General features: G+C 41.3%; 4 protein-coding genes across 9 annotated transcripts; 3 read left to right on the top strand and 1 right to left on the bottom strand.

Moving 5' to 3' along the window:
* Positions 1-39999: 39999 nt before the first annotated feature.
* Positions 40000-43713, top strand: ASDURF (ASNSD1 upstream open reading frame). The gene is made up of 4 exons (XM_080798201.1): positions 40000-40174; positions 41566-41619; positions 42828-42903; positions 43499-43713. Exons 1-4 carry the CDS (start codon positions 40085-40087, stop codon positions 43567-43569), a joined length of 291 nt encoding a protein of 96 aa, XP_080654327.1. The 5' UTR covers positions 40000-40084; the 3' UTR covers positions 43570-43713.
* ASNSD1 (asparagine synthetase domain containing 1) lies at positions 43591-50982 on the top strand (the record flags this gene model as incomplete). Its single annotated transcript, XM_080798200.1, has 3 exons — positions 43591-45057; positions 45346-45527; positions 48121-50982. 3 exons carry the CDS (start codon positions 43591-43593, stop codon positions 48404-48406), a joined length of 1935 nt encoding a protein of 644 aa, XP_080654326.1. The 3' UTR covers positions 48407-50982.
* Positions 50983-53458: 2476 nt separating this feature from the next.
* On the top strand, positions 53459-118942 carry ANKAR (ankyrin and armadillo repeat containing; the record flags this gene model as incomplete). Of its 2 annotated transcripts, XM_080798584.1 has the most annotated exons (23): positions 53459-54059; positions 57648-58085; positions 59895-60058; positions 60692-60795; positions 65591-65771; positions 67700-67919; positions 69311-69346; positions 75699-75900; positions 78169-78377; positions 81712-81816; positions 84905-85146; positions 88928-89096; positions 95049-95290; positions 95894-96047; positions 96132-96293; positions 101884-101990; positions 106089-106211; positions 110083-110241; positions 110918-111035; positions 113418-113527; positions 115055-115251; positions 117131-117177; positions 118695-118942. In XM_080798584.1, 23 exons carry the CDS (start codon positions 53459-53461, stop codon positions 118940-118942), a joined length of 4338 nt encoding a protein of 1445 aa, XP_080654710.1. The 2 variants fall into 2 exon arrangements, with proteins under 2 accessions (XP_080654710.1, XP_080654711.1); XM_080798585.1 differs by lacking the exon at positions 69311-69346.
* OSGEPL1 (O-sialoglycoprotein endopeptidase like 1) lies at positions 114814-138886 on the bottom strand. Of its 5 annotated transcripts, XM_080798588.1 has the most exons (9): positions 136996-138886; positions 135945-136185; positions 131115-131502; positions 130086-130290; positions 129862-130010; positions 128725-128855; positions 128544-128615; positions 127605-127711; positions 114814-115767 (listed from the first exon to the last, which is right to left on the bottom strand). In XM_080798588.1, exons 2-8 carry the CDS (start codon positions 136163-136165, stop codon positions 127633-127635), a joined length of 1245 nt encoding a protein of 414 aa, XP_080654714.1. In that variant the 5' UTR covers positions 136166-136185; positions 136996-138886; the 3' UTR covers positions 114814-115767; positions 127605-127632. The 5 variants fall into 5 exon arrangements, with proteins under 5 accessions (XP_080654714.1, XP_080654715.1, XP_080654713.1 ...); XM_080798587.1 differs by lacking the exon at positions 114814-115767 and having other exon boundaries at positions 124825-127711; positions 136949-138886; XM_080798586.1 differs by lacking the exon at positions 114814-115767 and having other exon boundaries at positions 124825-127711.
* Positions 138887-144179: the final 5293 nt, after the last annotated feature.

Here is a 144179-nt window from a genome sequence, read left to right as displayed (position 1 = left end):
CCATCCACATTGTTGTAAATGGCAGGATTTCACATTCCACTTTCTGTCTCTTCTACGTTTCACGTATTTTTCCCTGTGTCAGTTGTAGTTCACTTTTGTGTCTGCAGTATTTTTGCCTTGTGAGTACTTTACGTTTTTTGGGATCAATGCTGCCAAACATTACCTTTTTGACCATGTTAAAAATTCAGATGGTTTTAAACACGAGACATAACACAAGTAAATGAACTAAAAAGCAACGTTTTTGTAGGAGGCAGAAAGTATTTATTTAATCAGAGGGAGAAAACTCTTAGATTATGAACGTGCCTGAGGAGGCTTTCATGCGCTCCAAGAGTTTTAGCAAAGGTGCCACAGGCCTTGACAGAGGATTCATGATGGGCTCGAGGATTCTTCAAAAGCAAACTGAAGCTGTGAAAGGAACTTCTAATGACTCAAAGGTTGAAGATGTTACTTGCCCCAAGAGGGACTGGCCAATTCGCACAGGTCCGCTTGGGTGAAGAAGTCCTTGTGGTTCACCCAACTTTACTGCTCAGGTCCCCTTGGGTGAAGAAGTCCTTGTGGTTCACCCAACTTTACCGCTCAGGTCCGCTCGGGTGAAGAAGTCCTTGTGGTTCACCCAACTTTACCGCTCAGGTAGCAGGGAGGGCAGCACGAAGCTGGGTCGCCAGTCAACACCTCCGAAACGGAGAAACTGCCTTGTCTGTCCGCGGTGATGACGAGCAATTACTTCTCTTCTCCCTTCCTGTGAAACCCATTCTCTCATCCTTTGCCTGGCTGATTTGCACTCCTTCTCGTCTCATCTTAAGACTCCCTTAAGGGTCCCTGACTTCTCCGTGTCTACCCCACGGGCCATCTGTTCTGTTGCTCCTCAAATGTTCCCACAGCAAACTGCGCTTCCCACGTCACAGCGTTTATCACTTCAGAAGAGAATTATCTGTTCACCTATCTGCCTCCCTAACTGCATCACATGCTACTCGAAGCAAAACAGCGGCCTATCTTGTTCACAATTATAATCCCAGCACCCAGCCCAACACAAGGTAGAAGCCAACATGTATCTGTAGCACAAAGAACGTGTGTACGGCTCTGCAGGAAGTGCCGCGTCGGTCTCATGGTTTCACGCTGCACAGGAACTTAGCAGGCGTGCTGGGTTAAAAGTTGTCTTCCACGTGGGCCAAGAAATGCCTCTGGTCGGGCAACGGTTCAGCATATGTCTCCAAAAGAAATACGGAGAACTATGAAAACAAACTTGTGGTCATGTGACTCTGTCTCCTTGTTAGCTGGGGAAAGCTCCATTTTCATTCCGGAGAATCATTCCTCTTGTTTATTTATTTTGTTTTAACTTGAAAAGGAATCAAAATGCTAACATGGAATGCAAATTGTTCAACAACATCAAGGGGTAGGGGCAGGGAGGAAGACATGGAAATAGAAGAAAAAACCAGTAAAAATAAACTGAGTAAAACAGCATTTCAAAACACAGTCTTATTCTGAGACAACAGAGAGCTACCTGACGGTTCTTATGATGTAAAATTTTGACAAGTTTTTGAACTTCAAGAGAAAAAAATAATAGCAAATACTTGGTTTGAATTGGGAATTTTTCTTAGATATCAAACAAAACAAAGTACTACCTTTCTTTTTCCTCGGTAGGGATCTCAGCCAGGAAGGCAGGAAGGAAGGATAGAAGGAGGAGGGGAAGGGAGAGATGGAGGGAGGGAGGGAGGGGGCGAGGGAGGAAGGGGAGGAGGGAGGGAGAGACGGAGGGAGAGAGAGACGGAGGGAGGGAGGGAGGGGGGAGGGAGGGAGGGGAGGAGGGAGGGAGGGAGGGAGGGGGGAGGGAGGAAGGGAAGGAAGGAGTGGGGAGGGGAGGGGGAAGAGAAAGAAAAAAAATCTTGAAATTTAGTCTTCTTGAATAAGATTGTGCCATATAGGCTGACTATAAATACTAGGAAGAGTGAAAAGATTGGACGAACAGACCACCAACTCCGGAACGAAAAGAAAAACTGTGCCTGTTAATCTTAATGATTTTTTTAATGTTCTCAATTCTTTTAGGAAAAAAAATGGTCCTCCTCTACTCAGGCTGAGCAGTTAATATTATAGGTATTTCAGGGGTGTCCGTATAGCTGATCCCTGCACATTCTCTCCCTACTCACCCCTCCCAAACACACACACACCTGCTACCAGCATAGCCCCACTGAAAAGACGAATCTTGGGCGGCACATCACGTCCCTTTCCTGACCACAGTCGACTGAACCAAGGTCAACTGCTTCGCCCACTACACCAATCAAACAGAATCTCTCAATTTGGAACAACAAACACTGAAGTTACTTTGGCTTTAATTCACCCTCCTTTATGGACGGAACACATTTTCGCTGTTCAAATCACTAATTTCAGTCTATTCCACTGCAACGCAGCAAAGAAAGAAAGACGCGGGGCTGAGGGAGTAAAGGAGGGAAAAGAAACACACTCAGGACTTCCACAGAGTTAGAATAAGTGTACATTAACCCTAGATGTGTTTTCAAAGTGATTCAAGACATTTTGACTTATTGAAAGCCAAACCTTGTTATTGGGATTGAATATTTATAGATACTGAAAATATATACTTCAAAGCAATTTACTGGTCTTAAAGTTTCTAAAATGGGTTTCAACAGCCTCAATTTAAAAATTGCACTACATCGGGGCGGCTGGGTGGCTCAGTGGGTTAAAGCCTCTGCCTTCGGCTCGGGTCATGATCCCAAGGTCCTGGGATCGAGCCCCGCATGGGGCTCTCTGCTCAGCAGGGAGCCTGCTTCCTCCTCTCTCTCTCTGCCTGCCTCTCCACCTACTTGTGATCTCTCTGTCAAATAAATAAATAAAATCTTAAAAAAAAATTGCACTACAACATTCAGCCATTATGAAAGTAGCTATGATTTTTGAATTTAGTATAAATCAAGACAGGAAAAAAAGAAATAACTCACTTTCTTTGGAAAATATGGAATAAAACTGAAGGAAATAAAGCCATTTTCAAGAGTATTAAACAACTTTTTAATAGAGAAATCCATTCTATACAATTATAATTATATCTATGTACAATTATAGTACATTAGTAGGTAACGATAAGAATTAACTGAATTCTAGATAGTCTAACATAAGTAATTACAAAAATCATGCTCCTTTATTCAACACTTACTGAAATCTCCTATACCAGGCCTCTGTTAGGCACTGAAGACACAGCAGAGAACAAGATAGATGTAAATTTCTGTCACATGGAGTTCACATTATTCAGGGAGAAAATAAACAACAAAATTAATAAAACATGCAATATATTCTGTTAGATGGTGATAAAAGAAATATAAAAAATGAAATTAAGGGGATTGCCAGGGAAACCCTTAGAGAAAAACCCACATTTGAGGAAAGGTCTGAATGGGCCTTTCAATGTATCCATTTAAATTTTTAAATTAAAGCAATAGTAGTTTTATGAGAACCAAAACACGAAGGGTACATTTTCTGTCCCTAGAGTGAGCAGACTTTCAAGGTGAGGTCACCGAGCCTTGGTCCACAGGGCAGATAGCATCAAAGTCCTCAAAGTCCTGCCATGTCTTCTCACATTCCCGGACGCTCCCCGACAGAATTAATAACCCCTCCTTGCTGTGTACAAATGTCTGTGAATACCAGGCTTTCTTCCCTGGTAAAGTGCATTCTTCCTGGGTTTTTGTTTTTTGTATTTTTTGGCTCTATTTCCCCCATGTGTAACACAAGAACTTATTCATTATAGGCACTCAACTTTTTTTTTTTTTTTTTTTTTTTAGATTTTATTTATTTACTGGAAAGAGAGAGGGAGCATGAGAGAGAGGAAGGACAGAGGGAGAAACAGACTCCCCGCTGAGCAGGGAGCCCGACGGGGCTCCATCCCAGGACCCCAAGATCATGACCTGAGCTGAAGGCAGAGGCCCAACCCACTGAGCCCGCCTCAATTCTTTTTTTTTAACTCAACACCATGTCTTAAAAAAAATAGCTGAAAGTAAGCACAATGGAAAACACATCTCTCAGCATTGGCTAGACTCTTCCTGAGCCCGAGAATAAAACTTTTTCTGCCTATAAATCCTTCAAAGGCTTCTCTCGGCCAGCAGGAAACAGGTGTCCGGAGACCTCAAGCAGCCATTGGAGGCCTGTAGCCTCTCGGCCTGGCGCCCCAGCCGCGTCTCCCACCAGCACCCGCCCCCCCACGCGGGACCCGCCGACCTGCTTGTTTCCTGAAAGCCCAGGCTCGGAGCTTCTGCAGGGGCTGTTCCCTTTGCCAGAAGTTCTTGTTCTCCGCCCGCGTCTGGCAAATTCCTACTCATCTTAAGAATCTGTTCTAGTTTTACTGACACTGAAAGGCCTTCCTTTATTTCCTCAAGAAGAATACCCTTTCTGTCTTCTAATCCTCAGCTACCATATTTATCGTGTGATGGTGTCACTGTTTCTTCCCATTGCTTCTCTGCTTGACTGAGAGCTCTCTGAGGTCAGAGACCGTCTCATTCACCCCTGTGCGGCCAGTGGACAGCGGTAGTACCAGGACTGCACGAGTTACTTAATAAGTCTCAGATGAGTGAATGCTGAATAGGTTTTAAGTATTTGCTTAAGAACCTTCAGCAAGACACTGTCAGAGGGAACACAAGAGAACCAGTCTCTGCTGTCCTCCTTTCCATGTAGCGTTCTGCACACTGAAGTAATGAGGCTTCCGTTCTAAAGGCAAACAACTCCAAAGCGGCACATTATCTATTGAGAAGCAAGAACCCTTGGTGATAAAACACATATGCAGCAGGTGTTATTTCATATGGTATTAAAGACTTAAAACACAGGCAAAATTAGCATTGTGAATTACTAAATGGAAGAATTTAAGTACCTGGTATTTAGTGGGGACATTTGGCATCATCTGGAGTTTTTATTGTCACATTTTGGGGGATGGAGCTGCTACCATCACTTAGTGGGCAGAGGTCAGGGATGCTGTTAAACATCCCACAAAGCACACGACAGCCCCCACAGCAAAGACTTATCTAGCCCTAAATATCAATAATGCTGAAGTTGAGAAACCCTGAACTATGCCACGTACCTCAAGAAAATATAACTTCTTTTTTTACGAGTTACTATAATGACACTGAAAGTTATTCTGGGCTCTTACATAGATATGGCTGCTTCCCAGGCAACTGCTGGGTGTACGGCTTCCAAGGCTAATTATAAAGCACTGTACTCTGACCTGAGCGAAACGTCAGTGTCAGGGAAAAGGGAAGGGCCTGGTGCTCGAGCTCCACGTTCCGTCAGCAGCGGCTGAACCCCGCTGAAACAATTATGTGCTAATAACCATCGCACTCAATCTCAGAAACATTTTGATGAACTATTAACACACAGCAATTAAGGCATTAATGCTGATCAAACGGGTGGCGACTACGGAGAGAATGACCGGGCCACTGCACCCCGAGATCACCAACCTTTGTAATATTTTAGTAAAGCAGACAAGGCCGAAGTAGTTTTAAAATAAGGAAATACATGGAAACAGAACCAGAAAATATAAAAACATTCTAAACGAAGACACCTAAGGGTGACGAGTTGCCCAGACCCCAGAAATAGGTCAGTAATAAGATGAGGGGGGCAATATTCCAACCCTGCCTGCTTCGTTCAGTGACACGATAGCAATGCGGCGCAAAAACAAATGTCTACTTCTGTCTTTAGCTTCTCACCGACTATATTTTGATTGTCTAGAGGTGATCTGCACTGAGATTTCCCTTTGACATACAACATCTAACATTTCAAAAACTGAGCTGATCATTTTCCCGTCATAAAAGGAAACGTGTGTTACGTTCAATGGCATCACCGAAGTTCTGAGCACCGGGGGTCGCAGTCCTGTTCTCTCACGTGTCAGTCTGTACCCGCACTTCACACACACTCCCTTCCGGATTTGCATGACGCGGCATCTTTTAGATGTGGTCTGTTCCCTTCTACGCCTGCCTCTAAAGCCACTACCTTAATTCAGATCCGTATCATTTATGCCTAGATTTCTGTAACGGCCTCAGACTGTCTCTCACGTTTAGAGGTTCCCTAATCCCTCTGTCTCACACGACATTGTGAGAACGACAGTCACAACGACACTAATGACAACCCTAGCTGTAGTTTGGGTGTTTGCAACTGAAGGTCAGAGTCAGACTGCCCAGATTTTAAGCACTTAGGTATAAAAGTCATTTCATCTTTCTAACAACCCAATGAAGGAGCTACTATGATTTCCCCCATTTTAAAAATGAGAAAACAGAAAGTGGAGGGTGGAAATCGCTTGCCCGAAATCGCACATCTACTAAGCACTAAGCCCGGGTTTGGTCCGAGTCTATCTGACACTACAGGCTGAGCCCTAACCGCTGCGCATCCTCCAGCCTGATGCTACCAAAGAGTTCGTAAATTCCCCATCCCACTGTGAGGCCGCACTTCCTGTACCTGGGTCTTACGAAAACTTATTTTGTCTTTCTGTATCACTTCCACGTGTAAGAGGCCAGCCTCCTTTATTCTATTTCGTGTCCGGCAGTGATTGTGCTACTGCCCGCAAGTACCTGCACGTGCTTATATCCCGTCTCTCCACGAGGCGCAGGTCTTTTCAGGCTCGTTATTGTGCTGTTCTTCCACAGTAGCTGGTGTAACACTCCTGAGTCTCGCGTGCTCTAAGATTAATCTTTCAATCACTCACGTGAAAACCTTTTACACATAAAACATACAGTGAATATAGGTGAATACCTTATTCTAGATATTATGAATGTAAAGAATCAAATTGAAGATTTCCTAACAGATAATGAAAGCAAGCCAGATTTAGAGATCCTGAAAATAGCAAAATCTTAAAGCTTCATTTATTAATTCCACATATAGGGACTGACCAACCAAAGACTTTATTTTCCCAGTCGTCTAAGACTGGCCTAGTCATTTCAGAGGACGGCCCAGCATAGAGCATGAAGTCCCCCAATCCTTTTAGCTCCATACGCCACGGAAACTGCAACCTGGAGAGGAAGTCAGTAGGGGTAGGTGTTCCCTATTCTTCGCAAAATAGCAGAACTGGGGCAAGAGTGCAGGAGAGGATAGAGACGAACAACTTGCTCCGTTCGATACCATTACCACCACTGTGGCTTCCATTTAGAAATCTTTAATTGTTATAAACTGCAACGAGTCATTATCATAAGTCTTTGGTTTGGTTTGTCCGTCTTCAAAAAGGGAAAGACACGAGAGGCTTAGCTCACTAGTTAATGTAAGCTCAGCCTTGCCCATCGCTCTAATAATTTAATATTTGCCTGTCTGTGAACTTAGAACAGACCTGGCGCAGAGGCACTCAATTTGTTGAATTCACGGATGGGCTCAGAAATTTATATTTGCCTTTACACAACAGTAATAACAACAGCAATATCTATCATATATTGGGTTGATGATACAGGTGGTTCAAACCAGATCTCCAAACCCAGGCCGCCCGAGTCCACACACGGGCTGTTTGCCTTCAGGACAGTCACCCAACTTGTCCGACTCCTGATCTCTTCACCTGGAAAGTGGGCTCAAGGAATGTAGCTGCCTCCCACAGGACTTTTGGAAGGAATGACGTAGAAAATAAACATTACACACTTAGCATTATCTTCTACATATCAAGCACTTTAAGAATTGTAGCTATTTTTGAGTGCCTACTCTAAGCCAGGCGTTACACCAGGGAATCTCGATCTTAGCACGACTGACATTTCGGGCCAGGTAATTCTTCGTTGTGAGGAGTTGTTCTGTGCATTGCAGGATGTTTAGCACACGCCTGTCCTCTATTCGTCGGAAGCCAGTAGCACCTCCCCAGTCATGATGGGCGAGCAAAATCAGTCCTGGTTGAAGCTAGTACACAAAACTGAGCTCTCTCTAAATATCTTATTAATTTCTCAAAATACTCTGACAAGGTAGAACATCGATGCTATTACCTCTACTTTATAGGTAAAGAAATGCTGGGGGAGCTGGGCAGGGGATAGGCTAGGTGGGTGATGGGGAATAAGGAGGGCACTTGGTGTGATGAGCACTAGGTGTTTTATGTAAGTGAAGAATCACTAAATTCTACACCTGAAACAATTATTGCACTGTACGTTAAATAATGGAATTTAAATGCAAATTTGGAGGGGAAAAAAAAGAAATGTCAGCTCAGAGATGTTACCAACTTGCCCAAGATGACCCAACATGTTGAGGGTCAGCTGACCCCATAGTACTGACTGCATTACATCCCCATATGTGACTCTTGTCTTCATGCCTCTCCCTTGGCTTCTCACCCACAAAGGCACTAACTGTACGTAGAGGTCACAGGAGGACCTTTGGGGAATAACAGTGAAGCAAAACCTCACCTTCTACAGAGTCCTGAGATAATCTTAGGAATCCACATCTCACATCCATAACCCTTGAGCCACAGGGTTTCTATGCAGAGCAGAAAGTTTTGGTAAATCCCAAAAGTGGGTAAATAAGCAAAAATGGCATTATTCTAAAAACACTCAAGAATGTGAACAAAATATATATATTAGGACCCATCTTTAATTCCCCCTCTCCCTCCGTTTCCCTGTCAGGTTCCTCTCCAAGCGATACAGATACCCTTCCACTCAGCCCTCCCTTCCGCGTCCTGAACCCCATCGAATCCCTGTCCTCACTCTGACCCCCGCTCAAGGCGCTTCAGGGGCCCTCCCTGTCCTAACCCGTTCATCCAGCATCCTGCAGGGGTCCTCCCCGTCCTAACGCGTTCATCCGGCGTCCTGCTACCGGACCAATCTTCTGAAGTAACGACCTGCACCAAGTCACGGCCCCCACTAGAAAAGCACTAATAAATCCTTGTTTTCTGAAGCTTCATGTTTAAATTTCACGATCTAACATTCAGGACTTGTGAAATGCTGTCTCTCTCTCCCCTTGTCAAACTGTCTCTCACGAGCCTCAATTACCTCCGAAACTCCTCACTACCTTAGCAGCTGGCTGAGGGGAACCTGGCTTCTCTGGGCCCCTCAGCCTGGGCCTTTCACATTCAGCGATGCTCTCCCCTCTCTATGCCTCTCTGTCAAAATCCTGGCCTCAAAGAAAGGCTTGAAGCAGTCTCTGCCTACTGGGGGTCTCATCAAGAGCTTTCTATTTAGAGATATTCACAGCCCTGGCAGTCTGTCCTAAAAACCCAGCACTTAATTTAACTCTCTGGTATCTGCTGGAGTTTCGTGTTTGCCCCAGTGGATTATAATTCCATCAGATGCTGTTACTACATCTTAACTATATGGGCTGTGCTCCAATAAGGCCCACCGTGAGTCCCTGCAAACTGACTCCCCGGAAGGCTCCTGCTGGTGTAGGAACACCGGCCGTCCTTCACAGAAACACACACTCCTGATCTTATCCGGACACGGCCTCCACCCTACCTGAGGTCACCGCACAGGGTTCAGTGCTACTTGGAGGCACAATCACTGGCACACCTGCCTTTTGCCAACTCATTTCCAGTCTAAGCCCTCTGTTGGCCCTTTGCTTTCAAGACTCCTGATCTCCTTTTCTTATCAGCACACCTTAGCTTCATGCATCATGGTCTTTGACTCCGACCTTCCTTGGGAGTAAACCCAAACCACCATGCCGAAGTTAGCTCTTATGACCTCATTACTGCATCTCTGGAAATGGAAATTATGACTTCATTTAAGCCAATGATTCCCAGCCATAACTGAGGATAAGATCACTTATGGGATTATAAAGCATTCCGATTCCTGGGCCCTGCTCCAGACCTACCACTTCAGAATGTCCTGGATATGGGTCTGGGAATTGGAATGTTTAACATGCATCCCAGGCAGGTCTCACATCAGAAGAATTGAGGAAACACTGATCCAAGCTATTAGGTTTGTTTTACCAAGTGACCTAATGAGATCTTCAGGCTCAACTGCCAATCAGAAATTAGACATCTTGAAGGAAGAAATCATTGATTCCAGGAGCTTAGCAACATTCTTCTGTATCAATTGCCATTTTTACTTTTTAAAGATTTTTAATTTATTCATTTGAGAGAGAGACAGAGAGCATGAGCAGATCTGAGCCACCCAGGTGCCCCTCAATTTCCATTTTTCTAGCTTTTAATGTAAAGAAATACATTCTACTAAATGGACCACTAATATAGACACTAACTGTGTGGCCTTGAGCAAGTCACTTAAGAACTCTGAGCTTTAATTTCCTTTTTATAAAAAAAGGGAAGGTTGGGCCATATCAGAGGTTCTCTTTCACGGATACACATTAGAATCATTTCAGGAGTTTTTAGAACATACTCTACCCAGGGATTCTAATTTAATTGATCCAAGTGATTATGTTGCTTAATTAAGGTTAAACTAAAGAGAATGGGTGATTCTTAAAATGCCGTTTGGCTCTGAAATAACTCTGATTTAATAACTCATTACTTTTTAATTCTTGTGTCAACTCTCAAAATTTACTTCATGTTGCATGTAAAAACATATATATTCTTTCTTTATTCCATTTTTTTCAAGAATGTCTTAGGTATTGATATTCATGTAGGAAAGAGACTGAATAATTCTAACATATTCTTATGGGTTATTATTACCACATAAAAATATTCAAGAATATAATCAAGTCTTCTAAAATCTGTAGGCCCAGACATGTGAAGAACAACAACCCAGCTGCTAATTAAATCAGATATCAGAGTACACCTATCCATTCTTTCAGCATTTCAAGTAATATTTATCACTGAGTGCCTGCTATCCACCAACCCCTGTGCGGGTTACTGGGGATACAGAAGGGTATAAGAAACACGGCCCAAACCCAAGTGGAAAGATAACCATCGTACAGATATTACAACTGTGATTAGAACCACATGGCGTACCGAGAGCTACAAGAATGCACAAAGGGGACTTAACCTATTCTGCACAGAAAATGCTTGATAGAGGAATAGGAGTTAAGGTGAAAACTGAGAAATGAACTAGAATTCCTTGCAGTTGTTGGAGCAGGGTGAAGACTGTTGGAAGGAATGGAGGGGAAGGAGCTTGGATTGTATTAGGAACAGAAAAAAGACCAAAGAGGCTGGAACTAGTAAGCCAGGGGGAAAGTGACCCAAGTGAAGGGGCATGTGAGAGAAATTAAACTTTATTCTAAAATACCATAGTCTAAAATACTAAAGTGAGAGCGTTTAGAATCTATTCTGAGAGCACTGGCTGTTTCAAGCACGGGGCCGAAGTGATCTGATTTAGTGCTTGGAACGCAGAGACGGCGGAGACGCCTGAGCGGATACGGAGGACACAGGCTAGGGCAGTAGCCAGGGGAAATACTATGGACTAAAGTGGTGTTTGCGGAGAGGGAGAAAGGTGAAGAGACTGGAGGTATCCATCTGAGGCTGAGGGGACTCTGAAGGAATTGGTGACTGATAAGCCGGGGGAGGTCAGGGAACTTCATGAGTCAAGGTTTCAGGCTTGAGTAACTGGGTGAATGGCCATACCGCTTCCTGAGATAAGGAACCCTCGAGGAGGAGCGGCTGCAGTGGGAACACGAGTTCAGTCTGAGACACAGTGAGTGTGAAACACCTGTGAGTCCACCAAGCGGAGGTCTTGAAGTAAATGGGTCTACAACTCAACAGAGAGACCCAGACTCAAGTTACAAATTGAGAGCTGTTAGCATACAGATGATAACAGAAGTCACCAGAGGTGGATGAAATCATCAACTGTGTCAGCGACCATGGTAGGTGTGAGGGCAATAGATCCACCGCATTCAAGTGACTCATAGTCCAGTCAATGCAAACGTGAATGACCAAAGCCTGAATTTTAGTTTAACTGCCATGAAAACGACCCTGAATATCCTAGTAGGTGTACTTTTCTCTGCTCTACTCCCTGGAAGTTTATCTCCCAATTCAACCTCAAACTAGAAATTCATCTAAAAGTAGACTAGTCTATACTTTATCCTAATTAAGTGGGGCTTCAACCAAGAGTACTTCTAAAGCCACTAAGAGATTTCACTTAAATCTTAAAATTAAAATTTACAAGTTGAAATACACTTTCATCAACATCACACCCTTTTAAATATCATTGAATACGGGGCGCCCGGGTGGCTCAGTGGGTTAAAGCCTCTGCCTTCGGCTCAGGTCATGATCCCAGGGTCCTGGGATCGAGCCCCGCATTGGGCTCTCTGCTCAGCAGGGAGCCTGCTTCCCCCCCTCCCCCCACCTCCGCCTGACTCTCGGCCTACTTGTGATCTCTGTCAAATAAATAAATAAAATCTTAAAAAAAAAAAAAAAAGATACCATTGAACATGAAAATCCAGGAAGCAAACTGCAGATTTTGTGCTTGGTCATTCTCATGGTGCTGTGAACTTTACAGTTTACCAGGCTGTGGTCACAAAGCCCAAGGTCTGTTAGGCCTGTGCCACATGTAAATAAGTCCACAGTCTAAGGGGTTCTTGGAAAAGAGCACTGCACCCATCAGCTAAGCTTTCTGTTTGAAAGTTCACTTGATACCGGGAATAATTACCAATAAACATAATGGAGATTGACATTTCTCAGATTTGACCTTTCTCCATTTTTTTTCTTTCCTCCTTTCTTTTCTCTTCCTTCCCCCACTTCTTCCCTCCTCCCTTCCCTGTTTCTCCCTTGATTGCTTGAATCCTCCCTCCCTTCTTTCCTTTTCTCTCTCTCCCTTTTTTCAGTTGTCTTTCTTTCCACAAATAGTTTCTCCCTCAGAGCTTTTATGGAATGAGACAAGGCATACATATATAATCTGCACACCCCACACAACAATGTACGGGGCTCCTCTCCACAAGGCACTTCGACAGAACCACAGCGTTGGTCTCAGACACGGAAGAGAACTTCTCCAATTCACTCATTCTACAAATCAACAAGGTGAAACTTCTGTTCCTCTGATGTGTTTGAAAATCATCTTAAGTTTTATTTGGCCATCACGTTAGACTTCACAAAATAATAACAGACACTCTTTTGTATTATTTTATTAAGTCAGCAGACCTAGAACTATACTGACTGATACAGTTAGCCCCTAGGCACATATGGCAATCAAACCCTTGAAATGTGCCAAGTCTTAATTGAGATGTGTTGTAAAATACACAGTGGATTTTAAAGATATCATAATTTAAAAGGATGTAAAATACCTCATTAATATTTATATTGATTATGGGTTTTGAATATCCTAGGTTAAATGAAATATACTACTAAAATTAATTAATTAATTTTACCTTGTCTCTATTTTTTTAATGTGATTACTAGAAAATTTTCTATTAAATACGTAGTGCACATTTGTGACTCATTCAAGTTCTACTGAACAGAGCTATTCCAGAATAATAGTGCCTATCTCATAGAAGGTTATTTATTGGTAAATAAATAATACTTATTATGCTAATATTTCAGGCCTAATACTGTAAGTTCTTAAGCTCATCCAACATTGATAGATAAAAACTCATTCATGAACAAATATAAACAAATATAAACAAGTGGATTACATGTCCTAGAAGGGCCCATGTTGAGAATCCACTGGTCATAGCTCAACAAAGCCAAAGAATTTAATGATTTGTCCAAGGTCACATAGCTTATTAGTACAGAGATGATACCAGGACTCAGGACTATTTGCTCATTGACCTTTTATCATAGAACAGTTAAATGAACAAAATTGTGAAATGGTTTTCAATGGCTGCAAAACTGATTTCAGTTGACTTGAACAAATATTTGAATGTCTCATAAGTGCCAGACGGTGTGCTACGCAGATTGGAGGGCTTAAGTTGGTTTTTTTTAATTAAGTTTTTAATTTTAATTCCAGTGTAGTTAACATACAGTGTTATATGGGTTTCAGGTACACAGTGCAGTGATTCAACAGTTCTCTACAGCACTCAGAGCTCATCGTGACACATGTCCTCTCTAATCCCCATCACCTATTCCACGCATCCCCACACCCGCCTCCCCTCTGGTAACCACCATTTTGTTCTCTATAGTTAAGAGTCTTTTTCTTTAGTGTGGAGGTTCCTCAAAAAGTTAAAAGTAGAGCTACCCTACAACCCAGAAATTGCACTGCTAGTTATTTATCCAAAGGATACAAGCACAGTGATTTGAAGGGTAACCTGCACCACAGTGTTTATAGCAGCAACGTCCACAATAGCCAAAATATGAAGGAAGTCCAGATGTCCATCAACATATGAATGGATAGAGATGATGTGACATATATATATATACAACAGAATGTTGTATATATCAGCCATCAAAGGGAATGAAATTTTGCTGGGGTGCTTGGGTGGCTCAGTTGATTGGTATTAAATGTCTGCCTTCAGCTCAGGTCATGATCTCAGGGTCCTGCAATTAAGCCCCACGTCAGGCTCCTTGCTCAGCAGGGAGCCTACTTCTGCCTCTCCCTCTGCCAGCTGCTCCCCCTGCTTGTGCTCTCTCTCTCTGTGTCAAATAAATAAATAAACTCTTTTTAAGAACTAATAATAAATTTTTAAAAAGAATGAAATCTTGACATTTGCAACAACGTGGATGGAACTAGATGGTATTATGCTAAGCTAAATAAGTCACAGAAAGACAAATACCATATATGGAATTTAAGAAACAACACAGGCGAACATAGGGAAGGGAAGGAAAAATAAAATAAGATGAAAATTGAGAGAGAGAGGGAGGCAAACCATAAAAGAGGCTGAACTCTAGGAAACAAACTAAGGGTTGCTGGAGGGGAGATGGGGGAAGGGATAATTGAGAGATGGGCATTAAGGAGGACACTTGATGTAATAATGAGCACTGGGTGTTATATGCAACTGATGAAACACAAAATTTTACCTCCAAAACTAATAAAATATTATAAGCAAAAAATTTTAAGAGTCACAAAATCATCTAAATCATATTTTAGCACTAACTATACCATTTTCCAAAATGTTTAGCAAGCCCATTCAGTATAAACCTTTATACTAAAACAGTGAAATTTTAAAATAACGTGAGTTTTCTAAGCCAGCATTGTCAAATAGAAATAAATGAGTCATGTGAGGTACTTTTAAGCTTTCAAGTTAACAATAAAAATGTAAAAAGAGGTAAAATTACCTCGACTTTAATAATATATTTTACTTAACCAACAACAAAAGAGAATCTGTTTCTTGGTTTGCCTCTCTTTCTTTCTCTCTTTTTGTTCCCTTTGATCATTTGTTTTCTTATATTTCACATATGAGTGAAACCTTATGGTATTTGCCTTTCTCTGACAGATTTATTTCACTTAGCATTATACTCTCTAGCTCCATCTATGTTGTTGCAAATGGAAAGATTTCATTTTTATGGCTAATAATATTCCATTGTGTATATGTGCCAAGTCTTCTTTATCCACTCATCTATCAACAGATGCTTGGGCGGCTTCCATATCTTGGCTATTGTAAACAATGCTACTGTAATGCTACTATAAATACTCTTTGAATATACCCCTTTGAATTAGTGTTCTTGTGTTTTGGGGGTAAATAACCAGGAATGAGATTACTGGATCATAGGGTAGTTCTATTTTTAACTTTTTGAAAAACCACTATACTGTTTTCCATAGTGGCTGCACCAGTTTGCATTCCCACCAACAGTATGACAGGGTTGCCTTTTCTCCATTTCCTCACTAACACTTGTTTCTTGTGTTTTTATTTTGCCCATTCTCACAGGTGTGAGGTGATATCTCACTGTAGTTTTGGTTTGCATTTTCCTGATGATGAGTGATGTGGAGCATCTTTTCATGTGTCTGTTGGCCATCTGGATGTCTTCTTTGAAGAAATGTCTGTTCATGTCTTCTGTCCATTTTTTTAATTGGATTACTTGGTTTTGGGGTGTTGAGTTCTTTATATATTTTGGATACTAACCCATTATCGGACATATTATTTACAAATGTCTTCTCTCATCTAGAAAGTTGCTTTTTTAGTTTTGTTGTTTCCTTCACTGTGCAGAACTTTTTATTTTGATGTAGTCTCAATAGTTTATTTTTGCTTTTATTTCCTTGCCTCAGGAGACATATCTAGAAAAAAATGTTGCTATGGCTAATGTCAGAGAAATTACTGCTTGGGCTCTCTTCTAGGATTTTTATGGTTTCAGGTCTCACATTTAGGTCTTTAATCCATTTTGAGTTTATTTTTTTAATTTAAATTCAATTAGCCAACATACAGGACATCATTCGTTTCAGATTTAGAGTTCAATAATTCATCAGTCGCATGTAACACCCAGTGCTGATCACACCTCGTGCCCTCCTTAATACCCATCAGCCAGTCACCCATTCCTCCCCACGTCCCCTCCAGCAACCCTCAGTTTGTTTCCTATAGTTCAGCATCTCTTATGGTTTCTCTCCCTGATTTCTTTCCATTCAATTTTCCCTCCCTTCCCCTAGGATCCTCTGCACTATTTCTTATATTCCTCATATGAGTGAAGCCACATGATAATTGTTTCTCCGGCTGACCTATTCGGCTCAGCATAACACCCTCCAGTCCATCCACATTGAGGTAAGTACGATTTCATCCTTTTTGGTGGCTGAGTAATGTTCCACATGTATGTAGAGCACATCTTCTTTATCCATTCATCGGTCAATGGACATCTGGGCTCCCTCCACAGTTTGGCTATTGCAGACACTACTGCTATAAACACTGAGGTGAGGGTACCCCTTCAGAGCACTACATTTATATCTTTGGGGAAAATACTCAGTAATGCAATTGCTGGGTGGGCCTATTTTTGTGCATGGTGTAAGAAAGTGTTCCAGTTTCATTCTTTTGCATATACCTGTGCAGTTTTCCCAATGTCATTTGTTGAAGAGAATGTCTTTTTTCAACTGAATGTTCTTCCCTCCTTTGTCAAAGATTAACTGACCATAAAATTGTGGGGTTATTTCTGGGATCTCCATTCTATTTTTGGGCGAGTACAATACTATTTTGATTACTACAGCTTTGTAATATAACTTGAAGTCTGGAACTGTGATTCTGGAAGGCTTATGTTCTATCACTTTATTTTTATTTTTTAAAAAGATTTTATTTATCTATTTGAGAGAGAGACACACACACAGAGAGAATGAGCAGGGCAAGAGGCAGAGGGAGGAGAAGAAGGAGGCTCTCCACTGAGCCAGGAGCCTCACCTGGGCTCAGTGCCAGGACCGGGAGATCATGACCTAAGCCAAAAGCAGATGTTTGATCATCTGAGTCACCCATGTGCCCCAAGTTTGATTACTTTAAAGTCTAAGGAACTTCCTTTGAGTTCTAAATGAAAAAGAAAACTACTTTCATTTTGCTTTTCTCATGTTCATGACTTAAATATGACTACATTTGTATGGGCATGTTTTCTTAATTTCAAAATTCTAAACTGTATATTTGATCAATGTAAAAAAAACAGTCATTAAAAATTCCCTAAAATGCAATTATATTGAATAAAAATTAATTCTGACTTTAAGAAATATACATTAAAGCCATTACCAAATGTTTTCCAAAAAAAGTCTTCTTTCTTTTCATTATAATTTAAAGTTTAAAATTGCATTGTACTGGGGCACCTGGGTGGCTCGGGGGGTTAAGCCTCTGCCTTCTGCTCAGGTCATGATCTCAGGGTCCTGGGATTGAGTCCCGCATCAGGCTCCTTGCTCAGCGGGAGCCTGCTTCCTCCTCTCTCTCTGCCTACTTGTGATCTCTGTTTGTCAAATAGATAGATAATATCTTTAAAAAATAAGAATAAAATAAAATTGTACTGTACTACTTATATTCTTTCCTTAAAAGGCCAGGTATTTTTTAAAAGATTTTATTTATTATTTTAGAGAAAGAGAGAGAGCATGCAAGTAGGGTAAGGGGCAGAGGGAGAAGGAGAAAAATCTCAAGCAGACTCCGGCTCAGGATGGAGCCCAATGCAGGGCTTGATTCCAACCCCAAGATCATGACCCGAGCCAAAATCAAGAGTCACACGCTCAACCGATTGAGTCACCCAGGCACCCTTTAAAGGACCAGATAGATGTTGATACCGTTATATGGCCATGTGGCTTATAAATGTTCATCTGTTATTAAACAGTAAATTTTAGACTTTTACAGGCAATTTTTCCAAATATCCTTGGTGACTTTATATTAATTGCATTTTACTAAGGTCAGTTCTTGGTTGTAAGTGTATTGAAGGAATTACTTTAATGACTTGCTTTAAACCCTGGAGACCGTTGCTTAATTCTCTAACATCTGGGCTTTATCCACTTGACATTTAGGTTATCAACAAGGAAACCCATTCTGGTAAGCTTGGAACAAGTTCTATTTTGCTATGGTCTTCTTCCAATTTAGTGATGGATTGAATTTGTTTATACTTACATATTTATCTCTATATTTTTAAAAATCAGGTTTTATTATTTAAGCCATACTAAATAAATGTTCAAATTTATTGCTATTGAATTACAAATAATACCCTCTTAAAAATACTAATTGCTGGGGTGCGTGGGTCACGCAGTCAGTTAAGCGCCTGACGCTGTTTCAGCTCAGGCCATGATCTCAGGGTCCTGAGCTCCACCGCCATGCTGTCCCGCTCCATGTTCAGCATGGAATTAAGACTCTCTCTGCCCCTCCCCTCCCTCCACCACTCCCCTGCTCGCTCGCTCTCTCAAATAAATAAATCTTTTAAAAAATACTAATTGCCTTGTCCCTGATAGCATTGTTGTAAGGATTAAGTAAGTTAAAATATGTAAAGTTCTTATATTAGTGCCTGATCTGTAATTTTAAGTCCTAATAAATTTGGCTATTGTTATTTCTATGTGCACATTCAAATATCAAGTATAAAAGCACATTAATTGTATAGTTGGATTGATCATTCCTGATTGCTTTTGAGTGACTTCATTGGCGTAGACAAATGAGAGTACATTATAATTACTGCTTAAGTGCCTCATCACATTTTGGTTACTAAGAAAAACAATTAATACTACATATTGCATTTCTAATTACTTCATTTGGTAAAAACAATAGATTATAATAGACAATTGATCTTGAAAATAAATATTGTAAATGAATATTTTTCTATTCTAACACTTTCCTTATTACCTTCAATTTGTTATACAATTTAATTTATATTAGAAAAACCAATAATTCCAAAAATAGAAATGTCTGGCAAAATTATATTATCTTACTCTCTCTGCTCTAAGAAAAGACCCTGAAATCTAATTATATGCACATGATCCTTTGCCATTAAGTACAGAAACACCAGCATTCAACTGCTTTCCAGTTGCACGATAAGAATAGCAAATATGTTTGCAACTGTGTGGACTATTCCATTCCTTCTGTCTTCTCTTGTCCTTTCTACATATTGTTTTTCTCAAATACGTTAATTATAGCAACACAGAATTGTTAAGAAAGCTGTTAAGTTGCTTGTAAAATCTAGGTTATATTTTCCTAGCAGTCGTATTGGTATATCAAATCTATTCAGCTGTACCTGAAATACTTTGGTTGATTATTTAAAAACATATCCTAATAATTTGTTTTAGAGACTCTAGGTTCTCTCTGGAGAACTTTTTTTCTTTCTTTTTAAAACATGCTTTTCCCCACCAACCTGTCTTCCAAATCCCTACTGCTACAAGTATAAAATTCTGGTTGGTTAGGAAATAAAAGTATTTACTCAAACTTCTGGCAAAGAGTTAACAATGACCTATGTGCCAGACAGAGGGCGGTACAATCTCCGCCCTCACGGAAGTAGGCTAAACAAGTGAGCATACATACAAACGTTTCGTTACCAACTTCTGTAAGTGGGCAGGAAGGAAAGGGAGTCTAATTTAAATCAGAAGGTCAGGAAAAACCTCTCTGGGTCTCACATTTAAACCCAAACCTAAAGAACAGGAATTAACACTGAAAAGAATGACAGAACACCCTGGTCCAGAATGAGTAAAGGCCTTGGGATGCTGTGAAGTTCAATTTGTTGTAAGAAAGAAAGAAAGGGGAAAGAAAAAAAAAAACAGTTCAACCAGAGTATAGAAATGGAAACGTGTGGTGGAAGTCAGTCTACAGCCATAGGTGGGACCTTGTAGATCATGTAGGATTTCTTATTTTATCAAAAGCTATTAAACGGTTTTGAGCAAAACAAGAAAGATGCTGGTAGTGAGCAACGGCAACCATTTTCCAGTTGCCCTGCTAAGTGCTTTAAATGAATTCTCTCCTTCAGTTCTCATCCAAATCTCTGAGGTAGGGCTATTTTCACCTCCATTTTACAGCTGGAAAAAAAACTGAAGTTTCAAAGGGTTTGGTGATTTGCCCTGTAAATAACTGGCTGGAATTCAAGCCCAACTTGAAAATAACTCATTGGGTATATTGCTACATTATGTACCATACGTGGGCGTATAGTAGTCTATAATCCCACAAATAATAAAGTAGTATTGTTCATAAAAACAAAACGTGCTGGCACACCGGGGTGGCTCAGTTAGTTAAGTGTCAAACTCGGATTTGGCTCAGGTCATGATCTCAGGATTGTGAGATCAAGCCACATGTCAAGTTCTGCGCTGGGCAAGGAGCCTGCTACAAGATTCTCTCTGTTCCTCTCCCTTTGCACCTCCCCCTGCTCTAAAAATAAAAATAAAATTAAAAAAAGCAAAACATGCTCAAAATGATCAAGGAAACTATGTCAATCTAGTAGCAGTTAAATAAGCAAGAAAAAACATAATTATATGAACTACACGTGTATGTGGACATTGTCGGTACATGAAAACTCTGTATTTAGTTTTGTTTTTAAAAAACTGAATATAAAAATAATGTGTGCAAACTAGCTACAAGCACTTAATATATTAATAATCGTGCATGTATACACAGGCATATACAGATAGGATATGTTAATTAAAATGTTAAATGTTCTAAGTGTTAAACATATAAATTAAAAAATCAAAATGAATTCTTTCTTAAAATTTTACACAGCAAATTCATAAGATAGAATTCTAACAACATGTAGACAATAATCGAGGGACTATTCAGTGCTGGTTCCTCAGGATATTTTCAATGCTTCAAAAGACACTATTAAATAGGAACTATTATGCCCCTTCTCCAGAGAAGAAGACATAGATTTAAAGAGCTTAAGTAACTTGCCCAAGGTCACACAGCAAGAACGTAAGTAGGGGTGTTGGGTACAAAGCTGGTCTTCACAGCTCCACTCAGCTCCTGTGCCGCACGCTGCCGTACATGCCGCCCCTAAAGTTACTCCTTCCCATCTGCTAATTTAAGGCTGTATGAAAATGCTTTTCTACTGATGTGTACATTCCCTTTGCCTTCATAAATCATGTTTACATTATGACTTTAGTATTGCTAACAAGAATACATCATTACAATATATAATTGCATGCCCTGATATGGACATTTACAAATAAAAATAAATAATTTCTCCCGAGGAAAATAAAAGACTTGACCTACTCATTCCCTTTGCAGTATGCTTTTGAATGAGTCACTGAATCTATCTGAGGTACAGATTCTTTATCTATAAAACAAGGAAAATAATACCTCATTCAATTAGATGAAATGACATGTGTTAAAATGCTTGTAAGCCGTGAAGTGTCCTAAAAATTTACCATTATTAGGCTTAGTATTTTCGGTTTCAGGATCATAAAACACTCTTTCTACCAAGATCACTTAAGTTTTCTTAGTCTCATAATTCATCTCTTCAAAACAGCATTATAACAAGAAATAAATACAAAAAGTCTTTCCTTGGAGTTAAAGAAGATATGTTGGATTCAATATATAAAATAAACGAGAAGGGGCACCTGGGTGGCTCAGTCGTGAAGCGTCTGCCTTCGGCTCAGGTCATGCCCCCAGGGTCCCGGGACGGAGCCCCGCATCGCACTCCCTGCTCAGCGGGAGTCTGCTCCCCCTCCACTCCTGCTGTTTGTGCTCCTGCTACCACTGTCTCTCTCTCTCTGTCAAACAAATAAATAAAATCTTTTAAAAAATAAAATAAAGTAAATGAGAAATCATTGAAACTAAAATAATTTTTGGATGTAATGTGCCTTCACCTAAACAAAATTTAAAATTTTTCTGGGATATTTTCCAGTCTTTATCCCTCTATATATAAAATTTTCACATAATTATAAAAATTTCAGTCAATATTGTTTTATATCTCTACAGTAGTCCGTGTGTCTAGACATCCCATGTGTATTACAAGGACTAATAGTGTTTCAGAGAGATAAAACCATAAATCATTAACCAGTCCCGACCTGTAATTCAAAGTATTTACAGTTCTTTTTTTTTTTTTTTTGCAATGAATAATTCTGCCACATTTCTTCAGGCATAACTTTTTTATTTTACCTTTAAATTATATCCTAAAAAGAACAGTGGTGTGTTAATAATGTTTAAAAACCGCCCTCTGTGAGGTGGGGAAAGGAGGCATGGAAGAAGCTCTCATTTGTTTCATTTGCCAATTTGTGCAGTGCACTTACATGAACCATGGCCAATTTCAAGTTCCAACGGGCAACCAAATACTGAACAGAAATCAAGGCAAGAGCAATAGTCACACAGTAAAACTTAACAGATAACAAGAACCTGACAAAATAAATATGAACCAAAAAATTCCCATGCCCTTTGATCTTTTAATTTATAACTAAAACTTTAGCCTCGGGAGGAGAAGTGGCTGGAGCCAACCCAACCTGGCTGATTGTTAGCTTTTCAGAACTTTTATAAGCTGGTAGTCAAACATGACCATTATTTAAAATTAATTATGTAAATTTACAATTAAATAAATTATATTTAAAACAAAGGAGTAAGTACTAAAAACTCAACACACCCTTTTTTTTTTTCCTCTACATTTTACTGCTATCCATGCTCTTTAGCTTTTTACATCTACAGTATGCAACTGCTCCTCTCTCTCCAACTCTGCATTCAGTGCTGTCATGCTGGTCATAAGGAGCAAGGTATTAATAAGATTTTTTAAAATTTATAATCTCAAATATTGAATTTAGGAGTTTCAAGAATTGTCAGTAGAGACAAGAATAGTACTGTATTCCACTGGACTGAGAAAGTGATGACACATATAAGGAATTAAGGGGATGGTAGGTGATTTTCTAGCCTAATAGAATGGACTCAGAGTTGAGACTTTGGGGTACAAAATGGCAGAAGGATGGCAATAAAAAATGAGAAATGATGTGTGACCATACTAATGTGTTCAGAAAGTAGAATGCTGCTGCTAAATTTGAAGAAGGTCACCCTGGAAATGGAAGTGATGAGAGGGCACAGGTTTTTAAATTGTCTGTGATGACTATAGCAGCAACGTGGCAAGGCCTATATTCCCAAACAGTGCACTAAGGTGCTCCAGGGTGTCAGAGTGAACTCACAGTGGCACTGTACAATGTTTTATATTTTGGAGAGAAACAGGGATATATGACATCTGTTGGACATGGCTTGAGTTAGTCACTCAAGGTATTGACAGTTTCTTCTTTTTTTTTAAGATTTCATTTATTTAGCTGAGACAGAGAGTGCGTGTGTGAGGACAAGCAAGGGGAGGGGCAGAAGGAGAAGCAGACTCCCCACTGAATAGGGAGCCTGATACAGGGCTTGAATCTAGGACCCTGGGATCATGGCCTGAGCTGAAGTCAGATGCCCAACTGACTGAGCCATCCAGGTGCCCTGTCTTTTTTTAAAGATTTTATTTATTTGAGAGAGCATTTTTTTAAAAGAAGATTTTATTTATTTATTAAGTATTGACAGTTTCAACCTTAGCTTCTACTATATTTCTTTGGATGATGCCAATTCTTTGCACAGTTGTTTTGGTGGCTGCTGGGATGAAGAACAAGTATCTCATGAAAATCAGTGAAGAACAGGAAGAGACCCCATGAGACACCATAGAATTCGAGACAAAGAATTCAGCTAAAATGTCCATGACTTGCTAAAAGGCAAATGTGAGTGAGAATGAGAGTATAAAACCTCCGGAAGCCATAAACAGAAGGGAAATGCACAACCACCAGTGCTCACAAGTAAGATCTGGAGCAAGGCTGAAGGAGGAACACGTTGAAAATAAAGACAAAGCTCAAGAAGAAATATATAATTTGAACAGTCCTATATCTATTAAAGAAATTGAAATAATAGTTTTTTTAAAATATCTGGAAGAGAAAACTCTGGGCACAGATAACTTCACTGGCAAACTCTGCATAACATTAACAGAAAAAAATAATATTAATCTTATATAAATGTTTCTAAAATACAGACAGGAAGGAACCCTCCCCATCTAATTTCATGAGGCCAGCATTACCTTGATACTAAAATCAGGCAAAATGGGTTGCAAAGAAAATACAGCTTTTCACAAAGTGACCAGCAGCACTCATGAACCTAGATTTTTTAAATCCTCAACAAAATACTAGTAAATTACACTATAATACATTAAAAGGTAATACATCTCAACCAGGTAGAAATTATCCCAGGAATATAAGATTGGCTTAACATTTAGAAATTAAAGCCCTTATGATGACAGACTAAAGAAACACCATATGATCACCTTAAAGAATGCATCCGATAAAATTCAATATCCATTCAACAAACTTTCAGCTTTCTCATTCTGATTTTAAAAACCTATGAAAGTTCCTTTTGTTAATATCACACTTAATGATAAATGACTGATTGCTTTCCCCCTAAAATTAAGAACAACGAAAAGATGTGTGTTCTCACTACTCCTATTCAGCACCATACTAGAGGTTCTAGCGGCAATCAGACAAGAAAAAGAATGAAACTATTTATTCACAGGCAACATAATTTTCTACATAGAAATTCCTGAAGGAGCTACAAAAAGGTTTCTAGAATAAGTGAGTTTAGTGAGGTCACAAGACATAAGATCAATCTACAAAATCAAACATTTGCATACAATAGCAAGTGATCAATTAGAAAATAAAACAATAACCCAAACTACCATTTACAATACCACCAAAACCCATAAGGTATCTATGCATGAATAAGTGTAAAGGTATGTATTGTCAAAAGGTGCAAAATATGTATGTGGAGAAAGAAAATACTGATGACATAAGTAAAAAAGACCTAATCACTTTACAGCATAGTAATTTAACTATACTTATTTAGTAAGATATTCCTGAAAGGCAAAAATAACTCATATTTTTGGCAGCAGCATTGATATTTTTATTCTGAGACCATAAGATTAATGAGACTAAGTTAAAAACCTTTAGTCATGAATTAATTGGAAGCTCTAGGTGTTAACTTTGGGGTTTTTTGATTCCACGATGCTTGATGCTTCAGATATCTATATTATAAAACTTGTCTTTCCAGATGGCATATGAAATTGTGTCCTTAGAGATGAACTGAGTCCTCAATTACAGAAGAGGTTTTAAAACTTAATTCCTGGAAAACTTATAAATGACTTTCCTTTCAGTATTCTGTATCCAAGAAGGTTTCAATGTACTTTCTGTTTCTTCTTTTTATTCAAGTTATGTTTAAGTTATCCTTTAGGGAGCTTCATAACGCACTTATAATGCAGGTGCTTATTATTATCCTATTTTGTAGGTAAGTAACCTGAGGCACAGAGTTCTTGAAACTTATTCAATGAATTAGAACTATTTAGTGAACTAGCGAATCAGAACTATCTCAGCTTTAGAAGCTAGGATTCCACATTTTAGACTAGAACTTACTTATCTGGGGTGTTGAGTATTTCCTAAGTACATGGAAGAGGAAGCAATGAAATACCATAGGATTTTGTTAATGCTGTTGTATTTTGTTTAGTTTATCAATAGGTATCAGATAGATTTTTTTGATGAGGCCCTTTAATCAGAATTTATAATTTTAGAATCAGAAGCAGCTATGCATAAAAAGTAAAGAAAAAAAGTGAGATACTATAGAGCTCAGAAACAGAGCTTATCACTCTAATAAAGGGTTATAAAATATTACACCAGCTTCAGATAGTTGATTGCAGGAGCATTTAGTTCTCAGTAAGGATATTCCTTTCCTACCAGTTTCTTTCTGGTTCTTTCCTTAATATACAACTTTCTTCATATATCACAAGGATATAATATTTAAATTACTACACTTAGGAAATTTATGAAATATTTTGTTTTTATTTTTTTAATTAAATTTATTAAAAAAAGAATTCCTAAATTGAAAAAATGGTTCAGGGTCCTGTGAGTCTCATGATAGAAATTTTCATGCCGAGCTAAGATGGCAGAGTAAGAGGAGGACCCCAGGCTTGCCTCGTCTCTTGAACATGGCTAGATAAATATCAGATCATTCTGAATACCATAGAAATCGACCTGAGGACTGACAGAATGAACTGCACAACTACAGAAAGAGAAGAAGCCACATCACGGAAGGTAGGAGATAAAGAGACATGGTTTGGGGGAGAAATGGATGGTGGGTGCTGTGGAGGGGAGGTGGCTCTGGTCAGGGGTGGAGGGAGAGAGAGGAGGAGAGAGAGGAACACACAAGGGATGGCACAAGGAAAATGCTTCCCCAAAGCCATTGACTGGGAAAGTGAGAGGGGCTGATTTTCACAAGTTTTTACAACCAGCAGGGCCCAAAGACTGGAGTTTAAGAAGTTCACACTGTGGCAGGTGTGGAGACTGGCAGGCATAGCAGTGTTCCTGTGGGGAAGGAAGGCAGATGGTGGGGAGGGGGCGGGACAGACTGTTCAATCTGAGGATCCCCTAGGTAGCACTGGAAGAGACAATTCCCCCTTCTTGGAGTGTACCTGGGAAAGGTGGCAGTGCCTCTCCAGGGACAAAAGAGCTGACAGCTGCCATTTCCATCACTGTCCCTCAGCATAAGGACAGAGACACCTACTGAGGGTGGTTAACCCGTATACTGGCTCTTTGTTGTGCTTTACTACAAAATCCACCCACTTACACTTTGGTGTGACTGCCCTTCTGGAACAAACCTGCACCAGCCCCAGTATGGCTGAGACCCCCCCCCCCCCAGGGGACTAGCACAGGTTCCCACCATACCAGGTCTTGAAAGTTAGAGTTTTAAAACTCAGCCAGCCGGTCTGGGATAGAGCCCAAGGTTCACGGCACTGTCAGGCAGGCAGACAGCTTGGACACAGACAGGGTGAAGGCAGGGGTCTGAGGAGAACCTGGGAACGTGAGGGGACATTGTTGGCTCTTCTGGGAGACTTCTTAGACACCCACTCCCCTCTCCGGGACGAGGGAGGAGGCTCATGACATTTCTTTTCCCTGTCCCTCACTATAAACTAACTTCAATAGGCAGCACAGTGCCAACAATAGCAGCTCCCGCACTCTGCTGGTATTTCTTTATTAGGACAAGTGTGCCTGAGAACCAGAGCAATAGGCCCCTCCTGCAGAAGAGCAGCACCAACTCCCCCCCCAACACACACAAAACTCCACACCGCAACTGCCCAACCCCTCCCTGCCCTGCATGCACCACATCTACTGACCATAGAGTTCTGCAAAGCTTCAGCTCTGGTGGAAATAGTATCAGGTCTCTTTAAACAAGAAGACCAGAACACACCTAGTTAAAACCTGTCACACTCTGGCCAAGGTCCAAACACTCCCCACTGCAGGCAAGGGGAAACTCAAGTTAGTCAGAGGACTGACTTGAGGGAAAAAGCAGATCAAAAAAAGCAGCACAGTGCACAGAGCATATGAGGGACAGTTCCTGAAGTACCAGGCCCTATACAGAAGACAGAGACCTGGACAAAAATGCCAAGATGGAGGAGTTCATCCCATAAGAAAGAACAAAAGGTCATGGCCAGAGATCTAATTGAAACAGATATAAGTAATACCTGGGCTTGAGAAAAGCACAGAAGATACCAGAGAGTCCTTGGTATCAAAGATAAAATACCTAAAAACTAGATAGACCAAAATGAAAAATGTAATAATTGAGATTTGAAACCAACTGGATATAATGGCCAAAAAGATGGAAGAAGCAGAAGAATGAATAAGTGATATGGAAGCAAAATTATGGAAAGTAATGAAGCTGAAATGAAGAGGGAAAGAAAAATATTAGATCACAAATGTAGGCTTAGGGAAGTCAGGGACTCCATAGCATAACATTCATATCATAGGCATCCCAGAAGAAGAAGAGAGGGGAAAGGGGGCAGAAGGTTTATTTGAGGAAATTATAGCTGAAAACTTCCCTAATCTGGGGAAGGAAACAGACATCCAAATTCAGGAGAAACAGAGAAATTTCATCAAAATAAACAAAAGCAGGCCAACACCAAGATATATCACAGTTAAATTTGCAAAATACAGAGATAAACAAAAAATCCTAAAAGCTGCAAGACAAAAGAAGTCCCTAACTTATAAGGGAAGACAAACTTTGCAGCAGATCTCTCCACAGAGAGTTGGCAAGCCAAAGATGGTGGCATGATAAATTCAATGCACTGAATGGGAAAAATATGCAGCCAGGAATACTCTATCCACCAAGGCTATCATTCAGAATAGGAGAGATAAACAGTTTCCCAGACAAACAAAAACTAAAGGAGTTTGTAACCATTAAACCAGCCCTGCAAGAAATATTAAAGAGGATTCTTTGAGTGGGAAAGAAAGAATAAAAATGACAAAGACTAGGAAGGAACAGAGACAACAACAACAAAACAAGTAATAAAATGACACTAAATTCCTATTTATCAATAATTACTCTGAATGTAAACAGACTATATGCTCCAAAAGACATAGGGCATCAGAATGGATAAAAAAAAAAAAAAAACAAGACCCATCTATATGCTAACTACAAGAGACTCATTTTAGACCTAAAGACACCTGAGATTGGAACTGAGGGGATGGAGAACCATTTACCATGCAAATGGATGTAAAAAGAAAGCCAAAGGAGCAATACTCATATCAGACAAACTAAATTTTAAACTAAAGATTGTAACAAGAGATGAAGAGACGATTATATTATATCATAATAAAGGGGTCTATCCAACAAGAATATCTAACAATTATAAATATTTGTGCCCCCAGCCTGGGAGCACCCAAATACGTAAAACAATAACAAACATAAAGGAACTCATTGATAATAATGCAGTAATAGGAGGGGACTTTAACACCCTACTCACCTCAATGAACAGATCATCTAAGCAGAAAATCAACAAAGAAACAGTGGCTTTGAATGGCATGCTGGACCAAATGGACTATACAGATATATCTAGAACATCTCCTCTTAAAGCAGCAGAATAAATAGGATTTTCAAATACAGAAGGGACAGTCTCCTGAATAGATCACATATTAGGTCACAAACCAGGCTTCAACAAGTACAAAAAGATTGATATCATAGCGTGCATATTTTCTGACCACAATGCTATGAAATTTGAAGTCAACCAAAAGAAAAAATTTGGAAAGACCCCAAATACATGGAGGTTAAAAAACATCCTACTAAAGAATGAAAAGGGCAACTAGGAAATTAAAGCAGAAATTTAAAATACACAGAAAGAAATGAAAATGAAAACATGGTGGTCCAAAACCTTTGGGATGCAATAAGAGCAGTCATAAGAGGGAAGTGTATAGCAATACAGGACTACCTCAAGAAGCAAGAAAAGTCTCAAATACGTAACCTGCCCTTACACCTAAAGGAGCTAGGAAAAGAACAACAAATGAACCGAAAGGCAGAAGAAGAAGGGAAATAATAAAGATTAGGGAAGAAATACATGATACAGAAACTAACAAACAAAAAACAGTAGAACATATCAATGAAGCCAGGAGCTGGTTCTTTGGAAAAATTAATAAAATTGATAAACCCCTAGCCAGACTTATCAAAAAGAAAACAGAAAGGACCCAAGGAGATAAAATCATAAATGAGAGAGGAGAGATCATAACCAACACCACAGAAATACAGTTATAAAAGAATATCATGAAAAATTATATGCCAACAAATTGGGCAACCTGGAAGAAATTGATAAATTCCTAGAAACGTACAAACTACCAAGACTGAAACAAGAAGACAAAAAAAAATGTGAACAGACTGATAACCAGCAAAGAAATTGAATATGTAATCAAAAATCTCCCAACAAAAGTCCAGAGCTAGATGGCTTCACAGGGGAATTCCACCAGACATTTAAAAAGAGTTAATACCTATTCTTCTCAAACTATTCCAAAAAATAGAAATCAAAGAAAAATTTCCAAACTCATTCTATGAGGCTGGCATTACCATGATTCCAAAATCAAAGACCCCATTAAAAAAAGATAACTACAGGCCAATATCCCTGATGAACATGGATGTAAAAATTCTCAACAAAATACCAGCAATTTGAATCCAACAATACATTAAAAGAATCATTCACCATGATCAAGTGGGAATTATTCCTGGCTTTCAAGGGTGGTTCAATACCCACAAATCAATCAATGATACACCACATTAATAAAGGAAAAGATAAGAACTCTCAATAGATGCAGAAAAAGCATCTGACAAAGAACAGTGTCCATTCTTTTTTTTTTTTTTAAGATTTTTATTTATTTGACAGAGATAAATCAGAGCTAGGCAGAGAGGCAGACAGAGGGAGGGGGAAGCAGGCTCCTGCTGAGCAGAGAGCCCGATGCGGGGCTCGATCCGAGGACCCTGAGATCATGACCTGAGCTGAAGACAGAGGCTTAAACCACTGAGCCACCCAGGCGCCCCAGAACAGTGTCCATTCTTGATAAAAACCATTAACAACGTAGGGATATAGGGAACATACCTTAACATCATAAAGGCCATATACAAAAGACCCACAGTTAATATCATCCTCAATAGGGAAAAACAGAGAACTTTTCCTCTACAATCAAGAACAAGACAGAAATGTCCACTCTCACCACTGTTATTTAACATTATACTAAAAGTCCTAGGCTCAGTAGTCAAACAAAAAGAAATAAAAGGCATCCAAATCAGCAAGAAAGATGTCAAACTTTCACTATTTGCAGATGACATGTTACCACATATAGAAAACCAAAAAGAGTCCACCAAAAAATTTAGTAAAGTCGCAGAATACAAAATCAACATACAGAAATCTGTTGCATTTCTATACACTAATAACAAAGTTTCAGAAAGAGAAATCAAGAAATCAATCCAATTTACAATTGTACTAAAAACCGTAAGATACCTAGGAATATACCTAACCAAAGAGATAAAAGATCTGCACCCTGAAAACTATACAACACTCATGAAAGAAATTGAAGATGAAACAAAGAAATGCAAAAACATTCCATGTTCATGGATTAGAAGAACAAATAGTGTTAAAATGTCTATACTACCCAAAACAATCTACACATTTAATGCAATCCCTATCAAAATACCAATAGCATTTTTCACAGAGCTTGAACAAACAATCTTAAAATTTGTATGGAACCACAAAAGACCTTGAGTACCAAAACAATCTTGAAAAGGAAAAGCAAAACTGGAGGCATCACAATTCTGGACTTCAAGCTATATTACAAAGGTGTAATGATCAAGACAGTATAGAACTGGCACAAAAACAGACACCTAGATCAATGGAACAGAAGAGAGAACCCAGAAACGGACCCATAACTTTATGGCCAACTAATCTTTAGCAAAGCAGAAAAGAATATCCAATGGGAAAAAAGATAATCTCTTCAACAAATGGTATTGGAAAAACTGGACAGCAACATGCAAAAGAATGAAACTGGACCACTTTCTTTCACCATACACAGAAACAAATCCAAAATGGTTGAAAGACCTGAATGTGAAACAGGAAACCACCAAAATCCTAGAGAAGAAAACAGGCCTCAGCTGAAGCGACTTCTTACTAGATATATCTGCAGAGGCAAGGGAACAAAAGCAAAAGTGAACTATTGGGATTTCATCAAGATAAAAAGTTTCTGCCCAGTGAAGGAAACAATCAACAACACTAAAAGACGACCAAGGGAATGGGAGAGATATCTGCAAATGACCTATGTGATAAAGGGCTGGTATTCAAAATCTGTAAAGAACTTCCCAAACTCAACACTCAGAAGATAAATAATTCAGTTAAGAAATGGGCAGAAGATATGAATAGCCATTTTTCCAAGGAAAGCATCCAGATGTCTAATAGACGCATGAAAAGATGCTCAACATCATTCATCATCAGGGAAATACAAATCAAAACTATAATGAGATATCACCTCACACCATCAGAATCATCAAAATTTAACAGGAAAAAACAGAAACTGGCAAGGATATGGAGAAACGAGAACACTCTTGTACTGTTGCCAGGAATGCAAACTGGTACAGCCGTTGTGGAAAACAATATGGAGGTTCTTCAAACTGTTAAAAATAGAACTACCCTATGATCCAACAATTGCACTATTAGGTATTTACCCAGATACAAAAATACTGACTTGAAGAGATACACGCACCCTAATGTCTATAGCAGCATTATCAACAATAGCCAAATTACAGAAAGAGCCCAAATATTTAACTACTGATGAATGGGTAAAGAAGAGGTGGGGTGTGTGTGTGTGTGTGTGTGTGTTCTGGAATATTACTGAGCCATAAAAAGGAATGAAATCTTGCTGTTTGCAACAACATGGATGGCGCTAGAGTATATTATTCTAAGCAAATTCAGTTGGTCAGAAAGAGACAAACACCATATGATTTCACCCATATGTGGAATTTAAGAAATAAAACAGATGCATATTGGGGGGGGGGCGGAGAAGCAAACCATAACATAAACTCTTAATCATAGAGAACAAACTTTGGATTGCTGGAGGGGAGGTGGGGGGGGATGGGTTAAATGGATGATGGGTATTAAGAGGGCACTTGAGATGAGCAGTGATAAATCACTAAATTATACTCCTGAAACTAATATTACACTGTATGTTAACTAAATGGAATTTATCTTTTTTAATTAATTATTTATTTGTTTATTTGAGAGAGAGAGAGAGCATGAGTGGGGGGAGATGCAGAAGGAGAGGGAGAGAGACAGACATACACCCTGCTGAGCATGAAGCCCCACGAGGGCTCCATCCCAGGACCCCCGATATCATGACCTGAGCCGAAGGCAGATGCTTAACCAACTGAGCCACCCAGGCATCCCACTAACTGGAATTTAAATAAAAACTTGAAACTACAAAAAAAAACAAAAGGAAATAAACAACAACAACAACAAAAGAAATTCTCATGCCTTGATACAAATTTTCTTTAGTTGAACTAAACACTTTAATTAAACCATGTAACTTATAGAAAAAAAGCCAAGGCCCCGTTATAGGTTTATATTAATAGATAACTCTACGTAGTTACATTTTGTCTTCATTTACTTAACTCTTAAGCAAAATCATAATTAGTTCAAATATTAGTACCACTGGTATGATCATAATTTCTGTTCTCTGAACACCAGTCTCTCAAGTTCTAACTGCCCAACTTCCTCCATACTCTCACCAACTCCCTCCTCCCCTGCCCCTCATATAAATTCTTTCTTCTGCAAAAATTATCTTCTGCTCCTTCTTTCAAGAAGGCTCAACCACACAGGCCCAGCTGTGGTGGCAGCCACACCTAAGACACAGTAAATCAGCACTGAGTACAGCTTTAGTCATTCGGGAGTTAATCTCAGGCTTGCACACTCAACTTCCACTATAAAACCCCTGGGAGCTGTGGACACATATCCATGTGTTGTTTTGTTTTGTTTTACTAGGGCAAGCCAATAACTGCAGCGTAGTAATGCTTTTAATACTAAAACAACAGAACCTACAAGCAAAATAACTTATAAATTGAACTAACTTGAACTAACTTGTTTGCTTGTTTATACTGTGATAACACAAATAGAATTTTCTTGGTAGTTGCTTCACAAAGAAAGGAAAAATAAAAACAAAAACTTAAGACACCAAGGAAGAGTTACACTGTTACCATAAGCAGATTTGAAGTAACAGATTTATAAAACTTTATTATAGCTAATAATCAGAACTGGGGTAAAAATACCTAGCTCTACATTATAAGGAGGGCATATAAAGAAACACCATGCAAATACAGAAATATATATTATTAATACATCATTTAGACTTTATTTGTTCCTATGGATTCACTCAGATGGATGCCTTCCTGCATGTTTTAAAAGCACCTAAATGCAAATTTGGTAACAATAAATGCCCAATCACTTTAGCACTCTCCAGATATTAAACATTTCATAACTTTATTCAATTGACTTAGCCATTCACTGTAATCTAGTTCACAGAGATAGTTACATTTAACCTTGCTTCTTCAATAATGTAGAACAAAAATTTTTAAGCATATCCCTAGTTTTGAGAAATGAGGTGAACACATCACAGAAATTATGGCAGAAGCTAAGATAATTTTAATCAGCCTTTTTCTTAACTATCAGAGATGGAAAGATGATGGGTACCATAAAAAGCAACTTCGACTGCTGTCATTGACAAGCCACACTGAGCCCTGCACTGTAAGACTGTATCACCAACAATGAGATGTTCAAACCCAGTAGATACAAGGGCTGGGCCCACCTAGAAGGAGGTGTATGAGATACGTAGGGATGAAATCTACAGAGGTGCTCATTGCAATACCCTGAGTGTGTGTGCATCCTTAAATTTTGCACCTAGGTGTCTCATTTATCTTCCTCCAATCCCTGCCCTGCACAAGAGCCCCAAAGTGATGCAGGCTGTAAGAGTCAAGAGTGTCCGATCTCCACATTCCATACCTGAAACTAAGTTGCAGAACCCATCTTCTCTCTAGTTGAAAGCGTTTACACATCTCCTGCCCAGTGCTTGGGGACTCAGCCATTTCCCTTAAGTGACCAAGATCAGGCTGATGTGGTTCTCTACTAAGCTAAGACACTGTCTCCTCCCCCCAGTGCCTGTATGATAAGACCCAGTAGTCCGCCTTCTGATACTAGAACCCTGCTTATAAACACCAGACCTTATTTCAAGCCTTGTCACAGTCTGACAGAATTCCTGACGCAAACACCTACTTGGATTACAATATTACCTCATCTTTGATTTCATCTCTTTGTTATTCAGAGCCAGGCCAAAATCCCAACCCGTGCAATTTCCAGTGCTGTCTCCTTGCTAAGACCACTGTTTAGCCTGCTAGTCTAGGCTTCTTAAAAGTCTGTGGGTCAGTCTGTCTCCTTTCAATTGGCTTCCAACTAGTCCTACCTCATCAGAGTTAACAGAACCATCCATTTATTGTGACAACCAAGATAACCGAAAACGCCTTCAGCCTTAGGATCACTGGAAGTAGAAGAAAAGACATACCTTCGATGAAAAACAGGCCAAGCATCTGGAACCTGGTTCTTTCCGTTCCATTGGTTCATAAACCCTGCTTGTGTCAAATTCATCTGGGATAACTTCTAACTTATCTTTTTAACACACGCTTAGATAGTGCTTACTATATGCCTGAAACTATTATAAATATCTTGCAAACACTAACTCACCCAATCTTCCTAACAACCCTTGACTTAAGCACGCTTACTACTCCCATTCTACAGAATAGGAAACTGGGGCTTGAGAGGTTAATGACTTATCCAAAGTCACACATATAATAAATATAAGCCTAAATTCAAGCCCAGCCATTTTGATTATAGGGTAAATCGTAAATACTAAGCGATGTAGCAGACAACCATATCCTAGTTCCAAAGATTTGATCCAGTAAACCTGAGGAAAGGACTGAGAAATCAATATGTATATGAACAAAATTTTCAGATGATTTTACATAGTTAGAAGGGCACCCACCTACTGACTGGTATGTGGGAACCACAGCACTATTCCACACTTCATTTGGTAAAGACAGAGAGGAGACTCATGAGGCTACACACAATTGTGTGTTGCAATATACCAAGAAAGCAAGGGAAGACAGAGGTTGGGAAACCATCATTCAAAACCGAGGAAGGGGGGTAATAATGCCTTATGCTTTTATAAAAAGGTCAACAGTGAATTATGTATTGTTAAACAGAATGAAATATATTAAGAATGCAGCACCAGAGCAAGAGTATAATAGCATTAATAAACATGAAATTATCTTACCAGGTAGGGTGCATGACGGCAATGGACTTAAATGAAAGAAGGAAGAAGAACCTATTTCGTTCTGTGGTGGGCTGCACATGGTCAGTCCTGAACCAGTCACACAAAACAAATGATACCAGGTAACCCCAAAATGTTATTTTAAGCAGTGTAGGAATTATAGCAGTTGAGGGAGGAAATAGAAACAATTGGGTATACATGAAAAAAAGGATAAAATGTGAAAGAACTTTGAAAACAGTTTCTCACCACACAAATATGACTATCACTACTTTGTTAAGTAGTATGCCACCTTGGGAGGCCCCCAGAAATTAAACACACACACACACACACACACACACACACAAATATCCATGCTGAACACAGCCATAAGCAATAAGCCACCACCAAAAGGGGGTAAGCATCTATAGACTGGCCTGCAGTATTTCTGACCACTTAGTATGGACAAAATCATGGATCAAAGAGTCAACTCAAAAGCGGAGCTAGAACTCCCACCCTGCCAGCCACTGCTACCGACTGCGGAGTACGAGGAAGAACAACAAAAAACGTACTGGGAAGCTCAGTCTCTAGCTATATAAAAAAGCCACAACTCTGCCTCCGAGCATGAACTAAAATAACACCCCATGTGTCAGGAGAGGTGTGCTCCCAGGTTCCCACCAGCTGAACTGTATTTAACCCTAAAGGTTTTGGGGAACGCAACCAGGAGTTGGAGTTAAAAGAATGCCAAATTTTAGTTTTTTAATTAATACAATAGTTGGTAATAAAACTGTTAAACACTGGGCATCTGGGTGGCTGTCAGTTGGTCTGCCTGTAGCTCAGGTCATGATCCTAGGATCCTGGATCAATCCCCCATCAGAATGCTTGCTGGCAAGGAGTCAACTTCTCCCTCTACTCCTTCCCCTTGCTTGTGCTCTCCCTCTCTCTCTCTCATGCTCTCTCTCAAACAAAGAAATAAAATCTTTTAAAAATTGTTAAATATTATCTTGTGCTAATGTACTTTGCCAAAATTTTAATGTATTTCATAGCTTCTTTTCAGGCCCCCGTATTATAAAGCAGGTAAATAAAATCCACTTTCATCAAATCTTGTCCAGTTTGCTCCATTTCCTCAAGTCTTGCCTTTCACTGTGCTCCTTCACATTCTGGAATAAAGCGACACTGTACTGGGAACCCTCCTTTTTCTTGCAAAACAAGATTCATCCCATTACCTTGCATTCTCTACTACTCTTGCCTCTAATGAGATCTTCGCCACCCATACTAATTATAACTTTTTATAACTAATTATAACTTTTAAGCAATTTAATAACTTCTATTTCATAGAACTAGAGGTAGGTAATTGAGAACAGTCATATGCAAATATTTTAGCAGATAAATAATGCTCATAAGTACCATAACAAAATACAACCATCTACAGCCAATCACTTTCCTTTTACACCTTCTGAAAATGGCAAACAGGAGGTGAATTAAAAGAATGCCAAATTTTAGTTTTTTTAGTTAATATAATAGTTGGTAATAAGATTGTTAAAAATTGGGCATCTGGGTGGCTCAGTCAGTTAGTCTGCCTTCGGCTTAGGTCATGATCCTAGGGCCCTGGGATCAATCCCATTATTTCTCTCCCTGCTCAGCGGGGAGCCTGCTTCTCCCTCTGCCACTCCCCCTGCTTGTGTCCACACTCTCTCTCTCTCTGTCAAATAAAAAATCAAATCTTAAAAAATAAATAAAAAAACCTTTTTTAAAAAGACCCAAAAGGATATCCATTCTAAAGTGTATAAAAACAAGAAGCAAAAGTATATAAAATTAAAATTACGTTTCTACTAATCAGTGTTTCTGTATTCAATTTTTAAAAATAAGTTATCTACTTATCTAATGATTAATCATTAAATAACCCAATTTCTTATCTCAGGATTTCAAGTTACCTAAGGATTTTGGAGTTATGCATAAACTTACATGATACAGAACATAACTACTGTTGATAAAAAAGTCTGTCTGAATAATTACTCATTTTAGTGGATATAAATTTACATTTTTCATAAATTTCCATATTTTATAGCCATAATGCCAGCTTATTTAATCAGTAAATCAATATAAGCAGTTTAGGAAATTCAGATTAGCTAATCTCTTCATAAAAAGACAAATTTAAATGTCATTAAAAATGTATCTGTATTTTATTTATCATTGACAAATCAGTGCAAAGACATATAAGTGCTTTTTTTCTTTCTTAAACCAAAATTTTTAATCTAACTTGATTTCTCCAAAGACTCACCTTAATTATATAAATTTGTATTCTTCAAATTTATCTAAGCTAGCAGTTTTTCTAAGAAGAAATTTTTTCCATAATAGTTCAGCACATGAGGAATTTGAGAGGCAGGGTTGGGGGGTCATGGGGGAAGGGAAGGAAAAAATGAAACAAGATGTGAACAGGGAGGGAGACAAACCATAAGGGACTCTTAATCTCAAGAAACAAACTGAGAGTTGCTGGGGGGTTTGGGGGGAGGGATAGGGTGGGTGGGTTATGGACATTGGGGAGGATATGTACTACGATGAGTTCTGTGAATTGTTCTAAGACTGGTGATTCACAGATCTGTACCCCTGAAGCAAATAATGTATTACACGTTAATAAAAATATATAACAAATAAAAAAACTGTACTGTCAAGCAAAAAAAAAAAAAAAAGTCCAACACATATTAAATACTAGAAATTTGGGGCTTTTTAAAATTTGGGGATTTATCCAAGGGCACATTTATGTCTACAGACCAATCAGAACAGAAGTTCTTTAAGAGACATTATAATGGAATTTATTAATGCCCTCCAGAAGTATGAAAACATTTTACACTCAGATAGCAACATATAAAGACTATTTTAAATTATAGTCATATGGACACATAGAGAGCTTATAGGTTCAGTTTTACATCTATCTTGGATTGAAAGCACAACAGAAATACAAACATGAACCAGCCCAGAAGTCAAAAATCCAGTTTTTTCTTCCCTGTGGACACAAAGTTCTTAATTAATTTGAGCTCACAAAGGACAAACAAAAAGACCAGAAAACTGGATTCTCTTCATCTCTCTTCTAACAGAGACTAAATACCCAACGTGCAAGAGGTACCATCAAATGGACACATCATGAAACCAAATGTTTCATCACGGCTATGAGTCATGTATAAACATTTATCAGGCATCCGTACATCAGAAACAAAAACAAAACTTTAAAAGACGAGCAAAAAGGGAAAGTAAACAGTCAACTTGGTTCTATCACCACTTTTGGATTTACTCCAAGAGCCAGTAAAAGATACGCCCGGGCCTCGACGACCCCGAGGCGCAGTCCCTCCCCATCCCGCGAGCCGCAGCCGCCGGCGGCCGCTCCGAACCCCGAGGTGCCCGCGCTCAGGTGCGGGGCGGGTAGGACACCCGAGGTCCCGGCTCTCGCAAGGACGACACGGACCCACGCCGAAGCGTCACTCAGTCCGTCAATTAACGAACAGAGAAGGCGTCGAGACCAAACGGCTTATGAGACGCACAGCTCATACTGGTGGAGACATCGTTGGAACCGCAGCCGGACGCAAACTGAACAAGAACGCACAACCCACCGGAGGGAAACGACTCGCGTCTGCGCCGCCTCGAACTCGACGGGTCACGCGCTCCCGCCGAACTGGAAAGCAGCCCCGCGTAGGAGTCGAGTCCGGAGAAGACACAGAAGGACACCCGCCATGTCCTCCTGACGGGGTCTGGATGATTTCTCCCGCCGGAGTGGGATGCTGCAAACATGGCGTGGAAAACACTTACATTAAAAATGGATTCATTTATCTGAGAGTCCCACGTACCTGTCCACCCTGCATGTGTCTTTTAAGCCTAGTAAGAAGTGAACAAACATGTCACGAGCCCGTGGCTCCGTTGCCAGCAATGTACCTGCCGCATCACGGCCCCGCGGCGCATCCTTCCTCGCCCAGACCGTCGCGGCGCTTCCCGTCCCGCTTCCACTCCTCACGCTTACCGCTGGAGGGCGCACGGGACGCACAGGCCACTGGGGACCCGGACGCGCGGAGGCCGCGGGAGCGTTTCCGCGCCGGCTCCGCTAGGGGACCCTTCGGAAACCTCTCGAATCGCACACCCGGGCTCGCGCGCTCACCGAGCATCTGTGCGCACGCGCACAACTCCGGCACGCGCCATCGGATGGCGCAGCCGCTCTCGCTGAGACTGACGGGAGAGAGAGGGAGGGCGGGGCCCCGGGAGCGCGCACGCGCGGAGGCCGAGGCCTGGCGGGAGCGGGCGCCGGTGCGGGCCGTGCGGCTCGCGCTCCCCGTGCGGCGGAGATGCCCAGCGGCGGGTGGCGGCCCGAGGACGGCGCGGGGCTGCGCTCTGCGGACCCCTCGGCGCTGCGCAAGGAGGACCTCGGCAGCAGGGTGAGTGCGGCCCGGACCGTCCGCTCGGCCCGCCCTTGCCCCTCAGTCCTCGCGTTCGGCGGCGCGTGGAGCGGAGACCGTGAGGTTTGCCCCGGTTAGACGCGGGCGGCGCGGGGACCGAGGCGTGCCTGGGTCTTGGCTCTGCGCTTTCCGAGCCGTGGCGGCGCCTCGCACCCCGACCTGCGCCGCGGCCCGGCGGCCCGGCAGCCGCGCTGTGTCCGTCGCGAAGACCCGCCCGGTCCGTGTGTGAAGCGCCGTCGACGAGCCGGTCAGCCGCGCGCCGTCGGGCCCCGCACGCGCCCCGCCCCGCCCTCGCGGGGTCCCGCCGCGCGCTCGGTCGCGGGCTGCCTGCGGAGGGGCGGGGAGGCGCGGGTGCGGGTGCGCGGCCGCCCGCAGACGGACGCTCCGGCACGCGCTGGGCACCGCCGTGCGACGGCCTTTGGGCTGCGAGCGGCCTGCGGGGCGGTTCGGCCCCGTCCCGGGCAGCGACCGTCCGCCCAGCCGGACCCCTCGGGGTCGTCCCCTCGTTAAAGGGACGAGCGCGCCCGCCGGCTCAGGGGCCCGGGTCTGTCCGACGCGGGTCCGAAGGCGCCCACACAGGTTCGTCCGGGAGTTCGGTTCGCGGGTGGCCGGTCACTGCGCCTTCCGCGGAGACGGTCACGCCCGCGGGGACTCCGCCTCCGAGCGCTCCCGCCCGCTCCAGCCCCCGCCGGAACGAGCGTTTCTGCCGACGGACGAGGGTCTCCGACGGGTGCGGGGCGGACCGCGATCGCAGACCCGCTGCTACCGGAGAGCGTCGGGACTGTCGCTCGCTCCTAGTGGTGCCGCGTGCCCGCCACCGGGCCGGCCCCGTTCTGCCTCCGAAACGGGGACAGGAGCAAAGCCGAGACGGAAAGCGATGGGCCTCGTGGCCCCATGTAGGGCGTTTGCACGACGTACTCGTGCTGAGCACGTGGCTCCGCTCTTGAGTACGTAAGTCGCGAGAACCATTGCTAGTGCACGACACGTGCTACTTTCTTAAGAAAGCAAAAGCGTGACTTGAAAGAAGTCGTTGAAAACGGATACTACTTTTGATGCATATTGTCTGTCTAAAATAAAAAGCACAGACTTTGTTGAGTTACTGGGGCCCTTGCATGAGTGCACCAAACCCCCGGTCTGGGCTCAGTGGGCTCTCGAACACCTGTCAAGTGTGGTCACGGTTTCCTCTCCCAGCTTTCCTCCGGCGGCAGCCCACACGCTGCTGTTCAAAAAGAATCCGTGTGTTTGCAGGCTGCCCATTTGCACAGCCGGTGAATTATAGCCCCTTGTCCCATCTCTCTAAGTTTAAAAGGCCCTCAATCGAGCACACTCTGCTAGCCTCTGATTTAAGAAGTTTTTCTTTATTTCAATAGATTAAAGAACAAAAAATTGTCGTGGATGAACTTTCTAACCTGAAGAAGAACAGGGTGAGTTATGAGGATAATTCTGAATTGTATGTGGGAAGGTTTGGTTATTCACTTATATACTAAAGTAAAAAGAATTATATGTAAGATTTATATTTACATTAAAATTTGCAAGATCTCAGCATCTTTTTTACTTACGTTGCTGAAGTGTAACGTGCCCAAGATTTTATACACATATGTTGTGGATATCTGTGTTGATTATAGTTGACAATGTTTTCTTCCCATCATAAGAAACTTGCAGTACCTTTGAACCAAACGATATTAATTATACAATGGTATCTTGGATCTGTAATCACTAATGGTATTGACTTATACTTGAATTTGGTGTTTTCTTTTGAAGTAAATAACTTTTAAATATATTAAGAAAGGAAACTATGCCTCTAAGTGACCGTGGATAATTGTTGGAAAAACAAAAAGGATAAATTGTTTCCCCCTACCTGAAATTATTTTACACAAGTCTTCCAGATATTTAACATGGTTACTTAATGTCATGTGCATTAATGTATTCATAAATAAGCAAGCTACTGCTTTATGTATAGTTATACTGTCAGAAATTACATTTTAAAGTTCAGGAAGAAATTATTTTGAGCCCTTTAAAGCATTTGATAACTAACAGGTTGTTTGACATTTCTGGTATTGTTCCTTTTGGAATTTTAGAACTTAAGTCACAACTGGTACAAACTTTCTAGAGGGCAAGTTGGCAGAATGTATGAAAATCTTAAAACTATGTAGCACTTTGACCCAGTTCCATTTATAGTAATTGAGTGAACAAAGATTTAGTTACAAAAACTTCATTGCAACATTGATTTATAAAGTTGGTAATGTCTTAAAGGTCTAAAACTTGAGGACTTACGGAATAAACTGTCATGTTATACCCATACAGTAATATTGTAAAAGAATACTGATTGATAAGGAAAAGTATTCCCAATATATTGTTTATTGATAAAAGCAAATAATAAATCTGGATTTATCATAAGAGCCTTTTTGTTCAAGGAAACTGATAGTTTGATATATGCAGAGAAAAATCATTTCATCTCAATGGTAGCATTTTCTAGGTGGTAAGATAATGGGTGACTTATTTACCTATATTTACTAAGGTATTATTCTGAATATATGTTACTGAAGTTCAAGAATATGCAATAAAAGGGTTCAGAGTTTTGGCATATGCTTTTTAGATCAAATCCTGATATTAGCCTAATTATGTTTTGCAGAAAGTATATAGGCAGCAACAGAACAGCAACATATTCTTTCTTGCAGACCGAACAGAAATGCTTTCTGAAAGCAAAAGTAAGTTTTTTTGGTATATTATATAGAAATGCATGAAAAGCCTTTTCAAAGTTTTCTGTAGAAAGTCGTGGTTGTGCCTAAATTATGCTGTCTACATCTGAATGCTCAAATATATATCCAAAGATCGGATGGCGGTATGTCAGATGAAATTAATGCTGTGGTCTGGTTTTTCTTTAAGTTAGCCTTCCAAAGATGGACGTCTACAGTAAAAAAATAAAATAAAAATATATAAATTGTGTTAGAAAGCCCTAATTATTAATGTCTGCTTTAGAATTTTTTTGGCAGATCTAGGTATAAAAACTGCTCTGCCACTTTCTCCCTTTATAACTTTGAGTGAATTACTTTGAGCCTCCAAAGTTTTGGGGATTTAAACACAAGGAATAGATAAAGTTCATAGCCCAGTGCCTGGGCCAAAATAAGCATTTAATAAACAGAAATTATTTTCCTAAAAGATAGACATCTGTCATTAGAAGCCTTTTGAATGCAGTGCGTGTACTCTAGTGGTTTGATCTTGGTAAGTGTTGCTCTACGAATTACTAGGGAAAGGTCCAAGAATTTTCATTTTACTTAATATTTCTTCTCCCCTCCTCCACAGATATACTGGATGAACTGAAAAAAGAATATCAAGAATTAGAAAACTCAGAGAAGACCAAAATCAAGAAATAGTCAACTTGATTTCACATAACAATGTGTGGCATTTGTTGTTCTGTGAGCTTTTCTGTTGAGCATTTCAGCAAAGATTTGAAAGAGGATTTACTGTATAATCTTAGCCGACGGGGACCCAGTAGTAGTAAACAGTTGTTAAAATCCAGTGTTAGCTACCAGTGTGTGTTTTCTGGGCATGTCCTTCACTTAAGAGGTGTTTTGACTGCCCAGCCTGTGGAAGGTGAAAGGGGTGATGTTTTCCTGTGGAATGGAGAAGTCTTCAGTGGCATAAGGGTTGAAGCTGAAGAGAATGATACTCAAATAATGTTTAATTACCTTTCCTCCTGTAAGAATGAATCTGATATTTTGTCACTCTTCTCAGAAGTCCAAGGTCCTTGGTCTTTTATATATTACCAAGCGTCTAGTCATCATCTATGGTTTGGTAGAGACTTTTTTGGTCGCCGTAGCCTGCTTTGGCATTTTAGTAATTTGGACAAGAGTTTCTGCCTCTCTTCAGTTGGCCCGCAGACATCCGGAGTGGCCAGGCAGTGGCAAGAAGTTCCAGCATCTGGAATTTTCAGAATTGATCTCAAGGCTGCTTCCATTTCCAAATCTGTGGTTTTAAAATTATACCCTTGGCAATCTATTTCCGGGGAGAATGTTATCAAGGAGTGTGTTAATAGCCTAATTCAGGTTTCGGCAGACTTGCCAACATTTGTATCAGCGGTAGCAAGTGAAGGCAGACTACATTTGAAAGAACCCGTTGTTCCCTTAAATAGGACGTTGCCGCAAGCTCCCCTGGACCTGCCTCGCAGAACCATCGCCAGTGTCCCTCCTACAAGGGAGACGCTTCAGATGTTTCTTACTGACAGACACACAAAGGAAGTAGTTCAGCAGTTCCTCGAGGTCCTGAGTCTCGCGGTGCAGAGACGTGTCTCGTGCTTACCCAGGGATGCAAACCTGACCCCCGGTGCGGCTTTGGAAACGGGCGCCAGGAGAGCAAATGTCGCGGTCCTGTTTTCGGGGGGCATCGATTCCATGGTTCTTGCAGCCCTCGCGGACCTCCACATACCCCTGGATGAACCCATTGATCTTCTTAACGTGGCTTTCGCGACTAAAGAGAAGACCGTATTACCTGGTTTTAACCAAAAGAGGAAAAACCAGACAAGTTGTCATGAAACACCTTCCGAAGAATCCTCTGGAGGTAATGCTGCTGGCGGCGGGGACGGGGGCGCTGACAGACGATTCGATGTGCCAGATCGCGTCACAGGAAGAGCGGGACTAAAGGAGCTACAGGCCGCTAACCCTTCCCGGATTTGGAATTTAGTTGAAATTAATGTTTCTCTGGAGGAACTGCAGGAATTAAGAAGAGCTCGAATACGCCACTTGGTTCAGCCCTTGGATACAGTGTTGGATGACAGCATTGGCTGTGCAGTCTGGTTTGCTGCGAGAGGAGCTGGTTGGTTAGTGGCCCACGGCGACGTGGGATCCTATCAGAGCAGAGCAAAGGTATGGGACGGCAGGCACACTGGGCTCGGAGTTTCCGAGACCTGGTTTGGACCCTTGGAAGCTACTAACATTTAGGTTGCAAGAATATAGCGTATCTTAATTGCATTTAACCTGCAGTGCAGTGTGTAAGACTTTTTAAAAATTGGGCATATTTTACTATTTTATGACTTCCTTTTTTTTTTTCCAGAAAATGTTATGTTTGAGATGATAACTTTTAAAGCTTTGCTTTTATTTTATTTATTTCCTTTATCTCATATTGGGAATATGGCTTTCCTTAAACCATCACAGGTGGTTCTTTCTGGAATTGGCGCTGATGAGCAGCTTGCGGGTTATTCTCGCCATCGTGTCCGCTTTCAGACACATGGAATGAAAGGATTAATTAAGGAAATTGAGATGGAACTGGGACGAATATCTTCTAGAAACCTTGGTCGTGATGACAGAGTTATTGGTGATCATGGAAAAGAAGCAAGGTAATTCTACTTCTCTGAGTGCTGTGGGTAATTCTGTAGAAACACTAGAGTGTAAGAGAAGATTTTAACGTGCCTTCTCTTTGGAGACTCTTCACACGAATAGCAGTAGAAACAATACTGTCTCGGCCTCTGTCACAAACACTGTCCATCAGAGGGCAAGCTGGGGAGCTGTCAGGGGAGCAGTTGTTTTCCAGAACTCATTGTCTAAGAAATGTCTTTTTCGTAATTTTCAAAGATAATAAAATGACGTGATTGTTTTCCATGTTACAGTGGAAAAGACTGTAAAACTGAAGTAATGAAATGCTGAGAGAGGGTATTTTTAAAGGGTTGGGTTTTGTTTCAGGTGTTTGCTTTCGTCCCAGTAAGAGCATAGGCCCTATTCCCACGCTCTCCCCTCCAGCCTGAGGGCACCTGGCTTTGTCACCATGGACATTCTGTGTGTAGGGATCCATACCCACCTCTCGTTGGACTCAGTCTGGTCATACATTGCAGATTACCTGAAAGTGTCAAAGAGATCAGGGCACTTTCATATGTATATTCTTTTTTTAATTCAGGGATTTATTTTTACCTCCAACGAATGTCTGATGGTAGTAAACAAATGCTTGAAGACAACTTTAAATTATTAAGGATAAAGAAAGAGGAATTGTTTAGTTACAAAAAGCAGAAGTGTGTTCAAGTAGGTTAATTTATTAAGTGGTAGTTTATTACAAGTGTGTAAGCATGTGAGAAGAGAGAGTCCAGTAAGCTTTGTGAGAACTGGAACATCATAGTACAACACTCTCACACTTCACTCTTAACACTACTTCAGCTTTTCAGTATATATAGAAAATGCGTAAGTTCTATATATATCGAATCTACATATATAATATACATACATAATTTATACATATTACCATAATATAAAAACTATAAAATGTTTTCCGTTTGAAGGGTATATTTATTTGAGAGAGAGACAAATTCAGTCTTTATTTCAGATAGGTCATAGAAAAGAATTTATTCTATTTAGTAAAAATTAATTCTAAAGGCCCCATATGATACCCTCATATAAAAGTGCATATGAAGAAAGTTTGAAACAACAAATACAGACTTGTGCTTTAACAAATATGATAGTGGCTGGATCTAAATAATTCATTAATTATGTATCTTGGCATATATATTAATAGTGATCAATTAATTAGATTATCTTATAGAGAGAGATGTTTTTGCAGTTGGTTCACTTTTATAAAATATTCCACATAACAAGTGCCTTTATCCTTTTCAGTCTCTCTGTGTAAGCTAGAATAAGATACAATAAAACAGAAACACTAATGTAACGGTATTGCATTTAAAGAATTGAAGGGAGAGTTTCGAAGTATTTTAAACAAAAACGAGAATTTTATAGGAAGCTAGGGAAACCAAGGGGCAGAAAGTTGTTTGTTTGTTTTTTTTCAATCTAATACTTAGTTCTGTTACACCATTTGTCTCCATTTAAAGGGCATACGTGTAATCAATTTTTTAGAAGATTTATTTATTTCAGAGAGAGAGCATGAGCGGGGGAGAGGCAGAGGGAGAGAGACTCCTCAAGCAGACTCCCTGCTAAGCTTGGAGCCTCACGTGGGGCTCAGTCCCCCAACCAACCACACGATCATCCCCTGAGCCGAACCCAAGAATCGGACACTTAACCAACTGTGTCACCCAGGCACCCCAATTTTATTTTAAGATTTATTTATTTCAGAGAGAGAGAGTGTGTGCAGGAGTGCGAACAGGGGAAAGGTGGAGGGAGAGGGAAAGCAGACTCTCCGCTGAGCACAGAGCCAGACTCAGGGCTCTATCCCTGACTGGGAGATCTTGACCTGAGCTGAAACCAAGAGACAGACTCTCAACTGACTGAGCCACCCAGGCGCCCCTAAATCATTTTGATGCCATAAAGTTTTACCCTAAGTAAATGTTTCACAAGCTCAGGATTATAGAGCCCTTCTATATTGATTTCATACCTCTAAAGTTGATTTTCTTTTGACGTGATAGAAAGCACACAGGTTGAGTAATTGAGTCAAGACTGTACTTGTGGGACACCTGAGTGTCTCAGTCGGTTAAGCCTCTGCCTTCAGCTCAGGTCATGATCCCAGAGTCCTGGGATCCAGTCCTGCATCAGGTTTCCTGCTCAGCGGGGAGCCTGCTTGTTCTTGTCCCAGCCCCCCCATGCCCCCCCATCCCCACTCGCTCTCTCTCTCAAATACATAAATAAAATCTTTAAAAAAAGAAAAAAGAAAAGACTGCACTTATTTTCAAGGCATCCCCAAAGAAACCTTGTGAAACAATTTGAGATTATTTCTTACCATAGGCCTAATTTATTTATTTTTTGAGGCAGAATTTAATTTATTTTGTAGCCTATGTATTAAAATTAGTCACGTGAAATATTTGTTAATGTGATTAAGTTTTAGCCGTAAAATTGTGTAAATAACCAGAGTATTTTTAATTGAGAAAAACAGTGCCATCAAAAATGAATTTGTTGCTATAAATTTTAACATTGAATAAAACGTAAAAGAAAAACATACCAGATTTTTTTAATACTTATGTGATTATATTTATGGTTCTATTTATCTGTTTATTTTAGATTTCCTTTTCTGGATGAAAATGTCGTCTCCTTTCTAAATTCCCTACCGGTTTGGGAAAAGGCAGACTTGACTTTACCCCGTGGAATTGGTGAAAAACTAATTCTGCGTCTCGCGGCAGTGGAACTCGGCTTAGCAACCTCTGCTCTTCTGCCAAAGCGGGCTATGCAGTTCGGATCGAGAATTGCGAAAATGGAAAAGAATCATGAAAAGGCATCTGATAAGTGTGAAAGACTCCAAGTCATTTCCTTAGAAAACCTTTCTATTGAAAAGGAGATTAAAGCATAATCCTTCACCATGTAACATTTACTGAATGATGATTATGTAAAAAGAAAGCACTCTGCTGCCCTTTTTTAAAATAATGCAACGGTATGCAGGTTCATTACGTGAATTTTTACTTGGCTAGAACTTAATATAACCAACTGAGTCAGATTGATACTGGAGAAAAAGAATACTTGAACAACTTGGATGTTTGAAGCTGTGACACTAACGTCACGCTGAGCTCTTACATGATAATGTCCCACTGGCAACATTAAAAGAAAGCAGCTTTTACCAACTCTTTTCTTGGTAGCTACACCCAGAAATAACTCAATTTGTTGTTGTCAGGGGCCTGGTTAAACAGGGCTCTTTGACAGATGAGAAAACTAAGGTTTAGAGAGGCTGAACAATTTGCTGGAGGTTCTCACTCCTGGGCAACACTGGTTAGTTCTGTTACATCTCTTTAGGCAGCTGATTTTCCCACTCCGAACTTCTGACGATTTTTAGTGTTCTCCCGTCCCCCAAATCTCTAGCCTCCGTCTCTTGGCCTCATTCTCAGCTCATGACCTGAGCTTTTCACAGAGAATCAGAGTCATTGGGACAGGAAATACCTCCACTCGCCAACACCAGAACTTCTACCTTACCTGTAGGTACACTCATCCTTTTCTCCCTTCTTGTCATTCGAAAGGGAGATGCGTCCACCCAACCCATCGGATGGCTGTGTGGCCACCTGTTCTCCGTATCCCAACCCTTCTTGCCTTACAGGACCCTTACGCTCCTCTCTCCAGTGTCTTCAGCCTCTTCTCTGTAGGATCCTTCCTATCATCATTTAAGGTGTTCTGGTCTTCCCAACTGCAAATGCACATACGTGGTTCTGTATCTTCCCCTCTGCTTGTCACCTCATGCCTCCCATCCACACTCACCGTGTCATCTCCACACCCACATGAGCTACGACCACCATACCAAGGTCATGGGTCCATCCCCGATTAGACCTGACATCCTTCCTGGATCTGGACACACTTTGATTCTTTTCATCTCGGTGGGAAAGCAGTTTTAGGATACTGACAAACAGAGGCCTGTCAGAGACTTCCACATGCCCTGAATTTATCCCCTGGGAAAAACCATATTTAGATACTAACCTTGATAGCTTTCATCTCTCTACCTGAGGGCAGACAACTTCAAGTGTCTATGTGATCCTGAGCACCAAATTGACATCGTTCCTGTCAGGAATAAACTAACAAGTTTGGGGGCGCCTGGGTGGCTCAGTGGGTTAAAGCCGCTGCCTTCGGCTCAGGTCATGATCCCAGCATCCTGGGATCGAGCCCCGCATCGGGCTCTCTGCTCAGCAGGCAGCCTGCTTCCTCCCTTCTCTCTCTGCCTGCCTCTCTGCCTACTTGTGATCTGTCTGTCAAATAAATAAATAAAGTCTTAAAAAAAAAAAAAACTAACAAGTTTGCCCAGCAGCCTAGATTGAAAATAATGAAGTAACGGTAGAGTTCAACACTGAAACATCTACTGTTCAGACACCGATGACCATGTGGCAGGCACTGCTTCGGCAGCTCTGCGTGGATCAACCCAGCTGAACCGCTAGGGAACTGCCAGGTCGTCCGCTCTAGCAGGATGCGGTGTGTGCGGGTTTGCTGTTCCGTTGTGTTCCGGGAGAGCCTAATTCTTCAGAACCTGTTGGGACTCAATTCCATAAACCCTGGTTTGATGAAGTTCTGTGTTTGTCCTTAATTTTTCCAAGATTTGAAACACTTAAACCATCTGGTACCTGAGCAAAAATCGTGTCAGTAGAAGAATGTATATATGTTCATACGTGCAAAGACCCAAATCTGTTACAGAAGCGGTGATGTCTTTACGTGCCCGCCCTGGAGCAGGGGTCCTGTCGAGCGCTACCCCCGCAGCAGCTACAGTCATGACGTGGTTGGACTAAGAAATGCTGCCCCCAAACCGTCCCTAAAACACGCATGTTGGCACGCTCAGTGGAAGAGTTTAAGTTGTCCCCTCGACCTAGCAGCAGCAGCAGCCTGGGCATTCCCTCATTCACGCAGCGCTTCTCTCGCTTCTGGGCCTGATCGTGGTTCTCCGCCTGCCTTCCCGGCCGCCCGCCCCTTGGGTTCCTCGCTGACTCCGTCCTCCACCTGAACTTCAGACAGTCAAGTTCTCAGGTTTCCGTCCTGGGTCCCGAACCTCCCAACTCTCTCCCTTGGTGATCTCAGCCACTCCCTTGGTGTCACCCACGCTAAGGCCGCCCAGAGGTTAGCATCTACCCCAGCCCGCCGTTCCTGGCCCGGACCCGACCCGTCTAGCTGGAGCACGTCTGGCATCGCTCCTTGGTTGTCTCACGCGTACGTCAAGGTCAGCATGTCCACAGCTGAGCTCTTCGTCCTGCCCTGATTCCCCATTTCTCCGGACAGAAACTTGGGTGTCATCTGGATAGCCACTTTCTTTTTGGGTCACCACCCCCACCCAGTCCGTGGCCACCTCGTTATTTCTCCAGGCCGTCCGCTACCCTGCGTCCCCACTGCCGCACACTCGAGCTGTACCTCGCATCCGCTGACCCCGACAGAGCCTAAATCTCTAGAATAAAGTTCAAAATCATTAACTCGGCGCCCTGGTGATCAGGGCCTCGTCTTGTGGCCACCGTCTCTCCAGTCCTTGCAGCAGGGCTTTGTGTGGTGTCTCGGGACGTTCGACGTCCTTCTGCGCCGGACTCTTCGCCTGTTGTCCCGCATCCCCCGAGAGCGGCTTCTCCGACTCCGCTCGCCCGGCCTCGTTGCTCTTTCAGGCCCCGCTTGAAAGTACCGCCGGCCCCAGCAGCCTTTCCCGCCGGGGAGCCTTAGGTTCCCTCACGGGCTGTCACGGCCTCTCCGGCTCGTCGCCCCGCTTCAGCGGGCCCGTGTGCGGCTGAAGCTCGCGGAGCCCGTGTGTGTCCCGCCGTCGCGGGTCTCCCAGCCCCGGCGCCCGCCTGGCTCATAATCCGCGGCCCGGAACCCCCAGCCGCGTGGAAGGGCGGGATGCGGCGGGATTCCAGCCCGGACGCCGCAGAGCCCGGCGCCCGCACCTCCGCCGCCCTGGTCCCGGGCTTCCGCGGACCTGAGAGGTGATGGGGGGCGCGGGGGCGGGGCGGGAAGCCGGGCTGAGTCCCGCAGGCGGCGGGGGCGGGGGCAGGGGCGGGGGCGGGAAGCCGGGCTGAGTCCCACCGGCGGCGGGGGCGGGGGAGGGGGCGGGGGCGGGGCTGGGGGGGGCGGCGGGAAGCCGGGCTGAGTCCCACCGGGGGCGGGGGCGGGGGCGGGGGCGGGGCTGGGGGGGGCGGCGGGAAGCCGGGCTGAGTCCCGCAGGCGGCGGGGGCGGGGACGGGAAGCCGGGCTGAGTCCCACAGGCGGCGGGGGCGGGGGCGGGGGCGGGAAGCCGGGCTGAGTCCCACCGGCGGCGGGGGCGGGGGCGGGGGCGGGGGGGGGCGGCGGCGGCGGCGGGAAGCCGGGCTGAGTCCCACCGGCGGCGGGGGCGGCGGCGGCGGCGGGGGCGGGGGCAGGGGCAGAGGCGGGAGCGGGAAGCCGGGCTGAGTCCCACCGGCGGCGGGGGCGGGGGCGGGGGCGGCGGCGGGGGCGGGAAGCCGGGCTGAGTCCCACAGGCGGCGGGGGCGGGGGCGGGGGCACCGGGCGGGGCAGTTGGGCAGCGCCGAGCGCCCGAAGCACGAACCGCGGCGCAGAGGGGCGGCCCCTGCCCGGCCTCCCCAGCCCCCAGGGCTTCCTCGGTGGGCCCCGGCCGGAGGCGGAGCGTTCCCGGAGGCGCCTCCCCGGCGACCGCCGCAGGAGAGACCCGCTCAGCCGCCGCCTGCCACGGCCCGCCTCGCCCACGCGGGGCGCCTGAATGTGAGCGGCCGGTCCAGGAGACGAGGCCGCTGTCCCCGGCCCCGTGGGTATTCTGGGGACCGGAGTGGACGCGGCCTCCTTCTCCCGCACAAGAAAACAATCATTCCAAAGTAGGTTTCTTCCCTTCCCTTGTCCTCCCCCCTCTCTCGTGTCCACATGGGCGCAGGTCTTGGGCCAGACCTGGGCTGGTTCTGATTCTTTAGGTGTGAAACCCTCGGCACTTTCCCTAACCTTCCCAGTCTTCATGTCTGCGTCTACCCAGCGGGGATACCGGGCCTCTCTCGGAGGTTGGGCTCTCCAAGCGTCCCCTCTGAACCAGCAGCAAATTGCCCAGCTCCACCCAACCGACTGGATCAGAAACGCTAAGCAGGGTCCAGCCGTGTTTCAAGAAGCTCTAGGTGCTTTCGCTGCAGGGCGAGTGTTGAGAAGCACAATATGAGATAACTACAATATTATGTATAAAGAGCTGGGCAAGTAGTAGATGCTCCAAAAAATAGTGGTTATGGTCATTCTTATTCCAAGAACAGAAAGGCAGTGAGTGACAGAAACAGAAAGTTAAACGGGCTCTTCTTGTCTTTCCTTTTAAGCAGGGCTTTATTTTCTTGCTTTAAAAAAACCGAAAACAAAATAAAAATATACAAAAAGGCTTATACGTAGAATTTTAAAAAACACACAAGCTCATAAATACAGGGAGCAGATTGATTGGTTGCCGGAGGGTACTGGGGGTTTGGTGAAGCTGGAAGGGAGTCAAAAGTGTAGACCTCCAGTTATAAAGAAAAGAAGTCATGGGGATGTAATGTATAGCGTGGCGACCACAGTTAATAATAATGCACTGCATTTTGAAAAGTTGCCGAGAGAGAAAATTCTTAAAAGTAGGTATCATAAGAAACGATTTTGTCACGATGCATGTTGATAATGTTAGCTGGACTTCTGTGGTGATCATTTAAAAATATATACAAATATTGAATCATCATGTTGTAGACCTCAAACTAATGATTATGACAATTACACCTCAATTGTTTAAAGTGTTGTATGTTAAGAAAGATTGAAAACGATCATGGTTGACCATGAAACGACCTACAAAAGACAAAGGTACAGACGGATCTGAGAAACCCAACTTCAGTAGCATGACAGATTTCACGGCCTGTCTTTTCCTTTCTTTCATTACAGAAACTTCAGAAAGGCCACCTACAATGAATAAGAAATGTTAAGACTGCCCAAAAAAGGCTTACCTAGATTTGATCAAATTCAAGATGAAGAAACCTACCTGGAAAACTTGGCGGTACAGAGAAATGCTTCTGCTTTTTTTGAGAAGTACGATCGGAGTGAAGTGCAGGAGTTGCTAACCATGGCCCTGGTCAGCTGGCTGTCCGCCAAAGACGACGTCCGCTCTCAGCTCGACCTCCCATGTGGAATTATGACCCAAATGAATAATGTGGGTTTCTCCACTGCTATCCTGCTGACTCCTGTGGACCCGACTGCCCTCTTAGACTACAGGGAAGTCCATCAAATCATAAGGGAGTTGGCTGTTGGAATTTACTGCTTAAATCAAATTCCCTCCATCAGTTTAGAAGCTAATTACGATCAGAGTTCCTCTTGTCAATTACCGCCCGCTTATTACGATACCAGAATTGGGCAAATTCTGATCAATATTGACTACATGCTGAAAGCACTGTGGCATGGGATATACATGCCCAAAGAAAAACGAGCCAGATTCTCTGAACTGTGGCGTACTATCATGGACATTGATCCAGACGGGAAGCCTCAAACCCAAAAAGATATTTTTGCAGAGTTTAGTTCTGCAGGTAAGAGAATTTAACATGCTTTATTTTTATTAGGAGCCATCTTTTTAATTTAAATCTTTTTTTAAGATTTTTATTTATTTATTTGACAGACAGAGATCACAAGTAGGCAGGGAGACGGGCAGAGAGAGAGAGAGGAGGGAAACAGGCTCCCTGCTGAGCAGAGAGCCCGACGTGGGGCTCAATCCCAAGACCCTGGGATCATGACCTGAGCCAAAGGCAGAGGCTTCAACCCACTGAGCCACCCAGGCGCCCCCATCTCTTTAATTTAAAAGTTATTTATCTTTGTCTCAGTTGGAGTTTTCAGTTTATACCTTTTGTCTTGTAGAGCCTAAGAAGGAAAATCAGTAATAGAGCCATGAGTAGAATTAGAGTGCATGAGAAAAATCTCCAAACTTGGAAACAAAATGACTGTCAGATTGGATAGTCATCTACATCACCATTTTTATAAACCTCAAAAAAGAATGATAGGAGAATTGAAGTTAAGGAGAGATGTGCATCAGCGATCTAAGCTTTGGTATTTTAGTAGCATTTGGTTTAATGAGTATTTGTTCTTGGTTCACCTAATTTTTAAGCTCCTTCCTTCTTAGGGCCATACACCTCTAAAGCCTGTATATTCACAACAGATACCACTAAATCCTGGAGCATCTCCCCAGCAACGACCACATTATTGCCTTAAACACTGTGCTAACGTGGATTTCCAAGGAGCTCTGCAGGAGGCCAGCTCTCTTTCTAGGAGGGCAGACCGCTAAGAGTCAGTCTGGCCCTGTTAAACTTCATTTACCGCTCTGATTTGCAATTTACGAAACCATCAGCGAACACCACTCTTAAAAAACAGTCGTAACAGCTGTAGAGAACAGAGAATATCAAAATCTGGTCATATTATCTAGTTTTCTGTGGGGGATTTTAATTACGGAGGGTTTCTTATCTGAGTAATTCTTGGATCCTTTGATTTATTACGATAGGTTTGTGGGATGAGAGGATAGAAGGAAAACACAGTCTTGTGATAGAAAAATGTGGAGGGGATGACTTTTAGTTAAAATATAAATAAATATATGTATGTATGAATACAAGTATATATACACACACACTCATTTCATAGCACAACAGGTAAAATGGCATGTGTTTTGCTGCTTTTCCTTATGCCTCTCCTCATGCCCCGTCCTTGGCGGGCCGCGGCCTTCTCGCCGCCGCCTCGCTCGCTCCTCCTCCCCGGTGTCAGGGCTTCACTTCTCGAGGCGTGGGTCGGACACAGCCCCTTCTCTGCCCCGCAGCCTCTGCCGTTTTGCGTGGAAGTTCCCGATCTCCTCTGTCCGCCTGACTAGGCCTTGAGCTCCTCTTCAAGAGCGCGGAGAAGCGCGTCTTTCTCTTCTCCACGTTCCCCAGCGCCTCACGCTGCGGGGGGCACAAGCCGACGGTCAGCGCCGCGGACCTGAAGCGGTCATGACAGCAGCGTGCGCGGGGACGGGACTGGAGACTCTCCTGGGGCCCTCGTTTGGGGCGCGGAGAGGTAAACAGTGTCCCTGACCGGAACGAAAGGACGGGGGGATGCGTTCGCTTCGGGCGCTTCTGGGCCTTCAGATAAGGACGTGCGTCGGGCACGGAAAGAACCGGGTCGTTTCGGGGGCGAAAGCGGGCCGGAGGCGGGACTCGGAGACATCAACGTAGAGGCCGATCCGGTGGGGTCGCGTTTCCCCGTCTTCATCCTCCAGATGTAGTTACGACCAGTGGTGTTGCTTGAGTACGACTTTGCGCGTATGACTTGCATCACTCGTGACCCCACGTCCGCCCTTTGATACCCTCACACTCTGCGCCCCGTCGGACGTCAGCTCCGGCTCCGGCTCCGCCCGCAGCCGCCCGCGGTGCCGGCGAACGTCCGGGAGCAGCAGGTGCGTCTCCGGCGGACACGTCCCCCTCCGCGCCCCCCCACCCCGTCTGTGGGAACCGACGCGCTTCCCGACCCTTCCCGTCGGGCTTCCGAGATCCTTCCCCGCGCTCCGCCCGCCGCCGCTCTGCCCCGCCCCGCCCCGTCCCGCCCCGTCCTCCCGGTTCTCGGGGCCGCAGACCCCGGGTCACTCCGGGTCTCTCCGGGCTGTCCAGGCGCGGACGCCCGCGGCGCGTTCTCCCGGCCGGGGCGGGGGCGGGGGCGTCGCGCTGCGGGGTCGGGCCGCGGCCTTGTCCGCTCGCGGGGAGCGTCTCCCCAGAGGCCGCACCTGCCGTCTTCCCGCTTTGGCCCATCTGTCCCGCGGCGTCCGGCCAAGGCGGGGCAGGAGCTTGGGGTGTCCCGCGCGCAGCCCCTCCCCGCGCGGTTTTCCCCTCGGCGGCTCCAGCCCTGCCCGGGAGGGGGGGGCGGTGCGCGCTGGGGGAGGCGGTCGGGGGCCCGCTGCGCCCTAACCGGGCTCGGAGCCGCCTCCCCTGCCCCTCCCCCCCCCTTTTTTGGTAACTCTAACGCGGGGACCCGGCCCCGCAGGTTCCCCGCGCCCCCACCCCCTGCTCCTTCCCCTGCTGTCCTTGGGGGCGGGGGCGGCGGTAACTCGACCCCGGGACGTGCGGGTTCCGGGCCCTCGTGCTCGTCCGGCGACCGCTGAGCGCCTGCCCCGCGGCCGGCCCGGGCTCCCGGCTCCCGAGCGTGCGGGGTCGGCCCGCGCGCGCGCTCACGTTCGGATCTCCTTTTGAGAAATACTTGAGTACTTTTCGGGAACACTTCAATTTCTTCAATACTTCAAATTCAATACTTCAATACTTCAATTTCTTTATAATTTCTTAATTTAACCTTTGCAAGAGGGAAGTGAATCATAGTAGCCATTTTAAAATCCAAGTATATTCTGGCTTTTATCGTCTGGTTTTTTTTTTTTTTTAATGCCTTTGAGGAAGGACGAAAAGGAAAGAGAAAGGGAGGCACATGGGAGTATCATTTGCACTTTTAAGGCATAAATGTTAGACTCCACATTTTCTACCAAGACATATTTTATGATTCCATGCAGTTTTCTCAAGCTCAGATTAAGGGTAGCATTCTAAGTGTACCTGTCCTTAAAAAGACAATTTGACAACAAGGAAGTGCTTAATTTCATCACAAATAGAAAATGTAACAGGAAATTTGTCACTTATAATAGAGTAAAATCAAGTTTTAATTTTTATTTATTTCATCCCAGTCAGCAAGAAAGTTCTCTATTGTGTATGTTTAGCTTCTGATATCAGCAAAAACAAGAAATATGTAATAGAAGGCTTGAAACAGCAGATTATACTTTTAGCCAAGTGAAAGGTGAATCGCTGCTTAAAGAGAGATCACATTTTTTTGTTTTTCCATAGTTACCCTGATTGAATATGAGACATTGTATCCATGGTATTGGGTTTCATGCTTCCAAAGGGAATGGAAATCTATCCTAAATCTACAAGCTTCCCTCTTTCTTTACTCTGCTTAATTCCCACTCATCCACTTGCTTTTCATCTTTAACAAATTTTTTGGCATCTCATTATACCTTTATTGTCACTTTAGTAGGATTTCAAGATGAAACCCAGTGTTCGATCTCCTCTATTTATCCAGAAGCCAAGTATGATGTTTCACTATCTACTTTTTTTTTTGCTGTCAAGGCCTGACTGATGTCACGAAGGATCCAGACTTTGATGGGATCTATGACGAAGACATGAATGAGGACCCGACGTACGATCCCAACAGCCCTGAAGAAAAAGCTGTTTTTATGAAATATGCTGAAAACATTATGCTGAAATTAACGTTCAGTACCACACAAGTTCAACAGTATGAAAATGTTTTTATATTTGAAGCAGCCTATTGGCTTACAAATGCTATAAAATGTACTCAGGACTATCTCGATATTTGTACCTACCAGAGGCTACAGCAAAGATTGTATCTCCAGAAAAAGGTTATTCAAAAACACTTTGAGAAGAAAAAAGAAATCAGAAGAGGGATAGGATACCTAAAGTTAATATGTTTTCTGACTCCATTTTTATTGAGTTTAAAAAAGAAGATGAAAGTTCCATATTTAAGTAGCCTGCTTCCGCCTTTTTCAGGTAAGCGTATCAATAAAAATCAAATGTAAAATAATTACATATATATGCACATATGTATATATATATAATATTTAAATTCAACTTTGCTTGTAGTAGGTGCGTACAGGCATATAACCTTGCTGTTGCCTGTTAGGAAAAAAATAAAGCAAGATTCAGTGTCTCCAAGGTAGTTAAAAATATTTGCCATACATACGTAGTGCTTGATATATATTTATACCAATTATAAGGCCTATTAGGAGACTTAAAACAAATTCTGAGAAGAATAGGGAAATATGTCGTGTTCATGATGGGACATATGATACACTGTGACTGTATCATATCTAATCTATAAACCTATAAATTCAAGGCACTTCCATTAAAATTCCTATCATGTTTTTCATGGAAGTTTATAAATTGATTCTGAAATGATTATGGAGCAGTAAAGGATCATGAATGGTGTTACATTTCTGAAAAAGAGACAAAAACATATTTTAAAACTTTACTAGTGTGTTAGCACTGTTATACACAAACAAACCAATGTAAGAGACTGGAGAACTGAAATAGGACCATACTTGCATTGACATCTGACATCTGACATTGACATCTGACACGTAGTGCAAACTGTTCCCTGCACCCAGATTAGTACACAATTTATATATTTTCATTGGTGCCCAAACATGTAGGCTTATTATGGTGAGCTTTCTACAGGTGGCAAGTTTTCAGTAGAAATTTTGCAGGTCATTTAATGAAAATTTGTATCATGAGCATTCAAATGGTGAAAATTATTACACTTATCCGTGAACTACTTAAAAATGGGCTCATGACGATTCTTATCCTGGGGTGGAGGTAGGAGGGCAGTGCGAATGGAACCAAGAAGCCCTTGATTAAAGAGAACATTAGCTATAACTGTAATGTTTTATTACCTAGATTTTTGGAAGCAAATATGACTCAATGTTAATAGTTCCAAGTGGCGATATTAGGATGTTGTATTTATTCCTTGAAGTTTTCTGTGCTGTTTACATTTCTCAAAATACATTGTATGCTTTACATTGAGGAAACCATATTCTGCTCCTAAATCAAAATCCTGGACAAACCTAATCATTACTGGAGGTTTAGAAAATTATTTTTGTAAAATAAATGTTGTATGTGTGGTTTTATGACTTCCAAAAAGGTGAGCTGGTTATTTTTGTCCGTGAGAGATACTTACCTATTTCTTTTTCATGTCTCTTTTTACCTGAGCCTGCTAGGGTTAAGTTTGTTTGTTGTTGTTTTTTTCACTTAGCCCAAGATTCTCTGAGGCATAGTTTCAAATCTTTTCTGACAATTAGAGGTAATATATAAGTCTTGAACTCACATGTAGAAATCATTAAGTAGAATAATGTTTTGGCTGTTCTCTTGAAATGTCTTTACAATGAAACTATAGAAAATGCCCAAAATGTATGATACAAATATATTTTCATGTTTTAAATATATACTAAGGCAGTGATTTTAGAGACTAAAATTGCCAAGATATTCATTTAATGTGGATTTTTTTCCACTTTGTTTACGTAAATTAGAATCTAGATCTTTGGGACGCCTGGGTGGCTCAGTGAGTTAAGCCTCTGCCTTCGGCTCAGGTCACGATCCCAGAGTCCTGGGATCGAGTCCAGCATTGGGCTCCTTGCTCGGCAGGGAGTCTCCTTCTCTCTCTGCCTCTGCCTGCTTGTTCTCTCTCTCTCTGACAAATAAATAAATAAATAAAATCTTTTAAAAATAATCTAGATCTTCAAAATATGATTGCATATATGCTGTTTTCACTTTTTAAATTAAAGTTTGTTTTCATTTTTGGAGATGACAAGGTCAAGACAGAGCGAGAATTGCCTCCGTTTATTTATGGACGAGATTTTAAATGTCAGCATTTTCACTACAAAGAGGATCAATATTTTCATGTTCATGGAGGAGTTGAATTTGATATCAGCACACCTTCAATTGAGAATGCTTTGGAAGATTTTAAGGTTTAAATTATTATTGTTTCTGAAATGATTTGTCATTTCACAACTCCTTTATCTTATTCTCCATCAACAAAGAGTCTCTGTTGGTACCAGCACTAGGCCAGTCTCCAAGTGATTATCTGCCTAACTCACGAATCTTTTCATATATCATGTAACAGACATGAATTTAAGTGCAAACTATATCCGAGGTATGTTAGGTGTCAGAGATGACACGATAAATAAGCGAGGTACACCTATCCTTACAGAATTTGTAGGCCTCTAATGGACCATATGTGCCCTAAAATAATCAGAGTATAGTAGAAATCCTCAACATTCACTACATATTCTTCCATTTTCCTCAAAGGTTAGTATTAGAAAAGAGATCCTCTAGAGTTTGGGAACAATAATTGAATCTAGAGTTTCATATAAACATAGCATTTGAATTATCGTTGCTTTTCTACCTTCTTTACAGTATCTTTTGTATTTTTTTCCTCACTCCTGAAGTAGGAATTGGATACATGCAGTTATCATTAAGGTCTAGTGGGATATTATATTAAAAAAATTAACATTTACAAGTATAAAATTTTATCTAAAAGAAACTATAATTGTTTAGACTTGTTTAAAGATGTATTTTTAGTAACAGAACTCATATTTTAGAACAATTTAGAAAAAATACAGGATTGTGCTGCCAGTGCATTTGTGGAAGATTCGGGATACAAGGAACATTACTCAATACCAGTCATGGAACTTAATGGAAAAAGGTACGGAACTTTTGGTAATCATTCAGAGTAGCCACAACTCGTTGAAAGGTAGAAGAAAACAAGGAAAGTGTCAAAATGCCAAGGCTAACTTAATACCTCAGCACAGAGATGCTAGAACAATAACTCCACGAATGAAATCCAGACTCAACAAAATATTAAATAGTGTATTTATTACGTCATGCTCTTTGGTAGGTTCTGTATAACAGCCCTTGGCGATGGTGACTGGTTCTTAAAACCATCACTGTGTTCACATGGGGGTGGAGGTGGGGACCAAATCCTGCGGGCACGTGGAAGGGCAGTGGACTCAGCACAGAGAATAGGATTTAGGGTTTTTTTTTAATTTTTATTATTTTTTTTATTTTTTAAGATTTTATTTATTTATTTGACAGACAGAGACCCCAAGTAGGCAGAGGCAGGTAGAGAGAGAGGAGGAAGCAGACTCCCTGCTGAGCAGAGAGCCCGATGCGGGGCTTGATCCGAGGACCCTGGGATCATGACCTGAGCCGAAGGCAGAGGCTAAACCCACTGAGCCACCCAGGCGCCCCGAGAATAGGATTTAAACTCCTCTTCCTGTGCTGGGTCTTGTTATGCCTGTCATCTTTTTTTTTTTTCTTTAAGATCTTATTTATTTATTTGACAGACAGAGACCCCAAGTAGGCAGAGGCAGGTAGAGAGAGAGGAGGAAGCAGACTCCCTGCTGTGCAGAGAGCCCGAGGCGGGGCTCGATTCCAGGACCCCGGGATCATGACCTGAGCTGAAGGCAGAGGCTTTAACCCACTGAGCCACCCAGGCGCCCCGAGAATAGGATTTAAACTCCTCTTCCTGTGCTGGGTCTTGTTATGCCTGTCATCTTTTTTTTTTTTTTTTTTAAGATTTTATTTATTTATTTGACAGAGAGAGACACAGTGAGAGAGGGAACACACACAGGGAGAGTAGGAGAGGGAGAAGCAGACTCCCCACTGAGCAGGGAGCCTGATGCGGGGCTCAGTCCCAGGACCTCAGGGCCATGACCCGAGCCAAAGACAGACGCCTAATGACTGAGCCACCCAGGTGCGCCAATGCCTGTCATCTTTTGAAGCTGGGTGTTTCTCTAAGTTTTGCTGGGGTCTTTTACATATTATGTTCTTGGATTTTCATATCTTGGACGCTGAAGTTTGGAAATACGGAAGGTAGAGCTGGGGCATTGTCATTAGGAGGTAGATACTTGAGATTTAAAAGCCTATAGGAGAGGTTTTTTCATCTTGATTTTTAAGGCATGGAAGTGATTTAGAGAGCGGGACCAAGTCTAGAACCCCGGAGAACAGCCGCTTGTAAATGAGGTGGAGAGAAGCAGGGGGGAGAGCAAAGGGGACTGGCGAGGAAAGATGCAGGGAGGAGGAGGACCAAGAAAGCATGGTGGCGTGGAAGCCAGATGGGGAGAATTTTCAAAATATGGGAATAGCTGAAAGCCTCAAATTCAAGAAAAGGCCAAGTCAACTTAAGATTAAAGAGAGCACTGAACTTAGCAGTGACTTGGTAAGGAAACGAGTTCTGGTTAGAGGCTGGGTGTAGTGGGCCGAGGGGTGAAGTCGGGGAGAGTTCATGGGATGTGAAGAAGTAAAGACAAAGATTATAAGTTTCGGTCAGGATGCACGGCAGTGAGGAAAGTACCAGAAACAAGGCAGAAGGAGAAGCAGGATAAACAATGAGAGGTGGATCGTCCCATTAATTCCACCTGAATGTGCACATGGTACTAAAGACGAAGTCAAAACCCCTGGGACTGGTGACCTCCGTGATTCTGGAGGGAAGCAAGTAATAGAGCTCACGCCTCCAGAATCGACAGCGAATGTGCATCTCCCTGGAGGAGGAACGCTCTCGCTCAGGGACCCAGTGCCTGCTGATAGGCTCCACGTACAACCCTCGCGAAGCTGCACAGTATCCCGGAAGCCCCTCTGAGTAACACTTGATTCTCCCAGTGTAGCGTCTGGCTGGACGCTAAGATCCTGGGAGCGCAGGGAGTCGGGGGAGGTGAAAGCTGCGCTGTGGGTGAGGGAGCATGGTTGGCATCGGCACACTGACTGCCGCTGAACCGGAGGGGACCGGTCCCGCTACCGCAGCGGGATGCCGTGGTGCAATGAGCTCTAGTTTCTGACTAACGCAAGCATCTGGTCACCGGGGCTGGTGACCCGCAGCTGGCTGGATTTGAATTTGCAGACTTTCAAAACCAGCGGGAGCTTCTTTCTCAGACCCAGGCGAGTGGAGGAATAGTATTTTCCTGGTACCCGTACCCGTCACTAGAGAACCTTCAGTTTCAGAATCGCCTCCCCCACATAGTTTTTCCTGGGGGTCCCAGATGCTCATTCAGCTCTCGGGTACTATGCGATGCCCTCATTCCTGTCTGAGCTCTCCGTAATGCCCCGCTGCTGGGACCCCGACACTCCGCGGGCCCCATGAAGGCAACTCAGCACTAATGCCATTGCGTGAGTGGCGCCGTTGCTCCTGGCTGCGGGTCCGTGTCCCCTCTGGGGCGGCTGCTCCCCATGCATGCTAAAAAGTGGCATCAACTGTGCGATGCGTTGAGGCCCATCTAATGAAGTAAGGAGAATTTCTCCCCTAATTTTCTTGGTTTCAAGGAAGTGCTGCCTTGAACCCCTAATAATTTGGTGCAAAAACATCTTTTTTGTCATTTTGCTTACAGTCGTTCTTCTCTGTGATGTAGGGATCATTCTGTGTTGGTGCTGGACCAGAGAATAATTTGAATGAATGTTTGAAAACATGCCATCTTATCTCCCCTCTTTGCTTTTAAGGGCTTTGTTATTGGACTGAACTCACGTAGTTTGATATTCTCTTTCCTCGGAGCGGTTTATCTCCTAGGACACCCCAGGTCCCTTAAGAAAATAGGATCAGTTGCACTGGCCTTCCAGGCATGCCTGGAAACATGTAAGTCCTAGACTGTTTCGGTTCAGGTTGGGTTCTCCAGCCATACCATTATCAAAACGTAGGGACCACAGTCAGATACTCAGGATTTGGCCACCCATAAAAGTACAAGAACTCATGAATTATTAAGGTGACGATGACCAGAGCAAAAAGATTAGTTTATACCAGTACTAAAACATCCTATTTTATCGGTTTGGAGAGCATACCAGCGTAGTGACACTGTTGTGGCTATTAGGAAGCAGGTCAGAGATCAACTTAACATGGCAGTGGTATATCGGGGAAATGTGTGCTGTGGCGGCCCTCAGAAGCTGGGTGCCAGTTTCCAGGGAAGAGTATGAATGGAGTCATTGTAAAGGGGAGGCTCCCTTCTTGCCATGACCGCACAGAAAGTTTTGAGTAGGAACAGTGGTATGTCCCTCTGCAGTACCTGGACGAGGGCTCCCTTGTGGCGCTGGCCCTGTGGGCTTTCTATGCTTCCAAGATCATCTTTTTTGGGGCCAGTGCAGGCTGTGGCTCCCCCCTTGGGTGGGGAGCGTGGGCCATGAAATTCTGTGGTAGAGGCCGTCTCAGGGTATAGCCACCTTCACCACCTCTTTCTTCTCCAGGTTCTAGGGTAGGATAGGCCCCTGCTGATTCTCGATGCTTGATTTGTATTGGATAAGTAAATTGAATTTCTAGAAGAAATCAACCCACATTCCCCCGGTGTTTGTTAAATTTGTAAGTCTGTTGCATTGCCTCAGCAGTGATTGGAGAGTACAGCACTGAGTACTGGGGCCCCAGGGGTGATCAGCAACTCCTCACCCCATAACAGTTTACCACAGCTAGAGCCAGCTCTGGAGAATCATAGAAAGAAGAGGTTGTAGGCACTGGGACTCGATGGTGTGGCACTGGGCCACTCAGAGACCAAAGGATATCTTCAGTGTGATCACCTATGACTACATCTGTGGAAGCAATCGTGTGGGACTTGGCTGTATCTCTTTGTGGTGTCTACTCTTAGCAGCGTACATGACACCGAAGGAAGGTGAGCTCTTTTCTTCTAGAAATTTCGTTCAGTCATCCACTGTCAATCCAGCACCCAGGTGTGATTCCTATAGCCCCTTAAGGCTCTAGAAGCTATCGCTACTGTGATGTGAAAGTCTTCAGATCCGGGTCAGATTCAGAGCACCTGTCCCCGATTCTGGAGGCTGGAGTCTCGGGAGTCAGGCGAGTCCTCCGTCAGGGAGGCCGCGCCTCCGCAGGTCGGGGCCCGCGGGGAAGGTGACAAGTCCCACCACCTGGACTGGCACTGCATTGGCAAGACGTGCGTGAAGACAGCCTTTACTTTGTATTTGTGGTCTAGTGTCCTCGTCGGAGGAGAGGATGGTAGGTGGGAAGAATGACAACCTCAAATAAATGTGACTAGGTCCTCAAATATGCCTCCAAGCCTGCAGAAGTCCGCTGTGTTCAGAAAGCGGGGCTGGAAGTGAAGGTCAAAGAAGAGAGGATATTAGCCTCCAGCTAGTTCATAACATAGTATTTCGCTAAGACCTTCATTTTCAATCAAGTACAATTTAAACTACTGTTTTAGGGGCGCCTGAGTGGCTCAGTGGGTTTAGCCTCTGTCTTCAGCTCAGGTCATGATCTCAGGGTCCTAGGATCGAGCCCCACATCGGGCTCTCTGCTCAGCAGGGAGCCTGCTTCCCCCCTCTCTCTGCCTGCCTCTCTGCCTACTTGTGATCTCTCTGTGTCAAATAAATAAATAAAATCTTAAAAAAATAAAAAATAAAATAAACTACAGTTTTATATATTATAGAAAAAATATGGTTTAGTCAGCATAGAAAAAAGTAGCAAATTACTTCAAAGTCAGAAAGATTTATCTTTCTTCTTTATGTTTTTATAGCTACTATGTGATCTGTTTTGAACTTGAAGCTTTCTATCATCAACTATATAAGACAAAATGGTGGGGAGCCATAAATGAAGTCGTGAACAGTCTGAAACCAAAAAGGCTTCCACTAACAGATGCTCAATTACATGAACAATTTAAGAAAAAATTTGGTTTCAAAAAAGCTATGAAATGCAAGGTATTTCAGTAATCATCACATAATTTAGTGAGGATAACATGTTATAGATAAGTGTATGTCTCAAATTTCTATCTTAGGGATAAATATTCAGTTAAATAAAGTTTTCAATATGAAATAAAAACTCCACATTTCAGCAGCTTAGAAGCTATATCATTTTGGATGATAAATCTCTGGTAGGGTTACAAAGTAATCTGTTAATGAACCGCATCGTGGCCGATCTTCATAACGGCTCGTGCGCACTGACTGCTGCTTTCGTGGGCCAGGCACTTCCTAAATCCTTTTAACAAACTTTCTCAAGGTACTAGGACTCTTGTTATCATTCCTGTTTTACATGTGAGAAATTTGACATGCAGTGAGTTAAGGATCTTTCCCAAATCACACAGCCACTAAATGGCAGAGTCAGGCTTCAGTCCTGGGACCCAAACTTGAGGAACAAACATGTCATCCTGAATCAGATTTCTGTGCCTGTTTCAACCGGCCTTGAAGTACGGCCTCTGGAACTAGAAGTGGTGAGCTCACCCACCTTAATGGATACACTGGCCTTTATTTACCACGTATTTGTCTCAACGTTCATAAATTTAAAATTTTAATGAGCTCTTTTTAAAAAATTTTTATTTATTTTTTAAATTTCTTTTCAGTGTTCCAGAATTCATTGTTTATGCACCACACCCAGTGCTCCATGCAATCCGTGCCCTCCATAATACCCACCACCAGGCTCACCCAACCCTCCACCCCCCACCCCTCCCAAACCCTCAGTTTGTTTCTCAGAGTCCACAGTCTCTCGTGGTTCACCTCCCCCTCCAGTTTCCCCCAACTCCCTTCTCCTCTCCATCTCCCCATGTCCTCTGTGTTATTCCTTATGCTCCACAAGTAAGCAAAACCATATGATAATTGACTACCTCTGCTTGACTTCTTTCACTCAGCATAATCTCCTCCAGTCCCATCCATGTTGATACAAAAGTTGGGTATTCATCCTTTCTGATGGAGGTGTAATACTCCATAGTGTATATGGACCACATCTTCCTTATCCATCCATCCGTTGAAGGGCATCTTGGTTCTTTCCACAGTTTGGCGACCGTGGCCATTGCTGCTATGAACATTGGGGTACAGATGCCCTTCTTTTCACTACATCTGTATCTTTGGGGTAAATACCCAGTAGTGCAATTGCAGGGTCATAGGGAAGCTCTATTTTTAATTTCTTAAAGAATCTCCACACTGTTCTCCAAAGTGGCTGCACCAGCTTGCATTCCCACCAACAGTGTGAGAGGGTTCCCCTTTCTCAACATCCTCTCCAACACACGTTGTTTCCTGTCTTGTTAATTTTGGCCATTCTAACTGGAGTAACGTGGTATCTCAATGTGGTTTTGATTTGAATCTTAATTTTAAAATATTAAGTAGTCAATATGTCTCAAAGAAGAGTGTCCTGTTTTTACATCTCTATTTTGAGACCTAGAGTAAAGAAGACAAATTGTATTTCTGTAGCTATATGTTTCTAATTTCTAGGTTTCTAAATTAGATTGTTATTAAATCAAAAAAGGAACCCAGTGATCTCCATTTGTTTAAGTATTTCAGAAAGAATGTCTATCCCGTTTTAGTTGTCTTCAAAGAAAGTTCTACAACTTCTCCCTAAAAAGTAGTGGAGGAAAAAAAAACTTCCCCAAAATATTTTTTGAATTTCTCAGTGTTTCTTTATAGTTCTAATAATTTTAATCATCGTCCAGTGAGACACTTTCCACATGGATCTTGTGAAAATTCTACCCTAACTGGGTACCAATCCTGTGATAGTATTAATATATATTTACTATGTTATATATTAACATTGTATTTATTGTAAGTATGTTAATATGTTTATTGTTCTTTTTTTTTCCTTAAGCTGAACTTGAGGTATATTTTGAAAAAATTTACTCTGACCCTCTTTATAATTTTAGAGCATCCCATTTGGTATGAAGTCTGCTGTAGAAAGAGGATTGTCTGCTGTTTTCCATACATTTAGCCGGAAAACCTCAAGTTTGACCATGAATGTTTCAGACGAAGCAGGTTATGCCATTTTCCACCACGCTGCCCTGCACAACAGAGCGGCTATCGTATGTCAGCTGCACAATGCAAACTTCAACGTCAACCAGAGACGCTTTATTATGTTTAGCCAAGGTACCATGAAGTTTTTACATTTGAAACTGGTTTTCTTTTACTTACTACCCCGATTCAGAATTAAGAATGCATGTTGACGTTGGCTCAAGATTAAAATTTGGCAGTGAGACCCAGAGCGAAGCTGAGGTTTTGTTTTCCTTATTTCAGAAGGGGTCCTTTTCGTTTTCTAAAACTATCCCTTATTGCTGTCCTGTATAGTATCATTTATTGGTTTATTGTGTCTCCCTCACTTGACCGTAAGCTCCTCACAGGCAGTGATTTGGTTGACTTCATTTGCCATGTTATTCGAGTGCCCAGAAGAAAGGCTCGAATAATGGAGGTTGGGTGAGTGTGTGGTTGGACGGATGCAGGGTAGCACCTGGTAAGCACTGGGATGATTAATATACAGTGATGTGCTGTAGCAATTTAGAAAAGGTAGATAAATGGAGAGCCCACCAGGACATCCATTTCTTATCCTCGAGTTCTCAACCAGGGAATAGTTCCTTCATGATACATAAAAAATTATAATTAATAACAAAAAATTCATCCATAATAATAACTTTTTAGATTAATGGGCCCTTTAAGGATAACTTAGTTTTGACTTTAAAAAGCCATTTTTCCTGAGTATTAGATATGCATACCTATATATGTATTCGTTGGAATAAATTTAACCAGTATAAAAATGATAATGTTGAAAATGAAAGCAGAAGTTCTCCATAACTGAAGAGGGCATTAGAGATAAAACATCAGGAACAATATTGGCAATATTGGCAGTAACAAGCGATGATTATCTATTTTAACCAGCTATCTTAAAAAGTTTTGTTGAATTTTCACACACCAAAACATAATGTTCTGCTTTAATCCTGCTGACTACTAATTAATTCTGTAATTTAAATGTTTTGAAATTAGGATACTTCTATAGATTAAAATAGGGCAGAAATTCAGTTAAATTTAAATGCAGTGAGTACTCTGTTCTTTAAAGATGTGTTATATTTTAAGCCTTTTTTGGTGTGAAAAAAATATTTTGTAAATTGAAGTCTCTCTTTCGTGTTGTGACTACTTGAATTTCCAGTTGCTAAGAATTGGATAGATTTTTGAAGTATGGAAAATGTGTACCTCTCCCTGCAATGTCTGCGTATTATGACTTTAGCACACAGAACTGCCCCAAGTGTCAGTTTTGACCAGACACTTGAGAGGCAGCACCCCAGGTCTGCTCTGCCATGATGTCGGGGGCGGCCACCAGGCCCAGATGGCTTGACCAAAGCTTGAACTCGGTCCTGTTGGACGTAATCCTCCCTTTGGTGTCCAAACGCGACCATTTTGTTCTTATTCGTATGAGTTTATTTTGACTAATTTAGGCAACTGCTGCATATTAATAATCATACTTCTGTGTGTATTCCCCTTGAAAACAGAGTCATCAAAACTGGACACGAAAAAAGAAAGAAATGGTAAGACATAAATGAAATATTTGGTGTGTTTGGAAAAGTTATTGCATATATTAAAACTCTCCTCATAGAATATAATCTCCAAAATGTTCTGTCACGTGAGCATGTCACATGATGATGTTTTGTCTCTGTCTTGAAGTGTGCACTGTATTTTCTAGCCGTGGCCATTTATTCACATTCCTCTTAAGTCTTGGGGATTCTTTCTTTTTTCTTTTTTTTCCCCAGTGTGGAATTTGTAGTTACCTCCCCTTATTTGTATAAAATCAGACCCCAAAGTCATTTTTATGCCTTTAAATGCATGACTAACTGCGTAAATCAATGACTACAGCTACTGTTACTTAGCTATGCCGCCATCCAGTGACGTTCACAATCTGCGAGGGCTGAGGAACGAGCCACTCCTGACTGAGATGAGAGATGTGACCTCGGGATTGAACATGGAGAATCAGAAAGTTTTATAGCCGTGTCTTCTGTATCTGTAGCTACAAGACTGTGCCCTCGTACCCTGCGTAGAGTCATTCAGGGAGGGTCCGTTGTTTCAGGCTCTCGTCGTCTGTGATGGACCGGTGACAGCCACCTGCAGCTTGGCTTGTCGCCAGAACACGGGGGACCGGACGGGAAAGGGCTGCGTCGTGGCGTGATTTAGCCGTTCTTCCAGCTCAGGAGTTTAACATCTGTTTTTAATTCCAGTATAACTCACGTGCAGTTTACGTTAGCGTGTTTGTGTGACACGTGATTCAGCGATCTGTCCAGCACTCGGTGCGCAGTCCCCTGGGCCTGCTTCACCCTCCCCTGCCCACCTCCCCTCTGGTAACCACCAGTTTGTTCTGAATGTTTGAGTCTGTTTTTTGTCTCTTTTTTATTTGTTTGTTTGTTTTGCTTCTTAAATTCCACATGTGAGTGCAGTGTTTGTGTTTCTCTGGTCTACTTATGTCACTTAGCATTACATCTGGATCCTTCCACGCTGTAGCAAATGTTAAGATGTCATTCCTTCTCGTGGCTGAGTAATATTCCAGTATACACACACACACGACACATTTTTTACCCGGTCACCTGTTGACAGACACTTGGCCTGCTTCCATATTTTGGCTATTTTAAGTAATGCTGCAATGAACATAGAGGTTCACGTATCCTTTTGAATTATTGTTTTTTAGTTCTTTGGGCAAATACCCAGTAGGGTGATAACTGTATCATATGGTAATTCTGTTTTTAATTTTTTGAGGATTGTTTCCATACTGTTTTCCCCAGTGGCTGCACCAGTCTGCATTCCCACCCACAGTCCATGAGGGCTCCTTTTCCTCCACCTCCTCACCAGCACTCCTTGTTTCTAGTGTTTTTTATTGTAGCCGTTCCGACAGGTGTGAGGTGGTCTCTCATTGTAGTTTTGACTTGCATGTCCCTGATGATGAGTGACACTGAGCATCTTTCCATGTGTCTGTTGGCCACCTGGATGTCTTCTTTAGAGAAATGTCTATTCACGTCTTTGCCCATTTTTAACTTGGATTGTTTGTTGCCTGAGTGTAGAGTTTCATAAGTTCTTTACATATTTTGGATACAACCCCTTATCAGATGTATCACTTGCAAATATCTTCAGTAGGGCTGCCTTTTAGTTTTATTGGTTGTTCCCTGTGTTCACTGTGTTCCCTGTTGTTCACTGTGCAGAAGCTCGCTATTTTGATGTAGTCCCCATAGTTTATGGTTGCTTTTGTTTCTTTTGCCTCAGGAGACATATCTAGAAACCTGCTGTTACGGTTGATGTCAGAGAAATTACTGCCCGTTCTCTCTTCTCTGATGTTTATGGTTTCAGGTCTCGCATTTATGTCCTTAATCCATTTTGAGTTGATTTTGGTGTGTGGTGTAAGAGAACGGTCCGGTTTCATTCTTCTGCATGTGGCTGTCCAGTCTTCCCAACACCATTTGTTCAAGAGACTGTCACATTGCATCTTCTTGCCAAGGAGAGTTTACTTTTATTTTTTTAAAGATTTTATTTATTTATTTGACAGAGAGAGAGACAGCGAGAAAGGGAACACAAGCAGCGGGGAGTGGGAGAGGAAGAAGCAGGCTTTCCACCGAGCAGGGAGCCGGATGTGGGGCTCGAGCCCAGGACCCTGGGGTCATGACCTGAGCCGAAGGCAGAGGCTTAACAGCTGAGCCACCCAGGCGCCCCAGAGAGTTTATTTTTAAAGAAACCATTTCCAAACACCTGAGTCTAGTAGGGGAAGGCAGTAGTTAATCAAACCAGCCATCTTCTGCCAGTGGAGGAAAGCAGCTAACCTGAGACGACCTTAGCCACAGTAAGCGCGCGGACCTCATTCTCCTCCCTCCTCCAGTCTCCCGTCAGCAGTCCCCATTGGCAGACACTGACAGAAAGCCAGAAGGACAGGGATTGCAAATTGTGCAGCGTGGGTGGTAAGGGGAGGGGGGACGGGGAGGGGGCTGCAAGGAGCTTCTCTGACCCACCCATACTGTAGGCATTTGCAGTTGAGTAACGATAGTGTGCTTCCTGCATTTTTGCTTTCTTTGTTCATTTCCTAAGTATCATTTATCCCTAACTTATATGATATTGTCCCTCTAATGTGTCTCCCTCACTTCAATAAGCTCCGTAAGGGCAAGGATTTGGTTCACTTTGCCATGATATTCCGGTGCCCTGAAGAAAGCCTGGCACAAGTAAGTGATTACGAAATAGTTGTTAAGTGAACGCACGAACGGATGGGTGCGAGGCGGCGTCTGATGATCACCGGCAGGTTCATAGAGTCCCGTGATGTAGATATTCAGAAAAAAGGCGTGAATCTGCCTTTCCGGTCCCAGGAGAGCATCTATTCCCCAGGCCAGGATTCCCAACCAGGGAACAGTTTCTTCAGATACATCAGCCCCTCCGGAACTTCCCTAATTCTGGCGCGTCGCAGGTCCGTGTTTTCTGTTGACCTTGTGGGCTGGATAGTGCCTTGCTGTGCGGGGCTTTCCTGTGCATATAGGATGTTTAGTATGAATGACTGAACTCTTCCTCTGAAACTAATAATGTGCTGTTAATTAATTGAATTCAAATTTGAAAATGTTAGGGAAAAAAGAATGTTTAGTATTACTCCTGACTTCTAACCACTAAATGCCAGTAGCCATCCCCACCCTAGTGGTGACAAACGAAAATGTCGTCAGACATTCAGATGTTGCGGGGAGAACACTTTACCCCAGGATACCGGGATAAACCTTCAAGTACAGAGGAATCATCCAGGGACCTTGTTGAAATGCAGATTCTGATTCGGAGGGCCTGGGTGGGCGCCAAGATTCAGCATTTCTAGGAAGCACACTTTAGTGAAAGGGGGTGGAGAATGGTACTTCTGCCCTCAGGTTGGGCTGGAAAAAATCTTTTTTTTTTTTTCTTTCTTTGGAGGAAGGTGGAAAAGAGGGAGAGGGCGGGTGGGGAGGCTTGTGTGGTTTTTTTAAAAAAAACCTCTTCAGGTCATTGTGGTATGTTTCCGCTGCTGAGAGCAGCTAACAGCCTTTTGCTGACTGAAATGAGCAACCATGTTCTCTAGTCCCATGATTAGGTCTCAGTCTTGGGGAGCCTGTGCTCCTGGACCGTGAACTTTACCTGCCAGTCCCCGCCCCCACCTTAGGCGCGTCAGGGTGGCTGGGGAGGGGCTACGGTTGGGTATTTTCCTTCCCCCAGGCAGGTTAGGCTCCCACAAAACCCAGCAGGTTTGGCTCTGAAAACATCGTTTCTGAGGGCAAGCCTTGTGAAGAGAAATGCGACGGTCTGGCGTATCTCCCAATGGTCCCTTTTCCCCTGATCGTCTCTTCCCCACTCCGCCACCCCAAGCACGAGGGGATCTTTCTCTGATACCCACCGTGAGGACTTGGTCAAACTCCTGGAGTTAAAACTCACTGAAGCATGGGGACCCCCTGAGACAGGGTCGCCCTTTTTAACTCCCCAACTTACCACGACGAGTCTCCCCAGGTTGTCAATTACAGTTCAGATTTTCCGTCTGTTACCGAAACCCGGTTCAGCCGCCCCCTGCTCAAAAAGCCAATGCCCCGGAAAGGAGCTTTGACGGAAAGGAATATACGAGCTTTATTCAGGAGGCTGGCCACCTGGACAGAAGGCAGACTCTTGTCCAAAGGCCAGCTCCGAGGTTTTTGCTTGGCCCAAGAAGGATTTTGAGGGACTTTCAGGCCGCAATTTCTTTAATTACAGGCGGACTCCGTGGTGTCAGTTTTAGACGTTATCATAGTGCAAGGCAGTTGTGCAAAGGGGTCTGGTTCCTTAGTGCCAAGGGGTTGTGCCAGAGGGTCCGGTCTCTGTTTTGTGTTGTGTAAAAGGCTTCTGGTCTTTCTGGGAAAGAACACGTGATCCACAGGTAGACAAAGAAAGGCTAATGGATCACAGGACGAGGGGTGTTGCTAAAACTTAAAGACTGCTAGGATGGTTGGAGGGGCCGAGGCGGCTGTAGCGCTCCAGCCCGGGCGCGGTGGAGGTTTGCTTTCAGCGCGTTGTGCTTGTCCGTATCAGCCTGTCTATATCCCATCTCTGGGGCCGGCGTCAGTGCCGAGATCTCACTCTCCCGTCCTATCTGGGAAGAGTTTGCTGGTCTCTGAGTTTGTTTAGTTTCCTACTCGCTTGGGACGGAGTGGTGGCGGCAGTGCCTCCGCGCCTGGCCGGACTGGAAGACGAAGCCGTGATTTTAGATGGATAAGTCAGGTCAGACATCACCGAGGATCGAAGGCCACGACATAAACTTCGACGAGTAAGGCCGACCGGAGGCCGCTGGAAGTGTCTGACGTGGGACAAAACCAGTGCTTCCCTGAGGAGTGACCACTGGGAGTGAGAAGCGGGAGTCAGCGGGACCCGGTCAGGAAAGCGCTGTTTGGGAGAAGGAAGCTGTCAGGCGGCAGGACTAGCCCAAATCATCGAAATCAGGGAGCCTCGGAATGGAGGCGGCGCTGTCGCTCAGCGCGCTGCGGCCACGGGCGCCGGGAGCACCTTCCTGGGCCAGCGGGGCCGTGGGGCTGCTCGCCCTGCGTCCGAGGAGCCGCGACAAGGCCCAGCTGAAGGTTGTGCGCGTCCTGGCTGTTTTGGCGGGAGGGGGCAGCTCGCAGTTCAGGGTGATCTGGAGCCAGTGGATCCTTTTCCTCTACCGTGACCGGGGGGCCTGGAGAAGCCCCCGAAAAGAAGATCAGAGTCCTATTTTGAAATAAAGGAGTGGTGAAGGGCGAGATGGACGTGGGTGGGGTGTAGGCGCGTGGGGGGGGGGGGGAGGCGGTGGCGGTGAACATGGTTGTAGAGAGACTTAGCCTTGCTGACGGACCGGTCGTGGAGATGAGATGAGAAGGAGACACTAAGGAGTCTTCCAGAACAGGCTGGACGGTGGTAACCTCCACTGATTTAGGCAGCAGTGAAAGGATCAGGTGTGGAGGGAAAAATAATTCGACTCAGAACATGTTAAGTTTGAGGTGGAGACACCCAGTGAGATGTTGGAGATAAAGATGTAGAGCCTGGTGGGAAAAAAACACACCAGGTCTAGGGACACAATCCTAGGAATCATCAACTTTTAGGTGGTAAATGATGTCACTGCAAAGCTAAAAAGGCCCAAGATGGAGCCTGAAGGCTCACGGACGCGTCGGAACGATGGGAACGTCCGGAAGGAGGCGGCGGAGGAGTAGCTGGAGGGAGAGAAACGGGGGTCAAGATGTCACAGAAGCCAACGAGAAAAAAGCTGTTTCAGAGAGGAAGAACCTTACTGTTGAGAAGCAAGAGAAGAACTGGAAACCACCCACTGGACTTTGTGACGTAGAGGGCTTTCGCGAGCCTGCTTTTCCTTCCATTTCGAAGGATCTTACTTCCTACTACAAAGCAGTTAAATGAAATGAAAAATAATTTAAACAAGAAACAACTTATTCGGTCCCAAGACTATTGTATACATTGACTTAATTTTTCAAATATTTAATACTTTCAATGTTATTTATTCTTAATTTATAAAGAAGGATTGATTTTTAACAGTCAGATATTCTGAGTGAAATATAGAATTGCCTAAATTAATCCTTTTAGTGCTTCTCTTGGGGCTTTTATATCACAGTACTAAGTTCTGTGGGTGGCTATCAAAAAGACTTCTTTCAGTTAATTAATTAAATTATTTATTTTTAAAGATTCTATTTATTTATTTGAGAGGGAGAGAGAGAGCACAAGGGCAGGGAGAGGGAGAAGCAGACTCCCTGCTGAGCAAGGAGCCTGATGCTGAGATCATGACCCGAGTTGAAGCCAGAAGCTTAACCGGCTGAGCCACCCAAGGGCCCCCAAAAGACATATTTTTTTGGATAGACATGTTAGAAATTGATCACTTAAGTAACTGTCCATCCATTTTAGGTCCAACACCTCTACACCTGGCAGCGCAGGCTTGCTCATTGGAGACAACCATCTGTCTACTCTGTTTCAAAGCTGATTACACACTTTCTGAGAAAAGAGGCTGGATGCCCATTCACTTTGCTGCTTTCTATGACAATATTGGCATCCTCATTGCCCTTTATAGGAAGGATCCTAGTTTGCTGGAAGCAGAGGCAACAGCTGAGTAAGTTATTAAGCATTTGTAAAAATATAAATTTCTGCTTTTTTGATTTGCCCCAAACACGAACAGTAAAGGAATGGTTGGTATCATTGATGTGAAAGGTGTAAGGCTTACTCTGTTCTGGTCACTATCTTCTTCGTCTACCACTTACCTTTAGAATGTATAAAGGCAGAACTTCCACTAGCCTACCCCATGCTATCTCAGTGGTGTGGCTCTACAGACTAGTTTATCAAGTTCACTACTTAGCACTCTGGAAGAAGCCCGAGACTGGGGAGGAGAAATGTGCTCTACCTTGGAGCCTAACCAACCAGGGGGCAGCTCAGTGCTCTAGACCGGTGTGGAGAGGCCTCAGGTAACAGGAGGAGCATCTAGTGGTATTCGGAAAAGAAAGACATTAGAAAGAAAATAACTTTAGGGGCACCTGGCTGGCTCAGTTTTGCAGAACGTGCGGCTCTGGATCTCGGGTGTAAGTTCGAGCTCCAGGTCGGGTGTAGAGATTCCTCAAAAATAAAATCTTCTAAAAACAAGGGGTTTTTTAAAAAAGAAGAAAGTAACTTTGAAATGGGGAAACATCCCAAACACAGTTTCACAGGTTAGCTTCTATTTCACAATTTCTATTCCACAATTCTATTTCGTAATTTAGCAGAGGACCAACCTGTAGGATGGAGGTATAGCTTCTCCTGAAGGTACATTCTTGGTAGGAATCAAAAGACAGGCTCTCGTTTTGAATCTGAACATGGTTTAGGCATAGTTTCATTTAGATATTTCTGGGTCTTCATATAAGCTGACCATTATTATTCAGTGAAGAAATTAATTCTCCCTCTAGGTTGGGCAGAGATGTGTATAGAGAAAGTTTTCAGGACACCAGGGTCTCTTGCTGATAGATTCTCTAACTAATAGATTCTGGAAAGAGCCGTGGAAGGTAGAGACCCCAGTCGGCTCTGATTCTGTCATATTGTGACAATGTGTCTTTGAGCAGAAGAGGGTTTGGGGATAAAGACTGGTGGATTGCAAAAAAACAGTTGCATATCAGAGGTAGAAGTAAGAAGCCATCTATGAACATAAGGAAAAGGAAAGGATTCATAGAGAGGACAATTCCTGAGGTTGGGATCTCTGCGGAGCTGATGGAGAGCGCGCCGGCGCGGGGGTGTGACTGCGGAGCACACAGGAAGGCAGGACGAAGAACGCGAGGTCCGCGCACAGGCGGTCATTACTATGACCTTCAAGTCAAGTTGGTGAGGCAGTTCATGAGCTAATATCCTGGAAGAGGACCCTGCAGGGCAGGGGGAAGGGCAATATGGAACTGAAAAGAGAAATATAATTTATTTGATAGTGTATTTCTTCATACGAGGAAAATCAACAGAAGTAGTCTTTATTCCTACTACCGAGTAGGATAAAGAAAGCAAGAGAACAGTCTTGTTAGGACAAAAGGGAGAAAGTGAAGAGATACATGTGTGCTCCTAAAAGACAAGAGTTTCCCCAAGGCCCAGGAAAAAGGGAAGGGGGGGGTCTGGGGCTAGCTGGACAGAGGTGAAAGTTCGAAGACAGAAAGCAAGATAAGGGGGGCCTCACGAAGAGAGGAAAGCCAGGGTATAAGGCATGTGACACGGTGACAAGAGAATGAGAGGGGAACGCGTGTCAAGACCGAGCGCCCTGTTCACCCCGACACCAACACTGTGAGCTGAGTGTTGTTCCCCTCATTGCCGACAGATGAAAATGGAACCCAGTTCGCTTCAGATCACATTGTAGTCAGCGGATCTGATAGTTCAGATACGGCTCAAGCTGCGGTGACAAACGTTTGCCAAAACATTGTCGTTCAGACAAGGTGACCACGTACGTTGCTTCTTCCCATGTGGTTTCCGTGTCCTCATACAAGACGGACTCCTGCTTTCATTGTTATGCCTGTGTTTCAGCCATGGAGGGAAAAAGAAATGAAGAGCGGTAGCACATCCTTTTCTCCTTAGGGAGTTGCCCCTGTAACTTCTACGTCACACTGGCCCAACGTGGGCATGTGTCACAGCTCTCCGCAAAGGAAGCTGGGAACTGTAACCTCAGGCTGGGTAGCCTTGTGCCCAACCAAAAGATCTTCACTATCTAAAAAGGAGATCGTGGGATTTTGAGAAACTCTGTTGGTTTCTGCCACTAGAAGGAAGCTGGGGTTTGAGAACCGGACAAAATGTGTCGGAGCATTACCTGAGCCTCAGTTTCCTTGCTTGTAGAATGTGCTGATAATACTTGCGCTTACTTACTGTGATATGTCCTGATTTTTAGGAATCAGTGTACTCCCCTGCTACTTGCTGCCACCTCGGGAGCACTGGACACTATTCAGTACCTATTTTCTCTTGGTGCTAACTGGAGAAAAACAGACATCAAAGGAAATAATATAATTCATTTATCGGTGCTAACTTTTCACACAGAGGTTCTCAAACATATAATTGAGTTAAATATTCCTGAACTCCCAGTTTGGAAAACTCTGGTAGGTGAGTATACAACACATAATCGCTTTATAAATAAATGTTTTGATTATTACTCAGCTTAGTCATTGATGCTTACTCTGAAATAGAGCAAATAAAATAATATGTGCATCATATTTTAAACAGTTAAAAATCATAAAATAAACATTTTTTAGTTACAACCAGAAGTAAAAATAATACTGAGCTTTATTTTGTGTGTGCAAAAGTAGTTTTATTTCCAAAATCAAAGAGTAATAACCCAGACCGTGTCTTATACAATTATATTGATTTTTATTTTCCAACGTTCTCCAAAGTCCATCTATCTTGTTCTCCATCAAAAAAGTAAATTAAAAAACAACCACCACCACCAAACAAGGAAAGAAGAAGGAAACTAAAGTTCAAGTGAAAAAGATTCCCTCCAGTTTATTCCTTCTTAATGTAAAAGACAGATTTAGCAACATTTTTCCTCATATATTGATAAATGTTGTGTGAAAATTTTTGCTGGAGATTTTTTTCCAAATCTGGGTTCAGTCTAGCCAGAAATATTATAAAGGTAGGGGCTACTAGGGCAATTGAATGCACGTGTCTAATCTGACTGTCTCCCGAGACCCCGCTAAGTCACACGAGCTCACAGGAAAACGTCGCCATCAGCAGGAGACACATACTCAGGAGGCGGCGGGGAAGGATGCCGCAGCCGCAAAATATTGGGAGCAGCGAGACGAGGACTCAGCAGGCTGGAGAAGTCATTCCCAACTACCGTGGGGAAGCTGAGGGCTCCCCAGCCTTCCACCGTGAATCTCCAGGGGCTCTAGGACCCACAGTGCCCGTCGGAAATGTCCTCTGCTGAGGCTAGGCAGAGAAGACCTAGAGATACCAAGGTGGGGACTCTTGACAAATAGGAAATAGGAGTCTGACCCAAGAGAAAAGCAAAGGGGATTTCAAAGATGACAGCAAAGGCAGGTCCCAGAATGGACACTGTTCCCAGGCCGAAGGGAAACTGCGGGAGGCATTCCCAAAAGGTACAAAGAGCCCCGAGGAGATGAAATCAAATAAGGAAATTATTACCTCCAGGAAAGACAAAAGTAAGAAAGGAGCCCAAACTGTAGTACATTACAATGCTTACCTGTGAATAATACCTGTACAGGCGTGATAATGTAAGTCTGGACTATTAATTTAACTGAATACTATAAACATGGGGAAGGGGAGACAGGAAATGGCCTTGCAGCGTTGAAAGAGCTTCTCATTCACCATAACATGAAGTCAACCGAGGATGTCTCAGATGGATATGGCGCCGGGACACCTGGGTGGCTCAGTGGGTTAAAGCCTCTGCCTTCGGCTCAGGTCATGATCCCAGGGTCCTGGGATCGAGTCCTGCATCGGGCTCTCTGCTCAGTGGGGAGCCTGCTTCCCCCTCTGCCTGCCGCTCCCCCCGCTTATTCTCTCTCTCTCTCACACACACAAAGAAAGAAATAAAATCTTCTTAAAAAATTAAAATAAAGTAAAATTGATACAGGGAAAATAAATGTAAGTATTTAGAAATATGGAGATATGTAAGTCACAGAAGGCATAGAGGAGGAGTCCAAAGTGGTTAAATCTGGAGAGATTAACTCAGAAAAATGGAGAGGGTGAGTCAGGGAACTACTATATTTTGTTATAGGCCTTTCAGTAATACTGAACTCTGAGGGGTGCCTGGGTGGCTCAGTGGGTTAAGGCCTCTGCCTTCGGCTCCGGTCATGGTCTCAGGTCCTGGGATCGAGCCCCGCATCAGGTTCTCTGCTCCGTGGAAAGCCTGCTTCCTCCTCTCCCTCTGCCTGCCTCCCTGCCTACTTGTGATCTCTGTCTGTCAAATTAAAAAACAAAACAAAACTGAACCTTGAATCATGAGCATGTGTTACTTTACTAAAATAAAACTAAAGCATGAATGAAGCCAATTGGGGAGTGTAAACTGACGGCTTTTCCCAACAACTGATTGTAGGATGGGATAAGATATATTTAAGGTTTTCAACTCCATTCCACTGACTCAAGAAGTCTGAATAATTAGTTTCCAAAGGACTCAAGACCTGATTTTGGAATTTACTAGGTACTGGGAACACGTTCCAATTGCATCCGTCGCGAGATGCCGGAGAGTTTCCGGTGCTTATTTGCACGCGTGTGTGTCATTATATCCCAGGCTTCTTGGCGGGAGCTCAGAAGACCGTCCTGTTACTTTCAAGAGAATAACTCATTTGAAATACCTCAGTAGTTGGAAGAACCAGCCCCTGACAGGAAGAGCCTAATGGCACAGAAAATGCCTGAGAGCAACTCCTTCCTGCAGCCATTGTTGGGAAGAGCTGACGATGACCCGAACACAACAACGACCAGAGAGCGTGCGGCCACGGGCCATCGCTCCTTTGAGCCCTGGAGTAGCTCTCTTTGCTCGCGCAGGGCACTTCCACGACGGGGAAAGGAAGCCTTAGCCACGGTTTATTGGCCGTCTCCAGGGTGAGCTCCTGCAGAGCAGCTGAATGTTAAGAGATCCAAAATTTGAGTGATCTAGCGAAGGTAGGATTAGGCCCAGATTTGCTATTAATGGGGCTGGGTAAAGAGAGACCAGGAAAGGATACTTCTATGAGGTTTTTTTTCTTGTACCGTAGATATTGTTTAGAAGCATATATATTTATTTGCATTATCTCCTGTCTGGAGTATAAGTTATTTAAGATTTTTTGAAATGTCTTCTTCACCCTCAGGAGATGTATAAAACTTCATAGATGATCTAATGGGTATTAAATTTTTATTGACAATAACGTGGTTTACTTTGCCATCCTTGAAACTGACACTCAAAATTTTTTCTAAAGATTCATTTGTTTTAGAGAAAGAGGGCGCCTGCAAGTGGGAGGAGGGACAGAGGGAGAGAATCCCAAGCAGACCCCCCATCGAGCATGGAGCAATGCAGGACTCAGTGTCACAACCCCTGAGATCATGACCTGAGCCGAAACCAAGAGGCAGGCACTTAAGGGACTGAGCCACCCAGGTGCCCCACACTGAAATTGTTCAGCAACTGATGTCAGGCAAGAGAAATGTGCACTGATTTCCCAGTGTATCTGAACCTCATGACCCGTCCATCTAAGTCATTCAGACCAAAGATAAAAAATTTCAGAATTTTTGGGGTTAACACTACAGATTATAAAACCTTAAAGACGGTGGGCATTTGCAGTCTGTCCAGCACCTCATCGAGGGCCATGCACAGAGGGAATTTAATGAACAGCATTTGGTGGCGACAGGGGTGATCTCAACACACAGCTTCACGTGGCCTGTACAAAGCAGACCAGTCATTCCTTCTTGTAAAATTATAACGTGTGTTTTCCTGTTGATCGCTCGCCAGAAATGTTGCAGTGTGAAAGCTATAAACGACGGATGATGGCTGTGATGTCTTTGGAAGTAATTTGCTTAGCAAATGATGGATACTGGAAATACATTTTGGATGCAGGTGATGTAAAGTCTCTCAACTGTCTTTTGCTTACGCTCTTTTATGCGGGGCTATAATTATGTTCAGTCACTTTAAAATCAATTTCTTAAAGTTTTTATTTCTTTATCTGAGAGGCAGAGAGCAAGAGAGTGAGTGAGAGAACAGAGCAAGGAGAGCTGCAGAGGGAAAGAGAAAGCAGCCCTCCCCCCACCGCCCCTCCCTCCACCCAGGGAAGCCCAGTGCAGGGCTCAAGTCCAGGGGTCCTGACCTGAGCTGAAGACAGATGCTTAACTGACTGAGCCACCCAGGTGCCCCTTAAAATCTATTTTTAATTGTAGAGGAAACTTTTTACTTGATTTTAAGTTTCCATTTTTCTTTTTTCTAAGATCACTTCCTTTACCCGACAAATATATATAGATATAAATATTTTTATATATTAATTTATAAATATTATATATCTCTATATTTTTAAAATTTGAATGTAGTTGACACACAATGTTATATTAGTTTCAGATGTACAACATAGTGATTCAACAACTCTATACGTATATTATGCTATGCTCCTCATAAGCATAGCCACCATCTGTCCCCATGCAATTTTTTTCCCATTTTTATTTAAATTCTGGTTAGTTAACATACAGTGCAGTATTGGTTTCAGGAGTAGAGTTCAGTGATTCATCACTTACATACAACACGCGCTGCTCATCATAGCAAGCGCCCTCCTTAATACCCATCCCCCATCTAGCCCATCCCCCACCCGCCTCCTGCCATCAACCCTCCGTTTGTTCTTTATCATTGAGTCTCTTATGACTTATTTCCCTCTGTCCTTTTTTTTCTTTTCCCCTTCCTGTGTGTTCATCTGTTTTCTTTCTTCAATTCCACACAGGAGTGAAATCATATGGTATTTGTCTTTCTCAGACTGACTTATCTCACTCAGCGTAATACACTCTAGCGCCATCCATGTCATCGCAAATGGCGAGACTTCATTCTTTTGACGGCTGAGCAACATGCTCGCTGCACAACCCCCCCCCCCAACATCTTCATCCATTCATCAGTCATGGGACATTTGGGCTCTTTCCATTATTTGGCTATTGTCGACAGTGCTGCTATAAACATCTTTGTATATTCACTGATTGGTATTTAACAGGCATGTACCCCTTTGAATCTGTGTTTTCGTATCCTCTGGATAAATAACTAGTAGTGCAATTGCGGGACCACAGGGTAGTTCCATTTGTAACTTTTTGAGACAACCCCACACTGTTTTCCAGAGTCGCTGCCCCAGTTTGCATTCCCACCAACAGTACCAGAGGATTCCCCTTTCTCCGCATCCTTGCCAACACCCGTTGTTGCTTGTGTTGTTAATTTTAGTCATTCTGACAGGTGTGAGGTGGGATCTCATTGTGGTTTGCATTTCCGGGATGATGAGTGATGTGGAGCATCTTTTCTTGTGTCTGTTGGCCATCTGGATACCTTCTTTGGAAAAATGTCGATTCTTGTCTTCTCCATGCAACACTATTACAGTACCATTGACTATATTCCCTATACTGTACCTTTCATTCCTATGGTTTATTCATTCCACATGGAAGCTTGTATCTCTCATTCCCTTTTACCTATTTTTTTACCCACTCTCCCCACCTCCCTCCGCTCTGGCAACCATCAGTTTGTTCTTTGTAGTTAGAGGTCTGATTCTGCTTTTTGTTTGTTTCTTCATTTATTTTGTTTTGGTTTTTGTTTTTAGATTTCACATGTAAGTGACATCATATAGAATTTGTCTTTCTCTGACAACTTTATATTTTATTTTTACATGAAAATTGCACATGATCAAAAAACTTTCTAAATTCCACTTCTCTAAAAATTTATAAACTCAAAAATGTTATTAAATGACTTACTGTTCTACCTTTTATATGTACTTTCACTTAGAAATTATCCCTATTCTGTATTTACACAATTTATTTTTAAAATTAAAAATAGCGGGTTTTTTGTGATGAGCAGTGTGTATTGTGTGGAGGGTTGAATCACTCACTGCCTTGTATGCCTGAAACTAATACTCCACTGTGTGTTAACTCACTGGAATTCAAATTAAAAACTTAAAAAAATAGCTGTTCTTGTGTCTGCCCTGGGTTTGTAAGTAGATCTGCATTTAGAACTTAGGCTAATTTCTCGCCCTCTCTAACCCTAATTTTCTCGTTAATCAAATGATTCCTACCTCATTGGGTTGTTTTGAGAATACAACTTTCTGAAATGATGGTTTGTTCTATTTGCACTGTCCAGTATAGTATCCACAGCTCTGATGTGGATATTGGACACATATGAAATGCTCCATAAATACTTGTTGAATGAATAAACGAATAAATAAAAAATACAGGTAGTACCCAAAAACTAACCTTTAGTGTTCCTAAAAACATGTACACAAAGCTCTGTGTCCGAAAAGGGAACCATAGATAAGTTGTGACGGAGGTTTCATTTCAGGTGGATAAATAAATAAAAGCTTAATTATACCCGTTATATTTTCCAGCATTTCTATTATGCTCTAGAGGGTGTTCTGTGATATCTTTCATACTGAACTGATACATAAGCATCAGGTGAAGCCAGATTTTTTATTTTTCACCATATCCGGTGATCTCCATCCTTGAACCAATAGTTATTCATGAAGCTAAAGTTTTTTTTTTTACTAAATTCAACACTTGTTTTCAGTTGCTTGCAAAAAAAATGGGTAAAATGTAACAAAATGTTCAAACAATTGCACAAATACTGTCACAAAAATTAGATGAAGTATCAAAACTGAACTGTGTCATACCGTAGCTCAAAGAATTTATTCACCCATCATGTTCAGCCGGAAGTCCACGGTTCCAAGGCTTTGAGTTGCCTCTATGCAATGGAGGCTTGTGTGCTCTGTGAATATCCGACGTGTGCGCGAGGAGGGTTGCCTGAACCGTAGAGAAGACAGAAAAGTACATTCATATGGTTTCAAATAATTTCATAAAGATTTCATAGAATGATTTGCTAATTGTGTAAATGGCAATGACCATAACCATCATTTAAATCTTATCATCGGTTAATTATAAATGTTTAAAAATAATTCATTTTTTCCTTGATTTCTTCATTATAGGTACCATTCCTGCCTTAATCAATCTATTGAAAGGCTCCAAAATAAACTTACAGTGCAAGACAGTCGGCTTGTTGAGTAACATCTCGACGCACGCCAGCATCGTGCGCGCCGTCGTGGAGGCCGGCGGCATCCCGGCCCTGGTCCACCTGCTGGCGTCGGACGAGCCCGAGCTGCACTCCCGCTGCGCGCTCATCTTGTTCGACGCCGCTCGACTCGAAGACAAGGACGTTATTGCCAGATACGTAAGTTTCCTCGTAGAATCTCGCTTTGCCGGACGAGCCCCTTCTGTGGAGGCCGGACAGGTGCGCCCCGCGTCGCCGTGCCCGGCGGACTCCCGGGGACGGGCTCGGGGCCGGAGGACGGCGGCGGAGACCGGACCTGCCCCGGCCCGCGTGGGGCAGCAGCGGCGGCGGCCGTGCGCTCTTTGGGGCTGGCGGGGGGGGGGGGGGTCCCGCGCGCCTCGGCACCGGGGGCTCCTGCGCTCTCGGGACCCCCGGGCGCGCGGAACCCCGGGCAGTGGCTCGACGCGCTCCGGCGCGGGTGGGCGCGCAAGGGGCCCGGGGGCACCGCGTCTCGTCCGAAGCGTGTGCGAGGCTGTCCCCGGCGGTGGCACGGGCGGCGCGCGGCCTCCTCAGCGCCAGGGCGTGCGTGTGTCCCCACGAGTCCCCAGACCCGCGGCCGCTCGGCGAGGCCTGCTCTGGCCGGAGCGCGTGGCCCCGCGGCGCGCCGGGAAGTCCCCTCCCGTGACCGCCGCCGTCCCTGCCGTGCAGCGCGTCCTCGAGCGAAACCCACCCGTGGCGCCGGCGGCCGTCCACCGAAGGTCCCCGTGGTTTCCTCCCGTGGCGCTTCCTCACGGCGACGGAGCTGCTGCGCAGTAAAATGGGCCCTTTTGGCCGCGTCCACTACTTCTGCCCTCAATTCTGTCTGGTCCAGAGTTCTGCTCGGGATCTCGGTTTCCTTTGCGTTCGCATGTGTGATTCGGCTTCGCCTGTCCTTTTTCACTTTTTTGAGTCATTTCCTGTTGGTCGGTTTGTTATCACTTGGAAAATATATTAGAAATATGGCCCCCCGGGGCCCACCTCTAGAGTTAATCTTTGCTTACTTAGAACTCAAAAATCTCCAGTGAATCTAACAGTTAGCCAGAGTTAGGATACGTGCGTCCTCGTATACAGTATAGTTAAGTTTTGCTTCGTCATTCACTCTTTTTGAGTATGGCTCCTTTACATTTATTGACATGACGTTTAATCTTAGTTCTGTCATAGTTTGTTAATACTGTTTTTTTCATCTTCTACTGTGTGGTCAGTGTTTTCTTTCTCTTTTTATCTTTAAAGTCCAGGACTGACACATCAACCTTAGTTACCTGTTTTTCCTGGGATCTGGTATAACTTTTCAACATGTATGTTCACCTTTTATTTTTGGAATGTTTTCCTGAATTCATATGTTTAAGTATTTTTTTTTCCCCTGTAGTAGTCTTTTAGTCCATTCACACGAGTACTTTTTGTGGGTTTCTTAGATGGCAGATTTTATTCTAGATGCTGGGTGACAGCAGTGAGTGAAACAGATGAAACTCCAGTGTCGTGGAGCTTGTAGCTGGGAGTAGCAGGACAATAAACAACGCAGATAAACCAAATACATAGTAGGTTAGGTGAGCAGAAGTGGTGAGAAGGAGAGTAAAGCAGGGAAAGGGGAGGAGGCGGTTGGCATTTGAGTACGGACCTCAAGGAGGTGGGAGAGCGTGCCGTGCTTTTCCGTCGGGAAGAGAACTCTAGGCAGAGGAGACAGCGCACAGTTACGGGAAGGCAGGATGTGCCTGGAATGTTCGAGAAACAGCGGGAAAGCGAAAGTGGCAGAGGGAAGGGAAAAGGGAGATGCTCCGCGGGGCGGTGGTGGACCACATCACTTAAGGCTGTGTGGGCAACTGTCAGACACCTTAGCTTCTGTGCTGAGTGTGTTAAGCCACTGAGCGATTTTGTTCTGTGCAGTTCCATGGAGAGATTTATATCACTTTACCCTCTGTTCTGAAATAGGCAGGCAAGGGTGGATGTTGCGAGACCGATTTAAAAACTGTAATAGTAATCCAGATGACACGTAATGGTGTCTTAGACCATTGTGGAAATGATGAGAAGTGATCACATTCTGTGTTACATTTTGAAAGTTGAGTCACCAGGATGTTTGGGAAAGTTGAAAGATCTGGAGGGACCTCAGAGAGACTCAGAAAGAACGGCCAGCGAGGAAGCCCGAGGAACCTGTGGTCCCATCAGCCAAGTGAAGAAGGTGTTTCAAAGAGGGAAAAATGATCAATAGTGTCAAAGCTATCGTAGGGTGAAAGTAAAATACTAGCCGCTGAATTCATTGGTCGGAATTAAAGGACCACCTGTCTGTGCGCACACGAATTATTTGTGTACTGTATCACCTGTTCCTGTCTTGTATAGCTCCCTGTAGTCTATATTCTGTATTCTGTAGCTGTCACTTGGTCTCTCGTCCTTGTCCACTCATCATTTCAATTTATTTCATTTTTCTTTTTTTCTCAATCCTATCATGTCACTTGCTATGTTTTTCAGCATCGATTTATTTTTGTGTTGATTACAGTTTGGTTTTATATTTCTCCACATCTTTCCTGAGATTTTTCAGCTCTCGTTTCTTCTCCCCGTCTCAAAAAAAAAACCTTCCCTGAGCTCTGATGTCTCTCCTGTGCATTCCTGTTTTATAGAAGTGATTGCCTCATTAATTTTTTTCATTGATAATAACATAGTGCTTTTGGTTACAATTTCATCTATTTTGTGACAATAATTTTTGATGAGCATTCTTCATCTGTCGTAAGTTTTTCGATTTTTTTCTTAAATATATTTAGACAGATGCTGTTCTAGTTCCTTTATGATCATTACTCATCTTTGAATTAGGTAAGTTCTTTCTGGTCTGGCTATTTGCAGGAAGTATATGTGGGAAAGAACATATATGAATGTGAATTATGAATTATGAATTATGCCACGGACTTGCATGCCTGGATCCTTTCTGCTTTCCTTTTCCTTGAGCCAACAGAGACTGGTGCGTAGTGCCTCACAATGTCGATCCCGTTTCCTCCGCAGTGCGGGGTCCGTCTCTTCCTTTGTACCCACCACCAGATTACTTCTTCCAAACATATCTTGTCAGTATGATTCGATGCTAATCTTTGCTTTCCTTAAATTTTGCATTTGTTTTTGCTAAATAGACCCAGGAAAGAGCCTGCTGCCCTCCTGCATACCCATTCCTGTTGTTTCAGACCGAGAATTGTGTGGGTTATTTTTTCTGCCCCTCAAGGTAGAGGCAACTCATTAGGAAAACTGTGCTCTGCTAACATTTCCTGTGGACAGTGGCCATGGGCTATCTCGCTCATCTCTTCTGGTAACTCACACCTACTGTTTGTGACTCAGCATTGTAGATGTCTCCTGCTTTTATTGAAAATGAGATTACATTTCTGTTTATCTTTCTTAATACTTTTGCATTTTTTTCTGTTAATAGAGGGAAATGCCATCTTTATTCCATTTAAAATTAGGAAATTATATTCACATCTTAAAATATTCTGTGTTGCACAAATATAATCACCAATTACCAGTACAATGTCTGCAATGGAGAACATCTCCAAATTGGCAGTGTATTCAATTAATCTTAATCAGTTGCTTTACTCTTTAGAGATTTATTAAGTGTTGCGGTGAACTTTATTTTGGTGTAGAGGAGGCTACTTTATGCTCAAACTTATATTAACTGTCATTTAATGTGACATACCGGTAGACACATTTGTTTGTGGGCATTCTCTCCTACATAAGCAGATATTTATAGTGAGAGAGATTATGGACTTATGTTTTTAAATAAAGATTGAATAAATCTTATAAAATTCAATGTTTTTTTTTAATTTAAATTCAATCAGCCAACATATAGTACACTCTTAGTGTCAGATGCAGTGTTCAACAGTTCATTAGTTGTGTATACCACCAGAGCTTATCACATCACATGCTCATCAATTAATTTTTGTTCCTTTATTTTTAGAATGGAATCCCAGCTCTGATAAGTCTTCTGAGGTTAGACATAGAAAATGTGCTAATAAATGTAATGAACTGTATACGGGTGTTATGTATGGGAAATGAACAAAATCAAAGAGCAGTGAGAGACCATAAAGGCATCCACTATCTTATCACATTTCTGAGTTCTGATTCAGGTGAGCCTCAATTTCTGTTTTATTTCTAAGTGATCGGATATATTAACTGAAGCACATACAGGTTGGACTTGTCCAGTAGGAGTGCCATGTCCTGGAGCGGATCCGCACATGTACAATGTAAACCCAATACCTGAAACACTCAAGTTCAAATGCTGGTTTATAAAGGAATTGACTCTCAAAGTTAGAGTTTAAAAATAAAGTTTAATTAAACTTTTTTTTTATAAATGGAAATACTGGCATAAATCATGAAAAGAATGCAGTTAATACACCCAGGGACTTGCGTAGATAACTGCTTGTGTGAATGACACATATATTGGTCATTGGGAACCATTTGATAAGTTACCACGAAAACTTCAGATTCGCTGTTAGATATTGGATATCAGAATTCTAGGTCATCAGGTCGTTAGGCCAATTACCACATTCTGAATTATGTGTCGGCACAAGAGCATCACAAGCTGTGAGGTGGCTCTGGTCTGCCCTGCGGGCGGTCTCTTCGGTTCTGTAAGAATTAGCTCATTTCAGTGAGCAGACACGTAACAGGGTAAGCCTCAAGTCCATGGTTTCCCCCAAATTTGAGGAGATTAAAAAATGGGGGGAAGCTCGCCCGTTTTTCTTCCTCAGTTTATCATCTGTCCGTTCTAGTTTTCCAGGAATAAAGATAGAAAAAATACGTTGGTCAGCGTGTCAGACGGGGTATGGATGAGGGGTGTCGCACAGAGCTCGCCCTTCCATTAGAGCTTCAGAGGTAGCAATTCCGACCTGCTGGGCGCGCCTGGCTGGCTCAGCCGGTGAAGCGTCTGCCTTTCACTCAGGCCATGATTCCAGGGTCCTGGGATCGAGTCCCATATCGGGCTCCTTGCTCGACAGGGAGCCTGCTTCTCCCTCTGCCTGCCACTCTGTCTGCTTGTGCTCACTCTCGCTCCTCTCTCTCTCTCTCTCTGACAAATAAATAAATAAATAAATCTTAAAAAAAAAAAAAATTGTCATCTCCTAAGAGCTTCTCTCGTACGGGGAAGTCATTTGAAGTCCTTTCCCTTCATTACAAATGCCCAAGGTCATCTGCTCTAATCGGCCCCATCAGTAACTAGGCTCCACTTTATCTTTTTTTTTTTTTCTAAGTAGGCTCCACACCCACTGTGTAGCCCAGTGCAGGGCCTGAATTCAGGACCCTGAGATCAAGACCTGAGCTGAGATCAAGACACAGACACTAACCAACCGAACCACCCAGGTTCCTCAACTGTATCATTTTTAAGAACAGCGTTAGAGATAATGCATAGAATCATCCAATCACTATGTTCTGTGTTATACAGCTGAAATTGATACAACATTGTACTGCAGTTTTTAAAAATAGCGTTATAAAACAATTTTTAAAAATAGCATTATAGCGGCACGTGGGTGGCTCAGTGGGTTAAGCATCTGCCTTCGGCTCAGGTCATGATCTCAGGGTCCTGGGATCGAGCCCAACGTCGGGCTCCCTGCTCAGCGGGGAGCCTGTTTCCCCCTCTCCCTCTGCCTGCATCTCCCCCTGCTCATGCTCTCTCTCTCACAGAAATAAATAAATAAAATTCTTTTTTTTAAAAGAAGTTTTAAAAAAGCATGAGAGAGCCAGCTTTTATGCTTATTTTAGCCATAGAATTTTTTACTTGTTTATAATTGTTCTTTATTTTATTATTTCTGTCTTGTCTCCTTAATTAAAATGTAAAGACAGAGCAGGGCATGCCTGGGTGGCTCATTTGGTTAAGCGTCCAACTCTTGATTTCAGTTCAAGCCCTAATCTTAGGGTTGTGACATTGAGCCCAAGTCCGGCTCCGGGCTGGGTGTGAAGCTGCCTCAAGATTCTCTCCCCTGCCCTCTGCCCCTCCCCCCCACCAAAACTGTGAAGACAGGGACTAGCTTTTCCCTATCCTTTTTCATCCTCCAGATTCCAAATGCTAGAACAAAGCACACATTATAGAGGCTGTTTGAACAAATACAGTAAATAAATTCATGAAAGCTGTAGAAATAAATTGTTGAAATTGTTTCTTTTGGGCTCTTGCCTTATCTTAATGAATGTAACTTATCCTAATCTGTAATCTATATTATCTGCTCATTCCAAGGAAGATAATTTTGGGGAAAGAAGTTAATCATTTTTTTCTCTTCATTTATAATTTGTAAATGCTTCATTTATAATTTTAGTGCTTTAACAAATAATTCTCTTGGCTGTTAGCTGGGTTGTTAATGTGTAGAGGTTCAGAAAGGAATTTTATTAATTCCAGTGTCGTCTTAACCATTCTCACCAACTCTAAGATTCCACGCATTAAGGTAAAGGGCCCCAGAGCAGAGTCCCCGGCAGTTTCTTGAGACGATGGGTTTATGAGCATCTCCTCAGTCCCGCCCCGGGCTCCGGGACCCCCTCCCTTGCTGGCTTTGGTTGGGTGTGAGCCGCTGCCCCACCCGCCTTCAGCCACTTCTTTCTTCCTCGGCCACTTGCCGCCGGCGCGCCCACCCTCACCCCTGTACTGCTTCAGAGTTCGTCCTTCCAGTGGCCCACGATCGTCCTGTTCCGTGTTACCGACAAGGAGTCACACGACCCCACCGTGGAAGTAGAAAGCTGTGCGGAAAGTACACAAAATGCTTTTCAGCTGCAAACTGTCAGCAGAACTTGCGGAGCTCGTCATCCTTCCTAGGCTGAGGACTGACCCGGCTCCCTGCGCCTGTGCTCTGCACGCTCCCTGCGGGCTTCGGGGAGAGACGGTACCTGCCGTCAGGACCTTCCAGAAGCTGAAAACTTCGGAATTCAGTTCGCAGGAACTTTAGATACAGACCATCTCCGTCCTCAAGGTTCTTCCACCCAACTCTTAAAGCTGGGGGTCCTCAGCCTCTGTTCTCGGTCCGTCTTTGTTGGTTTGTTGGTTGGTTGGTTGGTTTTTAATATACGACACTCTCCTAAGCAGTTGTATTTACTGCTCAGAACTTCGTTGTGGTTCGAATCCACTCTTGCTGGCTCTCTAGCCGACTCCCTGCTTTTCCTCTGAGCATTGGAGACAGTTTGGGTTATTGAGGTGCTGAGATAGTCCCTCTCCCTTTAGAATTTGGATCCAGTTGATAAGTAGACACAGGAGTCAAATAGAGCAAACCTTCAGCCTCCCTGTTGGAAAGGTTGCTTCGAGAAAAGAGAAAAAAAAAAAAATCGTACCAAAAGAATCCAAGTCATGCATTTGTGATGACTGATTCTCCCAATTAAGAAATTTTGTAACTCACTATTCCTTTTTTTTAAGAAAAATATTTTATTTATTTATTTGACAGACAGAGATCACAAGCAGGCTCCCCGCCGAGCAGAGAGCCCAATGAGGGGCTCGATCCCAGGGCCCTGAGATCATGACCTGAGCCGAAGGCAGACGCTTAACCCACTGAGCCACCCAGGCGCCCCCTCACTATTCCTTTTATGGAAGAAATGAGAAACACACCTGAGTATAGGAATTTCCACTTTTTGGATGACTCAGCAGTACAGTAAAAGAATGATTCCGCCTCCCGACCCGCCACTCTCTTAATTTTAGTAACCTACTGGGTTTAACATGCCAAGTATTACTAGAGTTATATAGGTAAATGCAAAGTTGATCACATTTTTACCCTTTTTTAAATCATTCGCTGGTTCTTTGTCACCTAAGATAAAGCCCAAATTTCTGTCACAGCGTATACCCCCTTCTAACCTAATTCAAACAGAAACGACCTTCCCGTCATTTCCTGTCACTCCCTCCCTTGTTTCACTCTGCGTCAGTACGGAAGGCATTGCTCCTTCATACTCCTGGCCTTCGGCTTGTCCCACAAGGTTCAAGGGCTTTGTCGTGTCAGTTCATCACTGTTTCTCTGTGCCTAAGGCAGTGCCTGGCATGTAGTAGCTCCTCAATAAAGTATTTGCTGAGAAAACAAATGATTGAATGATGAAAATATTCATAACAAAAAGTTAATGTATTTGATATGTGATACGTACACACATGCGTGCACACACGCACGCACGGGCACACACACACGCACACAAACATACACACATACATGAACAATCGGCCTTAATAGAGAGAACTAACCTGAATAGTCTGTGAAAGCACAGCACTAGGTTTCGAGTCTGCCCACTTGAATACAAAGGCACCTTCTGTACAGTTTTGACTTTGGGAAACACGTGTCTTACATATTACAAAAGAGCACATTCGATCTACAAGGCTACTGGGGGGAAACTAAAATTTAAAACAAGCAGAAACAAATGAACCCAACTAGATTTCAAATGAATTACGTAAAGATTTTATTTTTTATTTTTTTAAAATATTTTGTTTATTTATTTGCGCGAGAGAGAGAGGGAGGGAGAAGCAGACTCCCTGCTGAGCAGGGAGCCCAACAGGGGCCTTGATCCCAGGATCCTGAAACCATGACCCAAGCCGAGGGTTGATGCTCAACTGGCTGAGTCACCCAGGCACCCCACATGAAGACTTTAAAAGAAGAAGAAAAAAATTAATAACCAGTGACTTTTGAACACAGCCCTTCACAGGCACCTGGGTGGCTGAGTCGGTTAAGCATCTGACTCTTTATCTCAGATCAGGTCTTGATCTCAGGGTCGTGAGTTCAAGCCCCACACTGGGCTCCAAGCTGAGTGTGGACCCTGCTTAAAAAAAAAACAAAACAAAATGGGTGAACATAGCACTTCATTATATAACCTCAGCCTAGAGGAGGAAAAAAGATAACTGCAAACATATCTTGGATTCGTATTTCATAGTGATATGGGTGAAACGGCTCTGAACCTGTGTTCTAAGTATTGTAGAACTGAACAAATGAATAAATATGTTGATAGTATTGTGTTCTCGCTGTGAAAAGAAGTATACAGAATACGGGAAGGCAATAAAGAATCCTGTAGGATTGGGCTGGAATTGGAAAATTGGAAACATATTTATTTTCCTAGTTTTGTCTGCTAGGAGAGTCTAGAAGCAATGATATTTCAGTAGAAATGAATATATCTAGTACCCAAAAATCTTGATTTCTAAGTATCATTCCTCATTAAAAGAAAAGAGAACTTGAAGAAATGGTTCTTCTCAGGGCTGGAGCAGAGCAGGTATATGGTAAGTTTGAAACATCATGACAGAAAGTACGAAAAAGCTAAAAAAAAAAAAATATGGACGTATATCAATTTTTGCTAAATCTTGAGGGAGTTCTTGGACTTTTGTAAATTTTCTGTAAGTTTTAAAGAGAACAAATACAACTGGTTAATAAGAATGTATGAAACTATTTAGATTCAACAGTATCCAAAAATATGAAATAAAAGGAGACACAGTTTTTTGCCTATCAGATTAGCTAAATGTATGTATTTATGCTTCATGCTGGTATCTATATCTATACTTAAAAATGTACAGTCACATTGGAACTCTCATACTCTGATTGTGGAAGGGTAAAATGCAATTATCATTTTTGGAAACTAATTTACTATGATATATTAAATTATTCCAGTAATTCCTAGGACTCTATATACTAAGGGAAAAATCCAGGAAAGAAAAATAACTTTTGTGCCAACATTTCTCCTATATATTGTTTAACACAGTGAAAAGTTGGACATGACATCTATTTTTTTAAAAGGTGAATGCATAAGAAAATGTAATACACTCATTAATGAAACATTTAGGAGACACTGATGTTCATAAAGAATGAGAAAATGTTTTACTGGTAAATTAAAATGTAATATATGGTGCTTATAGTACAACTATGTTAAACATGTCTGTAAGACTGCTTAAATATATCTTTTCCTTTGAAAAGTGATTAAGACTAAAGGAAATAAATACTTGCATTTGGGTGGTGAGAATCTGGACAATTTTGTTCCTATTTTACTTATTTTCTATACACTCTGTAAGTTGGATTTTTTAATAAGGAACCTAGTAAGTTGCATTTTTATATTTTTAAAAGGTTTGTTTAACTGTTTCTTGCATTCATTTGAAGATGTGCTGAAGGCTGTCTCTTCTGCCACACTTGCTGAGGTCGCCCGTGACAACAGGGATGTCCAGGACGCTGTCGCTCGGGAGGGAGCCATTCCTCTTCTGGTGGCTCTTTTTCAAGGGAAGCAACTTAGTGTCCAAGTGAAGGGAGCAATGGCTGTGGAGTCACTGGCTAGTTACAACCCGTGTATACAGAGAGCATTTCTGGAGACATCATTAAGTAAATATCTTTTAAAACTCCTCAAGGTAGGAATTGTATGATAACTTGTCATTTTTCTTAGACAAAGTATTCAATACTGAATTTAGTAAAGTGAGAAGAAAACTAAAACCAACTCTTTTTTTTTTAAAAGATTTTATTTATTCGACAGAGAGAGACAGCGAGAGAGGGAACACGAGCAAGCAGAGGTAGTGGGAGAGGGAGAAGCAGGCTCCCCACTGAGCAAGGAGCCCAATGCGGGGCTCGATCCCAGGACCCTGGGATCATGACCTGAGCTGAAGGCAGACGCTGAATGACTGAGCCACCCAGGCGCCCCTAAAACCAATTCTTGAATGAACTTTTTGGAAAAGATTTTATTTATTTGTTGGTTGGTTGGTTGGTTGGTTTTAGAGAGAGAGCACGAGCATGTTGTGGGGGGCGGGGAAGAATCTTAAGCGGACGCCATGCCTGGTGTGGAGCCTGACACGGGGCTCGATCTCATGACCCTGAGATCATGATCCAAGCCAAAACCAAGAGTTGGACACTTACCCGACTGAGTCACCCAGGTGCCCTTAGAATGAATATTTTATAAAACATCCCTACAATGTTCAATAAATATGCATTGGAAGAATGGATTTTTTTTTTTTTAATAGGCGTTTCAAACAGATGTTAAGGAACAAGGAGCTGTAACCCTTTGGGCCTTGGCAGGACAAACCCTGAAACAGCAGAAGTACATGGCAGAACAGATCGGATACAACTTTATAATAAATATGCTTTTGTCACCATCAGCTAAAATGCAGTACGTTGGTAAGTTATTTCCCGTGCATAAATCGGCACCATGTGGAGCAGCACCTTGAAGTAGCCGACATATATCTTGCTTTTCTTGACCAGGAGGTGAGGCAGTCATAGCCCTAAGTAAGGACAGCAGGATGCATCAGAATCAGATCTGCGAGGGCAATGGCATCGCTCCGTTGGTTCGCTTACTGAGGATTAGCAAAATTGCTGAAGGCACACTTCTGAGTGTCATCAGAGCTGTGGGGTCCATTTGTATTGGTTTGTAAAGTTTTTCTCAGTCCTTAAATTATCAGTAAGATACTTCCCTTCCTCTCTGTCTCCACTGATAAAGCCCTAAGTCATACTCAATCTATAAAAAGCTCACCATTGTTTTTTATTTCTCTAAGACCTCAATGAGTAAAAGTGGTGTGGGTGGCTCAGTGGGTTGAGCCTCTGCCTTCCGCGCAGGTCATGATCTCAGGGTCCTGGGATCGAGCCCCACATCAGAAGCAGCCCGGAGCCTGCTTCTCCCTTTCTGTCTGCCTCTCTGCCTACTTGTGATCTCTCTCTCTCTCTCAAATAGATATATAAAATCTTTTTTAAAAGAATAAAAGTGGCCAGTAAGTCTAGTTCCTTTCGTTGCAAAGGAACTAACATTTGGGGATGTCTGTAAGAGTGTATAGAATTGTCAGTGATTGATCTACCAAAAATAAACATTGGAGTTCTTTGCTGACCGTCGTGAATGCATGAAGCTGATTGTAGACTGTTTCTTATACATAAGAAAAAAAATCTTTATTTGTAGTTGATTGTATTTCCTCGAAAAATAGTCTAGCTGAATGAAGAATGTAAGAATTGGTTCCAAAAAGATTTTTTTTCTCCTTGCTTGAAAAAGCTACTTTGCTGAAGTTCATTAAAGTTTCAAGGCAGTCAGTCAGACAAAATAACATTTCTTTTTTTAGCCAGAGTCTATGGTATAGATAATAGAGATTTCTAAAATTCTAATAGATAACAACATATATACAAAACTACCGTGTGTGTGTGTGTGTGTGTGTGTGTAAGTGCCCGTGCACAAATGCAATTTCTTCTCATTACTTCACTTCAAAGCTGTCTACAAACCATCTACATTTGCCACAGACAAGGGGATCTCCGTGAGAATTGTGGAGGAAAACTCTTGATTTCAAATTTACTGGTTTAGAGTGGTTATACATACGCACACACCTCCCTTTTTCTTCCTCCTCATGTTCATTTTTTCTTCTACACTCTTGAACATATGTAACGTATTTAAAATAGCTGTTTTAACATCCCTATAATGAGTTCCAGCATTTGTATCATTTCTGGGTCTCTACTGGCCAACATTTTTTCCTGATTATGAGTCATATTTTCCTACTTCTTTGCATGCCCAGAAAATTTTAAATGTGGGTTTTTAAAGACCTAGTGAAATAGTTTACATACAATAAAATATTTATTTATTTTTAAAGATTTCATTTCAGAGAGAGAGCATGTGCGTGTAAGCGCAAGTGCATGGGGGCCTGGGGCAGAGGGAGAAGCAGACTCCCTGCTGAGCAGGGAGACCCACGTGGAACTTGATCTCAGGACCCTGAGATCATGACCTGAGCTGAAGACAGACACTTAACCAACTGAGCCACCCAGGCGTCCCACAATAAAATATTTAAATAAAATATACAATAGAATAAAATATAAAAATACATTAAACCATACAATTTGGCGAGTTTTAACATGCGCATTCAGCTGTGACACCATCACAGTAGTCAAATAAATGAATATAGCCATCATCCCAAATGGTTTCATTGTGTGCCTTTGGAATCCCCCCTCTTTGCCCTTCTATCCTCAGAGAACCACTGATGTTTTCTATCACTATAGATTAGTTTGTATTTTCTAGAATTTTCTGTAACTGGATTATACAGATATGCCTTTTTCTTGCTGTTTTCACTCAGCATAGCTATTTTGATATTGATGCATATGCGTTCACTTTTTTAATGCTGTCGTATTCCATTGTATGGTATGATGGATGATTTTATGACTTATGATACGTGTAGTTATTATCTGCCTCCCTGCATGCACACACACGCGGTCGCTGTTCCTCTGGCGAGCCTGGCGAATGCACACGGACATACTATGACCCGTCCGTCCAGGCGCCCACTCATGGGCATTTAGATTGTTGCCAGTTTCCTGCTGTTATACATGAAGCTGCCATGAGCATTTGTGTGTAAGTCTTTGTACAGACACAGATGTTTCCATTTCTCTTGGGTAAATACCAAAAAGTAGGATTCCTGGGTCATTGAGTAGGTGTGTGTTTAACTTACAGAGAAACTGCCAGACTGTTTTTCAAAGTTGTGCTATTACTTTGCATTCCTACTAGCAGTGTATGAGAGTTCCAACAGCTTCACATCCTTGCCAACACTTAGTACGATGATTTTGGCCATTAGAGTGCATATGTAGGTAAATCTCATTATGATTTTAACTTGTATTTCCCTAATGTTTAATGATGCAGAGCATCTTTTCATGTGCTTAGTTGCCATTTGTATGTCCTTTTTGGTAAAGCGTCTGTTCAGATATTTTGCCCATTTTTTTTTACTTTTTTTTTTAAAGATTTTATTTATTTATTTGACACACAGAGAGAGAGAGATCACAAGTAGGCAGAGAGGCAGACAGAGAGAGAGGAGGAAGCAGACTCCCTGATGCGCAGAGAGCCCGATGTGGGGCTCGATCCCAGAACCCTGAGATCATGACCTGAGCCGAAGGCAGAGGCTTAACCCACTGAGCCACCCAGGTGCCCCTATTTTGCCCATTTTTAAATTTGTGTTGTCTTATTGAATTGTAAGCATTCTTTATATATTCTAGATACAAATCATTTGTTAGATGTATGTTTCGCTTATTCCCAATCTATGGTGTGTCCTTTCATTTTTGTAACAGGGTCTTTTGAAGAGCAAAAGTTTTTAAAATTTTGATTGAAGTCCAATTTATTGGTATTTTAAACTTAGTTCATAAGTTTTGTGTCCTCTTTAAGAAACCTGCCAAACTCAAAATCATAAAGGTTTTCTGTTTTTCTCTGTATTTAGACATATGATCCATTTTAAGTTAATTTTTGCATATGGCCAAGATTTTTTTTTTTTTTGATATGGCTGTTCAATTGTTTCAGCCCCATTTATTGAAAAGATTATCTTTTCCTCCAGTGAATTTTTCTGAGTTATTTCTGGACTTTTTATTCTGTTCTATTTACTTTTTGTCTATCTTTATGTCATACTCACTGTCTTAATTATTGAAAGTTTACAGTAAATCGTGGAAGCAGGAAGTATAAGTCCTTCAACGTTGCTATTCTTTTTCAAAGTTGTTTTGGCTGTTCTAGGTCCTTTGCCATTCCATATAATTTAAAAAATCAATCTGTCAATTTATGAAAAAGATCTATTATTTTTATTGGAATTGCATGAAATCTATAAATAAATTTGTGAAGAACAGGCATCTCTGAAATATTAAGACTTCCAATCTATGAACTGTATGTCTCTCTACTTGTTTAGGTCTTCTTTAATATCAATCAGCAATGATTCCTAGTTTCCAATACACAATTCTTGTATATATTTTATCTTAGGTATTTTATATTTTAAAATTATGCATAGTAAGTTTTGATTAAATGCTGGACATTGTGAATTGCAAACTGATAGATGCTGAATTTTTTGGTTTTCCTTTAAAGGGAGTTAGGCTTTGTTCTGGCCTGCAGTTATCTCACTTGGGATCAATTTGCTCCATTTGCAGCTAGCTTTCAAGCTGTATTAGGACAATTCTAGAGCAGCTTTTACTCTGGAACTAACTTAACTCCACTATTAAGATGATATCGTTCTGAGGACTTAATTCCTTATATACTCCCTTGAATCATGAGGAGTCTGAACTCTGGCCACAGAGCATAAACCATTCCTAGCGCTGTGTGAGCTCTGAGAATTGTTCAGCTACTGCTCGTGGTGGTTCTTTTCCTAACTTAATGGCGTTTCATCCCATTATTAACATATGAAGATTCAGTCAGAGATGGGATGGTATTCGTCTTATGACACTACCATTATCATTATCATAATCATGATTATTAAAAACATTCATTATGGTGGGGACCTACCGTAAGCACCTTCACTCTTCACAATCTCCCTGTTTACTCCATTTCCACTTACTCTGAGATGAGCAATCCCTTTTCTGTGCTTCGAGTGTATTTTTTGTATCTTTGTTAAAGCACCCATTGCATGTACTAAAATCATGTATTTAAACAGTTGCTTCCCCTATAGAATATAAACACCTCGGAGGCAGAGATTCTAATGCCTCTTTTCCATTTTTTTTTTTTTTTTAAGTAGGCTCCATGCCCAGTGTGGAGCCCAATGCAGGGCTTGAACTGGTGACCCTGAGATTAAGACCTGAGCTGAGATGAAGATTCACACTCTTAACTAACTGAACCACCCAGGCACCCTCTAATTTCTCTTTTTAACTCTACTTCTTACCTCAGTTCCTGATGAGTTAGACATTCAAGACCTGCCACAAGCTGAATCAAGAATATTCACGTAATCAATGTCCACACATCCCTAGGTGGCCAGTGTGGGGGTTGGGGACAAGGAAACAAACATGTCCTTTGCCCCTATTTCTTCCAGTTCCTTCGAACTTCCCCAGATGATAAGTGACTTCTCTCCATTGTTCAGAGAAAGGTCTGATCTTGTATTTATATTTGAGTACATAAACCTGCTGTGTATGTTGCGGTATTTCTTAGCAAAACAACAAAATTCAAATTATTTGTATATCCACTAGATAGAGATGAGAAGTTTTTAAACTGAGATTGGCCTATAATTTAAAGTATTATGCTATTAAAGGAGACAGTAAGATTACCTTTTTAGTATGTGTATTTAAGGAATCTAGGAATTTTAACCAGGTGACTTACTCTAGTCATTTTTATAAAAATACTTTTTTATGGAATACAATAGCAACTCTAAGCTTAAGTACCTTGCAAATAATAAATCTTCAGTAAATGATAGCTTTTATATTATTATTCTTTGATAGTCTAACATTTCTCATTCCTTGGTTTTGTGACTAGTAGAAAACATCCACACTTCAAATAGTAATTTTTCCATGTTTATTCATTTTGCTTTTAAAGAAGTTAATTCAGGTAAAATACTGTTGATATAGCATTTCCTTATTTTTAATTCAAATTCAATTAATTAATATATAATGTATTATTTGTTTCAGGGGGTACAGGCCTGTGACTCATCGGTCTTGTATAATACCCGGTACTCATTACAAAACATACCCTCCCCAATGTCTCTCACCCAGTTATCCTATCCTCCCCCCAGCAATCCTCAGTTTGTTTCCTAAGATTAAAAGTCTCTGTGGTTTGTCCCCCTCTCTGGTTTCATCTTGTTTCCTTTTTCCCTCCCTTCCCCTATGACCCTCTGCCTTGTTTCTTAATTCCATATATCACTGAGATCATATAATAATTGTCTTTCTCTGATTGACTTAATTCGCTTAACATAATACCCTCTAGTTCTAGTTGCAAATGGCAAGATTTCATTTTCTGATGGCTGTGTAATATTCCATTGTATACATCTACCACATCTTCTTTATTCATTCATCTGCCAATGGACATCTAGGTTCTTTCCATAGTTTGGCTACTGTGGACATTGCAGCTATAAACATTGGGGGGCAGGTGCCCCTTTGGATTACATTTGTACCTTTTTGGTAAATACCCGTAAAATATGGTGTTTCCTTTTGTAATTTATTAAACCATAGTATGCTAGAAAACTTCACCCAACATACCAAACTGTGTTTGACTTTATTATTTCCAAGATGGAAAGAAATATTCTTACTGATATGTATATTCTTATAGGTGTTGCCCATACAAGCAATCCTATCAGTCAACAATTTGTTGTAGAGGAAAATGCCTTTCCAGTACTTATTCAACTACTGAGAAATCACCCTTCTCCTAACATCAAGGTATATAAAGGGTTTTAAGGGTTTTTCTGATTAAGGGTTTTTTTCTGATGTAGTAAAAATTAACAGAAATATGACTTTTTGAGAATAATTTGTATCTTTATATAAATTCACAAGTATAATTAAAATTTAACATTTTAAACAAAATTCTAGAGGTTTTAAATTAAAAAGTTGCTACAAAAATAGTATTTTTTATTAAAATATTACATTTTCAAATAATTAAGTTTTGCGTCTTTACTCATCAAATAAGTTTTATTCCTCAGATACCTGATTATTCACAGATTTCTTCCCTTCTTCTTCGGATATTGGTTGCTAAAATGGTGGGGATAATGAGGATGTGTGTGATTTATGTAACGAAATTTCTCAGATATAAGTGATTCCTATAGTATTGCACCATTAAAATAGCTTTACCTTCTACCAAACAGTCTGTGTTGGCCGGCAACAATAGTTTTCTTATATAAATAACTGATGAGTTGTTTAAGAGTCATTCACTCTTCTATTGACTTCTAGTAAACTGCCTTTAATAAAATGATGCTCACATCTATTCAAATCCTCTACCAAAGCTTTAGAAATTTAGGATATCTAGAGTTAGCCGGGCAGGAAATTATAAGACCAAAAAATATATTTTCTCTTCAAAATTTGGTATGAGTTCTGTCAGAAATGAGAAAACAGAAATATGTAAGTAAATACAGTATTATTTCTTTTAAGGAATGTATTATGAGAAAAGATATTCTAAGTTATGCAGCTTTTCTGGCTATGAAAGAGAATATTCTATTATAGGAGTTGATTGGGGGGAAAAGGAAGGAGCCTATACTAGCAATTTTTTGGCTTGAATTGTATGTAAAACCTATGCTGACTTTCAAAGTACAAATAAATTTCATACGACTATGGAAAATGCCACATAAAAATACAATTTTATTTTAAAACACACAATTTCATGGCAAAACGGTTTACTTCAATTGTGTCCATCCGTATTTCAGTATATGTTTTCAATGAGTTCTTTAACCTGTTAAAAACAGAACACAAATACATTCCAATACTTTTCTTCAAATATGACTCTATAGTAAACAAAGTTTTGTAATAATAATCATGCTTTTCAAATTCATAACATCCTTCATAGAAACACATAACGTAATACTTAAAGAATGTTATCTGTCGAGTCCCCACAATAGATGAGGTTCATTTACATCCTCTGAAAAGGCTTCAGAGTGTGCATCAGATGACTCCCGAAATACGGTATTTCTCAGGACTGCTCCCCAGTGCTTTGCTTAATTCAGAGGCATTGCATGGAAGCCTTCCAACTCAATGGTCAGTAGCTAACAAGCAGTTCAAAACAGCTTTTATCCCCATGCCAGGAAATTTAAAAAAATTTTTTTGGATGTGGAAGGGATACAACTATGCACTTAAGATAATACCTCCTCCCATTTTTGGCTGGCTCTGGCTGCCTTCTCCCATGCTCCCCAGTGGAGTCGTGGGGCTGTGCCGATGGCACACAGAAGGAGGAGGATATTTTCCTAGCTGTTAAAAATTATAAGAGACATTCCGTAAGAACCATATGATACTCTCAATAGATGCTGAAAAAGCATTTGACAAAGTGCAGCATCCCTTCCTGATTAAAACTCTTCAAAGTGTAGGGATAGAAGGCACATACCTCAATATTATCAAAGCCATCTATGAAAAATCCACCGCAAATATCATTCTCAATAGAGAAAAACTGAAAGCTTTTCTGCTAAGGTCAGGAACATGGCAGGGATGCCCGTTATCACCACTGCTGTTCAACATAGTACTAGAAGTCCTAGCCTCAGCAATCAGACAACAAAAAGAAATTAAAGGCATCCAAATCGGCAAAGAAGTAGTCAAACCCTCACTCTTTGCAGATGATATGATACTATATGTGGAAAACCCAAAAGGCTCCACTCCAAAACTGCTAGAACTTATACAGGAATTCAGTAAAGTGTCAGGATATAAAGTCAATGCACAGAAATCAGTCACATTTCTTTACACTAACAACAAGAGAGAAGAAAGAGAAATTGAGGAGTCAGTCCCATTTACAATCGTACCCAAAACCATAAGATACCTAGGAATAAATCTAACCAAAGAGGCAAAGAATCTATACTCAGAAAACGATAAAGTACTCATGAAAGAAATTGAGGAAGACGCAAAAAAATGGAAAAATATTCCATGCTCATGGATTGGAAGAACAAATATTGTGAAAATGTCTATTCTACCTAAAGCAGTCTACACATTTAATGCAATCCCTATCAAAATCCCATCCATTTTTTTTAAAGAAATAGAACAAATAATCCTAAAATTTATATGGAACCAGAAAAGACCTCGAATAGCCAAAGGAATATTGAAAAAGAAAGCCAAAGTCGGTGGCATCACAATTCCAGACTTCAAGCTCTGTTACAAAGCTGTCATCATCAAGACAGCATGGTACCTGCACAAAAACAGACATATAGACCAATGGAACAGAATAGAGAGCCCAGAAATAGACCCTCAACTCTATGGTCAACTAATCTTCGACAAAGCAGGAAAGAATATCCAATGGAAAAAAGACAGCCTCTTCAACAAATGGTGCTGGGAAAACTGGACAGCCACATGCAGAAAAATGAAATTGGACTATTTCCTTACACCACACACGAAAATAGACTCAAAATGGATGAAGGACCTCAATGTGCGAAAGGAATCTATCAAAATCCTTGAGGACAATGCAGGCAGCAACCTCTTTGACCTCAACCGCAGCAACTTCTTCCTAGGAACATCGCCAAAGGCAACAGAAGCAAGGGCAAAAATGTACTATTGGGATTTCATCAAGATTAAAAGCTTTTGCACAGCAAAGGAAACAGTGAACAAAACCAAAAGACAACTGACAGAATGGGAGAAGATATTTGCAAACGACATATCAGATAAAGGGCTAGTATCCAAAATCTATAAAGAGCTTAGCAAACTCAACACCCAAAGAACAAATAATCCAGTCAAGAAATGGGCAGAGGACATGAACAGACATTTCTGCAAAGAAGACATCCAGATGGCCAACAGACACATGAAAAAATGCTCCACATCACTCGGCATCAGGGAAATACAAATCAAAACCACAATGAGATACCACCTCACACCAGTCAGAATGGCTAAAATTAACAAGTCAAGAAATGACAGATGCTGGTGAGGATGCGGAGAGAGGGGAACCCTCCTACACTGCTGGTGGGAATGCAAGCTGGGGCAACCACTCTGGAAAACAGTGTGGAGGTTCCTCAAAAAACTGAAAATAGAGCTGCCCTACGACCCAGCAATTGCACTCCTGGGTATATATCCTAAAGATACAAACATGGTGCTCCGAAGGGGCACGTGCACCCGAATGTTTATAGCAGCAATGTCCACAATAGCCAAACTGTGGAAAGAGCCTAGATGTCCATCAACAGATGAATGGATAAAGAAGATGTGGTATATATACACAATGGAATACTATGCAGCCATCAAAAGAAATGAAATCTTGCCATTTGCGATGACGTGGATGGAACTAGAGGGTATTATGCTTAGCAAAATAAGTCAATCGGAGAAAGACAACTATCATATGATCTCTTTGATATGAGGAAGTGGAGATGCAAGGCGGGGGGGGGGTTAGGGGGGAGGTAGGAAAAGAAAAAATGAAAAGATGGGATTGGGAGGGAGACAAACCATAAAAGACTCAATCTCAAGAAACAGACTGAGGGTTGCGGGGGGGTGAGGGGGGACGGGAGAGGGTGGTGGGGAAATGGACATTGGGGAGGGTATGGGCTATGATGAGTGCTGTGAAATGTGTAAACCTGACGATTCACAGACCTGTACCCCTGGGGATAAAAATACATTATATGTTTATTAAAATAAAAAAATTAAAAAAATAAAAATAAAAAAAATTATAAGGGACATTCCTCCTCCAAACATTATAAATGCCACCCTCTAAATATTAGAGAACTGAAAAAAAATAAACATTAGAGAACTGGAATCAATGAATTATATATTATCTTTGAATAAGTATATCCCATATGAAAGTTTACATAATGAAATATGTCACTTGATAAACCATGAGCAAAAAATAATTTCTGAAAACCTCATATTTAGGTTGAAGTGGCATTTTCTTTGGCATGCATTGTCCTAAGGAATGATGTGTTACAGAACGAATTACAAGAAAGCGAAGGGTTTAGGTACGCCGATGTCCTTCAACTTCTTCACTCACCAGATAAGGTAATACCTTTATAAAATGTTAGAGCTCATGTGGAAAGGTTTTTAGACCCATTGTCAAATTATAAATGTTTCACAGCAATACTTAACTATGTTACGTAAGAAATGTAAAATCCCTTTGGTAGGTCATTAGTTTGTAATGATGAAATAATACCGTTCCATATTTTTCATACTTGTCATATTTCTTCTTTGAAATGTAACAATTTTTATGCTCAAAGAACGAATAAATCTTTTCTGCCCTGGATGTGTTGAAACTTTTTCCTAATTTTATGACCTTTCAACTTTCAATCATCCATTTCTTACCCAGTATTCCAGAGTGGTAGCTTCTCAAACTATTTGTGATGAAGGAAAGCTTTTCCCCAGCAATCTGTTATGGGCAGGATAATTCAAAACAAACAAACAAAAAAACTACATCAAAAATTAATGATGTACTATATGTTGGCTAACTGACCATAATAATAAAAAATAACAAAAAAATAAAAACAAAAACTTCAAATTTTGAGATAATTTTAGATTTTCCAATATTTTGCAAAAATAGTATGGAGTATTCTAGCATATCCTTTATCCAGCTTTCCTGGATATCAATAAGGAAATCAACCTTGATACCAAATAATTAACTAATCTGCAAATTTTATCTAGTTTTGCCAATTTTCTCACTAATGTCCTTTTTCTCTTCCAAAATCCAATCCAGGATCTCCTATTACATCTAGCTGTTATGTCCCTTTAGTTTCCTTTAATCTGTGACACACTGTCCTTTGTCTTTTATGATTTTTAACATGTCTTCCATGATTTTGACATTTTTTGTGAGTTCACACCAGTTACTTTGTAGAATGTCCCTCAATTTGAATTAGCTGATGTTTTCCCATGATTAAATTGAGGTGGTACGTTTTGGCACGAATACTGTAGAAAGAAATGATGTGGTCTTCTTCTTCTTCCTTTTGTTAAGATTTTATTTATTTATTTGACAGAGAGAGAGAGAGAGATCACAAGTAGGCAGTGGGAGGGGGGAAGCAGGCTCCCTGCTGAGCAGAGAGCCCGATGCGGGGCTTGATCCCAGGACCCTGAGATCATGACCTGAGCTGAAGGCAGCGGCTTAACCCCCTGAGCCACCCAGGCGCCCCTCATGTGGTCTTCTTTACTCACCTGCCCAGTGCATTATTTTCGGGGGTACACGCTGCTGTCACGTCTTACAGTGGGCAGTGCTGACTCTGGGTACTTGGTTAAAGGACCGTCTGTCATATTTCTCCACTGTCAGGTCACTGTACTTGCCTCTTTTAATGAACAAGTTTCTTGAGATGAGACACTTTTGCATGCACTTTTGCTCACCAATTTTAGTATCCACGGATGCTACAATGATTACATGGTTTATTTGCCTAATGACAATTTAAAAAAAAATTTTTTTTAAATCAAGTTTTTATTTAAATTCCAGCTCGTTCATACAGTATAGTATTAGTTTCAGGGGTACAATTTAATGACTCAACACTTATAAATGACACCTGGTGCTCATCACAAGTGCCTTCCTCAGTCCTGATCGCCCATTGACCCCGTCCTCCCATCCCCTGCCCCCTGGCAACCACCAGTTTGTTGTCTCTGGTCGAAAGTCTGCTTCGTGGTTTCCTTCTTTTCCTCCACTTCCCGTTTGTTTGTTTTGTTTCTTCAATTCCACATATGAGTGAAATAATACGGTATTTATCTTTCTCTGACTTACTTCACTTAGCATAATACACTCTAGCTCCAACCACGATTGCAAATAGCAGGATTTCATTTTTTATGGCCGAATAATATTCCACTGTAAATATATACCATATCTTCTTCATCCATTCATCAATAAATGGACATCTGGGCTCTTTCCATAATTTGGTGATTGTTGATAATGCTGCTATAAACATCATCTTTGTATATTTATTAATTAGTATTTAACTATAAGGAAGAGCTGTTCCTTTTACTTATTTTTTATTTAAAATGTTATTTATTTATTTGTCAGAGAGAGAGCATGCACGAGCAGGGGGAGTGGCAGGCAGAGGGGGAAGCAGGCTCCCTGCTGAGCTAGGAGCCCCATGCTGGGCTTGATCCCAGGACCGTGGGATCACGCATGACCTGAGCCGAAGGCGGAGGCTTAATGGACTGCGCCACCCAGGAGTCCCAAAGCTATTCCTTTTAAATGCTAATTCCCAGTTTCTGTAATCCTGTCGTCAACCATTTTGTGGACTATCACTGGTCCATGGGCCACACTTTGAACAGCACCAACCCCAGAGAATTCTGAGAACTTTTGTTGTCTGCAGCACATTTAGCAATCAGGGAAGAAAACTGCCAACTGTCTCTGTCAGTTTGGTTCTGGGAGATTCGGGAGGAAGAAAGGAGGCCTAGAAGAGGAGACAGGAACTCACTGCATTATTATTTTTTCAATAGAGAATTGTACTCTACTGTAGTATATGAACAATGGAGATGGGCTGCTGGAATAATACGAGGAGTGCATGAGGAGACTGAATTTGGATCTAACTTTCTAAGCCAACTTTCTCCTCTCTGTTCATTTTGCATCTTATTCTCACCACCCTAGTCCTCAGGGACACCCTTCTCCTTTTTCTTGACGGATTATTCTACTCCTCATCATTCCCCTCTTCTTCCCAGCCTGTTCCCAACTGCTTCACTTACTGGACCCTGTTCCTTTGTGAATTCCTAAGAAGACCTTTTTTCTTCCTTTATGGCCAGGTGACTCCTTGTGTGTACATAATTGTTTTATGGAACATTTCAAACATATGCAGAAGAGTAGCATAATGAACTTAAATATTTCCATGACCCAACTTCTGCAATGATCAATCCTGGCCAATCTTATTATACCTATACACCCACTTCAGCTTCCCAAGTTGTTGTTATTATTTTTTAAAGGTTTATTAATTCGAGAGACAGAGAAAGCAGATGCATGAGTTGGGGGAGGGGCGGAGGGAGAGAATCTCAAGCCGACTCTGCTGGGCGTGGAGCCACTGGGGGGCTAAATCTCACGATGCTGAGATCATGACCTAAGCCAAAAGCAAGAGTCAGATGCCCACCTGACTGAGAAACCCAGGAGTCCCTCGTCCTACATTACTTTTGAAGCAAATCTCAGGCATCGTATAATTTTATTGGTAAATATTTTGGTATGTACATATAGCACTTTTTATATAATGATTAACAGTGGCAGAAGAAAACTCACTTCATTAATGGCTTTTTCTGTACTATACTGTTCAAACAAAATATTAAAAATAAGATTTAGTGATAAAATTCTTTTTGGGCTTTCTGGCAGATCTACTGTATTTGTTCATCTTTGCCAAGTAAATAAGAATTGGCTTTTGCTGTTTGCCAAATCCCAGAATGTTAAAATGTGATTTTTTAAATCACCTTTCTTTTTATTTCCCCTCAGGATACAGTACAGAATTTTACAAATGAACTTATTTTAAGAGATGATAGAGATCATCCCACAATGCATAAAATGTAATATATAGCATGCTAGAGCAAGGGAAGTTTTGATTTATCAAGTCTACTTTGAAATGTCGAAAATAAAAATAAAAATACGTTAAAACAAAAAAGTTGAGGGTTAATGAAATTATGGAATTTCCTTACTATTTAGGTATTTATTTGCATAATCATTAACCTAACTTTCCCTCTGAAAATTAAAATTACTTCTCTTCTCGCTGATACCGCAACCTACTTCTCTATTTTATCTGTTCAATAACATTCTGGGTTAACTCAACTACCTATTTTCCCCAATAATGTCAAATTTTACTCCTAAAGATAAGAATGCACTATATTTAGACGGCCAAGAATTCAAAATTCATTACCTTGAGTAACATAATGGATGAACTGAGTTAAAGATAATGCATGTTTCTCCTATTTCCAGGATATCAGTTTAAGGGCGGGCTATGCATTATCCCTTTTTGCCTTCAACAATCGCCTTCAACAATACTTAATTTTGGAAAGTGGAATAATGACCATATCAATCTTTGAACCCTTTCTTGAATCAACAGTTGAAACTGAGAAAGCAATGGCAGCATTTCAGGTATAAAGCTGGAAATTCAAACTTCAAATCAATAAATTAGTCTTTTTAGTCAAAACTTAAGAAATGAGAAAAAATTTTGATCTGGAAAAGCGTTTACCAATTTGTAAAACACACAGTATTTTTTACACCGGCCCCTTCCACCTCATAGACACTCCATTATTTATGAGGATTCCTCATTTATCTACAGTTTTACAAGTTACAAGGCACTTTTTGCCTCTGTTACCTTATCTGATACTTGTAACAACCCTGTCAGGCTGGTGGGCAGATAGTATCATTTTCATCATCCCCATATTACAGGCAGAGAATCACAGTAGTATACAAGACAAGTTTTCTAACTGCAGACCTTTAGCTGATCACGCTGATTCTTCAACCTATGACAACTGGATGTACCTGGGTGCTTCTTTTTCTATCCAGTGACCTTTAGGAGAACTATTTTCTATGAACCCATACTTCAAGGATGCAAAAGCTGCAAATATTGTAGGAAGAATACACTGGCTTGCCATGTTCACCACAGTGATCAGATAGTGATTCAAACCCTTGCCACTTGCTTTTCTTGTACCGGACCATTCCAAATTACTCCCCTTACCTTCCTGAGAAGTACCAAAGAACAAAAAGCTTAATTAGAGGAGCAGAGTAGAAAACATTCGGTGATTCAATGCTTCTTTTTCGTTTTCAGATTATTATCTTAGCTAAAGTCATTATAGATGTGGACCATATTACTTTGTCTGCAAGAGGCGTTACTATTTTAGTTGACAGTCTGTATTCAGTTCATTCCACTACTATTATCTTGACAGGTAAGAAATAACTGGAAGGCGGTTACATAAAACTACATCTGCATGAAACTATTTTCAAAAAATTTTTTTTTGTAATCTGAACAATAATAAAATAATACGCTTGATACTATGTCACATGGTTTGAAGAATGAACTGGTGTATGTCTACATGCAACTCCACACAAAGTCTACATGGGACAGTGGGAGTCTACTCTGCACCCCAAGAGAGGCCAGGCAACTCTGACTGTGGCCTTTTTGATTTCCTAGTTACCTCTTCAATCCCCTAATTATTTTTTGCAAATATAAAATGAGAATCCAACTCTGAGCTACTAACCAGAAAATTTACACACTGATTTATAATAGTAGTGGCAGACTTATACGCTATTCCTCCGTCTGGTTTTCTTTTGATCAACTTCACATTTTGCTAACATTCAAGAGTTCCTTATGTTGCTATGCAATATAGCAAAGCAAAATAGTCCAATAGAGTTCTTGGCACACTTAATGCTAACCGTGTAACTATATCTACTCTAGAGCTCATTTTCGAGATGAATAATAAGGTAATTGACTTGATATATCACTCTCAACACATGAAACAGTATCAGAATGATGACCATATGAAGTGACTACTACCGAAAAATAAATAAGGTCTTTGTTTTTTAACTGAAATGGATCACTGCAGGTAGGAAAGGCAGTTACACTTGCTGCTACACTTATATTTGGACTTGGCATGGAAGGAAAATTCATGCAAATGAAAACTTTCTAGGAAAAAAACATGTTTAATTATTAAATACATTCTTATTTAAATTGCATTCTTAATTCAAGTCATAGTAATTCTCTGACTCTGAAAAACAATCGTCGTTTTAAATTTTACTGCACAAACTCTTGTGTGCAAGAACTACTACGTTATACTATCCTTCAAATATTCATTTTCTTAGGCTGGTTGGAACTGAATCTCAAAAATTTCTGGGCTTTCTCTGCCCTCCAGCATCATAGTCACATGCATCTCCAGAGTCATGTGCCTGTCCGGGGTACCCCAAGCAAAGCAGGATATTCGGGCCTCGGATGTAATGTAAAATAAATGTTGTGCCAGATGTCTAAGTTGACAAGGTTCCCAGACGTGGCTCCAAAGGCACGGAAGTTTCACAAAGACTAGATTTCTGTCGCCAAGGATCCAGTTTTCCTGTGTCCACCACAGAACCGTTCTGCACACGCAGCTCCTGCCCCTCGTGCGTTCTTCTTCATCTCGGATCCTCTGCTGCCTCCGCTGCTCCCCGTCCCTTACTGCCCATCTTTAGAGACCCCTCTCTCCCTCTCTCCCTTTCACCTAGAACAGTGACTTCCATGTTCACAGGCTTTTAAAAATATACGCCTGAAGAAAAAAAGTTATTTTTAGACATTTTTTGCTTTAAGCCACACAAGCCATCCCTCCCCATCCTGAAACAATAAATACAAAGGTCTTGGTTTATAAAGAATGCAAAAAAAAAAAAATACAAGAACAAAACCTAAATGAATACCTCAATAGAACATCCATCCACATCTATATTTTAAAATCTGTGATGCGCTTATCCACCACAGCAACAATACTGTGAAAAAATAACACATGAAAGCTCTAAAAATAACACATATTTGAATGAAAGAGTTTTAAATTGGTAGCTGCATATTTATTTAATTACTGAATTACTTTATTATTTTCAATCTCCAAACATTTCTTTTTATGGCAAAAACATCAAAAATTTTAAATTTAAGTAATACATTGTTTGGATTCAAAATACCATTAAGCTCTTAACTCAAAGTGATCTGAATTGCAAAAAGGACAAACTGAATTTTTTTTATGATAGTTCAAATATTATGCTCACGGTCATTAAAAAAACACGAAAGCTCAGAACAAAATATATTCTGAAGCCACAGGAAAGAAAAACTCCGATTTTCAAAACTCCCTACTTTTAAATAAAGCTAATTAACTTTTACTGTTTGTGACAGAAAACCAAATCATAATTTTGGGGAAAGAATTCCACATTTAATATATACATGCTTTTTCTCAGTCCTTCTTCATTAGAGATGTCTTGTGACTCAACCCTTTTAATAATATGTGCAAATGAACAAAAGTACAGTATATCTGTTTATATCAATTAAATAACACAAACAGGGATGCCTGCGTGGCTCAGTTGGTTGAGCCTTCCGCTCAGGTCATGATCCCAGCGTCCTGGGATCGAATCCCACATCGGGCTCTTTGCTCTGCGGGGAGCCTGCTTCTCCCTCTGCCTCCCTCTGCCTCCATCTGCCAGTGCTCACTCTCTCTCTCTCTCTCTGACAAATAAATAAATAAAATCTTTTTTAAAAAATTTAAAAATAAATAAATAAATAAATAAATAACACAAACATTTTCTTCTTGTTTAATTTTCAGGGAATTTAATAGCTAGCCTGGCTCATTCTAGAGCTGCTATTCTAGAAGCATTTACCACATTAGGGACAATCCAACAGCTCTGCTATCATTTGTATTCTGGAAAAGAAGAGGTAAAAACAAAACCAATTGTATAATTGAATATTCTAAAAATGTAATTGCTCTCACATTTGTGTGCTACTTTCTCTACAGGCTGATTATGTTATATAATAGTTCATGTTACCGACTCAAAATTAGATTTTTCTAGTACCACATCTGCCATCCATAATTCTGGTTCCTACAAAATGTGCATATTTGTTTTAACTTCAGTACTTAAGATTCAATATACAAATAAGTACACTGATGATACAGAAGTTTGTAATTAAAATATTTATAAAATATATCTCACAAAAACTGGTGACCAACTTATTAACTTAGTAACTAAGCAGTTTTTGTGATCTAAGTCATTTGTATGATTATTTGGAATGCGTGAAAGTGGGATCCACTGGACAGTTTTCTTTATCTGCCAAGCAGGATCAGGGGCGACAGTATGAAGAAGGCGAGTCGTGGTCTGCCTCTGAGATTCCCGAGCCGCCTCCCCTAGGTGTGAGGCAGTGTTTCTCCAACTTCAGGGTACGCAGGAATCACTGCAATCTCTTGTTACACCATAGATTCCTGGGCTCCGTTCCCAGCATTTCTTACTGAATACATCTGGTTTAGGCCCTAAGATGGGCATTTCTAACCAGCTCCTAGAAGCTGAAAGTGCTGGTATTGGGGCCATACACTGAGAGCCACGGTTCAAGGTATGGAAGATATACGGGCATATGCAGTAGTCACATGCCAGTGTAGAAACCAGAATATCAGCTCTGGCTTATGTTCATTCTATGACATTTCTTAGGCCACCACTAACAGGTTTTCTAAGAACTTCCCAGGAATATACTTTAATCTTATGAACAACCTGATTACTTCTGGGTCACAGGCAGAGGATATTTTTTTCTGTAGTCCCGTGACTGATAATTAGTTTTTGCCAGTGGAAAACTGAATTGCTTTCTTGAGAGAGAGAGAGAGAGAGTGTGTGTGTGTGTGTGTGTGTGTGTGTGTGTGTTTTACCTTATTTTTGTCCTCTAGTCTCTTGCCTGGTTTCCTATTACAATCAACTGAGCAATTTTGAAAAATTCCAGTGTCCAGGCTGCAGCCAAAATAATTAAGAGTTTCTAGGGGTGGAACCCAGGCACTGAGTAATTTTGGTAACTATCAAGGGGATTCCAATGCACAATCAAGACTGAGACCCTTAGTTCGAACTCAATGGTTCTTACTCTGCTGCATATCAGAGCCACCTCTGGCACTTTTAAAGACAATGTGAATGCCCAGATTCTAACCCCAAGACAGTCAGTGGGCTTTTTTTTTTTTTTTCTTTTTTAACTGCTAGTGATTCTAAAACGCAGTCAGGACTGAGAACAAGCACTAGAAACCAACGGCAGTCGACAGCTTTCTCTAAAAATATGGCTGTTCTGCTTCCGTCTATAGATTGCCGTGGGTTGACATCCATGTTTGCTGGGCATAGCTACAGAGGCTGTCTTATGAACTGTTTAGCGAGAACAGTTTGTTAGATGTTTTAAGAATAAAGCTCAATGAAGGGATTGAACTGCTTCTTCATTTAGGTCCGCACAGCTTGCTCCTGTGCTCTCGGCTACCTAACTTACAACGCGAACGCTTTCCGCATCCTACTAAAGGAATGCCGGAACAAGCCCAACCAGTTCCTCCGTATAACAAATAATATCAACAGAGATGCAAGTATCAACCCGGCTTTTTTAAAGGAATTTCAAATGCAGCAACGAGTGGGACTTCCTTCCTTAAGGTATTGTGCCTGTATCTGTGAAGCTGCAGTAGTGAGGTTATCGATCGAGGAATTTGTAAGAAAGCTTAAGGGAGATCAAACAAGGGGAGCTATTCCTGGTGTGAATGAACACCAAGAGAGAAAACTCACCCTAAATGTCCACTACCAAAGCCTGTTTTAATTCTGATTTAGCAACAGAACTGCCTGTGGAGGCAATCTTGGGGATCCCATTTGGCCAAGTTATTCATGTTTCAGAAAAACTTCCTGGGGTTCTGGTCGCTTCCAAGTCTGATCTGGAAAACCACTTCTGGGGTATTACTTGAGAGTCCTGAGCCAACCAGGAATACCACCATGACCTTGGCATCATCAAAAAAGGTTCAAAAGACCTTTAAATTTCATTCAAAGCCAGGCCAGACTCCCAGGGTAGAAACAGGGCTAAATCAGACACAGTGCCTGCAGTTATGGCGAAGGCTGATGGGCATTAATTTATCCACAGGATTTTGCTTCAGGGCTGGAGTTTCATCAGAGCTTAAGTTTCTGCAAACAGAGAGGAGAATCTGCTTAGAATGGGCATATTTTCTTTAGTCGATGTACCTGAATTACAAGTTTTCTCTACAATTGCACTATTTGTGTAGGAAACAGAACTACTCAAGATACAATATTAACTCTACGATAATAGTAGAGAATAGGATCCAATATTGTGTCGTGGTTCTGTAAATCAATTTTCAGTATGGAGAAAAATGAGTACATCTTCATTTTAATTCTTGGAAAACGCAAAGATGCAAAACTGATTACCTAATTTTATATAATAAGACAGGGAAATCTAAATTCCTGTAACTGACAGTGTTAAAAAATATTTATTGGTTCAAAAAATTAATTTAGGATAGATAATGGGAAGTATTATTTTACACAATTACTCCCACAACTAGCCCATGCGGCAACTTTTCAGGAATTAGAGAAAGACACCCCTTCCTCAGGACGCTTTACTGTCCTCTGCTGGAGAACAGGTGTACTAACTATACAAAGCTACAGTGGCCCGGGGTGAATGGCAGCCCCTGGAATTGTGAACACTCGACTTTTAGGACTGTAAGCAGTGACCAGTGCTCACTACATTTATAAGAATGGTTACCAGGTGAGGTGGAACTGTTAAGTAAATAATAATTACTCCCATAACTAGTAGTAGTATGAACTCATAGAGTATTTACATGGACTATTCCCTTTAATTTTCATAACCATTCACTGATTAAATGAAACTATGGGAAATGTGCTAAAATATTATTGAGACATGTTTGGAAACTTTGGCATGGATACCAATACCCTTCCGCGATACCTTGATACCGCTACTGGCAAGTATGCTGTTGTGGTTGGGGTCATGATAGCATGTTCTCGGCGTATATACCGTTTCTCTGTTCCCATGCATCCAGCTCCCAGAACAGCAGATTAGAAGAGTCCCTGGATACGTAAATTTTGAAGTATGGAGAGAGACATAATTTTCCTGGTGGTAACTGACCCTGTATGAAAGCATTCAGCCCAAATGCCAGCTACTTTCATGTTACCCTTTGGCCACAAAGGTGGCATATGGACAGACTGAAGTCTATGCCTCACTAAGGTGGCCAACAGCAGATGTTCCTCATCAAATGAACCAGCTATACATTTGAGATAACCACCTTTAATATATTAACTTTAAGCGAGACTTAAATTTTATTACCAGGGAAATTCTGTAACTATATTATGTTACATGTACAAGATGATGATTTAAAATAACACTGCTTTTAAAAGCCACCCACCCACCCCCAAGACACACACCTTATTAACTAGGTACACCTTGTTATTCTTTGGCTTGAAACATTGGTAAACCATTGCTTTGAAAATTTTTGTGATCAACATGTTTTCCTTTTAGTCTAGAGAAAAATGGAGGACCATCCATAATTCCTGTCTTTAAAAAAGGTAACTGGTTTTTCTTTGGTCTCTGAGGTGATGTCTAGCCCTGACACTTTACAGTTCTGTGTTCCATTTCTAAAAATTCAAAATGTAGAGGTTACGCCCCCGCAAAATTTACCTGTAAACTCTGCTTTTGCCATTCTGTATACTTAAAATATTTTCCTATTTAAAAGACTATGTTAATCATTTCTTTTAAGGCCTTCCCTACCATATCACTTGTCAGAAATCCCTCTTACTTTGCTTTTTCTTATAAGCCATGCATAGAAATAGATCATTACTGAAACATGTAAGTGTGGCTTAAAGTACGATCTTGCTATTATGTTGTTCCATGTACAACTTGTCTGTAAGTTCTTAAGGTAGAGACCACATTTTTTCCACAGATACACTACTGTTTCATACGTATTCGGTAGATGTTGGCTGAGTGATTTTCGGCCTGCAAGACCAGAGTCCCAATCTTATAAGGTTACCCATCAATTCCTATCAGACATGTAATAGGGAAAATAAATTATTTTTTGACTTAATTTATATGCTTAGTGCTTATTCACGTGTGTTTAGTGTAGGACCAGTATCAGTCTTACTCGGTATATTATCCTATCACCAAAACCAAGGATAGAACCATTCCAAAGCCAGGATCTGTTTTAAGAGTCACATTGGAAAGGGAGTGAAAAAAGGGAGAGAAGTTCACTCATTCAGGGAGTCTCTGAGGAAAGCGAGGTTTGTGTGGGAGGCTATATATATGAATACTATGAGTAGAAGAATATTTTTTGTATAGCTTCTTTAGTGTCACAGTTAATTTATCTATTTTTAAACAAGATTTTATTTATTTGTTTGACAGAGAGAGAGAGAGAGAGAGACCCCAAGTAGGCAGAGAGGCAGGCAGAGAGAGAGGAGGAAGCAGCCTCCCCGCTGAGCAGAGAGCCTGACGCGGGGCTCGGTCCCAGGACCCTGAGATCATGACCTGAGCCGAAGGCAGAGGCTTAACCCACTGAGCCACCCAGGCACCCCGTCAGAGTTAATTTACACAAAGAAAGAAAGTCAGTCCCATTTTTTTCTTTAATACTGTTTTCTTGTTTTGTTTTTTAATATTGGTTTCTAAATAGCAATCTGTGCACCACTAATGGTATAATAATGTTTTCATAGGTTTATGGTAACATAAGAAAAAATAAGGACAATATAGCAAGTTTCTGAAAAAGTTAGTTTCATTCGATATAAAATGTGTCATTTTGAGATAGTACCTTTTACACTTTCTTTTGGGTGTTAAGATATCCCTACTTGTACAAATGACCTTGGCATTTGTTCTTTTATTAGTCTCAACTTGGCATAATAAAAAGTTGACAACCATACATTAGCCCCACAAATTTTTGCTCTCTGACATCTAAAAGTCTGGAAGTTATGGATCCATTCTCTTAGTATGTTTTAGTGATTTGAAGAAAATACAACTATACAGAACCAAAGGCAATGAGACTGTATCTAGGGCTCTTGGGCTTAAGAAAGACATTTAATTGTGGCTCTCTAATTTTCAGGGAAAGAGCACCGAAGAAAATTAAAACCTAAAATTCAACCAAGAGATTCTTTGACTTTAATACCTCCTGTAACCAACTTCATGGGACTCTTCAGAGCAACAAAAAAGGCCCCTGTATCTCACAATATTTTTTCCTTTTCATCTGCAATTTCATCAGATATCATAGAAGTATCAAGACCAAGGATAGTGTTTTTGAGCCAACTTGGGAAACATGTACAGAAAGCTAACCCAGAGCCTACAGAAGGCTAATAAAACCATTAATATGAAAGTATGAAAGAATTCCTGAGCAATCTTTTCAAATTCTTCACTTTTCTTAAAAGATTTTATTTTTAAGCAATCTCTACAGTTAATGTGGGGCTCAAAGTCACAAACCTAAGATCAAGAGTCACATGCTCTATGGACTGAGCCAGCCAGGTGCCCCCCCCCCCCATTTTTTACTTTTAATTTTAATCTAATTCTAGTAAAATATATAAAACTGAGTATTAACATTTTGAATGGAAGTTCTTGATATTGATACTTAACAGATCTTCTCTAGCCTGTTTACCAAAGTTTAATATCAGGTCAGACTCATAGTTTCAAAAATAAACAGAATTTATTAAATAGAATTAAATAAAATTAATATTTTATTAAATATTTTATTAAATAGAATTAAATAGAATTTTCCTGCACGTAACACTATTAAATACAGCAACTGACACAAGTGGCATAATTAGTATCTCTATATCAAGTGTCAGAAACATTTTTAAATTGGTATGCTGGGCTAAAGAGGCCTGATTCAAAACAGCCCACATATTAACACGCACTGTAGCAGCTTGAGGTAGTTAATGATAAATACTACAAGGCACAAGGCTTTTAAAACCCCAAATGTAGAAATGTACACTTTTAAAAGACTTAAAAAAAAATCTGAAATCACTGCCCACCAAGTACAAGTCTGGCTAAACACTGTGGCTACCAGTGTTGACCATTCCCCTGCCCACCAAGTACAAGTCTGGCTAAACACTGTGGCTACCAGTGTTGACCATTCCCCACACTTACAAGTATTTTTGGTTTACAACTAGAAAGTGTGACACTCTGTGGCTCAGAATCACACGATGTCTTTGCCCAATGAGCACTGTTTCCAGTGGACCCAAGTTTTGCTGTAGGTCCGCTTCTATTTTACTGCAGCGGGTAGATCTGACATAAAATCAAGCTGGGCTTCACTGTAGCCTTTAAAGCCCTCATTTTTCTCTGACCACTTTGCTCCAGGCTGCACTGAACACATGTATTACTCAGCCGTTATTTTCTCCCACAAGCCTTAACACAATAATGATGGAGGTGATGGCAGCTACAGGCATGCAGGGCTTTCCATGCACCAGAGTCTAAAGCCTAGGCTTTTGGCCATTGGACAGTAGGAGACCTCTCTAATCTTCAAATTGAATTCTACTTCTGGTAGATGCTCTAATATAGGAATTATGGGGGAAAAAGGCTTATTCCATACTACAAAGGGAAAAATAATTCAAGTGATAAGAAATGAGTCATTTACTCAGCACGGTTAAGGATAAGAGTTCATATTAGTGGAAATATTAAGCTTCTGTAGATGTAAAACAAAACAAAACCCTCTAGACAACAAACTTTGAGCTTTGGAACTGGCTTCTGATGGACCGAAGACTATATTCTAAGAGCACCTTCAGGGCTGAGTATCAGGGATTCTGTGTATTCAAAAATATAAGACACTCCTGACTTTCTTGGCCTACCAAGGCCATCCTACTATGCCCAAAACTTACAGTACTTTTCCTGAAGTACAGGTCCTCCAGTTAAGATTACTTTTATTACTCTGCATTTTTTTTCTTTTTTTCATTTTTTTAAGATTTTATTTATTTGACAGAGAGAGACACAGCAAGAGAGGGAACACAAGTAGGAGGAGTGGGAGAGGGAGAAGCAGGCTCCTCACCAAGCAGGTAGCCCAATGTGGGGCTCGATCCCAGTACGCCATGATCATGACCTGAGCTGAAGGAAGACGCTTAACGACTGAGCCACCCAGGCATCCCTGTTTTTTAAAAATTATATATGAGTGGGACGCCTGGATGGCTCAGTCGGTTAGGTGGCTGCCTTCGGCTCAGGTCATGATGCCAGGATCCTGGGATCGAGCCCTGCGTTGGGCTCCTGGCTCGGCAGAGAGCCTGCTTCCTCCTCTTCCTCTGCCTGCTTCTCTGCCTATTTGTGTTTTCTCTCTCTCTCTCTGTCAAATGAATAATAAAAACAAATCTTTAAAAAATTAATAAATAAAATACGAGATAGGCCTCAGCAGATTGTCTGCCTTTTACCTGTATTATTAGCTAAATGGAACACATGCTTGCCCAGACAGAATTCAGGGTTTCTCCCTTCCTTATCCTTTCCCTCTTTCTCTCTCCTTTCCCCTCCCTCCTTCCTTACTGCCAAGTACAAAAGGCCTACAGATATGGAACGCGTCCCCAAATTGCTCATTTTCTTTATCTGTAGTTTCTCTCATTTATAGCATGAACTCAATTTTGACATGTGTGCTTGTAACACCTGTAGCAATTTTGATACTTAAAAATTTTAAGAACATAGATTACAGATAGCCCATTTTAAAATATTTGTGATGGGGAAAGAATTTTTGGTCAATTTCCTTCCATAGTTTGAATGCACTCTGACTGTGAGACGCACAGGAAATACTTATATTACTTCTCTATGAATTTAGGTTCACATGATACAGAACACAAATGAATGAAAAGTGTGAATTCATAAACTAAGTTTCTTCTAAATATTAAAAAACCAATTCTATCATAGCTATACCTCAACAGCAAAGAATACAGTTGTTTTTTTTTAAATAAATATTGGCTGTTTCTTTATGTTTCCTCACATAAATTTCCAAGTAGGTGATCATAAAGCAATACTCTATGATCACAATTCTTTTTTTTTTTTTAAAGATTTTATTTATTTGTCAGAGAGTAAGCACAGGCAGACAGAGAGGCAGGCAGAGGCAGAGGGAGAAGCAGGCTCCCTGCTGAGCAAGGAGCCCGATGTGGGACTCGATCCCAGGACTCTGGGATCATGACCTGAGCCGAAGGCAGCTGCTTAACCAACTGAGCCACCCAGGCGTCCCTCTATGATCACAATTCTTTAAAAAAAAAAAAAAAACCTATGGAATTTCCCAAAATAGAGGTCACCTTAAGTTAGGATTAAAGTAAGAAATCTTTTCACAGTTTAGATTTTTATTCTTACCCCCTATTTTCTGAAGAAAGCAAGCCATTGACTAGAAAATTAACAACCTGGTCCAGTATGATGATGTAATACAACTCTTTACTGGTAAAATCTCTTGAAGGATTAAAGTCAGTAGCATTGTCTTTATATTCAAGGACAATACATTCAGTTACTTCAGATAGAAAAAAAGGACAAGCAGGTATAAAGTTTCAGATTCAAAGAAAACTATCTAAAAACAAAAGCAAAAACCTTTACATCTCACATATTTTCATCAATTAAATACAATTTCTAAAATAGTGGATGTAAACATACGTGGTCAACTAAAAGCACAATACACACTTGAAGGATTACTGGCCTACCATATTTCTTAACGTCTCAGATGGATTTTTTTTTTTTTAAGATTTTATTTATTTGACTGACAGATCACAAGTAGGCAAAGAGGCAGGCAGAGAGAGACGGTGAGGGGGGCGGAAGCAGGCTCCCCGCTGAGCAGAGAGCTCGATGTGGGGCTCGATCCCAGGACCCCGGGATCATGACCTGAGCCAAAGGCAGAGGCTTTAACCCACTGAGCCACCAGGCGCCCCAAAATCTCAGATGGATTTTAAGAAACATACAGACATCCCAATTGCTCCAGGGAAGATACCTAGTAACATATATTTTTATCACTAATAACATCCATTCTGCTAAAGTCACCTTTTGTCTTTATTCAGAATTCTCTGATTTGACATGACTCTGGCCAGGCTACCTTTCTAAAAGGTTTCATTCGATATAAAATGTGTCATTTTGAGATAGTACCTTTTACACTTTCTTTTGGGTGTTAAGATATCCCTACTTGTACAAATGACCTTGGCATTTGTTCTTTTATTAGTCTCAACTTGGCATAATAAAAAGTTGACAACCATACATTAGCCCCACAAATTTTTGCTCTCTGACATCTAAAAGTCTGGAAGTTATGGATCCATTCTCTTAGTATGTTTTAGTGATTTGAAGAAAATACAACTATACAGAACCAAAGGCAATGAGACTGTATCTAGGGCTCTTGGGCTTAAGAAAGACATTTAATTGTGGCTCTCTAATTTTCAGGGAAAGAGCACCGAAGAAAATTAAAACCTAAAATTCAACCAAGAGATTCTTTGACTTTAATACCTCCTGTAACCAACTTCATGGGACTCTTCAGAGCAACAAAAAAGGCCCCTGTATCTCACAATATTTTTTCCTTTTCATCTGCAATTTCATCAGATATCATAGAAGTATCAAGACCAAGGATAGTGTTTTTGAGCCAACTTGGGAAACATGTACAGAAAGCTAACCCAGAGCCTACAGAAGGCTAATAAAACCATTAATATGAAAGTATGAAAGAATTCCTGAGCAATCTTTTCAAATTCTTCACTTTTCTTAAAAGATTTTATTTTTAAGCAATCTCTACAGTTAATGTGGGGCTCAAAGTCACAAACCTAAGATCAAGAGTCACATGCTCTATGGACTGAGCCAGCCAGGTGCCCCCCCCCCCATTTTTTACTTTTAATTTTAATCTAATTCTAGTAAAATATATAAAACTGAGTATTAACATTTTGAATGGAAGTTCTTGATATTGATACTTAACAGATCTTCTCTAGCCTGTTTACCAAAGTTTAATATCAGGTCAGACTCATAGTTTCAAAAATAAACAGAATTTATTAAATAGAATTAAATAAAATTAATATTTTATTAAATATTTTATTAAATAGAATTAAATAGAATTTTCCTGCACGTAACACTATTAAATACAGCAACTGACACAAGTGGCATAATTAGTATCTCTATATCAAGTGTCAGAAACATTTTTAAATTGGTATGCTGGGCTAAAGAGGCCTGATTCAAAACAGCCCACATATTAACACGCACTGTAGCAGCTTGAGGTAGTTAATGATAAATACTACAAGGCACAAGGCTTTTAAAACCCCAAATGTAGAAATGTACACTTTTAAAAGACTTAAAAAAAAATCTGAAATCACTGCCCACCAAGTACAAGTCTGGCTAAACACTGTGGCTACCAGTGTTGACCATTCCCCTGCCCACCAAGTACAAGTCTGGCTAAACACTGTGGCTACCAGTGTTGACCATTCCCCACACTTACAAGTATTTTTGGTTTACAACTAGAAAGTGTGACACTCTGTGGCTCAGAATCACACGATGTCTTTGCCCAATGAGCACTGTTTCCAGTGGACCCAAGTTTTGCTGTAGGTCCGCTTCTATTTTACTGCAGCGGGTAGATCTGACATAAAATCAAGCTGGGCTTCACTGTAGCCTTTAAAGCCCTCATTTTTCTCTGACCACTTTGCTCCAGGCTGCACTGAACACATGTATTACTCAGCCGTTATTTTCTCCCACAAGCCTTAACACAATAATGATGGAGGTGATGGCAGCTACAGGCATGCAGGGCTTTCCATGCACCAGAGTCTAAAGCCTAGGCTTTTGGCCATTGGACAGTAGGAGACCTCTCTAATCTTCAAATTGAATTCTACTTCTGGTAGATGCTCTAATATAGGAATTATGGGGGAAAAAGGCTTATTCCATACTACAAAGGGAAAAATAATTCAAGTGATAAGAAATGAGTCATTTACTCAGCACGGTTAAGGATAAGAGTTCATATTAGTGGAAATATTAAGCTTCTGTAGATGTAAAACAAAACAAAACCCTCTAGACAACAAACTTTGAGCTTTGGAACTGGCTTCTGATGGACCGAAGACTATATTCTAAGAGCACCTTCAGGGCTGAGTATCAGGGATTCTGTGTATTCAAAAATATAAGACACTCCTGACTTTCTTGGCCTACCAAGGCCATCCTACTATGCCCAAAACTTACAGTACTTTTCCTGAAGTACAGGTCCTCCAGTTAAGATTACTTTTATTACTCTGCATTTTTTTTCTTTTTTTCATTTTTTTAAGATTTTATTTATTTGACAGAGAGAGACACAGCAAGAGAGGGAACACAAGTAGGAGGAGTGGGAGAGGGAGAAGCAGGCTCCTCACCAAGCAGGTAGCCCAATGTGGGGCTCGATCCCAGTACGCCATGATCATGACCTGAGCTGAAGGAAGACGCTTAACGACTGAGCCACCCAGGCATCCCTGTTTTTTAAAAATTATATATGAGTGGGACGCCTGGATGGCTCAGTCGGTTAGGTGGCTGCCTTCGGCTCAGGTCATGATGCCAGGATCCTGGGATCGAGCCCTGCGTTGGGCTCCTGGCTCGGCAGAGAGCCTGCTTCCTCCTCTTCCTCTGCCTGCTTCTCTGCCTATTTGTGTTTTCTCTCTCTCTCTCTGTCAAATGAATAATAAAAACAAATCTTTAAAAAATTAATAAATAAAATACGAGATAGGCCTCAGCAGATTGTCTGCCTTTTACCTGTATTATTAGCTAAATGGAACACATGCTTGCCCAGACAGAATTCAGGGTTTCTCCCTTCCTTATCCTTTCCCTCTTTCTCTCTCCTTTCCCCTCCCTCCTTCCTTACTGCCAAGTACAAAAGGCCTACAGATATGGAACGCGTCCCCAAATTGCTCATTTTCTTTATCTGTAGTTTCTCTCATTTATAGCATGAACTCAATTTTGACATGTGTGCTTGTAACACCTGTAGCAATTTTGATACTTAAAAATTTTAAGAACATAGATTACAGATAGCCCATTTTAAAATATTTGTGATGGGGAAAGAATTTTTGGTCAATTTCCTTCCATAGTTTGAATGCACTCTGACTGTGAGACGCACAGGAAATACTTATATTACTTCTCTATGAATTTAGGTTCACATGATACAGAACACAAATGAATGAAAAGTGTGAATTCATAAACTAAGTTTCTTCTAAATATTAAAAAACCAATTCTATCATAGCTATACCTCAACAGCAAAGAATACAGTTGTTTTTTTTTAAATAAATATTGGCTGTTTCTTTATGTTTCCTCACATAAATTTCCAAGTAGGTGATCATAAAGCAATACTCTATGATCACAATTCTTTTTTTTTTTTTAAAGATTTTATTTATTTGTCAGAGAGTAAGCACAGGCAGACAGAGAGGCAGGCAGAGGCAGAGGGAGAAGCAGGCTCCCTGCTGAGCAAGGAGCCCGATGTGGGACTCGATCCCAGGACTCTGGGATCATGACCTGAGCCGAAGGCAGCTGCTTAACCAACTGAGCCACCCAGGCGTCCCTCTATGATCACAATTCTTTAAAAAAAAAAAAAAAACCTATGGAATTTCCCAAAATAGAGGTCACCTTAAGTTAGGATTAAAGTAAGAAATCTTTTCACAGTTTAGATTTTTATTCTTACCCCCTATTTTCTGAAGAAAGCAAGCCATTGACTAGAAAATTAACAACCTGGTCCAGTATGATGATGTAATACAACTCTTTACTGGTAAAATCTCTTGAAGGATTAAAGTCAGTAGCATTGTCTTTATATTCAAGGACAATACATTCAGTTACTTCAGATAGAAAAAAAGGACAAGCAGGTATAAAGTTTCAGATTCAAAGAAAACTATCTAAAAACAAAAGCAAAAACCTTTACATCTCACATATTTTCATCAATTAAATACAATTTCTAAAATAGTGGATGTAAACATACGTGGTCAACTAAAAGCACAATACACACTTGAAGGATTACTGGCCTACCATATTTCTTAACGTCTCAGATGGATTTTTTTTTTTTTTAAGATTTTATTTATTTGACTGACAGATCACAAGTAGGCAAAGAGGCAGGCAGAGAGAGACGGTGAGGGGGGCGGAAGCAGGCTCCCCGCTGAGCAGAGAGCTCGATGTGGGGCTCGATCCCAGGACCCCGGGATCATGACCTGAGCCAAAGGCAGAGGCTTTAACCCACTGAGCCACCAGGCGCCCCAAAATCTCAGATGGATTTTAAGAAACATACAGACATCCCAATTGCTCCAGGGAAGATACCTAGTAACATATATTTTTATCACTAATAACATCCATTCTGCTAAAGTCACCTTTTGTCTTTATTCAGAATTCTCTGATTTGACATGACTCTGGCCAGGCTACCTTTCTAAAATTGCTCTCATTAGAAAAGTTAGGCGAATGTTTCAAAAGGAGCTAAAAAATAGCTTCTACTGATAATCACCAGTTTCTCAGGGCAGAGGTGGTGGGGGATGTAGGGGAAATAAGTGAAGGGGATTAAGAAGTACAAACTTCCAGTTATAAAATAAATTGGGGGATGAAAACTACAGCACAGGGAATATAGTCAATAACATTACAATAACTTTGTATGGTACAGATGGTAAAATGATACTTATCGTGCTGTTGTAATACATATAAATGTTGGATCACTATGCTGTACACCTCAAATTAATATAATGTTGTATGTCAACTATAATTCAATTAAAAATAAATTTAATAAAATAAATAGAACATAATCTAAAAAATAGCTTTTATAATCATCATATGAGAAAAAGACCAAAAGGTATAGGTCTTTTTAATATGGGGCTAGGATTTAGCAGATTCACTGTATATCTTCCAAGGTTTACTTTCTACCTGCAAATATCAGTACATTCTTTTCCTCACAAGATGTTTTACCTTAATTTTGATAATACTATAGTCTCTCAGAAGAGCGGTTTAAATATCAAACATAAAGAAAAACAAAAGAAAGTCTTGATGAACAATTAATATCATGCATCTTCCACAATTTGAAATACAAAAAAATCACAACTTAATGCTGAAATACTACCTTTAGGGATTTTTTTGAAAAGCAAAAATCAAATGTCCATTTTTAACCGTGGTACTTTTATGGCAGCTTCTCCAACTTCTTCTGATATATCTACTCCAAGAGGACATCTGCATCACAATCAGATAAATCACATTATTTCCAATACTTGCTTCCTCATCTGTCACTAGTTCTGCAAACTGTTTGCTTAGAATTCTGACAAAGAGTGCGCAGCTACTGTATAATCATATGTGATGACGGTTCGTGAATACAAATACAGCAGGAACAATGGGTGAAGAGAAGGCCAGTTAATGCCATTAAGAAATCTAAATTTTGGGATTTTTTTTAACGACTCTGAGGTACAATTGACATTGAAAAGCTATGCATCTTTAATGTATACAACTCAATGAATTTGAGGACTGAAGTTTTTGAAAGAAATAGTTCTGCTCTCAATCTATAAATAAAAAAATGAAATAGAAAAACGATAAAAATGCCTTATAATTCTCTACAAAGCTGAAAGGATAAAAACAGTTTACCGTACACCTAAGGTCAAATCTGCATCCATTTCTACTTTAGAAATTCCCGAGGTTTTTACTGATTCTTCTTTGAGGTTTCAAAAGCTGGCCTGTCCCTTTTCTACCTTCCTCTGTCACTACTGGCAGGAGAGGTCCGAGATTCTACTCTTTTTCTCTGTTCTCCCTCCTTAAGTCACTGTGGACTCCGATGTTTGCTTTTTTTACAACATTGCCCAATATAAGGCTTCAACTGGATCCTAGTCTGGAAAAAGCCACCATCTTCAGCCTCAGCACTGTCACAAGAAGGCAACACTGGAGCAGACAATATGTTCTGCCTGAGGCTAGGCCATCAGTATAGGAGATGCCTTCTGCCACCACTAACTAAACTCTGTTTTTAGGCTTTGGATTTTATACTGCTTGCATAGATTTTATAAAAGGTACCACATACTTGGGTTCATAGCGGATGCCTTCTGTGTTGTGTAAAACGCCCACACCAGCACGCAATCTTTCGATACCGTTCCTAAGTAAGAGTGATGCAAATAAAAGAAACGGACCAAGATTTAAAGGAAGAAGATGTAGCATGATGAAATGGCAAATGGTGAGTGAAGCACATACATCCTGTGGCTTACCATGCAATCATAATGCCGTTGTCAGTGCACAGTCTGGGAGGAGGACACAACAAAGTGCACTCTGTTGCATTTGTTACAATTTCCAGAGCTTTTCGGATGTATAAGTTACTTGCGACACCTCCAGATACAACCTGAAGGAAATGGAAAGACCAAAATTAACAATTACGTGTGGGTATAAGCCAAACTGTTAGCTTAACCTGGGGAAAATACCGGCAATATACAGTAAGAAAACATCACACTTTGAGAGGTGGGAAATGGGCCAGTGATCAATCTGTATAGTAAAAATGTGGAGGAAAAGAAAATCATTTTCAATATCAGTATACAATGACCACTAGATTTTTTTTAGATTTATTTATTTATTTTCGGAGGTGGGGGGAGACAGAGAAAGAGGGAGAATGAAACTTAAGCAGACTCCATGCTGAGCACAGAGCCTGTCCCAGGGCTGGATCTCAGAATCCTGAACTGAGATCATGACCTGAGCCGAAACTAAGAGTCAGACACCTAACCCACTGTACCAGCAGAAGCCTCGGACCACCATCATTTTTTACATTCTCTTCTAACTTTTTTCTAATTATAATCAAAGCTCAGCAAGTTGTAGACCCTGCCGTTTTTACTTATAAGCATTTTTCTCATTTTACATTATTCTTCAAAAGCTATTATTACCTTTGATATTCACATAATATCCTATTTTGCAAATCTACCATCATTTAAATACTTTCTCATTTTGTAATTTTCAAAAGGATGAAGTTTAAGATACAGTTAAACAGGAAGTTTACCGAGGCTTTTACGCAGATCTAAAGGGATTTCAACAAAGGAACATAAATTTGCAGGGAACTAGCTTATTTTTCTAAAAATAATGATAGCAGTTCCTGCATCTCATTTCTTATTGTAAACCCACTGTTAAATTCAATGAGAAGATGCCATCTTGGAGTTTTTTGGCACATGGTGCAGATGTCCCATGAAGTTGCCACACCTATGTAAGAAATGGCTGTTAGTCTTTATTCTGCACAATTTCATACTTCCGGGCTATGACATCAACACATTTGATGCTATGCACAGGATCAATTAAGCTCCTAGAAGAAAAGTAACATACTGTAAAGTATTAATACTATTGTTAGAGGAGGTGACAGAACTTACCAGTACTGCATTACTGGGAGATAACAAGCGTCTCTGCTTGCAGAACAGAATGGCACGATGAGTTCTCTTTGCAATGTGGCACGCTGTCGTGTGCTGTACCGCAGCGGCAATGTGTGCAGCTGAAGCCAGGATTTCCCCCTTCTGGATCCCTGCAGAAATGAGCAGGTGTTTTTAGGTACAATGCAGGATTACTTATTTTTCCAACTCTCCAAGTAGAAATATACCTTCCTCTTTTTCCTTTTGTGTTATTATCCTATCAACAACATGCTGAAGTCCAGAGAAAGAAAAATCACAGTTTTTAGCTCGTTGCATGGGAGGTTTGATATCAAAATGCAGTTTATTTCCTTGTTTGGCCACATGTTCTATAGCCTTCCCACCGCTCATGGTGGAGCACTCTGGATGTTTTATCAAAGACAGTCTTCTTGCTACCTATCGAAAACAAAAATTTCTGTAATGAGTGATAAAATTGTACATTTCGAAACCAAGGTGCAAAGGAAATGAAATTTACTTACACACACACACACACCCCCCAACCAAAACCCAAAACAACAAGAAGCCTGGATAAGTAAGATATGCTCTGCTTTTATATAAATGGCCTGTAGCTGGCAGTCAGTGAGGAGAGACTCTTGCTCCGTCTCACAGCCTGCCCAGCAGTGGGCAATCACCGCTTCCCTATCTACTTCAGCTCTTCCCCTGGAGATGAAAAGCAAGTCTGAAATTCACGACGAGTGCTTAATGATTAGCTTCAAAAATGAGGACCCGTCCATTTCTTCTACTCATCGCAGCTGTGGGCAGTAAGATTTCTGCGGAGAGCAGTAGTCTCAGGATTCATACACAAAGGAAAAAGAAACCTGCTTGGTGATGGTGTCTGCAATTGTGATGTTTAATCACAAAACTTTGTACATCTTTAATGTCTTTATATTATCTTATATACCCTCTTATTTCACATTCTTATAGTTCTTTACATGGCAATTTCTTTCAGATATATTTTTTGATTAAAAACATAACTGCATCTGCAAACTATTTGAGCCTTTCTGTACTGATCTAAACCTCCTACCATTTCACTCATAATGGCTAGAAATCTTTTCTAAAACTATGTACTATTCTTTTTCTGTTTTTCTTGCTGCTCATACGAATTTTTTCAGTCTAATATATTCATCAGAAATATTTAGATAAATGGTAGTAGTGCATTATTTGATTGAAAGAGACAACTTAACAGAAAAGAATGGAGAAATTAACTCTTAAATAATTACCTTGTCAAGCATGTCACCTGGTGCTATGTCCAAAGACTTCCCCAGAAGCAGAAAATCTGAAACTCCTCTGACTAATGCCAATAGACAATGACCTCCAGAAATCAAGAGAACTAAGAAGGGAAAGTCTACTTTATTTAACAACCTAATAGTCAGTGCGTGAGCCTCCATATGATGAATGGGAATGAAAGGTTTTTTTAACTGGTCTACTAGGTGTAAGCTAAATGATAAGCCTACTCCCAAGCTTAGAGCAAGTCCTGGTTTTACAGTAGTTGCGACTGCAGAGAGGTCACTTGGACAGACTTTACTGGCAGAGAGAGCTTCTTGCACTATCCGCTGAATATTTTCTCTGTGAAGCTGCTGAGCTACTGAAGGGACAATCCCACCTGTTCTGGAAGAAAGAAAAAACCAGCTTCTTAGAATTTCAAGATTGTGAACACAGAGTAAGAAAAGCTTTATATTAGGGCTGAAGGCATGTTTTCAAATTAATTATTTTACAGCTAAATATGGTAGTCAAGTATATTCAAATATGCATGCCTTATAGTATATATAGTATATAGTGATTAAGTATACCGTGATTAAGGGTATAACGTCTGACTTTTCAAAATTGTACACAACGAATTCCTATGGATTTGATGATGAATGGAACCACCAAAACAATCTTAAGAAGCATTCTATGGAAGATGTTTTGAACAAGGAAAGGACAGGATAAAACTGGATTTTAGAAAAATTAATCTCTCTGGAGATAGAATTTTTATTTTCAAAACATTTTATTTATTTATTTGTCAGATAGAGAGAGAGCACAAGCAGTGGGGTGGCAGGCAAAGGGAGAAGGAGGCTCCGTGCTGAGCAAGGAGTGTGATGTGGGACTCATCCCAGGACCCTGGGATCATGATCTGAGCTAAAGGCAGAAGCTTGACTGACTGAGCCACCCAAGTGTCCCTACATGGAGAATTTTTCAAGAGGTCATTATAAAAGTATTTGTTTACATCTTAAACTACATGATCATGGGAAGTGAAAGAAAGGGACAGAGAGCCTTGAAAACTGTTATGACTGACTGACTGGATGTAAGGGGAAGAGGGTCCACGGCACCAAGATGATTTACATACTGAGCTGGAGTGACTAGGAGAAAAGAAAGAATAACGGAGAGAAACTTGAAGACAGTTTTGTGAAGAAGATGAGTTTATTTTTAAACACACTGCACTTGAGGTCATGGCAGGACAGCAGACAGCTTGCAATCCCGAAATACAGTTGGGAATCTAGTGCTTAGAGTTGGTAATTTTGATTTTGGGTTTACGTAGGACCCACTCCAAATGTCAAGAGTAAAGAAATAGGAGGCAAAGCTGCTAGCAAAAATATTGCCAGCATGTGACTAACTTACCATCAGAGAAGCAGAGCAATAAAATACAGGGTCTGCAAGATATACCTCTAATCTCAAAAAAAATCTTTAAATATTTAACACTGTAACTTCTATACACAGATATGAAAACCCTCAATAGGTGCATTCAATTAATATTTACTTAATAGTTATAATACGCAGGGAGCCTGGGTGGCTCAGCCAGTTAGGTATCTGCCTTCAGCTCAGCTCTTGATCCCAGGGTCCTGGGATGGAGCCCCAAAGCAGGCTCCTGCTCAGTGGGGAGTCTGCTTCTCCCTCCCCTTCTGCCCCTCCCCCTGCTCATGCTCTCTGTCTCTCTAGCTCTGCTCTTTCTCTCAAATAAATAAATAAAATATTTAAAAAATTGTTATAATATATATTGTATCAGGCAATGAGGGGAATAAAAGAAACAATCTTATTTCAACACATTTATGTATAGTAATACCATTTTCCTTTATTCTTCAAAGCGACTTTTTCTCTTATATTCTTCAACTCTGTTAATGGCATTAAACCTTCTAATGACTTGGGTTTCCAGCTTCATCTTTACCTCCTTTATCTCACTTTCCACAATTAAGTATGTCACCATTCCCACTGCTAGCAGTTCGAAAAGCTCCCATTATCTGAGTCTATTCAAAGCCTTCTAAATGCAATTCCCTGGAGGGATTTTCTGATCCCTGGAGTCCATTCTATGTTGTGTTGCCGGAAAGTAAAGCAAAATGCTGACCCCTAACTATCCTACTCAAAAACATTTACGTTCTTGAAATTTGGGTAACTGTCTAAATCCTCTTCTACTTATTTCTTCCTTCTCCCACATGCCTACCTCCCTTCCTTTTTGTACCTCTTTTATGTATTTTATCTTTAATGGATTATGCTAGCTAAGCACTCGAGACAAAAGAGATGAGTAAGACCGTGGCTTTATTCTTAAAATAATTTGTACACAGCATAAAGAGTAGGTGATCGAAGGGCTAAGGCTAATACAGAGTCAGGGAAACCATCTGGCCTCAAGGTAGGAGCCAAGAGTTCAGGAAAGAGACAAGGGCTTGAATTACGCGGAAAGAGAGGGAAATGTTTGAAGAAATATTTGGGAGGTAGATTTACTACAACTGGACGACTGATTCAACACAGTGGTGAGAAAAAAGTCAAGACTGTCCTTCAGATTTCTGGCTTGGAGAAAGGACCTCCCCCCCAGCCCCCCCTTCCTCCGCCAAGCACTCCTCTATCAATGCATTTTCCATGCTGCTTTACAATGACTTGCTTACCCGACTGTCTTCTTCACTCATTTGTAACAGTGCTAGAAGTACGACTGATACTAATAAAAGGCTTCTACTGAGCTCTTGCTATTTGTCAAGAACTGCACCACACCCCTTGGGAGAATTTACATTTAATCCTCACAGCAGTATTAGGGGCTAGTTACCATTACTATCCCTATCTCACACATAAGGAAACCGAGGCACAGAAAACCGTGTAAGATCGTTGATAGTTGAACCAGAATGTCAACCTACACTCTAAAGCACTTTAGATGGTAGCTGCTCAGAGGCAAGGATCATGTATCTTAGTCGTATTTGCACCACGGTGCTTCAAATGTTGCCTGGTAGGAATTCAGTAAACGCTGAGATGAGCTGTGTAGATTGTTCTACAAAGTTTACTTCCTGTGTATTCATCTCCAGTGACCTGTGCACTAGCTAAACTCAATGTCTGTCCTGTACTTTCTCACCTCTTTGCCTCTACCATAATGTTTCCTCCTGCTACAATATATTTTTCCATCTCCATTCATTGAAGGCTTATTTCCAAGGCCACTAGCACCTGCAGTGTGCCAGATGCCGCGCTGGCTATCGGGCACAGTGCAGTGGGTAATACAGACAGTTAAGACGGAGCTTGTCACCATGGAGTTCAGAGTCTGCTGGGGGAAAAGACTACACAGAAGTAAACAAACGTAAAAATTGTCAAAAGGATGATGAAGAAAATAAGCAGGGTGTGGTGATACAGAATAAGCATGGTGGGGATACCGAATTTAGATGAAGTGGTCAGGGAAGGCCTTTCTACACAGTCAACATTTACATGTGCAAACGTCCAGGACACTCAGAAATACTGAGTGGGACTGAGGCATGGTAGTGATAGTTACTGTCTGCACCACTTGTTCGATACTTTATGCTGCCTTGGACTGAATGCTCTATGTTTCCTTGCAGGTCTATATATCATGCCTCAGAGAATAGGTTAAGCTCCTTGAAGGGAAGGACTTTTTAGTATTTCACTACACCTGATTAACACTTACCTCAGTCCGTTTCACACAGTATGTAACTATTAGAGGCCTATTCTGTCTTTTCATATATATTATTTCTATTATACTCCCTACAATCCTATAAGGCAGGTTATTATCTTTCCCATTTTACAGGTGTGAAAACACAATCAGAAAGGATAAAGAACTTTGCCTAAAATCAGAGCCAACACCAATTGCCTAATTCATAATTCAAACACAGGTCTGTGATCTCAAAATACCAACCTTTTTCACTATTCAGGTGTTATAAATTGATGGCTTGAAGGTATATATGATTTGTGCAGCATTTTAATATATTTTGAATTAACAACTAATTTTAACACCTGGAGATATTACAATTATATTCTGGATTTCCATTCTCTCTTGAAAATTCCGAGGGTCAAATAACACAGGGCCTACGTTTCTACATGGCGACAACTGGCTTCTTCCTCTTCCAGATATTTTCCACTTTATACCCAGCCCACTCATCTGTGTAGCCTCACTAGTGGTCCTCTGCAAAGACATGAGTTTATAAACCTTGGACTATTCAATGCTTTTATACAACAGTGTATTATTATTTAAGTACTAACATGAGTTATAGGTATAAATGTGAATAGGATTTTTTTTTTCCTTAAAGATTAATATAGGCTAGAGATGGGGTCACGCTCTCCTAGGACTTCAGTCAAGACCATGAAACGTACAGGTGCACAAAAGAGGAAAAGGCATTACTAAGGGGAAATCATGGATAAATCTTAGAGTTGGGAATGAGCTTAGTTCTTTTCGCAAGATGCTCAGCTAAAGCTGAGGCCTTACTGTGGACAGCCTTAAAAGCCACGGTGCAGGGACGCCTGGGTGGCTCAGTTGGTTAAGCAGCTGCCTTCGGCTCGGGTCATGATCCCAGGGTCCTGGGATCGAGTCCCTCATCGGGCTCCTTGCTTAGCAGGGAGCCTGCTTCTCCCTCTGCCTCCGCCTGCCTCTCTGTCTGCCTGTGCTCACTCTGTCTGACAAATAAATAAATAAGATCTTAAAAAAAAAAAAAAAGGGTGCAGGGTTTAAGGTTTTCTATTACAGCTACTAGGAGCTTTTGCACAAAAGAAGAACTTAGCTCCTAAAACTGAACTTTTATATATGATAAATAGAAAATAATCATTTCATTTTGTTTTTCCCAAAAGTGGGAACTACCAAGATAATGTCTACTTACTTTAAATGAACTTCAGTTTGGGAATGCATCGCTTCTCCCAAAACGTTTCCAGTTTCATCCACCACAGCAGCTGCTGTATCGTCACAACTGGTTTCGATTCCCAATACCAGTTTATGAAGAAACGGTTTTCCAGGATGAAAATTAAAAATTCTTAAAAATTCGTAAGTTTTCCTTCTTGATGGTTTAGAAAAGACTCCTACTGTCTTACTCAGTATTAGCATACTTACTCTATAAATAACTCCTGGAAAAGAAATGAAGAAACAAACTAATTACTTGGAACTGACAATAACCACTAACCCATTCGGTTAAGCGAAATTCCGATTTTATTGGTTTATTTTTCAATATAATAGTTTTGTAAAATTAGAGGAAAGTTTTGTAAAAGTTAGCAAAAAATTTTAAAGGCTATAGCAACCTGTGAACATCAATAACAGTATGAATGAATACAACACTCTCGAAGGTGAAAACAAGGAAATCAATTGTGAAATTTTTTAGTATTATTATCATGATGTTCTCAGTAAACTATTCATTATTCTTAAAATAGCTAATAGTTGCATGGATAGTCCTTTGGAAAGTGCTATTTATTTTTTGATAGCTACAGTTAAGACAAAATTGGTTTAAGAAAATTAAATGATAAAGGCAAACAGAACAGATAAACAAATGCATTCCATTTCCTGGAAACATCTTTCAAAATAAAATTTAGCAATTTGGTTAGAAAACAATCCACATAAAAGACACACACACAGCTTAGTTGCCTACTTTGGGAACAACTGTACTTATAAGGCTCATCTTCCGAGAACCACATCTGGACTAAAACGACTGCAACCTAATACCCACTTCATCCATTAATCACAATTTTTCTAACTCAGTCTCCATTTTACCACAAGTTTATCTTAGTAAGGATCTCCCCAAATTCTTTTTTTCTCCTCAAAATGATAGCAGCCCATCACGAAAGCACCCTGGTATCGTCACACTTTCAGGTGTCTGGTTTCCTGCCCCCAGCTGACCTGTTCTAGAGCTTTCCGGGGGCTTACGCGGGCCCTTCCCTACGCACCAGCGGGAAAATTAGAGAGTAAGTGCTGGAATTCGCATCGCCCCCCGTGGCGGAGGGCCCCGGGGTTAGAGTGGTGGGCACGCCCCTCGCGCGAGGACCGCGGCGGGGAGCGCAGGCCCGGCACCGCCGCCGCGAAGGATCAGATTCGCGTCACGCAAATCCAGGCAGGGAAGCGTGAGCGACGCACTGCTCTTCGGGGCCACGAAAGCTCCTGAGTGCGTCCAGGGTCCTTGGCCGGTGGTCCAGGCTGGTCGTGGAATCGCCCTCGCAGGCAGGCGAAGGAAGCCGTGGGAGAGGGCGGGCCGCCTTGCCCTCCTTCCCCGCGAACGACTGTGGCCACCGCGCCGGAGCCCTGCCCTCCGAGGACAGGCGACCGCGCTTCGCCCGGAGCGAGGGGCGGACCGGTCGCCCCGGAAGTGACGTCATCAACACGGGGCGGCGTCTGGGCACCGGCGTAGCCTCGCTCGGTATCGACCGGCGCGAGGGCCGCTTTGGTCCGGACGCCGCGCGCGCTCCTGCGCTGCCCTTGGGTTTACAGGTAGCAGGACTTCTGCAAGGTCACCCGGCTTGGGACCTGGTGGCGGCCGAAGGTAGATTTGTCTGACTCCGCAGCATTCACTTCCGGACACTAAGCGTGTGGAAAGATCCGTCTGCCTTTGGCTGGGGTTCGGACGCCCCTGTCAGAAAAGGAGGGTTTGGAGTGTCCGTCCGTCCACTCTGAAGGCTGTGGCCTGAAACAGCGAGTGATTCCAGAAGCAGAGTGTGGAACGTAGGGACGACGCCAGGGACCCGCTTGTACGGGGTCCGAGGGACGGAAGCGCTGCGGATCGGACAGGCTAAACCGTCACTGCCACTTTGGGGAGTGAAGGTGTGGGGCTGCCTCATTTTTGTGATTAAAAAGGGGAAGGGGCTATGTACATTCATTTACCATGAACAAATTATAATATGGTCTTTGCTTGCCATGTACACAACCTTCAGGAAAATACTCATTCTTGGACCTCCTTCAGTGTGTGTGTGTTGTTTTTTTTTTTTTAATTTTTCCTATTACTGGTATGTGAACTTGTCATTTGTGTGAATACATTTATCCCAAGAGTCTTTCTTCTGCTACAGGCCTGCTAGACTTCAAGGTTTCACTAAGCTGACTAAGCAAGGACTTCATTTATGCAAGACTTAATAAGGCTGTCACATATATCCGTGTTTGGAATGGCATGAAGTTCTCCCTATAAGTAAATGTAAGATAAGTGAATCACTGTCGGAAGTCACAGTTATAGTCTACTGGCAGATACTAATAAATACATTCATAATTACCAAAATGTTGAGAATTTTCTAGGTGAAGCTTATGCTTTCAAAATTTTGTGTGTGACAATAGTAACCATAATTAGCAATTAACTTACGTTTCCCAAGCAGCGTTGCAGATTAATTTATTTAATCCTCACTATAGTCCTGTGAGGTAATTACTTACTGTCCTCATTTTACAGATGAGGCAAATGGACCACAAAGTTTGATGATTTGCAGGTCAGACAGCTAGTAAACTTAAAGCTAGGATTAGAAGTTAGGGGCACCTGGGTGGCTCAGTGGGTTAAGCCTCTGCCTTCAGCTCAGGTCATGATCTCAGGGTCCTGGGATCCAGCCCTGCATCGGGTTCTCCACTCAGCGGGGAGCCTGCTTTCTCCTCTCTCTCTCTCTCTCTGCTTGCCTCTCTGCCTACTTGTGCTGTCAAATAAATAAATAAAATCTTTAAAAAAAAAAAAAAACTTAAGCCATCTGGTTCTGGAATCTGTTTCCTTAACTTCTAGAGGATAAAATAACTCACATTTTCCTTAGGAAGTGTGGCTGACCCAAAAAAAGGAAAAAAAGAAAAATTAAGACCAAAAGGTTAAGAAAAATTTGTTCTTCTAACTGCTTATTATTGGTTAGAGGTTATTTTCTATTATATGCTGAAATCTAGTTTGACCATAAAACCTTTCACATCTGGCGTTTTCTTGCAATTTGGATTATGTTCAGCAGGTGTGTCTCAATGCTGTCCTCTGCAAGAACGTGTCAAGAGTTATCCCTTTTGTATGCGCTGGTATCATTGGTAGATTCCTTATCCAGGCTCTCTCGCAGGTGTTGTCTTAATGCTGCATTATGGGAAAAAGTAAAACCCTAGGACACATTAGGAAGGAATTTTATTCTTCCTTGGATTGATGGCACATAAGTAGCAGAAAAAAAAGGCACTGTACCTTTGGCAAGTAGAGGTATACACTTTCCATGTTCTTTATTGTACTAGAGGAGAAATTATTGGTGGAAAGACATTTATGCTCTATGAGGCCTACCTGGGCTTTTATACAGATCACATTATATGATTTGAATGTCACCGGTGGACATTCTCAAGGAAAGATGGCTTAACTACCATAACTTCCACTTGAATTTTAGAATCAAAATATGCTCATTTTTTCTGTACTATTGCCTGCCTTGCAAGTTTTAGAGGAAAGTAATATATAGAAAAATCTTTATAATAATTTCCTAATTATATCTTACTAAATTGGATTTTATTTTCATTTGTTACATATTTATTGGGTTCTTTCCTTTGGGCAACAAACTTCATCAGTTTTAGGGATAAAAGATAAGATCCACTCCCTATCTTCAAGGAATGAAGTCTAGTAGTAGGTAATTACAATACAGCATTATGGAAAGTATATATTTAGAGTGGGGAGTTGTTTGGGAAAGGTGGTATAGCTTGAGGTATCCACAGCTAAGCAGGACCTTGTTGTGATCAAGGGGTTTCAACATTTGATCTAGGCTTGAAATTGGTTTATCAGATTTGGAAGTGACTGGACTCCAGGGTGCTGAGTCACACTCAATCTGCTAAGAAATTGCTTTCTAAAAACCATATGCTTTCTAAAAACCATATACTTATGTGTTAATTTATGAAAAATGTAATGATGAAGGAGGTAGAATACTTAAGCTTGCTGATCATCACTTTCTCTGTATTGAGCAAATTACAGTGAAAGCCAGAGCGATATTATGAGAAGATTGTTTGGTAAATATGGAATGGAATCAAGAGAAATGAGTTTGGTGCTTTAAATGGCTAATGTTTCAGGCCTGATGCATCTCTTTTCACTTGAGTCATGTTACATTCTTCATGGGTTGGATTGTGCTAAAAATACACTGTCATCAGTCTTTCTCCTCTTTAAAGAGTTTTTTTGCTTACAAATGTCTTTGATGTAGAAATTGTTTCATTAATGGTAATACTGTCAATTCGGTGTCATCCTTGGAAAGTATTTTGCTTTTTTTTCATTTGCTGAGCCATCATCTTATTTTACAAATTTACTTCCAGATGATTTATTTTACTGTGGTAAAATATATGCAACAAAATTTATCATTTTAACCATTTTTAGATGTATAGTTCAGTGGCATTACGTATATTCACACTGTTGTGCAAACATCTTTACCATCCATCTACAAACCTTTTTCATTTTTCCCCACTGAAACTGTACCCATTAAACACTAATTCTCCATTTCCTCTTCCTGCCTGCCCCTGGAAACTTATGTCTCTAACTACTCTAGGTACTTCATATAAGTGGGATCATACAATATTTGTCCTTTTGTGACTGGCTTAGCTCACATAGCATTAATGTCAAAGTTCATCCAATGTGGTAGCATGTGTCAGAAATTTTTTAAAGTGGAATAATATCCTATTGTTTGTATATACCACATTTTATTTATCCATTCATCTGTTAATGGACATGGTTGTTTCCATCTTCCAACTATTGTGAATAATGCTTCTATCAACATGGGTTGCACAAATACCTTTTGAAATCCCTGCTTTCAAAATTTCTTTACAGTATATACTCGGAAGTGGAATTGCTGGATCATATGGTAATTATTTAATTTTTGAGGAATTGCCATGCCCAGATGATCTTATTTTTCAAGTACATGGGGTCCATGTGTATTTTTGGCAGGGGGGAGAGAGGGTGAATCTTTTTGTTGCTCCCATATAATCCCTATGGACTGTTAAGTACCATAACAGAAACATAGGATTTGATAATTCATAGGAGGGACAAATTTCTGAAAGCAGATTCACTGTATCAGGTTTTCTGTAGTAGGTGGTATACTGATATTTTCTCAGCAATGCTAGTTATGTCATCTGGCTTCTCTGTTCCTATTTAAAAAGTTTTAACATGATGATGAATTTTTTTTTTTAAAGGCTTTATTTATTTGATAGAGAGAGTGAGCGAGCACAAGCAGGGGAGTGGGAGAAGGAGTAGAGAGAAGAGGGAACCTGATGCAGGGCTTGATCTCAGGACCCTGGGATCATGACTTGAGCTGAAGGCATACACTTAACCTATGGAGCCACCCAGGCATCCCTTATCTTCTTGATAATGCACTCAACATACAGTTTTTGCAAAATCTGGACATTTAAAAAAAAGTCAATAGTAATTTATAACTACAAAATTGGAATGTCAGTATATAAAATTCTATAAAATTCCCGTCATATTTTATAATTTAAAGAGCTTATTCTACAGTGTTAATAATTTCTTTACTATTATTCTTATAATTGAGAATTTATTTTTATCAATATAATTATACAGTTAGACTTGGCCTATCTGCTAAACTTAGAATCATATAGAACTTTAGTGCTATGGGTTGACTCACTTCCATAATCATTAATTGATTATCAAAGGCTTGAGTCAAGAAATGGAATAAATTATAAGGCTGAACATAGAATGCAAATATATTTCTACTAAACCATGTTTTAATTATGAAATATCTGAGATTATGAAAAAGTGTCAAGAATACTATAATCAACTTCTGTGAACTCAATACTCATTTAAGAGAAATATTATCTAATACAGTTAAAGCCTTCCAGGTACTACACAACTAAGATATTCAGTATTCTAAATTGAGTTTATAATTCTCATGTATTCATCTGAAGCAAAATGAAAAATTTTAAACCCCATATAACAAACTACCTGCTGAATAATTTTTAGGGAGCAAAATGATTAGGGAGTAAAATAAAAACCCAAGATATTTCATAACTCTTCTTTTTGACATTAGGCAAAATAAGGGAGAGTTTATCTTTGCTATTCTCTTACCTACCTTCCTTCCCTGCTACCCCAAACTTCCTTTTAGATTATTTTACTTGGACCTGTCTTCCCAGGACTGAACCTATTTATATTTCCTATATCCACATGTAATATGCATGTAATTGTTTTGAAAATTACTGTCTTGTTAGAAGCACTATGAAACTGCATTGGTCTACACTGGGCTGCTGCATGTGTCTTCTTTAGGATTAACATGAGCACATTTTGGAGTCGTATTTACTGGAGACATTAATAAAGGAGATATAATATAGGAGAAATATATTGCATGACAATTAAGTTTCAACTTGACTAGATAATATGAATCAATAGGCTAATGTCTACCAAGATGGGGTTCTACAGGAAAAAGAAATCTTAGACTTGATTTAATAAATCTATTAAGTATATGAAGGGAGAGCCATCATTTAAAGGCATTACATGTTGAAGAGTTGAGGTTTTAGTAACTGCAACATGAATCAGTGATATGTGGCTGTCAAAATAGCTAAAATGAGATTTAAAAAGAAAAAATTAAAAAAAAACCAGGATCCAGAACAAGGTACCAATGTAATAACATCACATCTTTTCACCTCTTATAGTCAGCTCTAATGCTATGTAATAATAAACTGTAACTCAGAGCAGAATTACCAGGACAGTAGGAGAAATCTGAAACTCTATCACATGGAAAATGGTGGAGACCCTGGTAATGTTTATTCAGTGCTACTGATAACAGTTTAAAAGTTAAACAAAGAGTTACGTAGAATAAGGATAAGATTTTAGCTTAATGTAAAATAAATTATAAATTCCATTATAAAAATGCAGACTTATAAATTTAAGTCCTCCTTTATTAGCATTAACATAGAACTGAATGGAGGCATGATGGTTAATGAAAATTCAAGGTTAGGTAAGGGGTTGAAATTACATATCTTCTAAGGTCTTTTCCAACTCTTAGCATCATATAACTCCATAAGGCTAATTCATAGAGCTATTTAGTTAAGGAAATATTGTTATGCCTCTTAGGATCTTTATAGTTTAATAGATCATAGTGCCATAAACGTAGAAAATATAGTTCTATGCTTAAGAAAGAGGCAGGGGGTAGCTCAAAAAGACACAGAAGCCAACTTGGAAATTATCACTGGGAACTTTGACTTCCAATGCCAAATCTGGAGAACAATTTGAACAACAAATTAGTAGTGACAATGAACTGTAAACGAAAAAATATCTGTAAGTCCAAAATAATATAATGATTGAATAAATAAATGTAGAAGGAATAGGGAAGTAGAAAACCACCATGGAACTCCGCAGTAATCATTGTTGCCAGGGAAATTCACCAAGGAATCCTAAAATTAGTGGTAGTTCTGAACTCATGTATATTTAGAAACTGCCATTGTTTCCTGATTTGAAATTAGGAACAATTACAGCACAATAATTAGTTTTGTTCCAAATAATAGTCATAGTCATTATAGATTTTGTTTAAAAAAAAAAGTTATTTTTTTTTTACATAAAGCAATACAAACTTATGAAATTGGTAAGTTACCATATTTAACATAACCATTCATCCTGGTGTTAAGACCAAAAAGCATATCCCAAATTTGACCACTTCACTTCTCACCACTTCATCAGCCATTTTCCTAGTCTGAGCTAGCTCTTGTCTGTAGTAGTTTTCCAACTATTCCTCCTGCTTCCTATTGCTTTACACTTTTATTCTCAACATTAGCCAGTAACCCTTTTAAAAAAAAAAAAATCAGATCCCTTTAATCTATGTAAAACTATCCAATGGCTTCATCAAGCTTAGAAGAAAATTTGCTTATTACCTTAGCCAATAGAGCCCTATATGATCTGACTCTCTTTCTCTGACCTCATTTGTTACCACTCTTGTCTTCTTGCTTATCATGCCTTTCTCATCCAAAAATCACCGTAGGAACATTAGGGAAGGCTTTCTGAGGTAGGCTCTCCTGCCTTTCACCTGCTCAATATTTTTCCATGGCATTTATCACTACATGAAATAGTATGTTTTGACTCATTTATTATCTGTTCTCCAATCTGAATGTAAGCTTGTAAGGGAAAAGATTTTGTCTGTCTCGCTCACAAACCATAGCCACAATACCTAAAACAATACCTACA

Source organism: Martes martes (genome assembly GCF_963455335.1).
Source record: "Martes martes genome assembly, chromosome: 3".
Classification (NCBI taxonomy): Eukaryota; Metazoa; Chordata; class Mammalia; order Carnivora; family Mustelidae; genus Martes; species Martes martes.
This window is presented reverse-complemented; position numbering and strand designations above follow the sequence as displayed.

What these genes read in the sequence shown, in the direction of transcription:
- ASDURF (XM_080798201.1), top strand. Translation starts at nt 40,085, where the DNA reads ATGCCCAGCGGCGGGTGGCGGCCCGAGGACGGCGCGGGGCTGCGCTCT. An exon ending in AGGAGGACCTCGGCAGCAGG is followed by an intron (nt 40,175 to 41,565) that starts GTGAGTGCGGCC and finishes TTATTTCAATAG; the next exon opens with ATTAAAGAACAAAAAATTGT. An exon ending in CTAACCTGAAGAAGAACAGG is followed by an intron (nt 41,620 to 42,827) that starts GTGAGTTATGAG and finishes TATGTTTTGCAG; the next exon opens with AAAGTATATAGGCAGCAACA.
- OSGEPL1 (XM_080798588.1), bottom strand. Translation starts at nt 136,165, where the DNA reads ATGCTAATACTGAGTAAGACAGTAGGAGTCTTTTCTAAACCATCAAGA. An exon ending in CAGGTGACATGCTTGACAAG is followed by an intron (nt 130,291 to 131,114) that starts GTAATTATTTAA and finishes TGTTTTCGATAG; the next exon opens with GTAGCAAGAAGACTGTCTTT. An exon ending in CTCCCAGTAATGCAGTACTG is followed by an intron (nt 128,856 to 129,861) that starts GTAAGTTCTGTC and finishes CATTTCCTTCAG; the next exon opens with GTTGTATCTGGAGGTGTCGC.